Genomic DNA, 144,179 nt, shown 5'->3' on the forward strand with positions numbered 1-144,179 from the left:
GGGAGGTGCCTCAAAAGGGACTTGGCTTTAGCCCCTTTGAGCTCATCTATGGCCACCCTGTGAGGGGACCGCTCAGTCTGGTGAAGGAGGCTTTGGAGAAAGCTCCTAGTAAACCACCCCAGGATGTATTTAGCTACATGCTGGCACTAAGAAACCAGACTGCCCGCTTCAGGCGTCTCGCTCAGGAGAACCTGGAAGCAAGCCAGGAGGACATGAAACGGTGGTACGACCAGAATGCCACTCTGGTTGAGTTTCAGCCTGGACAAAAAGTGTGGGTCATGGCACCAGTAGAGCCTAGGGCTCTCCAAGATAAGTGGACTGGGCCTTTTGAGGTGGTGGAAAGAAAGAGCGAGGTCACCTATCTGGTAGACTTGCAATCCCCCAGGAACCCCTTGAGGGTCCTACATGTCAACCGCCTCAAACCCCACTTTGAGCGAACTGAGCTATCCATGCTCCTAGCGACAGATGACGGGGTGGAGGAAGAGAGTGAGCCTCTTCCTGACCTCCTGTCTGCAGGAGAGAAAGATGGGTCTGTGGAGGGAGTGATCCTCTCCCCCTCCCTGACTGAGGAACAGCAGAGGGACTGTCGCCACGTGCTGGGACAGTTCGCCTCACTGTTTTCCCTGATCCCAGGAGTCACACACCTGTGCACACATGATGTGGACACTGGGGACAGTACACCTGTTAAACATAAGGTTTACAGGGTGACTGACAGGGTGAGGGCTTGCATTAAGGAGGAAGTCTCCAAGATGTTAGCCCTAAGGGTTATTGAGCACTCCAGCAGTCCTTGGGCCAGCCCAGTGGTCTTGGTCCCAAAGGCTACTGCTCCTGGTGCCACTCCAGAACTTAGGTTCTGTGTGGACTACCGGAGTCTCAATGCGGTCAGCAAGACTGACGCACACCCCATCCCCCGAGCTGATGAGCTCATTGATCGGTTAGGAGCTGCCAAGTACCTCAGTACGTTTGATTTAACATCTGGGTACTGGCAGATTGCCTTAACTGAAGGGGCAAAGGAGAGGTCAGCATTCTCTACCCCCGATGGGCACTTCCACTTCAATGTGATGCCCTTTGGGATGAAGAATGCCCCTGCCACCTTTCAGAGGTTGGTCAACCAGGTGTTGGCAGGACTGGATGAGTTCAGTGCCGCCTACCTGGATGACATTGCTGTGTTTAGTTCCACATGGGAGGAACACCTGCAACACCTCTGGAGAGTGTTAGAGGCCCTGCAGAAGGCAGGCCTCACTATTAAGGCGAGCAAGTGCCAAATAGGGCAGGGTTCTGTTGTGTACTTAGGACACCAGGTGGGGAGTGGCCAGGTGGCACCCCTACAGCCTAAGATTGACACGATTCTGGCGTGGGAGCCTCCCAAGACCCAGACTGAAGTGAGAGCCTTTTTAGGTCTCACAGGATACTATAGGAGGTTCGTCAAGGGATATGGTACCATTGTTACCCCCTTAACTGAGTTGACTTCTAAGAAGCAACCCAAGAAAGTGATCTGGACAGAGGCTTGCCAGAACGCTTTTGATGCCCTGAAGGCTGCCATGTGCACAGCACCTGTGCTGAAGGCACCTGACTACTCCACGGAGTTTGTTGTACAGACAGACGCCTCAGAGCATGGTATTGGAGCAGTACTCTCACAGCTAAATGAAGAGGGCCTAGATCAACCCGTAGCCTTCATTAGCAGGAGGTTACTACCCAGGGAACGTAGGTGGAGTGCCATAGAACGTGAAGCGTTTGCTGTGGTCTGGGCACTGAAGAAGCTAAGACCCTACTTGTTTGGGACTCACTTCCGAGTTCAGACCGACCACAGACCCCTCAGATGGTTAATGCAGATGAGGGGTGAGAACCCAAAACTGTTGAGGTGGTCCATTTCCCTACAGGGGATGGACTTTACGGTGGAACATCGACCCGGTACAGAACACGCCAATGCTGATGGTCTGTCCAGGTTCTTCCGCCTTAGTGATGAGAACTCCCATGAGGTTGGGTAGTTGCTCCCCACTTTTAGCTGGGGGGGACACGTGTTAGACTTTTCATCCTTGGCATGGTCTCCCTTAACTTTTTGCCTCTGTTCCCCAGGTTGTTGATGTGTGCTGGACTCTGATTTTGCTGTTTTTGTTACTCTGGGCACTTTACCACTGCTAACCAGTGCTAAAGTGCAAGTGCTCCTGTTTAAATTATATGTAAGTGGTTCATCCATGATTGGCATATTTGAATTACTAGTAAGTCCCTAGTAATGTGCACTAGAGGTGCCAGGGCCTGTAAATCAAATGCTACTAGTGGGCCTGCAGCACTGGTTGTGCCACCCACATAAGTAGCTCTGTAATCATGTCTCAGACCTGCCACTGCAGTGTCTGTATGTGTATTCTTACACTGTAAATTCGACTTGGCAAGTGTACCCACTTGCCAGGCCTAAACCTTCCCTTTCCTTACATGTAAGGCACCCCTAAGGTATGCCCTAGGTAGCCCCAAGGGCAGGGTGCAGTGTATGGATAAGGTAGGACATATAGTAATGTGGTTTATATGTCCTGACAGTGAAATACTGCCAATTTCGTTTTCACTGTTGCAAGGTCTGTCTCTCTCATAGGATAATATGGGGGCTACCTTTAAATATGATTAAAGTGTAGATTCCCCTAGAGAGTAGATGGACAGGTGGAGTTTGGGATCCCTGAACTCACAATTTAAAAATGCATCTTTTAGTAAAGTTGATTTTGAGATTGTGCGTTTGAAAATGCCACTTTTAGAAAGTGAGCATTTTCTTGCTTAAACCATTCTGTGACTCTGCCTTGTTTGTGGATTCCCTGTCTGGGTCAGTTGACAGTTGGGTTGTTTTTCACCTCACACCAGACAGTGACACAAAGGGAGCTGGGGTGTGATCTGCATTCCTGATTAGCCATCTCTGCTAGGAGGGAGGGGTGGAGTGGTCACTCTCATCTGAAAGGACTGTGCCTGCCTCTGACAATGCTGTCTCCAGCCCCCTGGTGTGTGTCTGAGGCCTTGCCTGGGCAAGGCAGGATTTCACAAGAAGGTGTGAGTCCCCTTTGAAGGAAGGTGACTTCAAGGACTAAAATGGGTATAAGAAGGGCACCCAAACTTACAAACTTTAGAAACACTTCTGGAATCAAGGGGAACCTCTGCCTGGAGAAGAGCTGATCGCTGAGGAACAAGTGCTGCCCTGCCTGTGACTGTGCTTTGTGGAGCTTTCCTGCAGTGCTGCTTCTGCCTGAGTAAGAGGGCAAAGACTGGACTTTGTGTGCCTTCCATCTTGAAGAAGAAATCTCCAAGGGCTTGATGTAGAGCTTGCCTCCTGTTGTTGAAGTCTCAGGGATAGCAAAGACTTCTTCCTGCCAGCACCTGGAGTCTCTGGAGAGACCCCTACTCTGCTCTGTGGTGCCCTTCCAGTTCCTGGGACCCTGAAAGGAGAGGCTGGCAGCCTAAGGACAAAAATACACGCACCGCGCACCGTGCGGAGAAAAGATCGACGCGAATCCGATCGCGGCTGAGAAAACGACGCGACGCCGGCTCCGCAGCTGAGAAACGACGCCGCTGGAGACGCGACCGGAGAATCGACGCCCGGAGCAGGAGAAACGACGCGCAGCATCGCTGACGAAGGCTGAGAGATCGCAACCAGCGCCGCGGGACTTCGGACCGTCGCGTGGCTGGCTTTTTCGACGCGCCTCGCCGAGCCGAGCTGTTTTCGACGCATATACCCGTGCCGGGTTATTTTCGACGCACACCGCCCGTGCGGGGTTATTTTTGCCGCAAACCAGGTACATTTTCACGCTAGCAGCGCTAGTGTGGTGTTACACCTACCTAAAGACTCTTTTTATTTTAAACCTTAAAAAAATCATAACTTGACTTGTGTATGTTGGATTTTTGTCGTTTTGGTCTTGTTTTGTCTAGATAAATATTTCCTATTTTTCTAAACTGGTGTTGTGTCATTTTGTAGTGTTTTCATTAAGTTACTGTGTGTGTTGGTACAAATACTTTACGCCCAGCACTCTGAGGTTAAGCCTACTGCTCTGCCAAGCTACCAAGGGGGTAAGCAGGGGTTAGCTGAGGGTGATTCTCTTTTATCCTAACTAGAGTGAGGGTCCTTGCTTGAACAGGGGGTAACCTGACTGTCAACCAAAGACCCCATTTCTAACAAGCACCCAGGTCACCCACTGTCATCACCCAGGCCACCCTGCTGTACACCTGTTCCCGCCCAGATCCACAAGCGGGTCAGGAACAGTGATGGAAACAGCAGAAGGCTGCAGGAAGCAGGGGCAAAGACAGCCATGTGGGGCTGACACAATGCTGGCAGAGCTCTAACCAAGCAAAGGTCCGTCCAAGAAACCAGAAGCCCAAAAGGCAAAACATTGCTATAACGGGTTATGGAGCCCCGAAGCAAAAATCCACGTAAGTGCTCTCTCAGCATTCTCCTTCCGTTAGCTGCCAACCAGCTGATGAGAGGCTGAAGCAGTAAGCGTGTAGCATGTGGGTGGGCATCAGCATGGCTAGAGGCCAACTGCTTTTGAAAAGATTTCAGGTCTTAAGACAATTCTTGCTTGATATTTTGAAGGTCGTCTTTCAGCGATGCAACCAGAGCTTCCAAAGAGGAGCGGGTCACCGGGCCCTCTGCGTCATCCCTCTCTGGTTGCATATCTTGGGCTGTCTGTAAGGGTTGGTCAGTAGTGGCTGTCCTAGTTAGCATTTCTTTGGGGGAGTGTTCCTTCTTGTTACATGTGGTTGTCATGTTGGGTCACCCTGAGTATTTGTGATGTCATTGGCTGGGGCCTTCACTGGAGCAGGTCTGTTCCTCAATTTCAGTGGTACCCCGCTCTCCGTTCCTGATAAATTGGAGTCAGATGGCCACCAGGCATCTTGATGATGGGTTCTCATCATAAGCACATGAAGTCCTGAGGAATTATCACTCCTGCAAGCCTAAACCCTCATGTGAGGTAGCTCCTTTCCAAGCCCCACCTTCTCTGTTCACTCTGGACCAACTCTCCTCACCCGCAGGCATCCAAAGTTCTACAGACCCACTCTGGGCCCTCCTTACGCATGGGGGCCATGCCCTGCAAAATATCCCTTGTAGCCTTGAGAGGTGGGACAGTGCAGCACTCAGTAAGAATAACAGGATGGGGCAAGATGGATTGCCAGGTAAGAGTTGTGCACTGTCTCTGTGGCCCATAGCTTATGGGTCAGCAGCCTGAAGACACCCCACAAACCAATGGTTCTGACTCCAGTGTCCACTCTCTAATTGTCGAGGTCTGTGGCCTGCAAGGTGATTTCTGGTCCTCGGGGAGAACACTCCAGTCTGTCTTTGGCAGGGCCAATCCTCCCCATGATTTGCTGTAAGGGCATCCCAGGATCCGATGGGGGAAATTTACATTGGGCCCAGCCCTTGGGTCCCGGTCCGTGATCCAGAGATACTGTGGCCTATCCTCTAGGCAGGTTAGAGTTTGTAAGAGGCTCCTCTCAGGCAGGACCAGCACCACCTGACCTGTGGGCCAATCAGGGAAGGGTACCATGGCACATTGTGAATGCCTCCCAGGTAGGAGGATCTCCATGCAGGCCACCAATTTCAAGCCATGGTGGGCCGCATCTTCGTTGGTGGCAGCACTATATCCAAGCCCCCAGTTCCCGTGCTCCCATACCCATCAGGTGATGAGACTCTTTCTACTGCTGCCACAGCATGTCACTGCAAAGGCTGCAGGGACCTTCAGGCACTGCAGCCCACCCCCAAAGACCCACCACCTAGGTATCAGTGGGGAGGTAGGTGCCCCTCACTCTTGGAGATCTGGCTGGGGATGCAGGTACAGGAGCGGTCGGATCACCTATTGTGAATTATGCCACTGGGTGGTGTGCTGAGCCCACCATCTTGGGCCTGGGTGGCAGTGCAGCTGCGCCGGGCTTATCATTGCAGGAATGTAGGAGGGCACCCTGCCATACTCACTGCAGTGTGGGCCCTGCTCATTGGTGCTCTGAGCTTCAGGGACCGAATTAGGGATTTACCGGGGCTTCACGGGTGACAGGGATGGAGGGCAAGGAATCGCATCTTAGCTGGTCGCCATCTTGGCCATGCCTCCCAATGCATATATTTTAAAGGGGAGAGGACTGCGTGACCCCCTTCCTGAGCCTCTTTTGGCCCTGGGGACCTCTTCCTCCAGGGTCTTTCTTTAAGGAGAGGAGGGCCAAGGCCCTCCTAAGTGAGCAATTATAGGCCCCAGGATGCCATATACATTTTAAAGGGAACAGGAAGCGACACTACCCCCCTCCAAGCCTTTTCAGGCCCTGGGGACTCCATTTCCCAGTACCCTTTTTTATCAAAGGAGAGGGGAGGCATATGGCCCCACCTCCCTGAGTCTTATTAGGCCCCAAGAACCCCATCGCCCAGGGCCTTTTTTTTACATTAAATGGGAAGGTAGCCGTGTCACCACCCTTCCCGAACACTATTAGGCCATGGGGTCCCCTCCCCAGGGCACTGTTTTTTATAAAGAGTAGGGGTCACTCCTCAAGCCTTTAAAAGGCCCTCTGGACCCCATTCCACAGGGCAGCTACATATTTTAAAGGGAAGGTGTGGTTACACAACCCTCCTCCCTAAGCTGCTTATGTTCATGGGGACCCTATTCACAAGGGCCCACATTTATCGAAGGGAGGTGCCCTGGTACCCACTTAGTTCATCCACCATACACTTCTTGAGGGTTGAGGGTGAGCCCCAGGGCCCCCACTGCCCAAGCCAGCTCTCCACATGCTGTGGCAGCCAGCATTGCTCCCACCTGGAGGGAACACTACAAATAGCATCAGTACACGTAGGGGAACAGATCAGAAGTCTGCTCCTAGCTGGCAAGAACATTTTCAAAACTTCTGCTTGCTGGGAGTAAGCTCAATATTTGCTCCAGCATTGCGGGAGATTAAAAAATGTTTTCACCAGTTGGTAGAAAACACAGGTTTGCATGCCTGGGCCAGGGCACAGGGAAAAGACAGTGTACCGGTGGTGGACTTCCCAGGACACATCATGTGAGTTGGCCGTGGGTGTTGGGGCCACTAGAGCCCCTATAAGACTCAGGGAGGGGGCCACATGGCTCCCTCTATTTAAACAAAATTGGAAAAAAAAATGCTTTTAGATTGTATGCATTCCAGATAGTTTCCAAATGAGCAAACACTTCATTGGAGACCTCCTTTTCATTATTATTATGTTTTGAAGGCTTATGAATGGGTACCTCAGTTTAAGTAGAATTTGATACCCATCCCTTCTAATTTAGTTAGCATTTATAGCAACGACCAAAATTGTCAATCCCATAAATCTGCACGTACAAATGACATGTAGGTGAATTAGTGAAAAACCATACGTTGACATTGTCTCTTTTCCTCCCCGGATATTGAACTGTTTCTGTAACTATTTTACCTGATTCCATTTATATGTAAAACAGGCTAGAATATTTCCTCTGCATTTTACAAATCAGAAAGCTATTTTCACTCGAATATGTTCTTATGTAAATTGAAAAAAAACTATGACCAAGTTACAAACATCAACTTTTTTCCAGTTTTCATGATATTCGTTGCCGGCGAATCTAAGATTAAATAGTACTGTTTATGCAATACTTTATAACGGATTTTTTCAGAATAACAGCAAGACGCCCTGAAGAGATAGGGTAACAGGGTGCAGCGCTCATGTGTTTCACAAATAGCGTCCCTAAGCACCAAAAAGCAGCACAGATGATCACCTCAGAGAAAATTACGATTAAATTGTGGAGATCGAAAATGCCTCCTGTACGTGATGTTACGCTGCCTTTCATTATTATATTGTGTTTTCTTTCAATACATCTTGAAAAGAAAAAGAGACACACAATTACCCTTATCTGCCATCAGTGGGGCCTATTCACAAAGGTAAACTTAAGTTTTATGAAAGGTTAAGAGTTTTTTGTATTTACAAACTACGGTTTAAATGTTTATGACTGCGGACGTTACACAGTCAGCAGAACAAATTCCACACATACAAAATAGGCTGAAATGAAAAAAATATGAGTGATGTAGATGGAGGTGGGTTAGCAGCCTCAATTTACCAAAATGTCTGGGAGAGCACAAATATGATTATACACTGTAGATCAGCCCCTTCTCCCTTTTTACCCCAGAGTTATATCACAGGTTTGGTTGTCTACTATCCTCTAAAGAATGTTCTATATATTTTCAAGTAGCTAGTAAAATGGGCATGCACTTTAAATTGCCATGTTGTAAACGAATTCCTGTTTACTTTCCTATTGTCACTCTTTCCATGTCCTTTGAGTCCAGTGAAAGTAAGGACGGTACCGGAGTACTCAAAGGAGAGTGGTGGCATCAACATTTATACAGCTGGATACTTCTAATTCACATCCATGTGTGGTGGTTGGAATTGTGGTGCTTGTCAAAGCAGGCGAGAACATTGAGGTTTATGTCCTTATTATGGTTTAGTATGTGTAACAGTAGAAAGCAGCACTTACCAGTGAAGGTGATACAGAGTCTAGGAGATGCTCATGAGATACCTTTTGTACACCTATTTGTTCATCATAAATAGTGAATCCCCGGAGTGCTGGGATAATTAAAGGGCCAGTGTTAGAAATGGGGTCTTTGGTTGACAGTCAGGTTAACCCTGTTCAAGCAAGGACCCTCACTCTAGTCAGGGTAAAAGAGAATCACCCTCAACTAACCCCTGCTTGCCCCCTTGGTAGCTTGGCAGAGCAGTAGGCTTAACTTTAGAGTGCTAGGTGTAAAGTATTTGTACCAACACACACAGGGCCATATTTATACTTTTTGACGCAAAACTGCGCTAACGCAGTTTTGCGTCAAAAAAATTAGCGCCGGCTAACGCCATTCTGAAGCACCATGCGGGCGCCGTATTTATTCAATGACGTTAGCCGACGTTAGCCACCGGCGCTGCCTGGTGTGCGTGAAAATAAATGACGTACACCAGGCAGCGCCAGCGTAGGGGAATATGGAGCTTGGGCGCCAAAAAATGGGGCAAGTCAGGCTGAGGCAAATTTTTCGCCTCAACCCGATTTGCACCATTATTTTTTACTCCCAACCCCCATTGAACTGACTCCTGTCTTAGCAGAGACAGGAGTCATGCCCCCTTGCCCAATGGCCATGCCCAGGGGACTCCTGTCCCCTGGGCATGGTCATTGGGCATAGTGGCATGTAGGGGGGCACAAATCAGGCCCCCTTATGCCATAAAAAAATATATATATATACTTAACTAAACTTACCTTAATGTCCCTGGGATGGGTCCCTCCATCCTTGGGTGTCCTCCTGGGGTGGGCAAGGGTGGCAGGGGGTGTCCCTGGGGGCATGGGAGGGCACCTCTGGGCTCCTTCCGAGCCCACAGGTCCCTTAACATCTGCCTTGTCCAGGTGCAAAAAAACGGCGCAAAAGCGGCTGGACGTCATTTTTTTTGACCCGCCCACTCCCGGGCGTGAATTTTGCCCGGGAGTGTAAATACGGCGCACATGCCTCGGAGTCAATTTTTTAGACGGGAACGCCTACCTTGCATATCATTAACGCAAAGTAGGTGTCCACGCTAAAAAATGACGCAAACTCCATGGACTTTGGCGCTAGACGCGTCTAACGCCAAAGTATAAATATGGAGTTAGTTTTGCATCGGAATTGCGTCAAAAAAACAACGCAATTCCGGCGCAAACAGAGTATAAATATGCCCCACAGTAACTTGATGAAAACACTACAAAATGACACAACACCAGTTTAGAAAAATAGGACATATTTATCTAATAAAACAAGACCAAAACAACAAAAAAACAACATACACAAGTCAAGTTATGAATTTTTAAAGATTAAACTCAAAAATAGCATTTAGAAATAAAGAATGCTTCAATGAGGTGTTAACACGGCGTCATGATGGAGTCGTTCCCAACAAGCCAACACCAGCGGCGCCGGACACCGAGTGGTGTAGACCCCCAAGTACAGTACCTTTGGTGAAGAGTGAAAACCAGTCGATGCGTGGAGTCGGGGATCACAGCGTCTGTGCGAAACGTTGAATCCGCACACTTTGAGCGCCGTCGGTCACAACGTGGTGCGGCGACTTCCATGGAGTCGCGCACTTGAGTGGGGCTGCAATGGTGTCAGGCCTGCGAAGGTCGTCGCGTTCCAGCGAAGATCACGGCATCGGGTGCAGGTGGCGTCACCGGATACAGCAGCGGCATCGGTCCGAAGTCATCTGAAGTGGATTTCCTTGGATTTCCACCAGCTTTCCTTTCAAGGGCCCAGGGACTCGATAGGGCACCACTTGTCAGAGCAGGAGTCTCTCCAGAGACTCCAGGTGCTGGCAGATTGAAGTCTTTGCTGTCCCTGAGACTTCAAACGAATGGAGGCAAACTCTAAATCAAGCCCTTGGAGATTTCTTCACAAGATGGAAGGCACACAAAGTCCAGTCTTTGCCCTCTTACTCTGGCAGAAGCAGCAACTGCAAGATAGCTCCACAAAGCACAGTCACAGGCAGGGCAGCACTTCTCAGCTCTTCAGCTCTTCTCCAGGCAGAGGTTCCTCTGGTTTCCAGAAGTGTTCTAAAGTCTGTGGTTTTGGGTGCCCTTTTTATACCCAATTTCTCCTTTGAAGTAGTCCTACTTGAAAGTAAAGTCTCTTTTGAATGTGAAATCCTGCCTTGCCCAGGCTAGGCCCCAGACACTCACCAGGGGATTGGAGACGCCATTGTGTGAGGACAGGCACAGCCCTTTCAGGAGTAAGTGACAACTCCTCCCCTCCCTCATAGCACAGATGGCTCATCAGGAAATGCAGACTACACCTCAGCTCCTTTTGTGTCACTGTCTAGTGTGAGGTGCAACTAGCCTAACTGTCAAACTGACTCAGACACGGAATCCACAAACAGGCAGAGTCAAAGAAATGGTATAAGCAAGAAAATGTTCACTTTCTAAAAGTGGCATTTTCAAACACACAATCTTAAAATCAACTTTACTAAAAGATGTATTTTTAAATTGTGAGCTCAGAGACCCCAAACTCCACATATCTATCCGCTCCCAAAGGGAATCTACACTTTAATCAGATCTAAAGGTAGCCCCCATGTTAACCTATGAGAGGGACAGGCCTTGCAACAGTGAGGGACTGCCGTGCTGAAGACCGCCAGTGGTGGCGTTTTCCACTCGGCGTATTATGACTGTTGGCAGCTCTCCGTCCTTTTTCGGACGGAGAGCCGCCAACAGCCATACTGGCGGTCGGCGGTGAAGTGGAGGTTGCTCCACCTCCACGTCAACAGAACACCGTCCCCCGAATCATGTCCTGTGATTCGGCGTGGCGGTGTTCTGTTGACGGTGTTTTGTAGGCGGAGCAGCCCCCATGGATCCCGTCCCCTCCCGGAGGATCGATGGACCAGGTAAGTCGATCGTCCGTTAAGGGAGGGGGGTGGGGGGGTTTTGTGTGTTGTGTGCTTGCATGGGGGTGTGCGTGTGTGTATGTAGAGGGGGTGTGTGAGTGCGTGTATGCTTGCAGGGTGTTGCGTGTTTGGGAATGAGTGCGTCTATGTCTGTAGGTATGTCTGTATGGATGTGTGCGTGTATGTCTGAATGTGGGTGTGCGCGTATGGCTGTGTGGGTGGATGTTGGCATGTATGTTGGTGTGTGTGCGTGTATGTGTGTTGGTGGTGCCTGCGTGCGTGTCATGTGTGAATGAGTGATGTGATGTTGGGGGTCGGGGGGGTCGTAATAACGTGTTTTACTTGTATTGATTTAGAATACTAGAATATGGATACATTGTGGGATATGATTTATGCAATGTTCTGGAAACTAATAAAGAAAGACAACTCTTATATTGAAAAATAAAATCTTAAAACTCAATACAAATTCTAAGTATTTGCTCCTGAAAGAATATTTAATGCATTGTTTATCAAAATTGGAGTTGGCACCTACAACCCATTCCTAAGATCGCCTCTTGGGTCCCTAAGAGATGTGGAGTATTTTATCATTTTAGGATTCTCCGTTCTTCCAGATTCAAATACGGGCATATCTGACTGTAAACATGGGCAGAGTGAATGTTATATGGCTGAATCCATTTTTCATACAATTGTACTCATGTGTTTTTTTAGCCAAATTTTGAGGTTTGCAAAGGATTCTGGGTAACAGAACCTGGTCCGAGCCACACAAGTCACCCCATCTTGGATTCCCCTAGGTCTCTAGTTTTCAGAAATGCACAGGTTTGGTAGGTTTCCCTAGGTGCCGGCTGAGCTAGAGGCCAAAATCTACATGTAGGCACTTTGCAAAAAACACCTCTGTTTTCTTGCAAAAATTTGGATGTGTCCACGTTGCGCTTTGGGGCGTTTCTTGTCGCGGGCGCTAGGCCTACCCACACAAGTGAGGTATCATTTTTATCGGGAGACTTGGGGGAACGCTGGGTGGAAGAAAATTTGTGGCTCCTCTCAGATTCCAGAACTTTCTGCCACAGAAATGTGAGGAACATGTGTTTTTTTAGCAAAATTTTGAGGTTTGCAAAGGATTCTGTATAACAGAACCTGGTCCGAGCCACACAAGTCACCCCATCTTGGATTCCCGTAGGTCTCTAGTTTTCAGAAATGCACAGGTTTGGTAGGTTTCCCTAGGTGCCGGCTGAGCTAGAGGCCAATATCTACAGGTAGGCACTTTGAAAAAAACACCTCTGTTTTCTTTAAAAAATTTGGATGTGTCCACGTTGCGCTTTGGGGCGTTTCCTGTCGCGGGCGCTAGGCCTACCCACACAAGTGAGGTATCATTTTTATCGGGAGACTTGGGGTAACACTGCGCAGAAGGAAATTTGTGGCTCCTCTCAGATTCCAGAACTTTCTGCCACAGAAATGTGAGGAACATGTGTTTTTTTTAGCCAAATTTTGAGGTTTGCAAAGGATTCTGGGTAACAGAACCTGGTCCGAGCCACACAAGTCACCCCATCTTGGATTCCCTTAGGTCTCTAGTTTTCAGAAATGCACAGGTTTGGTAGGTTTCCCTAGGTGCCGGCTGAGCTAGAGGCCAAAATCTACAGGTAGGCACTTTGCAAAAAACACCTCTGTTTTCTTTCAAAAATTTGGATGTGTCCACGTTGCGCTTTGGGGCGTTTCCTGTCGCGGGCGCTAGGCATACCCACACAAGTGAGGTATCATTTTTATCGGGAGACTTGGGGGAACGCTGGGTGGAAGGAAATTTGTGGCTCCTCTCAGATTCCAGAACTTTCTGCCACAGAAATGTGAGGAAAATGTGTTTTTTTTGGCCAAATTTTGAGGTTTGCAAAGGATTCTGGGTAACAGAACCTGGTCCGAACCACACAAGTCACCCCATCTTAGATTCCCCTAGCTCTCTAGTTTTCAGAAATGCACAGGTTTGGTAGGTTTCCCTAGGTGCCGGCTGAGCTAGAGGCCAAAATCTACAGGTAGGCACTTTGCAAAAAACACCTCTGTTTTCTTTAAAAAATTTGGATGTGTCCACTTTGCGCTTTGGGGCGTTTCCTGTCGATGGCGCTAGGCCTACCCACACAAGTGAGGTATCATTTTTATCGGGAGACTTGGGCGAACGCTGGGTGGAAGGAAATTTGTGGCTCCTCTCAGATTCCAGAACTTTCTGCCACAGAAATGTGACGAACATGTGTTTTTTTAGCCAAATTTTGAGGTTTGCAAAGGATTCTGGGTAACAGAACCTGGTCCGAGCCACACAAGTCACCCCATCTTGGATTCCCCTAGGTCTCTAGTTTTCAGAAATGCACAGATTTGGTAGGTTTCCCTAGGTGCCGGCTGAGCTAGAGGCCAAAATCTACAGGTAGGCACTTTGCAAAAACATCTCTGTTTTCTTTCAAAAATTTGGATGTGTCCACGTTGCGCTTTGGGGCGTTTCCTGTCGCGGGCGCTACGCCTACCCACACAAGTGAGGTATCATTTTTATCGGGAGACTTGGGGGAACGCTGGGTGGAAGGAAATTTGTGGCTCCTCACAGATTCCAGAACTTTCTGCCACAGAAATGTGAGGAACATGTGCTTTTTTAGCCAAATTTTGAGGTTTGCAAAGGATTCTGGGTAACAGAATCTGGTCCGAGCCACACAAGTCACCCCATCTTGGATTTCCCTAGGTCTCTAGGTTTCAGAAATGCACAGGTTTGGTAGGTTTCCCTAGGTGCCAGCTGAGCTAGAGGACAAAATCTACAGGTAGGCACTTTGCAAAAAACAGCTCTGTTTTCTTTAAAAAAATGGGATGTGTCCACGTTGCGTTTTGGGGTGCCTCCTGTCGTGGCCGCTAGGCCTACCCACACAAGTGAGGTATAATTTTTATCGGGAGACTTGGGGGAACGCTGGGTGGAAGGAAATTTGTGGCTCCTCTCAGATTCCAGAACTTCCTGCCACAGAAATGTGAGGAACATGTGTTTTTTTAGCCACATTTTGAGGTTTGCAAAGGATTCTGGGTAACAGAACCTGGTCCGAGCCACACAAGTCACCCCATCTTGGATTCCCCTAGGTCTCTAGTTTTTTAGAAATGCACAGGTTTGGTAGGTTTCCCTAGGTGCCGGCTGAGCTAGAGGCCAAAATCTACAGGTAGGCACTTTGAAAAAAACACCTCTGTTTTCTTTAAAAAATTTGGATGTGTCCACGTTGCGCTTTGGGGCGTTTCCTGTCGCGGGCGCTAGGCCTACCCACACAAGTGAGGTATCATTTTTATCGGGAGACTTGGGGTAACACTGCGTGGAAGGAAATTTGTGGCTCCTCTCAGATTCCAGAACTTTCTGCCACAGAAATGTGAGGAACATGTGTTTTTTTAGCCAAATTTTGAGGTTTGCAAAGGATTCTGGGTAACAGAACCTGGTCCGAGCCACACAAGTCACCCCATCTTGGATTCCTCTAGGTCTCTAGTTTTCAGAAATACACAGGTTTGGTAGGTTTCCCTAGGTGCCGGCTGAGCTAGAGGCCAAAATCTACAAGTAGGCACTTTGCAAAAAACACCTCTGTTTTCTTTCAAAAATTTGGATGTGTCCACGTTGTGCTTTGGGGCGTTTCCTGTCGCGGGCGCTAGGCCTACCCACACAAGTGAGGTATCATTTTTATCGGGAGACTTGGGGGAACGCTGGGTGGAAGAAAATTTGTGGCTCCTCTCAGATTCCAGAACTTTCTGCCACAGAAATGTGAGGAACATGTGTTTTTTTAGCCAAATTTTGAGGTTTGCAAAGGATTCTGGGTAACAGAACCTGCTCCGAGCCACACAAGTCACCCCATCTTGGATTCCCGTAGGTCTCTAGTTTTCAGAAATGCACAGGTTTGGTAGGTTTCCCTAGGTGCCGGCTGAGCTAGAGGCCAAAATCTACAGGTAGGCACTTTGAAAAAAACACTTCTGTTTTCTTTCAAAAATTTGGATGTGTCCACGTTGCGCTTTGGGGCGTTTCCTGTCGCGGGCGCTAGGCCTACCCACACAAGTGAGGTATAATTTTTATCGGGAGAATTGGGGTAACACTGCGTGGAAGGAAATTTGTGGCTCCTCTCAGATTCCAGAACTTTCTGCCACAGAAATGTGAGGAACATGTGTTTTTTTTAGCCAAATTTTGAGGTTTGCAAAGGATTCTGGGTAACAGAACCTGGTCCGAGCAACACAAGTCACCCCATCTTGGATTCCCCTAGGTCTCTAGTTTTCAGAAATACACAGGTTTGGTAGGTTTCCCTAGGTGCCGGCTGAGCTAGAGGCCAAAATCTACAGGTAGGCACTTTGCAAAAAACACCTCTGTTTTCTTTCAAAAATTTGGATGTGTCCACGTTGCGCTTTGGGGCGTTTCCTGTCGCGGGCGCTAGGCATACCCACACAAGTGAGGTATCATTTTTATCGGGAGGCTTGGGGGAACGCTGGGTGGAAGGAAATTTGTGGCTCCTCTCAGATTCCAGAACTTTCTGCCACAGAAATGTGAGGAAAATGTGTTTTTTTTAGCCAAATTTTGAGGTTTGCAAAGGATTCTGGGTAAGAGAACCTGGTCCGAGCCACACAAGTCACCCCATCTTGGATTCCCCTAGGTCTCTAGTTTTCAGAAATGCACAGGTTTGGTTGGTTTCCCTAGGTTCCGGCTGAGCTAGAGACCAAAATCTACAGGTAGGCACTTTGCAAAAAACACCTCTGTTTTCTTTCAAAAATTTGGATGTGTCCACGTTGCGCTTTGGGGCGTTTCCTGTTGCGGGCGCTAGGCCTACCCACACAAGTGAGGTATCATTTTTATCGGGAGATTTTGGGGAACGCAGGGTGGAAGGAAATTTGTGGCTCCTCACAGATTCCAGAACTTTCTGCCACAGAAATGTGAGGAACATGTGTTTTTTTAGCCAAATTTTGAGGTTTGCAAATGATTCTGGGTAACAGAACCTGGTCCGAGCCACACAAGTCACCCCATCTTGGATTCCCCTAGGTCTCTAGTTTTCAGAAATGCACAGGTTTGGTAGGTTTCCCTAGGTGCCGGCTGAGCTAGAGGCCAAAATCTACAGGTAGGCACTTTGCAAAAAACAGCTCTGTTTTCTTTAAAAAAATGGGATGTGTCCACGTTGCGTTTTGGGGCGTCTTATGTCGCGGCCGCTAGGCCTACCCACACAAGTGAGGTATCATTTTTATCGGGAGACTTGGGGGAACGCTGGGTGGAAGGACATTTGTGGCTCCTCTCCGATTCCAGAACTTTCTGCCACAGAAATGTGAGGAACATGTGTTTTTTTAGCCAAATTTTGAGGTTTGCAAAGGATTCTGGGTAACAGAACCTGGTCCGAGCCACATAAGTCACCCCATCTTGGATTCCCCTAGGTCTCTAGTTTTCAGAAATACACAGCTTTGGTAGGTTTCCCTAGGTGCCGGCTGAGCTAGAGGCCAAAATCTACAGGTAGGCACTTTGCTAAAAACAGCTCTGTTTTCTGTGATGTGTCCACGTTGTGTTTTGGGGCATATCCTGTCGCGGGCGCTAGGCCTACCCACACAAGTGAGGTATCATTTTTATCGGGAGACTTGGGGGAATATAGAATAGCAAAATACGTGTTATGCCCCTTGTCTTTCTCTTTATTTTTCCCTTCCAAATGTAAGACAGTGTGTAAAAAAGACGTCTATTTGAGAAATGCCCTGTAATTCACATGCTACTGTGGGGACCCCGGAATTCAGAGATGTGCAAATAACCACTGCTTCTCAACACCTTATCTTGTGCCCATTTTGGAAATACAAAGGTTTTCTTGATAGCTATTTTTTACTCTTTATATTTCAGCAAATGAATTGCTGTATACCCGGCATAGAATGAAAACCCACTGCAGGGTGCAGGTCATTTATTGGCTCTGGGTACCTAGAGTTCTTAATGAACCTACAAGCCCTATATATCCCCGCAACCAGAAGAGTCCAGCAGACGTAACGGTATATTTCTTTTGAAAATCTGACATTGCAGGAAAAAGTTACAGAGTAAAACATAGAGAAACAATTATGTTTTTTTCACATCAATTTCAATATTTTTCTTTTTCAGTTGTTATTTTCTGTGGGAAACCCTTGTAGGATCTCAGAAATGTTGCGGTTTCTGGGATACAGCGTTGGTTTCATGCCCATTTCTGTCACTGACTGGAAGGAGGCTGAAAGCACAAAAAATCGATATAATGGGGTATGTCCCAGTAAAATGCCAAAATTGTGTTGAAAATTGGGTTTTCTGATTCAAGTCTGCCTGTTCCTGAAAGCTGGGAAGCTGGTGATTTTAGCACCGCAAACCCTTTGTTGATGCCCTTTTCAGGGAAAAAAACACAATCCTTCTTCTGCAGCCCCTTTTTCCCATTTTTTTGAAAAAAACGAAATTTTCACTGTATTTTGGCTAATTTCTTGTCCTCCTTCTGGGGAACCCACAAAGTCTGGGTACCTCTAGAATCCTTAGGATGTTGGAAAAAAAGGACGCAAATTTGGCGTGGGTTGCTTATGTGAACAAAAAGTTATGAGGGCCTAAGCGCGAACTGCTCCAAATAGCCAAAAAAAGGCTCTGCACAGGAGGGGGAAAAGGCCTGGCAGCGAAGGGGTTAATTACTCCTTTTGAGTGTGGATGGTTTTGTGTCCTCTGCTGGGGAATAATGTATCTAAACTGGCCCAGCAGGGTGGCAAAAGGCCTGGACTCTGATCCTGAGCTGAGCCAGAGAAATATGGAAACTCTGGGCATCCCATGAGGTGTACACATATCCGCTTAGGAGTTGCACAGTCAATCTTAACAAACACATTTCACCCCAGTTTGATACCTTGATGGACTGTGTAGGCCAAAGGGAAGTAAAACTACACTCTAAGTCAGATTTCCTCCAGGTGCATAATAAAGTGTCACTGAAGACAAAACAATAAACCATACTGACTTTACCTATTGCATGAGTGCACGCTAATATTATGAAGCTTACCAAAGGTAATTTTCTAACCCAACAGAGACCCCTTTGCATCAGACTTCCTATGCACAGTTATCAGGCGTCGTGTGATTGTAGTCTCATGCGCACAGCCCTCACACTTGTGCACACGCATATGTACATGTGTTCATGTGCAACCAGGCAAGTACCCCTTACCCTAGCTCTGTTGCAGTGGCCTTATCTTAAAAGGTGAACACTGATGGTAAACATGCATGGTCCATTTATTGTATGATTATCTTTGGTGAGACACAAGTGGTGAGATTCACCCACTGTGAAAAGTCCAAAGCGGGTGATCAAAAGCAAAATTTGGGAATACTAAATGGGCTCAATCCATTTTGCAACATATATCAACCACCTAAATTTTTTTTTTAGGTGAGCCAAAGAGTATCTGACACCCAGTGGCATTATAATATTATGTTATGATTGAGGCCGTCATAAATATGTGGAATAAAGTGGTATCTGTTCTCCAAAATGTGTATTTCTATATCCTATGCCCATCCTTGCAGTATAATCTGTATTACAAGAATATCAGACATTACAGTGCATGCCTTCACAGCACACCCACACACACGTATGAAAAGAAGGAAGCAGGAACTCTGAGTAATTTCCAAGTGTAGGTGGAGAGCAGGTCATTTATATGGAACACCCTAAAACACCACCAACATTCTGAATCTGCTCATCTCAAATGTTTATTTCTCCAGCAGAGTTTTTAAGCAAAGGATTAGCACACTGGCATCCACAATGAGCTAGAGAGTTACAAAGTCTTTTGGCATTTTTTACAGCAAAGTCATTAAACACAAGATTAGCAAGTGCTGAGCTGAAAAATGATAAAAGCCTTTTACCACTCTTTGAATTGATAAAATACTATCCAAGCCAACCTAGAATGAATAAAAGCAACCACTAACACATGTGTTTAACTCTAGTTAGAGCTCTTCAGATGTGTGTATATTCCTGCACACCCACATAGACCCTCTCATACCCACTCTCACACCCAGACGGACACTCTCACAGCCATTGCACCACCCAGAGACACCCTCTCACACCTATTCTCACACCCAGAAAGATAGGTGCTGCAGCCAACTCTCACTGCAGCATGGCCAAACACCATGCCCAGTGTGAAACTGGGTGTTTAGAGGGGTTGGCCACAAGACTGGGCAGAAGCAAGGCCCTGCGGCCAACCCTGTTTGCAGTTTGCAGTGTGGCATTGGGTGGTTATAGGGGGTTATCTGCAGGGCCTGGCTGCAAGAACCTTAGCCTTGGTGTAGAGGTCCCCTTTGGACCCATCCCAAGCCTTAAAATATATATTTTTGTAAGATCACAAAGAAAATTGTGGCGGATCTGAAAATTTTGCAGTGATAAAAAAAAAGGAAGCACAGTTTCCTGCACTTGCTTTTCATTTTTCCCTTGGGGGGCCAGAGGCATTGCTAAAATATAGGAAGGGGGACGGGGCCCCCCACCTAGGGCTTATGAAAGCCCCGGTGACTGCCACTTACCTGGGGCACTGCACATTATGTATGGGGGGACCCCACACAGCACCCTCTGCACCATGGGGACCACCACCTCCCTGGAGTAAATGTAGTAAAATAAATGCTAGGGTACGCGCTGCCTACCTGCAGCCCTGGGGACCACCACCTCCCCAGGGAAAATATAATGAAATGAATGCAGGGGGCCTGCCTGGCCCTGCTGCAGCCCAGAGGACCACCACATACCAGGGCAAAAGTAATGAAATGAACGCAGGGGGCCTGCATGGCCCTCCTACAGTCTCTGGAATTGCCAGCTCCCCAGGGGCAAATGTAGTGAAATGAATGTGGGGGGGTGTGAAGGCCCTCCGCAGAACTGAAGACCACCATTACCAGGGAAAATGTAGTGAAATTAATGTGGGGGACCTGTGCAGCCCCCCTACTTCCCCAGGGACCGCCACTTCCCTGGGCGAATGTAGTGAAATGAATGCAGGGTGACCCAAGTGTTACTTGTGCCCCCAGGACAACCACCTCCTTAGGGCTAAAATTAAACAATGGTGGGGCCCTTTGTGGAGTGACAGATGGCCCTGGGGACTGCAACCCTCCCCCCCCCCCCCAGGGCTGGCTCCTGCTACCTCCCAAGGTGCCCACCCTAGGGAAGTAGCTGTTTGCTTTTGCTTGATGGAAGCTGACAGCTCACATCAAGGAAAAACAAACATAACTCTGCTTTCAGCAAGAGGGAGCTGTCAAACAACATCCACTTGCTGAAAGAGGAGTTTTCATCTCTTTACCTGCACACAAATGTTTGTGCAGGGAAAGAGATGAAAACATTGCTCCCACAAGTAGGGAGCTGCTATTTAAAGTAGCACCCTGCTTGCGAGAGCAATGCCATCTCCTGCAGGAGATGGGAGCGAGCTGGGACCACGGGGTTATGAGGCTCCCACCACTGTCCCCCAAAAATTGGAAAAAAAAGAATAACTTACAAGGTGGAACTGCAGATCTGCAGCCCCACCTTGAAAATTATCTGATGAGGAGGCTCGGGAGCAATTTTAATGACAAAGTTAAAGACGCACAAGGTGGCTGGAGGCATTACCTTGGCATCTTTTATGCAACTGTAGTGTAGATGATGCACTATACATATAACCAACGAGGTAGCACTTACTAATTAGCCATTAGGAAGTACTATATTTGGGTAAACATTTTGCACAAAATAGTGGGCTCTTTTTGGATAAATACACAGGGAAGGATTCATTCTGGCATGATGCTCATTTCTAAATATCGAAACCTCAATGGGAAGCACTTATAGATATAAACGTAGCAGGTGCTAACATTGAAGCTCCACTTCTGTAAAGTGTTATCATCCTAATTTCTTGCACACTGTTGGGTTTGTTGTATCAAGTCTTGGGCTTATTGTAGAATCTTGTGGGGACACAAGACTCAACAGAATGCAAACGGGTGAGAGGACGGTTGGAGGAATCGTCAGAGGTGGATGCAGGAGTTGTACTGTCCTGCTGTTGAAAGTGAAAATAAACTTACCTTATTAACCACCTTCCTTGCATTGGAGACAAGCGACGTAGCAGGACAGTATGTGTTTCCACGTGTGCACTGTGGTCACTTTTTCGGCTTCAGAGGTGGGTGCGGAGCAGCCTATGGATTTCCCTGTACCTTCCGAGGATCTCCATTTCGTGAGGCGTGGTTCGCCTCCTCCCCTCTGGGTTCCTGGAATCATCGAAGTTGCCAGGAGGCTGAGAAGCTGTTTTTGTAGGTCTCCAGAAATGCGCGAGGTGCAGGAACTGATTTGGCTCGTGCTGGCTCGTGAACGCGTGCACCACATACGTTGCTGTTGTGGGCGTGTCTCCTGGTTTGACGCTACCAGCGTGTTGCTTGGATACCTCGTTATGCTATCCTTTGTGGGCGTGTCCCGTGTGGTTTGTTTCTAGCACGTGTGCTGTGTGTAGTTTTGTCATTTCTACACAAACTAAATTATCAGCAATGGGAAAGGAGGAAACAGTGCATTGTCTTCCAGCTCTAGTTTCTTTATACCGGTCATGTTTTTTTTGTTTTTTTTAAGTAAAGGTCAGCTTTTTAGTGTGATCTTTATTGGCATATCCCTGCACTCTACTGTTGGAATTCTGCGTTCCTGGGGATTACAGTGTTCTACTTCAGATTAACGCTGGTAACCTTTACTTCATATTATCAAACGGTGACACGCACACCTTGTTAAACTAGCCTGTCACTAACTCTTGGGTAATTGTCAATTTGTGTTCGCTTTATGGTGATACGCACACCTTCCTGGTTGAGGATGATCAACTTTTGCCATACAGCACTCTATTGTACCGCCTCCTGTTTTTTCTCCGGAACCAGTTTCTTCAAAATCTGACTGGAATTTGTGGAAGAAAGGTTTCAAAGCTTATTTGGATGCTCTTGATGGTGATTCTTTTACACATAAGAAAACAATCACCATTTTCGTCATTATTTAGGACCTGAAGGTCGTAACATTTTAAAACACATTCCTCAAGTTAGCGTGCCATTGGCTGAAGCAGAAGGGGATGGAGGAATTGATGCATATGCTTTTGCCGTTAAGTCACTTGATGTTAGATTTAAAGCATGTAAAAATGTCATTATGGAGAGGCATAAGTTTTACAAGAGGGTACAGATTTCTGGTGAACCTGTTGCGAGGGCTTTGAGAAAGCCTTTGTGGGGGCTTTGAGAAAGTTAGCTGTTTGATGTGAATATAAAGCATGTGAGGACTAAATGATAAGGGATGAGCTTGTTGAGAAAACTAATAATAAGAAGGCACAAGAGACTCTGCTGTCTACGCCAAATGTAACATTAGAGAAAGCTGTGGAAATAGCCACCAGAATTGAGAGTACTGCAATGTTCATGGAGCAAATTAACACACCTAGTGATAAAGACTTACATCAGTGTGTATCAGTAGTTAAACAGACGTTTAACAAAAATCATATAAATGTTAGACCTGAAACATCTGTTAAAAAGGAGTAAAAGTGTTTTAGATGTGGTAGCCCTTCTCATTTAGGTAATGCAAGTGGTTGTCCAGCATTGGGGAAGAAGTGTTCCAAATGTTTTAAAGTAGGTAATTTTGCTAGGGTGTGTAGAGCCGGTACAAAGACGGGGTCTTGTACAAAAGACAAAGGGGGTCATTCTGACTTTGGCGGGCGGCGGGCGACCGCCAAAAGATCGCCCGCCGGCCCAGCGGGAAAGGCCCTGCAACAATGAAGCCGGCTCCGAATGGAGTTGCAGGGGTGCGACTGGTGCAGTTGCACCCGTCGCGATTTTCACTGTCTGCAATGCAGACAGTGAAAATCCTTGTGGGGCCCTGTTAGGGGGCCCCTGCACTGCCCATGCCAGTGGCATGGGCAGTGCAGGGGCCCCCAGGGGCCCCACGACATCCGTACCCGCCATCCTGTTTCTGGCGGTGAAAACTGCCAGAAACAGGCTGGCGGGAAGGGGGTCGGAATCCCCATGGCGGTGCTGCTTGCAGCGCCGCCATAGAGGATTCGCCCAGCTGGGGGAAATCCAGCGGAAAACCGCCGGACCCGGCTGGGCGACCGCAGCTTCAAAGCGGCGGTCGGAATACTGAATGAAGCACCGCCAGCCTGTTGGCAGTGCTTCAGCCGGCCTCCACTTAAAGTAAACGATAATATTGGTGGTTTGGAGTCAACAACTAGTGAGGAGGATGAAATTCTAACTGTCTCCAATGTTTCTAAATTAAGCGAAGGTAGTAATGATGGGATGTTTTCCAATAGGTCTAAAAGGCTTTCCTGCAAATTATTAATCAATGGCTATGAAGTTGCTGTTGTGGCAGATTCAGGTTCACCCTATACTCTCTTGAGTGAGAGGAAATGGAAAGAGTGTTTTGGCCATATTGAACTTAGGAAGTCTCACATTAGGCCAGTGGGTTATGGAGGAAAACATGTTGAGGTCTTGGGTTGATTTCTGTTTCAAGGGAAGCACTGCTAAAGGAATGGTATATGTTGCAAAGGATGATACATGCGTGTTGGGTTGGGATGATCAAAGGAATTTTTTGGGATCCTAATAATCTTGAACAAGTAATTGTAAGCAAGAATTATAAACATGTGTTGTCGGTTGGACATACATGGGTTGATGCTTTTCCTGATGTTTTCAAGGAAGGAATTGGAATGTTCAAGGGTTTTTTGCACAGGATTAAGCTAGCACATAATGCTAAAGTTCATAAAGTACAAAAGGTACCTTTGGCGTTAAGAGCGGAGTTGAGAAAGGAACTTGACAGGTTGTGTGAACAGCACATAATTGAGAAAATGGAAGCCTCTGATTGGGTGGCTCCTGTTGTGATTTCTCGCAAAGCTAACGGATCAATTCGTATGTGTGTGGACGTGCAAGATCTCAATGCACAAATTTGGGTGGATTGCCACCCCTTGCCTAATATTACTGAAATGTTGTCTACACTTGGCAATGCTAGTAAGTTCAGTTTGTTGAACATGGCCTCGGCATATCATCAAATCAATTTGCATCCTGATTCTAGACACATAATGGCTTTAATTATGCCTTAAGGGTTGTTCCAATTTAAACGCATGCCATTTGGCTTGGCATCAGCTTCTGCTGTATTCCAAAGAGTTGTGGATAGTTTATTCAAGGATATGGAAGGAGTCATTGCATTCCAAGACAACATTTTGATTTTTGGGAAGGATCAAGTGCAGCATGATGAAAGGATGAAACAAGTGTTGTCTATGCTAAGTGATAAAGGGATAATTCTCAGTGCGAACAAATGTAAGTTCAGTACTACATGCATTGATTATTTAGGTTGTAAGATATCAGAACGAGGGGTGGAACCGAAAGATAGTTTGATTAAAGCCATTGAGGATTTTCAGTCACCTTGTAATAAAGATCAAGTTAGATCTTTTATGGGTCTGTTTGAGTTTTACGCCAGATTTATTCCTAATTCTGCTAGCAAAATTCATATCGTTAGCAGTCTTCTAAAAAAAAAATTACATTTGAATGGTGCCCGCAATGTGAGCAGGAGTTTGCAGCTATAAAAAAAAGTAGCACAGGCCATTCCAATGAATGCATTTGATACTAAGGATGAGATTATAATTAGGTTTGGGGGCTGTATTGCTGCAAAGGGTGCGTGATAAGGATGAAGTGATTGCTTTTGCCTCGCGGAGTCTGAGAGGTGCCGAAGTTACTTATTCAACTATAGAAAGAGAAGCTCTCGCATATTGGTGGGTAATTATGCACTTCAAATCTTATCTTTGGGGTGTACATTTTATGGTCAGGATGGATCATAAACCCTTAGTGCAATTGTTTTCTACCCTTGGTGCTCAACATGCTACTCCAAGGATTGCCAAATGGAAATATAGGTTGCAGATGTATGATTTCCAAGTGGAATATGTGCCCAGTGCTAGAAATTTGCTTGCTGATTGTCTTTGTCGTCTTCCTAGTAGAATTGTGCATGATGAAGAGGGTACGGATGAGGATGATGTTTTGGTGTGCTCCTTAGAGTGTCATTTGGATGGTACGATAACAGAAGTTGAATAGAAGGAAGCATGTGAAACGGATGAACAAATAAAAGAGGTTATGGAGGGTATTTTACAAGGGTGGTCTACATGCAAATCTGATCAATGTGAGGCTTACAGGCAAGGCTTTGAAGAATTGTCTGTAGTGAACAACATTTTAATGTGTGCTGGTGTTCTGGTTGTGCCGGAAGGCATGAGGAACAAGATATTAACATTGGGGCATGAAGGCCACATTGGAATGTGGGCCAAGAAGAGGAGGATTTGGGAGAATTTTTGGTGGCCTAGGTTGGATAAAGAAGTGGAACACTTTGTGAGAGATTGTTTGGTGTATGCGATAAGTGACAAGTCTCAGATCACTCTGCCCTCTCCTGTTGAAGCAATTGAGGTGCCCAATAAAGCATGGAGTAAGATTGCTGTGAACTTGATTGGTCCTGTTAGCCTGTCGGGAGGTGTGGTAGAATATGGAATAGTATTAATTGACTTTTATAGTTGTTGGCCTGAGTTTAAGTTGGTTAAAGTGCCTAATTTACAAAGGGTCATTGAGTTTTTAGAATCTGTTTTTGACAGGGTAGGTATTCCTGATGAGATACCCACAGACATTGGGTGTCAGTTCACGTCTGCTCAGTTTTCTAGTTTCTTGGTGCACATGGGCATTAAGCATGTAAAAACTTTGCTATATCATCCTAGGAGTAATGGACTTGTTGAACAATTTAATAGGGTGATTAAGGAGAATGTACAACTTTTTAAGGTCAGTGGCTTGAATTACAAGGTGGAGTTGAGGAAGTTGTTGTGGGCAGTGCGAACCACTCCCAATGCGGATACAGGTGTGTCCCCTTATGTGTTATTGAGTGGTAGGATTCCTGCAACCAAGTTGATAAGACAATGGATGGGTGAATTTGCAGTTAAGGAACGATTGATTGAGATGGTAAATGAGAAAAGGATGTCTGCTCAAAATAAATATAAGTGGGAACCGAGAAAAACAATTTGTGTTAAGGTGGGGGATTATGTGAAGATGTAAAGTGCTCGTATTGTCCAGAAGGGAGAATCTAAGTTCTTGAGCCCTAAAAGGGTAGTCAAAATTTGAAAAAATGCAGTCAAATTAGATGATGGTAATTGGTGGAATAAGGAGAAGTTGTCCGTGACATGGAACTGTTGTGTAAAGGAATAAATGGATCTACCTTGGTGAAACATGAAACAAAGGACATAATACGACGGGCTTCGCCTAGGAACAAGATTCTTCCCAGCAAATACCCTGATTATGTACTTTTTGCATGAATGTAGGATACTTATTTCCTGTTCGTGTTCTTGTGTTTTGATTTTTTTCTTTAATGATTGTATAGGCTTAAGTTGTACTCTAGGTTAGTGTCATGTTGTAGCATTAAATTGTGATTTCTTTTTATTGTTGTTAAGGGGGAAGATGTGTTGGGTTTGTTCTATTGAGTCTTGTGCTTATTGTAGAATCTTGGGGGGGCACGAGACTCGACAGAATGCGAATGGGCGGGCGGACGGTTGTAGGAATCAGCAGAGGTGGATGCGGGAGTTGTACTGTCCTGTTGTTGGAAGTGAAAATAAACTTACCTAATTAACCACCTACCTTGCACACACCCTCAAGGAAAAGCAAGTGTTTTTTTTTCTCTACATGTCCACCTTTAAAAGTTGTCTGTAATCCTTGATGGGGGTGTTTGCATTCTTGCCTTTTTCAAGTGCAACATCTCATGTAGTGACTGTGAAAGGTGGTTTCTTTCTTGTGAACTGCTGCTGAGCCCCAACCCTGGCCAAAGGCTGTATGCAGCAAAGGGTTAGGTGATTATGGGTTGTTGGCTGCAGGGCCCGGCTGCAAGCCATATCCTGTAGCCAACTCCCACTATGCATGGTTAAAGGCGGTGCGCAGCAGTGGTTGAATTAGTGTATAGTAATTAAAATTACTTTAGGTTAAAAACTCACTAAAAAACAAAGGTAACAGGGATGTTTCAGGGATATTATAGTTAGGCTCACATTTTAAATGTACAAAACCACAGAAATTCAACTGTTATAGTTTGAGTTATCTCAAGTAACTATAACTTGTGGCCTCCTGCAGGAGCCAGCATTGCTATTACACACAGGGGGCTGCATGTTTAAACATACAGCTCCATGTGTTCAAGAGCAATAGTTTAATCTCTTTCCCTGCCCGCATCTCTGGAGGCAGGGCAAGAGATGAAACCTCACCTTCCAGTGGGCGAGAGCACTTTGACAGCTATTGCCCACTGGAAGCGTAGTATTTGCTCTGACTTGGCGAGAGTTGTCAAAGCTCCCACCAAGTCCGAGCAAACAGCTATGTCCTCGGGGTGGGTACCCTAGGAACTAGCAGGAGGCAGCCTTGTGGGCTGGTGGCTCGAGGGCCAATATTGGCTCCTTTAGGGGTGCAGTGTACCCACCCCATCGTTTAACTTAGTCACGGGAGGTGGCAGTAACTGCATCCAGGGGGTCAGTAATGGGCCTCCTTCTTTATTTTAATTCAGCCTCAGGGAGGGGGCGGTCCCTGAAGCTGTGGGTGGGGTGCGTGGGCCCGCTGCATTGATATCATATTTAGACCCGGGCAGTGGTGGTCTCTGGGGAGCTGTACGTGTCTCCCCATTGCAAATTACTGTTTTGCCCTGGGAAGGTGGTGGTCCCCAAGGATTTGGAAAGCCCTAGTAGGGGTCCCCCTGTTCCCCCTCCTTTTTTCACCCCAATGTCCCTGGGACATGACCCACCCGGAGACAAGGAAAAGAAAAATAGTTTTTTTTTTTTTTTTTAATCTTGAAAAAATCAGCAGCCCCTATTCTGGTACACTACATGTTCTGCACTTTGGCACAAGTTCAGATCAATTTCCCAGTTGCCATCTCTTGGGGGTCTGTTTGCCCACCAGGCCATTGCTATTTTGTGTTTAGGCACCCCTGTCGCCAACACTAGCCAGCCACACCTCCTCGCCTGTTATTAGCAGGAGATGCCATTGAACATCCAATGGGGCAGTAAGACCTGTAACCTGGGCTATTACTTGAGTTGCTCCACTCCAGTATTATTGAGTGATTGGGCAGTCCCATAATATGTGTAAGAAGGATCCCACTAAACACATCCCCGAGCACACAGACTCAACACACACCTGCCCAGTCTATGCATAAGCTTTCTGGAAAAGTATGACCTATGATGTATCCTCAACTGGATGAAGCAGAGCCAAGATCAGATGACAATCTCAGGAGGGCTCTGCACCACCTCCTCCCAGTGCTAATCAGCACAGAGACCATGATCTTTCTCCCCTCTCCCGCAGAGCCTTGAGGGGATCATTGGAATTATACATTGTTGTTTATTACATGAGGGACTTATCCCAGTTGATCTGATACACAAAGTAGTTCCCAAAGATGTGGAAAACACACCATATCCTGTCCACCGTAAGGTTAGGCTGTGAGGCGTACAACGGGAAATCGTCTGAGTAAAGAGAAATTTGCTCTACCAAGTCCCCACTTGCGCTAATGCCTTGAATAAGAGGGTACTGGTGGACCCATGCTGCTAGTGGCTCCAGTGCAAGCACAACGATCATTGGGGACAATGGCCAGTCTTGCTTTATACCCCTATGTAGAGCAAAAGACCAGAAGGCATTTTTGCTCATACCCTTGCTAGTGAGGTCTGGTAGTGCAGATTGACCACCCACAGAATGTGGGGCCGAATCCTAATCTAGTGAGTGTTGCAAATATATAGTTTCACTTGACTGCTGAATGCCATTGTAACATCCAAAGCAAGCTGCACAGAGTTTTCAGCCTGGGGGACTGAAATAAGATGGAGCACCTCATAGAGGTGCAGTAGGTTTACTCGAGTTCCCCTATGAGGTATAAAGTTGGGTTGGCCTGGGTGTATTAGTGTGGTGATCACCTTCCACAGTCGGGTCACAAGAGCTTTTGCTCGTACTTTCACCACTAGGTTTTAAAGCAATATGGGCTGGTACGACCTGCAGTCCATCAGCGGTTTACCTTTCTTAGGAATACCCACACTAGTGGCCATTCTCTGATCCTCAGGAAAGCTGCCCTCCTCCCTGGCTGCCCAGAACATGTCTAACATTGGCCCCGCAATTTTATTGGCTATACATTTTGATAGTTCCACTGGCAGGCAGCTAGGTCCAGCTGTCTTTCTCGATTCAAGTCTCAAATGGCTCCCTGAATTTATGCTAGTGTAAGCCTGGAAAGCAGATGACTTTTAGGAGATCAGCACAGCCATCACCTGATCTAATAGCCTTAGATGTATACAGTCTTTCAAAGTAGATAGCAAATTCTTCTGCTATGTCAGCCAAGGAGTGTGTAGTTTCCCATCAGCGTCACAAAATTCTAGAACCAAGTTCTGTCCCCATCTCTTTTATCCAGCCAGGCAATCATTTTGTTGCCTTTATTTCCTATTCGTATAGGTAGCGTTGAGTCGCCAGCGCATAAGACCAGACATTGTTTTCAGTGAATTCCCTTAGCTTGTATGGTCTGAGACAGAGCCTATGATAGAGTCCAAGATTGTCTGCCCACCTTTGCAGAATAGAGGCACCAATGGCCATGATCTCAAGCTCTAGCACTTTGATGCTTAACTTCTGTTCCTTCCTTTTCCTACCACTAGGGGCTTGTGTATGCCCGCAGGCCGCTGCCTTGAGGGCTTCCCACAGGACACAAGCAGAGTCTACAGTACCTTTTTTTTCTAAGAAGTACTGATCTGTCCTTTCTCTGACTTTATCCATGAAGGTTTTGTCTTTGAGGAACCAGGGGTCAACCGTTTGGGGCAACCATGACATTCAAGTGGGGCCATACAGTAGAACCTCGACAGGAGAGTGGTTTGTGATGCCATAGGCTTTATGGGCAACGTTCCTTAACTGGCCAGCATAGGTGTGATGGGTGAAGACATGATCTAGTCAGACTACTGTGTGCCACAGAGATATATGTGAACTGACGTGCAGTCGGATTGTGTTCCCTCTATATTTTGAGCAAGTCCATAGCACCCACAAAAGCCCAGAGGGGGCCAGGCTCTTCACCACCTGAAGATAAAGTTTACCTGTCGAAGTCTTGATCCATGAGTGCATTTATGCCCCCCTGAGGACCAGAATACCCGGTGGCACTAAGTGCAGGGTGGGTGTCTGCATATAGTTGCAGTGGTACATTGATAGAGCAGATGTACCCAAGTGTGCCACAAATTGCTCCAGAGGGTCGGACCATGTACAGAGTGGAATAAAAGGGACAAAGGTTTTAATAAGGGTCCTAAAGCCCCTTGAGTTAGAGGTAAACCCTGCATGGGTACGCCTGTGTACTCAAATTGATTTAGCGTCTTGTAATAGCTTTCCATGCCGTGAAACTACTTTAGCTATTCACATGCACATTAATTTAGCCTAGGTCTGCAGCTTGGAACCTACTTTGAGGCATGCATTTTTCTTTTTCTATTTTTTGCTGAAGCCTTCTTTTATTGGCAATGTTTTTATTATTTTATCAGCTTGTCATTTATAAAGACTTCTGTGATTCTTTTCTCTGCATAACATTCTCATGCTGGGCTCTATTCAAGGTTGTACGTGATAAATTATTAATTATTGCCAGTACAAAGCAGTCAACATGTCCTCAACTCTTATACACAGAAATATATGTGTTGTCATGTCAGGGCAGTTGTCTTAGAACACCAGATGTTTTATTATAAAACACCTCACTGCCCCAATACAATACAGAGGAATTACAACAAGTTGCCATTGTACACTCCGTATCGCCTTTGCAAGTTTCTGCTGAGACATGAAGCAGTCTCTCCCTCCATGTTGGAGAATTAGTGGTATAACAACAGACATTTCTTTATCTACAGTCACAGTGATGGGGTTCTCCTGGAAAGCCTAAGGGGCAGATTAGGGTTTACAGTGGCATGCACTTGTAAGGAATCTTAGGGACCTATTTACAAGAAAGTGGTGCATCAGCTATGATGTGCCACTTTTCTTGCACCCCCTTGTGCCCCCCTAACGTCACCATGGTAGTGCTGTATTTAAAATATGGCGCACCAGGGCACGCTTTAGCACAATAACGTCACAATTTTCCACGCTAATGTGGTGCATTGGTCGACTATTGCCAAGAATGATGGTGCTAGTCATGCAATGCGTGGAAAGGCCTTTTGGAAATAATGGGAGTGTCACTTAAACACCTGCCTTGGGGAGGCATTAAAAATGACTGGAGGAACGGTGCAGTGAAATGTAGTACATTTCACTGCAACATTTTTCTGGGCCTCCTAACAGGGGATTGCTCTCCTTGCATACATTATGTCTGGCACAGGCATATTGTGGTGCAAGAGGCAAAGTGGCACAGTGCTTGCATTGCATCATTTTGTATAGCTGGCATGAGGAAAAGGCCTCTTTTACGCTGCCTTAGCGTAAAAAAAATGATGCTAGGGCAGTGCAAGGAGGTGCTAGGGGCTCATAAGTATTCCCCTTTGTAGTGCAGGTAGGGATTTCTATAATAATGTTTGTGACAGTACAGTGGGACTTTTTCTGCGTTTCACTTTCCTCGTCACTGCCTTGCTTTTATTCTGTTTTATAATCCTCATAATCACAATACATGTCTTTTTACTTAGAATGCAGTTGATTCAATAAAACCTATTGGACTGCGTTCTGCTTCTGTTTTGCCTTTGTATGTGGGAGACAAATATGACTGAGAGAAAGGGGTACGATCTGTTCAACCACAATTTCCCTGAAAAATCCAGATGACGTGGTAAGGACTGCCACAAATCATCTTTTACTCTTGGGTACTGGTGAGGTGGTGCTAGGTGGCCGGAAGGGTTAGGCCGACAGTTGTCACATGGCATAGGATCAGACTCAGTCCCTGTGACCAATGGTGCTGACACCCAAATCAAGCAATCTTGTTACTCTAGCGAGAGTCTTTATGACACCCTTAAGGTATGTCTCCTTTACCTCAGATGCCTAGCATCACTTAGCCAACACAGTAACTGCATAGTGTAACTGTGTTGAAACAGCAAGAATGCTCTAATATAGGTCATAACATAGTTGTATTGCCCAACCAAGAAACTCCCTCCTCGCTGATAACTTGCAATGAAGGCTCAGAACTGCCCAGCACCCCAATTTGCAGAGCACCTGTCTCACAAACTGAACTGAAAAACATTGGGGTTGGTTGCCTCTGCCAGACAGGCCAGACCAATAAGCACATGTAAAAAGAAGAACAATATATACCCCTGTGTCACCAAATAGCATGCCAATACTTGCACTTTTGCCACATTATCACCATCAAGTTCATCCCCCCTCTTTCAGAGGCTTGCAATTCCTGTTTCCACCCATTTCCTAGACACATGCAACAAAATCAATGCACCCAGCACTATTAGTCAATAGTTCAGCAGAGGTAACACTGTCTTTTCTTTTGTTCGGGTGGGATTCAAGTTTCCTTGGCCTAAGGCAGCTGCATCACTACAGTCATGGGTCTTTCAGAATGTTGTCCCTGACTACGCCACTTCATTGGCAGCAGAGGTTCCCTCCAGCTAACCCCATGCCTCCTCCACCGAAGTAAAGTGCCAGGATTTACCATCTGCCACTACTCGCAGCCTCGCTGGGTACAATATGATGTAAGTTTCTTAGTAAGTGATGTCTTTTTAACTTTGTCAAGGCTTGACTTGGAAAATGAAGTCCAGGAAGTCCTGTAGGAGGTCACTGTGATAGTGGACTGCCTATAAGATCACCTCCATGTCACGCTAATTAAATACCAAAGCGATGATAGTCCCTGGAGAGGCCCCACGTTGGACAGGGGTACTGGTACTCTGTCTACACTGTCAATAGTGAAAAAGCTTGACAAGCGCTTGGGTTGGAGGGTGTTGATGAGGAGATCCTCCAGGGAGAAATTGACACTAGGGCCCTTGGCCCCTTCAGTGGTCCCCACAACCCTGATAGTGTTGCTCTGTGCTCTGCCTGACTCATCTTCCAGTTTAGTAGTCATAGCATTTTGTTTGGTGAGGAATTGTGCTTGCTCCCCCAACCTCTTGGTAGTAGACAGCAGAGAGTTATTGTTTGTTTCAGCCGTGGTGACTTTTTTCACTATTTTCTTAAAGTCAGCTCTCAGTAGTGTAACATCCACAATCACTGCATTGATTTTTGGTTCAAAAAGTGCTTTTTGGCTCTCAGAGAGCAGCCATTATCTCCCTCAGAGATGGTGCTGTTGTATCTGATTGAGCCGTCTTCATCTCTGGGGCCTCATGAGGAAGTCTAGCCACCACATATTTATCTAATTGGGTTGGGAAGGTGTTGTATTCCTCACCATTGCTCCAGGCCCCCACAGTGATGACCACGGCAGTGTCCTCCCCTGGTCAACAACTCTCTCACACTCAGGAATGTCAAAATTACATCCAGTGCTCTTCACAGCAGCCCAGACTGACGGCTATGACCACATGCGGAATGTCAGTCTCGTGAACGTGGGATTTCACATCGGATGCTTACTAGTGTCACCCTACCCCCTGGGAACTCCTCCAATTGAAGGTGTCTACCACTCCACTCCTTCAGAACCCAGTGACGAAAATCAGCAATGCATTCTTCAGCACCTTTGTCATTGATAACACCAGCGTGTTCCTGAGCTCCTATCTTTGTGTCAGGGGTGGGGGTCCAGTGTCACTGACTCACTACTTAGAGGCCTTTCTGAAGAGTGGCAGAAGAGGACTAAACTGTGAAGGGAACGCCTGTGGCACCCTTGTCCCTGGGGGACTGAACACTTAATGCAGGCTGTGGCCGAGTCATTAGGGGGCTGTCTTGACCTGATCCCAGGTGCCCTACACCGGGCGATCCTCAGCCAATGAGAGGGGTTCCACTTCACTGCTGGGCCACTCCAAAATCAGTGGCATAGGGAGGGTGAGGCCCTTGTCCTTTGTCCTCTCCCAGTGATACTTAGTGCCAAGGCCTAGGCCTCCATGCCCCAAGCCTTGGTGGTTGGGGGAGGAGAATACCACTGTGGGCCACAGAATCTCTTGACCTGGCTTTACCACCAGCCTGGTCCAACTCATTTGTTCTGCCCTGACAATGCCAGCCAACTCCAGCTTGCGGTTGCTCCCTATGGCCCAGCTGCCACTCAACATAGGTGCAGCCCGGCATCAGGTACTGCGCTGCCCTAACTGAGTGCCACAACCATGGGCCCACCTCATGGGACTCAATACAGCTTTTAAAAACAGATATGTGTGAAAATGGTGGGGTTTTAAGGATTAGCAGTCATGGAGCTCAGCTAGTGTGTGGCCATTCTAGGCACTGCTCGGCCATGCCCCTCTGAGAAACCATATTTTTTAACTATATGTTGGGATATAAGAGTGTACAGAACTATACGTGATATGTAGATCAGTCATCACATATAATAGGGTCAAAACAATCTTAGTTGCTTCATCATATTTTGTTATTGAATTACTCAATCCTGCCCAAGTGGGCTACTGCTCATAAAAAGCACCCCTAGTGTATACATGGTGATTCCTCAGCAACTACTGACTGTTACATATTCATAAAGAAATAAACTTGATGTACTTCATCAGCAGTCTAGAGCACACATTTTGCACATATTTTTTTTATCAAACTGATGCTTCATTAGTATTCTTGAAGTCACCCTATAGCACTGTATGAACATTAAAATAAAAGAGAGAAGAGAACAGAAAAGAAAGAAACCATTCGGATTTTAAAAAGTTAAAAACTAAGCAGTACTAGAGGAATAAAAGAATCAGCCCTTAATTTTATAGGAGAACTGCATACTGTGATTCAAGATACCCTGCCTCACAGAGAAACACTACAACCTGATAATATCCATGCAGCAGCCCAAATGTACATTCATTTCTTCATCAGTATTCAATCTCCCCTAATTCCAGTATATATTTGGACTCTGACTTCCTTAGGCCCTATCTATCCCAACCTCCTATATTTGAACATGTCATGTCAATAGGAGAAAATCTCAAAAGATTAGTGTTACTTTTCTGGAATTGTGTAAAATGTCTAGCTACAGGATAATGCTTGTCATTGCGAATGATAGCTCTCAAATGTTCTAAGACATGTTTCTTTACAGGATGTATGGCACTGAAATTATACTATCTTTCACATGGACATGTCAGCACATAAATTATAAAGTCTGAATAACAAATCAAGAATTTTTCGATTTGTTTGTCCATACGCAAAAGAGGTGAGTGAACTTTGAAGATGACATCATAGCTATTCTTGCAAGTTTTGCAATTTTTATGTTTAAAGAAAGCCATCTTACAATTGGTCAGCAATGTACTGTTATGTTGTATAGTATTCTTACTCAAAATGTCCCTCAGTGCAGTACCTCTTCTGTATGTAATCATAGGGTGATTTTTGATCACTTCACTTGAGCAGTTTTGACTGAGTATATCTTTTCACTGAAAGGTTAAAGGAACATTACAGTTGGGTGAAAATGGCAGTGAAAGCATACTGTTTTACCGGAACCAAACCACTGAAATTTGCCAGTTATACTTATTTCAAGTAACTATAACTTGGGCCCTAAAGTAATTATAACTCACACCCCCACCATGCACAGTGCTACCAAAAAGGACAATGGGACAATGAGGTGAGCCAGGAGGTAAGGTGACTGCATACTAGGCACACTACGAAAGGGTCGAGGATCATGGTTCTCAAAAGCAGGCAGCCTAGGTGCTGGTACTGCTTGCTCATCTCCCAGGCCTACCCCACTGCAATAATACCTCCAACAAGAGCTTGTCTCTGCTAGCATTAATGCCAGCTGCAACCCAGAAGAAACACCTAATTGGGGGTCCGGTGCAGCTCTACAAAGATCACAAGCTGAGACAGAGAACTTGCTGCAGTAGTGAGGGATTGCACTAGAACATTTGTAAAAACTCCTTCATCCACTTTTAATTTTATCATAAATAAGTCAACCACAGGACAATTCCATTTAGTAAATCGAGTTACCATCTTTCTATCTTTCTGCCAGGGAGCACCTGGTCATTATAGCAAAGTCGTAATTTACAGTTGTTATTTAGGTTAACACCAGACATCCAGACGTTGGTACTGTGGGGAATATTTATACTCCATTTGCGCCAAATTTGTATCATTTTTTTCATGCAAGTTCCACAGAAAATGAACTCCATTGTTATATTTTGACGTTAGACCAGTCTAACTCCAAAATATTTTTTAGATGTGTGAACCTACCTTGTGTCAATGAGATGCAAGGTAGAAGTTACCATCTAAAAATGATGCTAACCCTATAGCCCCACATTTATCCCCCACACTAAAATGATGCACGGGTGGGAGGAAGGGCTAACTAAAGGTGCAAAGCTTGCTTTACACCATTATTTAATGCCTGGGTCAGACCAGATGTTAAGGGACCTGTGTTCCCATTTCAATGGTTAAACACCATGGAATGGATCCACAGGTGCCCTCCTCAAGCCCCAGGAAACCCCCCACACACACCTGAGGGACACCGGAGGATGGGGGATCAGTCCAAGGTAAGTAGGGTAAGTATAGGTAAGTATTTTGTTTTAAATTAAACTTCCATCCGGCCCAACTTGGGGCCCCACTGAATGGCACAGGGTGCATTGGCCATGCCCAGGGGACACTGGTCACCTGTGCTGGCCATTGGGGTGGTGGGCAGGACCCCAGTCTTTCCTAAGACATGAGTCATGTGGTATGGATGGTTATGTGTCAGAAAATGACGCTAGGATGGTTAGAGGCATTTGTTTGCCTCTAACCAGCCCAACATAATTTGTTGGTGCAAAACCCCCTTCTCCGATACCGCCAACCCCACCCAGCAAATGTTATTTGTTTTTACACTAGCCCACTGTTTGCACCAGCTTATGCCATTCCCTAACTTTGGCACCCAGCTGGCGCTCAGGAATGGCGCAAGCCGGTGCTGAACTTTTTGATGCAAAACTGGGATAGTGCAGTTTATAAATGTGCTCCTTATTATCTTTCCTTGAAAAGTCGGGCAACATTTGTGAGGGATGAAAGCTTTCTCAACAAAACCAGGCAGCCAGCTCTCTCACAGCCAGAGACCAACAACCTCCAAGGAATTACCAAAAATGACTACAGCTGATACAATGGATGGTCAAAAGGCAAAGCACATCACCCAAGATATCATTGCTGTGGAGAAGGTGGAGACGGCTGACCCCTAATGTCTAAATCTGTACCAGCAAATACAAAGTAGCAATTGATCCAAGACTTTTTCTGGAGAAAAGATCTCCCTTTGAATGTACCAATCAGCCTGAGTTCAGGGTCGAGGGTACCACTGCCGGATGGGGCAACACCTAGGATACCTCCGTTACTCAGTGAGAATTCACAGGGAAACATTACAGTTGCTGATATCATCTTAATACCCTCAGGGGTCCCCCACACAGCTAATCAAGTAGCTGGAAAATCAATTAGCAATGTTGACATGGATCCCAATCTGGAAACCTATTCGATCTATGGCTGCAATGAGTCAATTACCTAAGGGGACACAGATACCCATCTTGAGTTTGATCAACTTGAAATGTTAGCATGATCAATTGAAAGAGCTGGAAACATTAGGCAACCCGGATGACACTGCTACACAAGGATAGGTTTAGGAATTCATTAACCCAAATCCACAGTTATGACAAAATATTCGACCCACAACTGGAACAAAATATGACCCTAAAACCTTTTGGAGAGGAAGACATTCTACCAACTTTCCTAGTGTTAGCTGCAGTAGGGGTATTAGTAATAAAGTGTCACCGATGTCAGATATCCTAACTAATCAATCCTTAATACTAGCAGAACAGATAGTGCTTCTTAAGCAGATCCATGGGGAATTGTCACTGATGACAGACTATTCTAAGGCATTTTCCTCAATTAAGCAGAGCCTGAGTGAATTGACAACTGCTTCAAAGAACATCCAGCAGAGGGATGAGATTGTTGACTCGTTACAACTTTATCCAATAAAGGTAAGACTTATAAAAGACCATACAAAGAGTCTGCTAACACAGTCATAAATTAGCAAATTGGTGCCTTGTGTAGAACAAATTACTCAAGCCCCAATGATATTACAATGGGGGATTTGAGTACGACAAGTAATACAGTAACCGTACAGATCCCACACTCCACTCATGCCGAAAAATCTGCTGAATTGTGAAATAGGTGTCAGGAATCCCCAAGGTGCCTCCTGTGTTATCTGTCAGCATCCCCAGGGATTAGGGTTAAATCATATCTCTGTTCTTGGTTAAACTAGTAAACATAATGTGCTGTGTTACACAATTGGTTTTATCAATGCTTGTTTGCTAATGTGAGCAGGTGTAGACATGTGCTTCTAATTGGGTGTGGTGTAGACATGTGCTTTTATTCGGGTGTGGTGACTCATCCACATTTGGAAACTCAACTGCTTTCCTGATTGGCTATAAATAGCAGAGTGAAGCATGCCTCCCTGCTTGGCTTTGTTTTGCTTCCTGTTCTCAGCATCTGATTTGGCAGTCCAGCCCCTGCTGTCATCCTCATATTCAGGACTTGTGAGGCAATTCTTTTCTTTGTTCCTGTACCAGCTGACACCAGGCATTCCTCCAGCACTCTGGAAAAGACTGCAGCCAAGTGACCAATATTCTCCAGGGAGTTTGTTCTTTGAGTGCCGTGCTTTCCTAGAACAGCTGGTGTATTTCAGACCTCATATTTTGGCAGAGTGCTAATCTTGAAGACACAAATGCATTTCTGAACATTCTATATTATTATTGTAGTTACTTGCCTAAATGTGCTTCAGGAAATCTGCTTGAGCTCAAGTACTACACAAAGTGACAGTGCAATTTTAAAAGAGCATTTATGTGAGTTTTCTTTCTCTAATAGCATAACTCTTGGATTCAAATTGTGTCATTCATGCCTGTGTTTCAGGTTTCAGGAATTTGCTTTTGAAGGGTTTTTCACGCACACAGTGAAATAAAACCAAACTGTGCCACCCTAACTGTTTAAACCCAGAGTGGACATTTGTATTTCTTGAATTGTTTTTGTTTCTTTTAGTTTAACCCTATGCATGCAGGAATGCTATATGTGATATAATTAATGCCCTTGTTTGTCTTTCTTGTGCACGATAAGTGCAACCACAGTTCTAATTGTAGTGTGCAACAGTGAATCTCTGTGAAGCCAGCCCTATTGTCTCAGTACTTATAGTTATGGTACTCACTTTGGGTTTTTGGTAATGCAGTGTTAGTAATTGTGCCAACACTTATTATTATCCAAGAAAAGTGCTGGAGCATCCCGGTGTTCTTCTATCGCTTCTGTGCCCATATCAGAAAGAGAGAATCAGTTTCAAGGAAGTTGAGTGCACTAACTCTATCACTCTGTCAACAACGACCTGCCCCCGAAGATAAAGGGTGCCTGGCTGGACTGGCAAGATGTAGCAGTGTTTTGTCTCTTTCTCTTCCACTCCCCCTTTCCTTTCGGGACACCTGCTGGGGTTTCTGTTTCCACCAGGAAGTGCCGAGAGGTGTTCCAGGAGGTCAAGGGCATACCATCGCCCCTGCAGACTTCCTGCTCTTAAGGTGAGTAGCCCTGTCTCGATACTATGGAAGAATTTCAAGACAACTTTGTTCCTTATTCAAGAGACACCTAAAAAAAACTTAAGAGGCACTCAGGGATCAATCAGGGATCAATCAGGCAAATGCAGGTCTAACTATGCAGTAGGAAATGGAAAACTTTATCATATGCAACAAGCCATTGATGGAAATGATCACCTGTGATACAAGCAAGCCCCAAGTTATCACAACGGCTGAAATTTCGGAAGCAGCCATGATGACAAACAAGAGTCAAGTGGATCCACTACAGCTAGTTGGGCAAGCTAAAAAAAACATAACAACATCAGTAAGTCATTCGACTCCCACTTTCCAGACTGCAGCAATGATACTTGTACACTAGTGCAGAAGGGAAACTGTTAATTATTGCCCCTATTACTACAGGAATGCCACCCTCCTCTGGTACTTCATTGGCAATAACACAACCAATGTACAGTGAAGTCTTGCATTCAAGGATGTATCCTACATGTCCCAAAGGTAATCAAATTCCTACACAGACCAATACAGCTTCAAATCTGATGCAAACTGATGATTCAGAGTTTCTCAAATATATTATGAATGGTGTAGGAAGAATAGCAAAATAATTAGAAGTCCCCCATATATCAGTCCCAACAAATCCAAGTCCTACTCATATAACATTGACATTAAGGGAGATCCCTAGCTTCAAAACTGAATTTCATGGAAATATTTCCAGTTCACAGCAATCAAATAGATTGGCAAAGTATTGCAGCCACAAACGATTCTCACAGGGCCTCCAAAATAATCAATCAAAATGTGCACCCCCCTAATCTGAAGAAAGTGCATAATAGACTTTAAATCATTATATAAATCAGAAGGCCCCCACAGCATAGTGAATCGTCAGAATATACTGAAGCTAATAAATTCTCTTGACAATCTAAAAGGTCCTCATTTGCAATCTTTGTTACCTCTATGCTTTATTCTTAATTAAGTTATAGCTCAGATTGTAAAACTACCTGAACTACGTGGTCTACATAAACTACTGTCTAAAAAATATGGGCACTGAGAGAATCCCTAACAGACTGGGAAATCAAGGTTTCACAACTCAAAAATCCTAAATACCCATATGTGCTCAGTAATTCACAACAGTATCAAGAGTCCTAATGCTTCTCACCGATACCCATACCGCAGTATTAAGACCCAGACAAAAATACATTTAGGAATCAAAAAGTCACAACAACAGGAATGACATTCAATAATGTGAGCAATGTCTTGGCCAGAAAACTCAAGATCAACAAATCAACCATGGCTTTCACAATCTAATTGGCATACCTAGTGCACTGACAACTCAGTAAATCTCTTACAATTTTTTTTTCTTATTTCATGGAACATCACAGGTTTTGACAGGCAACAGAAACACTCGGGAGAGACACTGTTAAACTTCATTGATGATCACTGTGTGATATGTATGCAAGAAATTCGATACCAAACTATATTATCTATGAAATCTGGGCAAAACAGAATGATCTTGGGAGACCTAGTGGCAGTTTGACAATACTGATCAGTAACAGGCTCCATTTGAAATGTATTAAATGAAAGCCATCTTCTGAATATATATATATACTGAGCTTTACTTACCTGCCTCTCCACTGTGAGGTTTCTTATCATAATTATCTACTGTATCCCTCATCTTCTAAAAAACAAACACAAAAAGCATGAAATACTGGAATAGCTGGAGTCAATAATGGAACGTATGGACAGCTACTTGTTACCATCAATGTGGACTTTAAACAACATCTGCTCCCTCCAGCAAATTCCTCCCCGTCCCCTGAGGACCTAGACTTAAGTTATGACATCCCTTGTCCTAAAATAACCCAGCATGGTGAACAAAAAGGCCTCAACACTCAAAGCAGACTCACAACCTACTGACAGATTCTGATTGCAGAGTGACTAATGGGGGATTTTCTGATGATCAGCCCACCAAACCTACATTCCATAGTCAGATAGCATTGACCACCATTGATTACACTTTAGTCAACTATTCCAACTACCACCTTTGCAAGAGTTACGCTATCATGCTGGGGCCTGAGAGTGACTACAGCCCACAGATGATAGTTTTTTAACATCATACCAGAAAAGCTTGATACTTGCAAAGGCAAAGCTTGAGGCTGACAACAATGGAACCCAAGTTGGATACACTGAACTGGGGGACCCTTGGTAAAAAAATTACCTTTGGAATTAGGGACTTATTTACTCTGTCGCAAAGGTGACGGATATCTCATCTGCCGTCGTATGATCTCCATAGGCCATAATGTGATTGCAATATGCAGAATGGGAAATCCATCTAATATGTGATCCCAGAAAGCATTAGTTCATAAAAATAAAAAATGTAAAAAATCTCTCCTGGGAGGTTAGACCTGGCTAAGCCCAACCCTGGTGTGGCTAAGTTTCCCTAACACACCACTTCCTGTCCCTCTAGTGCATCAATTACAGGAGGTCCCATCTAGCTAGGGCTGCAGGAAATGGGGGAGGTCTGGTTAGTTTCTTTCCCTCCTTTGAATACCAGTTTGGCCACTCTTCCCTCTTCCTGCTTTGCCATCTGCTGTTGCAAATCTCCACTAACCAGGTGCTTCCTTTGTTTCAACCCAGGCAGCTTCACAACTCATTAGGGTAACTTGACTCAGCCTTTCAGAAGTTGACCAATCAGGAAATCTACTACAAGGCGGATTTAGGTAACTTTTCAAAAGAGTTCTAAAACTTTCCCTGTAATAGATATAATGATTCTAACATTGGCATGTTGTTGGATTTCTTTTAACTATTACTTTGATATCTTGTATGACATATGTAGCTCTGTCCTATCAAAAATAAGACTTTATTATTTTAAAATAAAGCTTTGAACGTTAGCCTTTTGAGCGAAGGCACTACAATGGGGAAAAGTTAAATTGGCAGTTTTTCCCTCACAGGAGCTCATAAAACATACCAGTAGTTATAGTCGAACTACACCAACCCTTTGGCCACTTAGGACAGACTTTAGGAGTGAATATATAACATTAAAGCATTCTAAGACTTTGTAAGTACTTTTAATTCCAAAGATGATTTGGGGTTAATTGTATTTTAAAAGTAGCCAGCAAGGCATACCTGCCTTTAAAATCACACCAGACACCACAGCAATTAACTCCACAGGGGACGATAAACCTACATGCTGTATCATATAACAGTGACTTACAAGTATGTTGTCAGAGGCAGTTACAATCATGCCTAATTTGCATATAACTTTTAAACAGTGCACCGATCCTGGGCCTGGTTTTTTACCTTATTTTCAGGAAGGGTACTGACTACCTGAGTCCTAATAAGGCTGCCATAACATCTTTTTGATTTGGTGGAAGCCAACCTGATCTTATCTTATTCTCAATCTGTCAGCTTTGTGGATCCTCTTCAGTGTAATATATGCATATATTTTGAACCTTTATTTCTTTAAAACCATTGAACAAATTTATGAATGGATTAACATATCACCCTAAAACTTTCTAGAAAGGAGCTGAGAATGAATAACTCTTCTTGGAGTATTTTGATTTATCAAATGGTGACAAAGTTATTAGCAAACCAAAAACTGCTTTTCCTAAAGAAACGTGATCCAAACTCTCACTATTCAGCTCTAGAAATCTAAAATAAGGACACATTTTATGAGCTTCCCAGGATCTTTTTCCTCCATATCATTGAAGCATGCACTTACAATGCCAGCAGAAGTCTGTCATTAAATTCGCTAGTGATCAATTGAAGCTTCATCACAGAGTTCTAATGAACCAACAGTCTGTATTTATGACAAAGTGTGGCACACATGAATGTCATCTTGATGGAATCAAAGATGTAAAGCTGAAAGGGATTCTTACAAAGGATACAACAGTAAACAAACATCATGAGGGGTTAATTTTTGTCATGAAGTTACAGTTAGCGCTAGAGAAAGCTAAATTGATGACATGTTCTGTGAGTTCTTAAATATTTTTCTCATCCATTTCAGTAAAACATTCTGTAATGATGAGTGAAACACGTCATTTTAATATCTATACCAGGCAGTCAGTTATCTTCATAGGGATCAACAACAGCATCATCACAGAGCCCTAATGAACAACTTGAACACTAACATTTTGTATTCAGAACAAAACTGAGGCACTCCTCAATGCTATTTTGCTGGAATGGAACGTGTAAAATGTTAAGCTTTTCTTGAGGGGTAGGCTGAAATAAATGAGCATTGAGTTGTTAATAAAAGTAATAAACCATTGGATTAAAAAAGTGGGGGGAGGTATGGGTTTTCAGTAACTTAAGACATAATGGCCCTCATTATGACATTGGCGGTAAATCCCACAAACCGCCATGCTGACAGCCGCCACCTTACCACCGCCGTGGCGGATATCCGTTCAATATAATATGACACACACACACACACACACACACACACCAATCTGTCAGTATTCAGCCACATACACATATCCACCACATCAAAGGTCACTGATGAACTGGTGGTTTCAAAACCCACACCGTTACGCCAACAGAACTACACCCACCACATTATGACCCACAAATCACCACGGCGGACATTCAACGGCAGTAAACCATTGGTGGTGCATACTGCCGCGCTCACTATGGACACCCATATACAAAACAACACCACAGTGGACAATTCATACAACACACACCTGACACCCAAACACACACCACACCCACACATCACACCACTATAAAACACACACCCACAATACCTACAACCCTTTCCAAACAACAATTACTGGCAGGAGATTGACACCAAGATGACTGACACAACTCGAGCCACACACTATTCACACTATACACCACTCACGCACTACACATCACACACCACCAACACATTAACCAACACACCCTCACCAATACACCTCACAGAACACCCATAGCACCACAAGACACCCCCGTTTCACAGAGGAGGAGCTAAGGCTCATGGTGGAGGAAATTGTCTGAGTAGAACCACAGCTGTTTGGAGCACAGGTGCAGCAGATATTTATAGCTAGGAAGATGGCGCTATGGCGGAAAATCAAGGACAGAGTCAACACCGTGGGACAGCACCCAAGAACTAGGGATGACATCAGGAAGAGGTGAAACGACCTACGAGGGAAGGTACATTTCATTGCAGGAAGACACCAGCTCGCGATCCAGAGGACTGGCGGTGGAACCCCACCTACTCCCCCACAACTCACAGCATGGGAGGAGCAAGTCTTGGCAATACTGCATCCTGAGGGCTTGGCTGGAGTCAGAGGAGGACCGGACTCTGGTAAGTCACTGCTCTATTACTATCACCCCCCTACCTGCATGCCATCACATACCCTCACCCTCACTCCCATCACTCCAATCACTCCACTTCTTCCCACACACCCCACCATCACATTTCACTCATCCCAATGCCAAGCCTTACATGCTGTACCAATGCATGGACACCCCTCACAGCCCTGCATGGACACTCATCACTGAAGCATGCACACCATCGAGAACTATCAATCCCACCATACACTAACATGCAAAAGTGAAACCTGCCAGGGCAAATCCAACCAAAGAGGTGAAGCCACAGATGTATATGTCAGACAAAGAAACCATAACACATCATTTACATCCCCACAGGTACCCCAGCCAATGTCAGTGGAGAGGAGGTGTCAGCAATATCCAGTCCACCAACTGAAGAGGCTCACAGTGAAGACAGTAACTCTGGTCTTCAGGATCTGGATGACCTACCTGCCCCATCAGGTACCACTGGCCCAGTCAGACACCACCACCACAGAGCCTTCCCCATCAGGAAACACCACTGCAACACCCACCCAGAGAACCCATACCTCTGTCCCCAGGACACATCAATCAGCAGTGTGTCCACCTCTTGAGGGACCCCAGGGCACACCTCACCCACAAGACAATCAGGGACCTGGGGTCAGTGGCAGTGGGCACACGGTTCAGGGGACAGAGGTACAGGATGACAGGGGCACTGGAAGGACTGCTGTGTGCCAAGGGGAGGACAAGCCCAGGAAACCGACTCTCCAGGAGGCTCTCGCAGAGATCATGGGAGCTTATCAACATTCCCAGGAAATGATGGGCCAGATCCTGGACAATGTGCAGGGGAACAGGCGGCTGCAGGAGGGACAGTACCAGGGGACCAGGGAGGACTTGCAGGTCATTAACAACACCCTGATCTCCATTGCAGGGGGGCTGACAGACATGGCCAACATTATTAGGGGCCCTTGCCACTAGCAAGACATCTGAACAGCCTTCCACTTCCACTGCCGCTAGTGGCCAGAAGGCCCCGCCACAGGATCCACAGGCCACCAGCACACCTCCCCCTGTAGAAGGTGAACCACCCCACAAATGTTCCCTGCGATCCAGACAGAAGCCAGAGGCACTTGCCAAGACCCCCGTCAGGAAATGAGACTCTCCAGGTTGTCACCCTTTTGTCCTACTCTGTAACCATGTCCACCTTGAACTGCCATTACTCCCCTTCCTATGTCCCCATGGACAATGCACCTGTGCCACAAACAGACTGGAAAAATGCCATGGACTTTCCTTAATCATCACACTATCCCATTATACTTGCCCCTCCATATATTAGCACTTCAATAAACACCCTTTGAAAAAAACCAATTTTGGAGTATGTCATGTATATCAAATATGTATTCATTGTTACAGTTACAAACATTGCAAATCAACTGTCCAGAGAGTGAGCATAGATTAATGACCCGTAGCTGTCTGTAGTGATCCCACCAGGAGTACATATCAGGTCACCAACATCTGCAAAATGAATTGCCAGAGGAAACAGTAAGTGCGCATAGAAGTTGAAAATATCAACATGCCATTACCACACAAATTAAAACATATGTAATTGAAATGTGAAGTAACACTTTCCTACCTGTGTGTCATTGGAAGTATTGTCATATCACATATGTTCTGTTGTTCTCATCCTCATCCTCTGCCTTCTCATCCTTACTGTCCACAAGGTCTACTGCTGCCACATGTGCATCTCCAGCCTCCCTGCAGGAATGGGACATGTCGTCTGAGGGCCAGGTTATGCAACTTGCAGCATGCCACCACTATCTGGCAGACCTTCTTTGGTGAGTAGCACAGAGATCCATCTGTTAGATGGAGGCACCAGAACCTGGCCTTCAGGAGGCCAAAGGTCCTTTCAAATATCCTTCTGGTTCACCCATGTGGCTCATTATAACGTTCTTCATCCCTTGTCCTGGGATTCCTCACAGGGGTCAGCAGCCATGATAGGCTGGGGTAACCTGAGTCATCTGCAAATATTGAGGGACAATATTTAGCCACACACTATCCTACATGACCCACACCATACCCATACACCATCATATACTGGGTGGGAACCAGGGCTCACCTATTAGCCACACCCTGTGCCTCTGTAGCTGGCCCATCGCATTTGGAATGCTGCTATTCCTCAGTACAAAGGCATCATGCACCGACCCTGGATACTTAGCATTGATGTGGGAGATGTACTGGTCCGTCAGCACTATTGAGAACATTGGCTGTGACATTCCTGTTGCCAAGCCCACTGTCACTTGGAAAGAACTAGTTGCAAGGAAATGGAGTACAGATAGCACTTGCACAAGAGGGGGGATCCCAGTGGGATGACGGATAGCAGATATCAGGTCAAACTTCAAATGGGCACACAGCTCTGTGATTGTGGCCCTGTCAAGTCTATAAGTGAGGAAAATGTGCCTGTCCTCCAGTGTTTACCAAGTCAACCAGGGGTCTGTACACAGGGGTATGTGTCCATCTTCTATTCATCCACAGCGGTAGGAATATAAGGGACACAAGAGTGAGGAGCCGGTCACAAACTGAACAATGGAACTACAACAGAACTTTACATCCTGTAAACATGAAATGAGTCATTGTGATGTGTCCAATATGTGCTAATATCTACTGTGACGCAGCATTATTCCAGGGCCTGTCAGCCCACCCTGAAATGGTGTCCGCCTGTCCTGTGTGGAGGGACAGGAGGAAGTAAGGTAATTCCGCTGATGTTGTGCGCCGCTGCAGGAAGTGGTCGGGAACCGCCGTGCAACTCCTCATTGGCTAACATTGGGCTCTATGGGTTACAGTGGCCAATGGTGATCTACACTGGCGGTGACGGTATGCACCGCCATGGACGTGACCGCCATTTTCTATCTTATTCCTCACTTGTTACCTGACCTTCCATAGGAGATGACCTACATTGCATGTGCTGCTGTGACCTGTGTCTGGAACCCACCAAGGCCCGTGTGACCAGGGAAAGGGCCCCAGCCTTCACTTCGGAGGAGTTGGAGAGACTGGTGGATGGGGTCCTACCTCAGAACAGACTGCTGTATGGTCCTCCAGACAAACAAGTGAGTACACTGTGAGCATGATGCATGTGGCATGAAAGCATGGAGTTGCGTGTGTGAAGGCCTCGTGTGAGTGGGGTGGGTGGGTGTCCTCTTGGCGGCATACAGGTTGTGTGTTGGACCATGTGTGCGTAAATGGTGATGTGAAGGGGTATGGTGGGCCATATGTGTTACAGGCAGCACTGTTTGTCTAATGGTATTTTCCTGTGTGTATTGCCTCTGCAGATCAGTGCCCCTTAAAAGAAGGGTTTATGGCATGCTATTGCCAAGGAGGTGGGCAGACCTTGGGGGTCTATGATAGGTGGACCACAAACTGTCACAAACGGTGGGAGGACCTTAGACGCTGGGCATGGAAGATGGCAGAGGCCCAGCTGGGGATGGCCTCCCAACGAGGAAGGGGTGCCCCTCGAACCCTGACCCCCCTGGTAGCCCGCATACTGGCGGTGGCCTATCCTGAGCTGAATGGAAGCTTGAGGGCATCACAGCAGCCACAAGGGGTTGAGTACAGTGCCCATCATTACAACTTACGTATGGTAGGATAGTATCCGGGTCGGGGATGTGTGTCAGTGGGTGCCCTAGGCCTGGCCTAATATTGCAGTGTAGGTCCCCTGTTGGCTAGGGTTCAGAAGGGAAAATTTAGCTACCTAGCTCGTAGGCATCCACTAGTGGTTAGGGCTGTGTGGGTCTTAGGTGTGCTGCATTTGGCGGTGTGGGCCCATATCCATGCCTTGGTGGCTAACTATTTCTCTGGTAGTGCAATGTATATTGTATAGGCCTGTTTCCTGTGTGTGAGAGTGCTGTGCACACCAACGGTAGTGTTGGTGCAGCCATTGACCCAGTTTATCCTTTGTCTCTTTCCCTCCCTTTCTTCTTTTGTCATCCTGTCCTTAGGTGCATTAGCATCATCTGGCAGAGGAGCAGAGGCACCGACGATGGAGGGAGCTGCATCCCACAGGACCCAGGAGGCAGAGTCCACCAACACTGAGGGCACCAGTGGGACGGAGGGCGAGGGGAGCACTACTGTGGAGACTGGAGGAGACTGTTCTGACACAGATACCTCCTCCGATGGAAGGTTCCTGGTGGTGGCGGACACTTCTACGACCACCCCTGCTACAGGTACAGCTGCCACCCCCGTACCAGCACCGCCCTCCCAGCAGCCCCTCAGCAAGTTGCCTGTGCCCGCTCACCCAGGAGGGTGAGCATCTCCTTCACCCCAGGCACCTCAGGCCCTGCCCCAGTGAGCCCTGCTGCCCTGAGTGAGGAGGCTATTGACCTCCTGAGATCCATCTCTGTAGGACAGTCAACCATTGTGAATGCCATCCAGAGGCTGGCAGCCCAGATGCAAAAACCTAATTCATTCCTGGAGGGCATTCACACTGGATTGGTGGCCCAACAGAGATCGATTCAGGCTCTAGCCTCCTCTCTGATGGCAGCCATTGTCCCTGTTTCTACCGTCCCCCCTCCAACCTCAACTGCCCAGTCCCATTCCTCTGAACCCCAACCTATCCCAAGCACAAATACAGACGAGCATGCACACAAGACAACACCCAAGAGTGTCACAGACAAACACAAGTACAACACTTCATCCCACAGGCACTCACACAAACACCATACAGTTGCAGACACAACAACATCCACTATTTCCACTGTCTCACCCTCCTCCACCTCCACCACCTCCCTCCCAGCCACGTATACGCTCACACCTTCATGCACTACATCATCATCCACTACCAGCATCATCACCACACCAAGCAGAACACACACCTCACTGGCAGACACCTCCACAGCAGCCATGCACAAGTCCCTTGTGTCCTCTCCCACTGTGTCTGTCCCCCCTCCTAAAGTACACAAACGCAAGCACTCAGGCACCCAATAGCCAGCCACCTCACAACAGCATACAGGCCATGCGCCTGCACCCAAAAGCAGCAGACAGACACCTCCAACAACTACTCCCTCATCCTCCACTCTCATTCCTTCTACCTCTTCACGCCCCAATGTCCCTAAAAAACTGTTCCTATCCACCATTGACCTCTTCCCTACCCCCCGTCCTAAACCTATTGGCAGGGTATCACCAACCCTGCCAGTCACCTCAGCCACACAGTCCAAGGGCCCAGTCCTAACCGTACCCCCTCATGGTGGAAAGGGATCCAGGCCACATGTACTGAAGGGGAAGGAGCCTGCACCTGCCAGCCTAAAAGGGAGGGAGACTGCCCCATCCAGCTAGAAGGGCAAGTAGCCTGCACCTGCCACCCAAAAGGCCAAGGAGCCTGCCCCAGCAGGCAGGAAGAGCAAGGAGCCTGCACCAGCAGGCAGGAAGGGCAAGGAGCCTGGACCAGGAATGTGACAGAGCCCCCACCACCAACCATGGTTGTGCATCCATCTGAGGGTGTGCAGGAGCCTCCCCCCACCAGCAGCACCACCACTGTGCAGCCGTCCGAGGTTGCAGGGGATATGCAGGAGCCCCCCCCAAAAGCAGCACCACAACTGTGCAGCTGTCCGAGGTTGCAGGGGATGGGCAGGAGCCTCCCCCCACCAGCAGAACCACCACTGTGCAGCCGTCCGAGGTTGCAGGGGATGGGCAGGAGCCATAAGAATATTTGAATAGCCTTGAGAAAGCCCCAGGTTTACGTGCCATTAGGGGGCGGAATACGTGTTGGCGCTTCTTATTTAATCTCTGCACGTTATATTGGTGTTGTGCCCTTCATCGATGTACATTGTAATCAACCTGTATTGGATCTACTGACCTGGCTGGATATGCTAATTCAAACAAGAATCTTGATGTGAAGATATGGACTGTCAGTTGAAATAGGGGTTTACCAATATTTTGTTTTAGAACATGAAGTCTCTAATGTAATAAAATTACTATAAGTCAAATTAAACTAGGATTTTGTGTAAAGTGTAAGTTTACTTCTCTGAATCAGACTCTAATTGTGTGGAATTATAAACCCACCAAAATAATGAAAGTAATCTTATTACACACAATATTGAAATATTGGCACAAATGTTACTCGCTTGCCCATTAAGCTGGCAATAATATCTTTTACTGGGCAATATGCTGAGGTGTCAACAGCTCTGATGAATTTCAGTAGTGCTGGAGCAATGGGATGTGCCTGTAACACAATGTGCTAGTGGACAGTTTCTCTGTCTCTGAAGTCCATCGTCTGGCTTTTATTCACGGTTTTGTTTAGAGCATTGCCAAGTGCCATTTATTCAATAAGCTGTCTGGTATCACACTATTTGTTTTATATTGCGCTGGAGTGATTAGGCCACAAATGTCTCTTGGGGAAGTATGCTAGAACTGGAGAAAGTTTGCAGTTTAATGTCTGTGTCTGAACATGTGCTCACCTCAGATAGTAATGGTTGAACACATGTATTCACACGTACTGGACTGGCTGCTGGTAACAAACCCAAGCAATGTCAGTCAGGTACAAATCAATAAGGACACTCAGTAAGAAGCAACACACTGGTAGTAGGTAGATTGTAGATTTAAAAAAATCTCAGCATAAACACATCTATCAGTAATGAGGGCAATCATTAGCTCATACGTTAGTAGAATTGTTACCAGGGTATAAAAGTGATTTTGACAATTAGACCAGCACAGGAGAATCTAGCCGTTCACCCCAGGAGCTAAACCCAAAGGCAAAATAGTAACAGAATGATATACAAGTATGCAGTGTACTACTAGCACAAAAGAAGTTAAACAAACGGTCCGGAATCAATTGCAATGCAGTTAATCAAAGATGCAATAATGACACTCTACTACATCAGGATAGAGCAATTAAGTCAGACCCATAATAAGATTTGGACAATTGAAAAAACAGCATGTACAAGTGTATATATATTCACTGATAGATGCACAGTAGCAGAACAGTTGCATATATAAATTTATGAAACAGTGCTAGCACAAAAATCTTGGATCATTCACAGCGCAGTAAATCAAAAGCACCATAATAATTATTTTATGTACATAGAGCATGAGAATCTAGCCCTTCTCCCCTGGAATATATCACCAGGAAGCTCGCTCCGGACACTTTTCTCTCCCTCCCTAGGAAACTGTGTGACAGGAGAACAGTGGTGGGTGATGGTAGCTCTCAACAACTCTGTCTGTAAGACTCTCCGAGGCATCAGCCACCCCTCCTTTTGTACAATAAAAAATGGCTTGAACAACACTCTGTTCCCTCCTCACAGGTTCTTCCACTGTTGTTAGTGTTTATTAATCAATCATCCTCTCAGTACCTTCAAACTACTCCCAAGCTCTTTCAGAGTCAGTACACCTTCCACGGTATGCCTCTCCCACGATTCTCAGGGCAGCCTAGTACAGAAAAAGAGAATGGAATGTCAAAATCAGGTGCCATGATCTCAATGCTGTACACATGTTTTCTGCATGCATTTTCACTCATCAACAAGGCCTCAATTAGTTAGCCCTTTTGTGTCACAATCTCTTCTACAAACCTTTCTCTATGTACAGTACAGCCCAAACTTGCAGAAAAGAATATGGAAATGCACCATAGATGCTTCTAGACACTTCCCCCTATGGTTTTTCTTCCCTCCCTTTCCGCCCTTTCCCAGTCTATCTCTAAGCCGATTAGAACCCCTGCACTTCTCTACAGTAGTGCTCCATAAGCCAGTCCTATTATCTGCCCTTGGAAAACTCCAGACTGACAGGCAGTGCTATTAGCTGCCTCCCAGATAGAGCTAACCTTCTTCCCCTTGTTCTACCCTGACCCTTAACCCCTTAGCTCCTGAGCCTCCCCCCCCGTGGTGAGCCCTTTTTTGGCTATTTGGGGTAGTTTGTGCTTAGTGTTTCATAACTTTTTGTCCATAAGCTATCCACTCCAAATTTGTGTCCTTTTTTTCCGACATCCCAAGAATTCTAAAGGTACCCAGAGTTTGTCGGTTTCTCTGGAGGACACCAGTACATCAGCCAAAATACAGCTAAAATTTTGTTTTTTTCAGACAAATGGGAAAAAGGGCTGCAGAAGAAAGCATGTGAATTTTTCCCTGAAAATGGCATCAACAAAAGGGATTGCAGTGCTAAAATCACCATCTTCCCAGCTCCCAGGAACAGGCAGAATCAGAAAAACACATTTTTCAACACAATTTGGCATTTTACTGGGACATACCCCATTTTTACTATTTTTTGTGCTTTTAGCCTCCTACCAGTTAGTGACAGAAATGGATGTGAAACCAATGCTGGGTCCAAGACAACTAAACATTTCTAAAAAGTAGTAAAAATTCTGAATTGAGCAAGGGGTCATTTGTGTAGATCCTATACTGTTTTCCTACATAAAATAACAGCTGAAATAAAAAAAAAATGAAATTGAGGTGACAAAAACAGCCATTTTTCTCCACGTTTTACTCTGTAAACTTTTTTCTGCGATGTCATATTTTCAAAAGTAATATACCATTACAGCTGATAGATTCTTCTGGTTGCGGGTATATATAGGGCATATAGGTTCATCAAGAACCCTAGGTACCCAGAGCCAATAAAGAGCTGCACTTTGCAATGGGTTTTCATTGTATACCGGGTGTACAGCAATTTATTTGGTGAAATATAAAGAGTGAAAAATAGGTATCAAGGAAACCTTTGTATTTTCCAAGTGAGCACAAGATAAGGTGTTGAGAAACAGTGGTTATTTGCACATCTCTGAATTCTAGGGTCCCCATACTAGCATGTGAATTACATGGGATTTCTCAAATAGACATCTTTTTTACACACTGTATTATATTTGGAAGGAAAAAAAGTAGAGAAAGACAAGGGCTAATAACACTTGTTTTGCTATTCTGTGTTAACCCAAGTCTTTTGATAAAAATGGTACCTCACTTGCGTGGGTAGGCCTAATGCCCGTGATAGGAAACGCAACATGAACACATCTCATTTTTACATTGAAATCTGACATGTTTTTTAAAAGTGCCTAGCTGTGGATTTTGGCCTCTAGCTCAGTCGGCACCTAGGGAAACCTACCAAACCTGTGCATATTTAAAAACTAGACACCTGGGAGAATCTAGTATGAGGTGACCTGTGGGGCTCTCACCAGGTTCTGTTACCCAGAACCCATTGCAAACCTCAAAATGTGGCAAAAAAAAACACTTTTTTCTCAGATTTCGGGGCTGGAAAGTTCTGGAATCTGAGAGGAGCCACAAATGTCCTTCCACCCGGCATTACCCCAAGTCTCCCAATGAAAATGGTACCTCACTTGTGTGGGTAAGCCTAGTACCTGTGACAGGAAATGCCCCAAAACACAACGTGGAGAGATCACATTTTTCCGAAGAAAACTGACTTGTTTTTTTCAAAATACATAGTTGTGGATTTTGTCCTCTAGCTCAGCTGGCACCTACGGAACCCTAGCAAACCTATATATTTTTGGAAACTAGACACCTATGGGAATTCAGAATGGGGTGCCTTGTTGGGCTCTCACCAGGTTCTGTTACCCATAATCCTCTGCAAACCTCAAAATTTGACCAAAAAAATACTTTTCCCTCAGATTTCGGTGCTGCAAAGTTATGGAATCTGAGTGGAGCCACAAACTTCCTTCAACCCAGCATTTCCCCAAGTCTCTCGATAAAAATGGTTCCTCACTTGTATTGGTAGGCCTAGTGCCCGCGACAGGAAATGCCCCAAAACACAACGTGGACAGATCACATTTTTCCAAAGAAAACTGATGTGTTTTTTTCAAAACCCCTAGGTGTGGATTTTGGCCTCTAGCCCAGCTGGCACCTACGGAACCTTAGCAAACCTATATATTTTTGGAAACTAGACACCTAGGGGAATTCAGAATTGGGTGCCTTGTGGGGCTCTCACTAGGTTCTGTTACCCATAATCCTTTGCAAACCCCAAAAGTTGACAAAAAAACACTTTTCCCTCATATTTCGGTGCTGCAAAGTTATGGAATCTGAGAGGAGCCACAAACTTCCTTCCACCCAGCATTTCCCCATGTCTCTCGATAAAAATGGTACCTCACTTGTGTGGGTAGGCCTAGTGTCTGCGAAAGGAAATGCCCCCAAACACTATGTGGACACATCAAAATTATCAAATACAAAACTTCCTGTTTTTTTCTTGGGGGGTGGATGTGCGTTTTGGTCGTGGACTCAGCAGCCATATAGGCAAACCTATCAAACCTAAACATTTCTGAAAACTAGACACACGAGGGAGTCCAGGGAGGTGTGACTTGTGGGACTCTCACCAGGTTCTGTTACCCAGAATCCCCTGCAAAACCCAATATTTGGCAAAAAAAAAAAAACTCATATTTAGGTGATAGAAAGTTCTGGAATCTGAGAGGAGCCACAAATGTCCTTCCACCCAGCATTCCCCCAAGTCTCCCGATAAAAATGGTACCTCACTTGTGTGGGTAGGCCTAGTACCTGCAACAGGAATGGATCACACAACGGTCAATGGTGGTCCACACATGAGGGCAACTGTTGACCATGGGGTGATCCATTCTGTGAGAGTGTGAATTTTCTAATATGATTATTAGTGATTTTAATGAACTAAATGTGTAATGCATTAACGTGTATAACGAGTGACTTTTGAAAAGTTCACATAATTCATTTTCTGTCTCTAACTGAGTAAAACTCTAACTAAATGATGTGTTATTGTACATGATTCAATGCTAACATAAAATGCATTTGGAGTTTGAATAGATGTGTCCACAGCTACCCCTAGTGGGTTGCTGCATTATGTCTTACAAGGTTATGTTTTAACCCAGCATTGTATAAGTTGAATGTCCTATTGTTTGAGAAAGTTACTAATACGTGATTTTGCTTTCGAGGATGGAAGCAGAGTAGCAACTGTAAAGGTTTCTTCCTGAGAAGAGGGGTTTGAAAAGAGATGGAACAATGAGGCTACAGACAAGACGGAAGAGGAAAAAGATTATATTAAAGAAAATGTTTTAGTTAATGTAGATTTGTCGTATTTTAGGTTATCAGTTTAGTTGTTGATTGGCTGAAGCATAACCACCCCATTAACTGACCAATCATAAGCTTTTTAGAGTTTAGTATAACAAGATAGAGAGGGTTAGAGGATTTAGAGTGATCGATGATGAGAGTCAGATGAAGCAAGAGGCTAACAAGTGTTCCTGTAGCAGAGGGTTTAGCTATCGTTAGGCCCGAATTTTCGGAAGACATCACTGATGGTGTCCACTGGCTGGAGTAGACTGCTTGTTGGTGTTATTATTATTTGGGTAACATATGTTATTGAGATGTTATGTGTTTCTATTTGTTTTTCAGGTACCAGCTGCAACATGTGGTATCAATGCTGCATAATAATATTTTTTTCACCTTTATTAACCTAAGTTAAGAGCTTTTCCTAAATTTTTGTTTCTAACTTCTTTTCAGATGAAGCCCAACATTTTAATGCTAATTTGTGGTTACTAAGAGTCTAACTTAGAATGCACATGATTTTTTTATTGACATCATTTGAGTGTTGTACTAATGTATACATTACCATTATTACCTGTTCTGGTATTATTAATGAATGTGATTCTTTTGGAGATAATTTGTTTGGTTGTCTTAATCAAATTGAGATACATTACACGCTTTAATCAACGGTTATTGATCCTTTATGCTTATCATTTGTGGTTGAGAGTTATTTTTGTGACGTTATCATTGTTAATATAGGGAAATACATTTTATTATTATTCTTACTAAAATGGTGTGGTTATTGACTAAGGTTTTATTTAGTTAAGAGATTGATTATTGTTGGTTTTCACATTCCTCATTGATGATATCCACTCAAACCTATGTCGCTTCGATCCTTCATCCTCAAGCGCAGAATCTACTATTTGTGTGAGCTGTAGCTAGGATTCCATGGCGCACTAGCAGTTTTTGGTAGCAGATTACGGTTACATCATTGTTTTGATGATGTCATAATGTGGTTGTGAAGTTGTTTTTTGGTAAAAATAAAATTGAGAGGCTTGTTGGGTTTTCTTTTTCGAAATGTTATACGGATATAGAAAAATGAGTTGCTATTTGCCTTAAGTGACTTTCCCCGGGACTTAGAGACCCCCTAGATTGAAGGATATGTTCTTAGCAGTATTTGAATGTATTGAGTAAAAGTGATTTTGCACTTGCACAGCTTTAGCTAATTTGCAGAAGATTGGAGTGAAAGTGAGTTTAGAGGAGTAGAAATACTCAAGTAGCTTTAGATAGAGTGGGTGTACTCCTATAAATAGATATGAGAGTAGAGAAGCGGTGTTCTTCATTTGAGTGGGGCGCTTGATGCAGGAAAATTATCCACATGGTTGTTGATGACAGACCTAAGGGGAGAGGTCTGGGACTCTGGAGTATATTGACAAGTGTAGAGAAATACTTGGTATATGTTGTAATTTGCTCATTTAATAGACTGATCCAGTGTGATTGGTAAGTCGAGTTTGTAAGAATTAGTATGAATGAAACTATACTGAAGACTTGGTGAGTACCAAGTGCACTAGACAATATTCCAAGGAACAGTGGAGAAGTGAAGTTTGTGAGTCGAATTTTACTCACGACTGTGGGAACTGTGAAAAAGAGTCGGCGAAAGCTGAAAGTTACTTTGGAAGGTTCAGAAGCAATTTTATCACCCTTCCTCTGGTAAATGAGCAGATTTGTTTTGTTTAAGTTAGCTGGTGAATCAATATTGTGTTGGTTTTGTGTTTGAGTTGTGAAAGAAATTAGTACGAGAGGCTTTGTCAGTGTCTCAGCGAGTGTGTTGAGGGGGAGTGAATGTGTTAGTGTGACATAGCTGGTTCCGCAGAGATTGGTCGAGAGTAGGAAAGAGTTGCGCACAGATTCGTCAATCGGTCCGATTATGAAGCAACGTGATTGGAAGGTGAGGGGGTTGAAGAGAATTGCGGGATTGTAGTCACTTTTCATGATTAATTGTTCTTTCCTTATTTTAGTTTATTGCTTACACTTGTTTTAGTTGGATTGAGCTGATTAATTAATTTTGTTGAAATTGTCAGGTTTTGAATAAATTGTAGTCAAAAATGAAGTTTTTCAAAGCATTGAGAAGCGCACTGAGAGGTGATGAGTATATTCCGGCACTTAAAGGGGGGTTTGTCCGCCAGACAATAATCCGGCATATATTGTGTTTGAGGAGAAAAGTGCAGGTGCATGTCTTTGGTTAAAGCATTGGGTCAACCTTACAAAGAAAGAAGGTTGTCTGGCTTTTCCAGAACATGTACATTTAATTTGAGAATTTTGGATAATTTGAGGTCAAAGGAAAACCCTCACCGAGAGCAGAACACTATGAAGTTTTAGCGATATGAGAGTTAGTAGCTAAACAGCAACAGGCATTGACATTTTAAAAAAGAATGAGGAAGGTGGAAAAGTCAATAGCAGAAGCTAGATGGGATGAAGAGCAGAAAAGGTAGAGAGTAGAAACATTACAGGGAGATAGATTATTTCCGGCGAGAACGAGGGGGATGAGACTGGAACAAAAGATTAGAAGAAAAAGAAAAAGGGTTTAGCAGAGGCAAAGGAGCAAAATTTGAAAGACTCAAAGCAAGTCATGTTTAATGATGATAATGAAATGGGGGAAGATGAAATAATTTCTTGGATTTTAGAGACCTATCCTCCACCAAGTGAAATCAAAGGAATGATAACGGACCAAATGTGAGTGGAGTTAGAAATATAATTCCTACTGCACCATCAATTTCAGAGTCGTCAAGGAGCATTCTGGATAATGAGGGAGTCCAAATGCAGAGCAGTTTCAATGATTCAAAGAGCAACAGACAGGGGTTCGAAATGAACATCCTTGAAATACGGCCAGAGGCTCAAATTGTGGGTCAATTACTAATTTAATATTGACACAAGGTAAATGAGGGATGAATTTAAGAGAACCTGTTCAAGGACAGATGCAGAGAGTTGGATCCTTAACAAGTCCAGATGCAATAACTGTGCCTATTACGATGGGTCCGGTAACTCCATTATATACTCATGTAGATAATAGTGGAGTTAGTTCATTAATGAATGTGCAGAATAGACAGGGACTGAGTTCTAATTCTTTGATTGATTTGTCTCCGTTGAGAATTCTGAAACTATGTTTTATAATAATAAGGGACAGAGAACAATGGTTCCACAACAATCTGTGAGTTCAGGACAAGAACAAAAAGCAGGTGCACAGGTAAATGGAGTTTCATTGAAGGGTTTGTCAGCGCAGGAAATAACAAAATGGTTGGAAGACCTGAGTAATTATAAAACACAGGAGAGTAAAGACAAGGAGGAAGAAAAAAATAAACACAGTGAGATTGAACATGGAAGGGAGTAAACTATTAGAAGGGACCATGGGGTTGGACAAACTTGAGTATTATACTGAAGGCCAGTTAAGATACTTGTGCAAAATTATTACCAAAGGAGCAGACAGAGTTTACCAGCAGGTACAAGAAGTAGCAGATGATGATGACATTGATATGTCAAAAATGAAAAACTTGAAAAGAAGTTACAGATTGAACATGGAGGAGGAGGATTTTATTCACATGAGATCTACAGGGATGGGAACACATCTTAGAGAGTTACTTGAGAAAGTACAGATTTGGAATGCATTGGACAAATGGGAAGGCAGGTGGGTTAAGAAAAGAGAAAGACCAAAGAGAGACGATGTGACACAGGCAGGAGAGTCAGTGAAAATGTTGCCAATGAGAGAAACACCAGGAGGGAATTTTATACATGTACCTTGGAATGGGAATGATATTATAAGTTTTACAAATGATTATCCAAGGTTGAGAGAGAAACCAATGAAGTAGTACCAGCAAACAGATAGATTTGTGAAACTTTTAAAGTGTTTGGGGAAGATTTGAATACACTTTTTGATATTGTTGTCCCAGCCGATTTATGGATTAAATGCAAGAGAAGTGTTGATTGGCCACCAAGTGAGCCGCAAAGAGATTTACAAACAAGTGCACCATCTCCTGAAGTAATGAAGCATTACTGTAAGGTCAGTGAGTTTCTGAAAATGAGAATTTCGCTGAAAAATGTTGATTGGCAACGCGTAGATAGAACATTGCAGGAAGGAAAGGAATCGTTTTATAGGTGTTATGAAAGGTTGTGGAAAGTGTTCAAGCAATTCAGTGGAGTGGAAACGATTGAGAAAGAGAGCATGAATCATTTGGTGTTCAGATTTGTTGAAGGGTTGAAACCAGAATTAAGCCAGATGATTAAGAATCATTTAAGTTTCTGGCAAGCAAAACCAATTAATGAGGCATTGCAATATGCTAAATATTGTAGTGATGAAATTGAGTTGAAACAGAGGAAGCTGAAAGAAAAAGCAATGGTGATGCAAATTAAGGATGCAGAAACAGGAATGCAGGGAAATTTTCAACATCTATCACAGGGAAATGGTTTGTTTCTGAGCCAAGGTCGAGGCAGAGGTCGAGGTGGTATGATGCTTCCGATGGTTAATAAAAATGTGGATCTGAGTTCAATGGTGATGCAAGATGAGCAGCATAGACAAAAGGTATTACCTCGTCACATTTGCTGATTAATTGGACATTGGAAAAGACAGTGCCCAATGTTTAATCAGGGAGGAATGGTACAGCAGACAAATGGTGTCAATTCATTTCAGGCCATGAGAGGACTTAGAATGGGAGGTCAAAATCACATTTTTCTGAACAATGTGAATACTATGCAAGGTTTTCAACCTTTACAGCCAATGCAGCAGATACAGAATGTTCAACCTCAGGTACAACAGGTACAAATTCCACAAATGCAACAAATGCAGCCACAGGTACAGATGGTGCCTGTACAACAAATACACATACTGAGACAGGTTCACATGATACAGAACCCTATGGAACAGCAACAAGTAATGCTTTCGCAAGTGGTCACGGATCACAATAAAAGAAAAAGTGTAAAAATAGCAGAACAATTTCCTTTACACAGTGAGGATGAAATAAAAGCTGAATGGCCGTTAGATAGTTCAGATGAGGAGGAGGACTATATGATTGCTACATCATTAGATGTGGATCAAAGAGGTCCTTATGAGAAGGGTGAAGTACATGGTCATGAGGGTATTTTTCTGGTTGACACAGCAGCGACACGCTCGACAGTGAGAACTGTATAGCTTCCAGACATACCAGTTTCAGAAAGGACAGTGCATATAGTAGGAGTTGCAAATAAACATTTGGGTAATACTCTTATGGAAGCAGTTCTTGTGAAAATTGGAAATTTCAGAGACTACCATCCATAGCTTTGTGGTTTGTGACTCTAGTCCAGTATCATTGTTGGGAAGAGACTTGCTGTGCAAAATAAATTGTTCAATTTGGTGTTCAGTGAAGGGAATTAAAATTGAGATAACAGTGATGAAGAAAGAGATTTGTTGATTGATGAGGAGAAAAAGACAAACTCATGGACGTTTGCTTTATTGAACATTGATGTGCAGGCAGATGAAAACAAGCAGGCAAATAATGATTGTGAGTCAGTGGTCTTAATTAATTTCTTCCCAGTTTTCGAAAGGAAAGATCTACCGATTGATTTGCAGGAGAGAGTTAAACCAAGAGTTGATAAAAGGAGTTGAGGGAGTCAAGGTGGCAGTGAAAGAAAATGTAGTGTTTCTGCAGAGAGCACAATATCCAATGACAAATTAAATAATAGAAGGTATAAGACATCTGATAGAACAATTCTTGGAACAGGGATCTTTGAAGGAAGTGTTGAGCAGCCTGTGTAACTCACCAATAATGGGTTTGAAAAAGCAGAATGGGAAAATCCGTCTTATTCAGGATTTGAGGAAAATAAATGGCATTGTGGTGAAATGTTGTCCAGTTGTGCCAAATCCAGCAGTGATAATGGTCCAGATTCCATGTGATGCAGAATGGTTCACAATGATAGATTTATGCCAAGCTTTCTTTTCTGTACCTTTACATGAGGACAGCAGGTATCTCTTTAGTTTCAAAATTTTCACTAGTTTATTGCTGGTGCAGGATTCCTTAAGGGTTTTCAGAATAGCCATCGACTTTTAATCAGGTCTTGAAAAAGAACCTGGAATCATTGGTAATGCCTTACCCATTGACATAAGGGCAGTACATTGATGATTTGTTGATTGCATCAAAGACGAAGGAAGGTTGTAGAGAGGATACAATTGCATTACTGAACTTCCTGGGAGATAATAGTCACAAGGTGGCTCCTGCTAAGTTGCAATATTGTCAGCAAGAGGTGAAATATTTGGGACATTTGATTGAGAAAGGGTCAAGGAGAATTTCAAGAGAAAGAGTAGCAGCAATAAGGAAAATGAAAATATTGAGTTCACAGAAAGAGTTGAAGATGTTTCTGGGAATGGTAGGATATTGTCGCCAATGGATTCAAAATCTTTCAGCAATTTCAAAGCCACTGCAGAGATTGACACATAAGGATATTTCAGATCCCATCATGATGGATGAGGAATGCATAACAGCATTTACTGAGATGAGAGAGAGTTTGTGTCAAGCACCAACCTTAGGTATGCATGATTATACAAAACCTTTCCTATTATTTTGTCATGAGAGAGATGGATGTTCTTTGTCTGTCCTGACACAAACACGTGGTAGTGTCAATGGTCCAGTGGCACATTTTTTAGCTACTTTGGATAATGTTGCAGCAGCTTTACCAGGTTGCTTGCCAGCAGAGTATAACTCAAAGTGAAAACATTGTAATTGGTTATCCTCTGAAAGTGATGGTGCCTCATTCAATAGAAATTCTAAGACACAATACCTGACAAATGGGAGGTTAATGAGATACGAGACGGTGATTTTGGGAGTACCAAATGTGACAGTTAAAAGGTGCACATTGCTTAACCTGGCAACACTATTACCAAATGAAAGGTAAGATCTGAAAAGAATAGGCGATGGTGAACCTGATTGTTTGGAGGTGACAGAATTATGTACCAAACCAAGAGCTGACTTCAAAGATACTTGTTTGGAAGACAATGATCAAATCCTTTTGGTCGATGGCTCCTGCTTAAGAGATAACAGAGGTGCCTTAAGATCGGGATATGCAGTGTCACTGGTATTCTGGAACCCTCATGGCTTAAAGGAGTGTTGCAGAAATGGTGGCTTTTACTAGAGCATGCCTATTATCAGATCAAATGAAAGTGACAATCTACACTGATAGTCAATATGGATTTGGTATTGTACATGATTTTGGGCCAATCGGGTCACAAAGAGGTTTCCTGACCTCTTCAGGATCACCTGTGAGAAATGGAAAAAGAATACATGATTTTTTACAAGCTGTACAAAAGCCTGAGAAAATTGCCGTGGCTAAATGCAGCGCACATCAAAGAGGACAGGATTATGTAACATTGGGACATGCTTATGCAGACCAGGTTGCAAACTTCTGTGCTCTGAATGAAATTTCATTTAAGGGAAATTAGGAATTGATGCCTGAGAATGATGAGATCTATAAAAATTTCACTATGCAGATAGTTGAGACATTGGAATAGTTAAAAGCTATCCAGAATAATGTGCCAGAAGAGGAACGAAGAGACTGGCTAAAACATCATTGCATTCAAAGAGAGGATGTAATCTGGATGACAGTGGAAGGAAAATAAGTCTTGCCAAACAGTTTACTGACACAAATAGCTAGATACTATCATGGTCAAACACACATAGGGTGAGATGCAATGATCAGGAGTTTTAAACAGTTTTGGTACAATCCAATTTTTAGACAAGTAGCAGAGCTGGTTTGCCATAGGTGTGTAGTATGCCAGCAAATGAATGTTGGCAAAGGAACGGTTGTCAACATGGGACACATAGGTATGGCGGGACGTCCATTCAGTAGAATGCAGATGGATTTCATTGAGATGCCTGCATGTGCTGGTTTGAAATACATGTTGGTGATTGTGTGCATTTGCAGGCACTGGATTGAGGCATATCCAACAAGGAGAAATAATAGTCTTACAGTAGCTAAATTGCTTTTGCGAGAACTAATCCCACGTTTTGGTTTTCTGGTTTCGATTGAATCAGATAGGGGAACTCACTTCAATAATGAGGTGATCAAATTGCTTTTTTCTGAATTAAACATTCAGCAAAGACTACATTGTAGTTATCACTCCGAAGCTTCAGGTCTTGTGGAGCAAATAATGGAACGTTAAAATCACTATTGTCAAAAGTATGTGCATCAACATGTTTGAAAATGGCCAGATGCTTTACCATTAGTGCTAATGTCAATGAGAAGCACTCCAGATGAGAAACCTGGGTTGTCCCCGCATGAGATTTTGATGGGGAGAGCAATGAGATTGCCAGCAATTCCTGCAAATGCACTTGTAAATATTACAGATGATATGGTGCTAGATTACTGCAAAAGCCTGGCTGATGTAGTTCGTTCTTTTTCCCATCAGATGGATCTGTAACAGTACAACAAACGCGAGGTCAAAGCCACAGTCTGAGAGCTGGTGATTGGGTGCTTATACAGAAGCACGTGCAAAAGTCTTGCCTGGAACCATATTGTATTGTATTGTATTGTATTGTAATCGTATTTATATAGCGCTTACTACCCCTGACGAGGCGTCGAATCGCTTTTCGATGAGTAGCACGCTACTCTGGAACCCAACAAGAATTAGTGATGGATTAGTATCGTTAAATAATGAGTACAGTTTTAGTATTGTTATGAGTTAATTTGAGTCGCGGATATGAGAGTTTGTTAGTTAGATTGACTGGAGTAATGGAGGGGTGGAGGAGGAAAGAAATCCAGAAATGTTAATTGGGAGTATATCCTTCATTTACTCAACCCAAAGGCTTGGGATGAGTGAAGGGGGGTGGGGGGGAAGAGTATGTGGAAGGGTTAGGGAGAGCATAGTAGCAGGGTGAGATAAATGCAGGAGAATTTAGTAGGGTTGTGTGGGAGGTCACAGTAGTAGAGTGAGGTTTGGTGAGTTAGATGTGGAATCGGAGGGAAGAGCTTAGGCAGAGATATTTAGGAGATGAAAGTGGTAGAAGGGATTTGGGATGAGTGAGAATGGAGGATAGTTTGATAGAGACAAGATATAAGAGTGATGAGTAGATAAGTGTGATAAGATGAGAGCAGGAATTCATAGATATCTAGTATAACAACCCATCCAGGAGCCATGCAATGATCCACGAAGATGCCAAGCACAGAAACAACATAAACACATACATACAGATATATATATATATATATACACACACACATACACATGAATACACACACATATGCACATACAATACATAATTAGAACCATGGGTAAAAAATAGGTTTAAAGAGTGTGTGTGTATTTTATTGTTATGACACAGTAGCAATACATATTTTCTAAAGAAACTATAAATAAATAGAAATATACATATAATCTGAAAAAATATTTATCAACATAGGCATATGCAGTTCATAGTTGTTTGAATAAGGTGGTTATGAAGGAATGAGCCAACTCTTGAGTAGTTTTCTGAAGACAAGAAATGTATCTGTGGCTCTTATAGTTGGGGGTAATGAATTCCATAGTTTGGCTGCTTGGACGGAGAAGGATGTACCACCTATAGTCTTTTTCTTGTATGGTGGTTTTCTAGGGCGGGGTGCCAATCTTGAGCAGAGGGTTCTTTGTTGGATGTATTTGGTAATTTTCTTTCTCATAAAAAGCGGTCCTGTTCCATGTATAGCTTTGTGGGTGATACAAAGCAGCTTGAAAGTGCTGGAAGAGACCTTGTCAGATTGCTCTTACTACAACGACAGCTGTGAAGTGAGCTGGTTTGATAAATTGGGTGAACGCAAGCCATACGAGAAAGGTGCATGATCCCACAGAAAGAGAAGAAGAACTGTTGAGTTTACTGACAGTTGGAAAGATTGGGAACAAAGAGAAAGAAAGTGAGCAGAATGTTGAAAATGACAGAGATTTGCCTACTACTATAACAGAAGAGACAGAGCAAAATACTGAAGAAGTTGAGCAGTCTGTAAAAGGGGTGGAAGAGTCAGTCCAAGAAGAGGAGGAGAAGACTGATTCTGATCCGAGGAGGGTGTCCTCGATTGAGAGTGAATCTCAAGAGTCACCTGAAGAAACATCTGCTCAGAGGAGGGTGTTGTTTGTTATGAATTTTTGAACTTTTTGAAATTTTGAGAAATTTTATTTTTTATTTTTTGTATTTTTAATATAGAAAAAAACATGAGCAACTCATATAACCAAAATAGTAGGATTAGTTGTTGTAAAGTGTTAAGTATTAGATTAGTAGTGGTAAGTGTGTTGATATGTTTATTATTGTTCATAGGAGTGACTGTTTATGAGATGGATGGAGTCAACCAGACAAGGATTGATAATTCCTTGGATATTATTGATACATCACTAACAAAAGATAAATATAGAATAGTCAAATACTTAAATGAAGAGAAAGAGCTTTCCTCTAATGTTTTCTATCGCTTATTGCATGAGTATGTTTAGGTGATGGATGCAAAGGATTGTTATGTGTGCACGCAGATTCCGACTTCAGTGGAAGAAGGAACTACATATCAAAGTCTTCCTGTAACTTATGCTATAAATTGTAGTCTTTTGCTAATGTGTTTCTATAATCAAGAATATATCTAATATTTCTATTCAAACTATGATATGGTAATGTTGTGTAGCAATTTTAGTCATAGCTCTATGTACACTATTCTAACACACTAGGCCAAGCTGCTGTACACTCTAATCTAGATATGTTATGTTCTGCTTTATTTTATTATTGTTACAATAGCCACTGTTACGGTCTTGTTTTATTTTCTGTTTATCTAACTGTTTTTGCACTCTGTTCTCAAACAAGACATTCTTGCTTCCTCTGTGCTTCTTCCAAGGCTACAGCACGGTACATTGCCAGTGAACGTGGTAAGTTTAGCCTCCAACATTCGTAGAAAACATACATCCTTACGTAGGGACATTTTCTCAGAACATCAGCTGTGTTATTATAAAAACACTTACTTGTCTCTTACAGGCTAGAGGGAGATTCCAGCCAGAGAACCACGTCTGTATGCTGATTGCTGAATGCTTCGCTGCAGCTGTTTTGCTGACCGCAGGCCTTTGCTCAGGTATGAGGGATGATATCTTTCCAGGGGAACCTGAAGGGCAGAATTAGAGCTTAACACGCTGTGCTCTATTATAGCCTAGGTAGGAGTTAGTCTACTGACTGTAGTGACAATATGGTAGCGTTACTCTTATGCTTCATTCTCCTTGTCACAATTTTAATACTGTCATGCTGTGTCGCCCTGGTTATTGCAGCTAATGCTTTGCTATCTAAGATGCTGTTGTTTTATTAAAATCATTATTGAAACATATACTGCCTCTGTTTGTCATTGTATATATGAGACTAATGTAACTGAGAGAAACGGATGAGACCTGAGTGACCACGGCTTCCCTGAGAAACCAATTATGTCATGCACTCAGATGCCCAGTCATCCCTGCCCTTGGGTAGAGATGAGCCACTGCTAGCTGGCCGGAGCAATACCCAGATTGGAGCGACAGGTGTCACCTGCAGTAGGTTAGAATTAGTCTCCCACACCGCGGGCAATTCTACCGCTCAAAATCCAGTATTCTCATTAGAATAATGAAAGCCTACACCACATGGTGCCGCCAACGTTTGGTCAGGCTCTAATTTTTGGATCCTCCTGAGTATCTCTGTCTCATTATGTACAAGGATAACTCAATACTGTATACGGAGACGTCCGTGGTACTGAGGATTTCCGCCCCAGCCATGTAGGTTATCCTGTCTGGTGCTGGAGGTTGTTCAAGTTTGAAAAACCCTATTTGGTGTGCCTTCTCTGAACACATTTTCTATCTAGCATGGCGAATCCGCAGTAGGTAGCAATAGCAGTCAAAATGAGACAACCTCTGACTACACATTAATTAGCAAATGGCCTAACGGACCAGGAGAGTCCTGCCACATTTGTGGTGGATGCTCATCCAGCTTATAGAACAGAACTTTTCTAATTCTTGGGCCACATTTCCAGCAGTTGATGGGAACACCAACACATTTCATCACTATACACTTGCAAACACCCCTGGACAATACAGGGTATATGCATATTTAGAAATACCTTTATCTTATCAAGAACATAATAATTGGCTTGATGGCGCCCTATCCCACACAATATTATCAGTAAGGTTAGGTCCTCTAAGTAATGATGGTCCTACCTGGCCTTTATTGGCCACCTATACACCTCACCCTGCAGTAGCAAATTTAGCAGTAGCTGAGGTTTGTTGTTTATATACTAAACTAACAGCGACATATAGACGACTAATACAGTTTGTAATGCAAACATTAAATACAAACCCAGCGCATGCTGCTCCAGCACATCCACATGCAGTAACGCCAGGTATAAACCCTGCGACTGTACTTTCGATCATGGGCAAAGTACCTGTCAAACGAGAGGAAACTCCTTTTTGGTTACCACAAAAAATAAATGCGCTGGGAGCAGTATTTGCCCATACAGGACCTCCGGATAAACATAGAATTCTAACGATGTGCTTGTCATTTGGGATGGTCCCCACAGTGGATAACTGTAATACATGGGCATGGTGTTTGGCAAGCTCAATACAACCGCACACGGTACACCGACATTTGCCAATATACCGGAAGTGTTGAAGAAAATTCAAGATGAATACGGGGCTGCCCCGGCCCTGGACTTGGGGATGCAATCGATGGGTAATTTTGCCATGGTATTTTCAATTATTTTAAGTAATCTTAAAGGGGAAAAAGTCATACCAGCAGTACGCATGCAGCTCCGTGACGTTCCTCAACAGGAGCAGGAACGCGAGCTGCCCAAGATTATCGCATAGACCGATTCTGGCATTGGTCGAGATAGTCTAGGGGCCAGACCAACTAAACCACAATTTCAGGGCAAATCTAATAAAGATTTTTCCAAGCAAACTCCTGAGGGTAATAAGAAACGCTGGGATAAAAAACAACAAACTCCTAAAAAAGAGAGGGGAGAATCTCTGTGTTCGGAGACCCCACAGAATAGATAGAATAGATATAATCTCAGAAATAGAGATAATATAAAAACACCTTATAGATATCAATATACTGTAACACGTAAATCTCGCATCTTTCAGGACTCATCGGGAAAACCAAGTGAGAGAGGTGGGCGATCAGAGCAGAGTACGTGAAACCAAGACAGGAATCTCAACGCTCATCTGAGGTTCCGGTTAAAAAGGAAGAGAAACCTCCCCAACAGAAACCCAATTTAAAAAAAGAAAAATGTGGCAGCAGAGGCAGTACGACATGCCACTCAAGAAGAGGAATTCTCTTGAAGAACAGGAAGTGGGCACTAGCACTTCTAGACAATGTGGCAGAGGTCACAATAGTTCGCCAGAGTCTTTTAGAGCATCTGGAGGTGAAAGCAACTGATGACTTTCTACAAGTAGAAACTGCGGACATGCGTTTCTCCATGCCATGAACCTTTAGAGGCCAGGCTGCCTCCGTTAGGCAGCCTGGCGGCGATTGGTATCATTATCCGACAGGGCAGCGGTGCTTCCCCTCGGATAATGATCCCTTAGCCTCCAGCCTTTCCCTGGCGGGTTTCCCTGCCAGGTAAAGGCTGGCGAAAGGGGTGTATTGGGGCACCTGCACTGCCCATGCACTTGGCAGTGCAGTGCCCCATCGCGCAGGTCACTGCCGTCAATGTCCCCGCCAGGTATTCCGGTGGGCCGGTGGGCCGAAACAACTTTTCCGCCCGCCGGCCCAGAGGAATGTTCCTAAAATGGCCGGCAGGGTTCAGGGGGAGCTGGCGGTCACTTGTTAGACCGCCGTGTTCATAATGAGGGCCATAGTGCGTAAAAAATACAAAACAACACTGGATATTTCCAATGTTTTTTTCTGCCAGAATATAACACCTGAGAGTAGAGACTTAACAAGTTTCAGTGCACTAGACTCCCAGAAAAAATTATGTTGTTTACCTCAGGGGTATAAGAACAGCCCAGGACTGTTCGCAGCTCGTGTCACTGCAATTCTGCACAAGATTGACACTGAAGCATTGTCCTATGTAGATGATCTATATCTTATGGATGATGAATTACTACAACATTTAAGATGAGTAGCCCGCATTGTTGTCGGATTTGCCGAATTTGGTTACAAATTCAACTTAAAAAAACAACAATTGCCTTCATTAGCATCCTGTTCCTGGGATATGAGCTATCAAGTGAAGGAAAGAGCCTAGCGGCACAATTCTTAGAAAAAAGCACAGAACTACAACCTCCAAACACCATAAAAAAACTCCAATCTCTATTGGGTTTTCTAAATTTTGGCAGAACTTACATTCCAGATTATGCATCACACATGGAACCTTCATATGCCTTTATAAGTCCTGATTTTTCAAGTAATTTTTGTACAATTGAACATACATGCATTGTCAGAGATCTGCAGACAGACATGCTTGCAACACAAAATCTACACACAAGGGACAACAAAACACACTTGGTTATCAGAGTAATTGCTGGTGCCATCGGTATCACCTACGTGACATTTAATGAAGGTGAGACAGTCCAGATTGCATACAAATCACACTTGTATTCAGCAGCAGAACAACGCTTTGCTCCCACTAAGAACATACTCACTGCTGTACAAATGGCAGTCATTAAAGAAAGACCTCTAGCTCAGGGCAAACGCATAATTGTTGTTTCCCTCATCCCAGCCCTAGAGGCTGTCATAAAAGCCAGCGTTCCAAACGCAAAAACATCACATCCACCCTGGATTCAATGGCCCACGTCTTTGACAGCCACTGATGTAGACTACATCTTTGACCCAAAATTACAAACTCAAGAATTTTTGAAGTACGAACTAGAATATCCAGTTCCAGCAAACACATTACCTATCGGACAATATCATAGAGTCATGTACACCGATGGTGCTGCACAACCTGCAATTGGCACAAAACACCAATATTCCACTGCCTTGGCAGTCGTAAGTGGCTATATGGAAGACGATAAATTTTGTCCTCTACATACATTCACGCAAACCCTAGGGGATTGTACAGCACAATTGGCAGAGCTGAAAGCTCTGTTGATGGCACTGGAACATATGGATCCTGCACAGCCAACGCTGATTGTTTGTGATTCATACTATTGTGTCCTGTCCTCCAATGAATACCTGCATTTCTGTTGCCAGAATGGGTTCAGAGATTCTAAAGGCAACACCATTAAACACAGACTTCTGAGGGGGAAAGTAGCAGATCTGAAGGAAACGCTGCCAAATGTCCATGTTGTACACACACTTGGACACCAGCGCGTTGGAATACACGTTGCTGGGAATACACTGGCTGATGAAGCTGCAAAGTCAGCAGTGGTTGTGGCTGCTGTTGCTGCAGTAACTCGTTTGAGTTCAAAACCAGACGCATGTATGGGCTGCCGTGAAAGCTCCGGCTGATGGTACACCTTATCTGAAAGCATTTCCTAACAAATAATCCTACCGAATGGGAGGTTCCCTGAACTCTGAAGTTAAGATACCGGGTGTAGGGGTGCGAGATATTCCCAACAGAGATATAAGACCATAATTGATTATAGCAGCGCACGAATGGGTAGCATCTGCTCATGCCGGTGTGGCGGCTACAGTATCTATCTTACAAGCCCGCTATTGGTGGCCAGGCCTCTACAAAGAGACCAAGCAGTATGTCCTTTGTTGTGACATCTGCCAACAAATTAAAGTTTCAACTGCCAAACGCCAGCCGCAGACACCCCTCTTGATTTAAAAAAAACCTTTACAATTATGTGTACTTGAACCATTGCGGTCCCCTAACACCGGACAGTGCATACAAGTATATTCTGGTCGCTGTTGATTCTTGCTCCAGATTTCTATGGGTGTGGCCACAATGCTCAGCCGACGCTCGGACTGTTATTAAAGATTTGTGAGTCTTTATTGGTGCACATACAGTTGTGGCTTTCCACTCGGACCAGGGCCCTGCTTTCACCTCAAGGGCATTCAGGGATGCCATGGCTTCATTGGGGGTCCAACTCCAGTACTCGTCTCCATTTCATACCGAGGGAAATAGTGTTGTGGAGCAATTGAACTGTGATTTAAAGCAATCCTTTACAGCCAGAGTCTTAGGTACGGGTCGGAGTTGGCTCAATCACCTCTATGGAGTTCAGAGAGCACTTAACAATCTGCCTAGAGGGTCCCTAGGGGGTCGTACTTCATATGACTGCCTGTTTGGAACTCAAATCTATGTTCCAGATCTTGATGGTTCTGGCATGGAGGCCGCAGAAACACCTTTTGACATAAATGACCATGTCACTGTCTCACAGGAATTACAACAGTTTCATGACGACGATTCCTCTGCCAGTACCTCCTCCGTAGGAATTAAGGATGTACCTGTAACATCTACCGGCTGTATTTCTACAGTCGGGGATCTAGTACGTAAAAAGGTTGCTGTCAAAAAGGAATTTGGTTCTTCTTATCGAGCACCAGTCCCAGTTTTGGGGATACATGGTACCAGAACTGTAATTCTACTGCCGTTGGCAGGTGCCAAAGAAAACCATTTTGTCTCTATCGACAATGTCAAGCTACACCATGTGGCCGATCCTGCAGAGCAGGCCAAGAGGAACAAGCAGTAGTTCCCGAATTCCTCTCACTACTGGTCAAGAAGTCCCTCTACAAGTTGTAAGCAGCAGCACTGACACCTCTCCGAGCTTGGGAGGGTGGAAAATGATCTTGCCTTGGTTCCACTAACATCAAATAATACAGAAAAAGTAGATCAGTTCGAAACTGTTTCAACACAAACGGATGGTGCTATTTATTCCATGCCACCGCGAGAAACACCAAGTCCACCAATTAACACAGCTACAGTTTTTGCACAAACTGCTTCTGGCTATTTTGCTGACATCAATGATGACGTCTCAGACTCATTCGCTTCTTCGACACCTGAACTGTCAAGAACACGTAAGTTAATGAACTGGCTTAAAATAACATACTTTATTTTTCTGTGGAACTATCTGTGGCTTTTCTTGACTATACTAGCTTTCCTACTTTGGATTGGTTTTGTCATCACTTTCTTTTGGTTAGTACATGGTAATTTTCTTCCTGAAAAATCAACAGTTGAACTGGTGGATGAGGTCTTAAAACCACATTTTTCATCACACAAGTTCTGAAGACTTGTCTTTTGTGAACATTTCCCCGATGCCAATTCCAGATGCGATTGTTTGGGATAAAGTAACATTTGATATATACGGTGCCACGGAGGTTATTCAAATACCATATGTGTTCAAACTTTACATGAATGATAAAATAATAACAGGCATTGTTTTAGATGAATGGGGTGTGAAAACAGTTGATTCTATGATGACTGAATTGCAGTGTTACACTGTATTTGGAAACGAAGATGTTTATCAATCTAAAGAAAATTATGGTGATATGTTTTGCTGTAATTATTATGGGCACCATTTCACACACAGAGCAAGCAGCCTCAAAACTGTTTTTAATTATACACAATGGAAACATTGTCTGACTCCACCACACGGGAGTTCCAAAACATATTCTGAAAAGTTTACATATTTTTCTGGGCACAATGTTAAAATTGCTGAGTCATGTTATTTTAAATTGCCACCTACCAAAGACATACACATGTTATTGACAAATATGAAATTTATATATTTATATATTCAGATTCCTTTGTTTCCCGGTTGACTATAGAAGGCTATTAATATTGGCTGAAGTCGATTGACTTGAAAAGTGTGTGGGGAACTAGACATTGGCAAATAAGGGGGAAGGAAGCTTTAGTTAGAGCATGCTTGATACCTGTACAAATTATATTTTTAAATGAAATAGTACAGCAAACAAGTTGTCTAGGCTTAGCAAAGATCAAAGGCTAAACACGCCCAGTATACCTGTCCCTGCAAAAGTTTACAAATGGCAAAAATATACAAATGCAACTGAAGATCAGCTCGACGAATGGGTCCAGAATGGTACATTTAATGTTTCACTGACACGTCCTGGTGGGTGGTTATTGTGGCCAGTAGATATCAATGGGTGTCACCAACGTTTTATCAACTCCTCTGGAGTTTTAGAACTAATAGGCCGAACCCTTGCTAAATATCATCCAAATATGCGTGTATAGCTACAACGTACAGTGTAGGGAAACTATTCTAGCAATGGTTAAGAACTTCCTCACTAGATGCGGTTAGAGAACAGCTCATCCTCCTGTCCAATAATACCGACTTACAGGATTTTCTGTTAGGCCCCGGAAAACACTGCAGAAAGCGTTATGAAATATATAATGAAATCTGGAAACTTTCTCAACAAGAAGCAGCTGCTCAATTAAGTCAAATAGATCAGGAAAATTAAAAAAAAGCGTTAGCTGTTGTGGATAACGTGAGTAATACCCTGTCCGACCGGATATACACTTTAACCCCTTCGCTGCCAGGCCTTTTCCCCCTCCTGTGCCAGGCTTTTTTTTGGGCTATTTGGGGCAGTTTGCACTTAGGCCCTCATAACTTTTTGTCCACATAAGCCAAATTTGCGTCCTTTTTTTCCTACATCCTAGGGATTCTAGAGGTACCCAGATTTTGTGGATTCCCCTGAAGGAGGCCAAGAAATTAGCCAAAATACAGTGAACATTTTGTTTTTGTTTTTTAAATGGGAAAAAGTGGCTGCAGAAGAAGGCTTGTGTTTTTTTCCCTGAAAAAGGCATCAACAAAGGGTTTGTGGTGCTAAAAATCACCAGCTTCCCAGCCTTCAGGAACAGGCAGACTTGAATCAGAAAAAACAATTTTTCAACACAAATTTGGCATTTTACTGGGACATACCCCATTTTTACGATTTTTTGTGCTTTCAGCCTCCTTCCAGTCAGTGACAGAAATGGGCCAGAAACCAATGCTGGATCCCAGAAATCTAAACATTTCCGAAAAGTAGACAAAATTTTGAATTCAGCAAGGGGTCATTTGTGTAGATCCTACAAGGGTTCCTACAGAAAATAACAACTGAAAAAGAAAAATATTGAAATTGAGGTGAAAAAAACAGCAATTGTTCTCTACGTTTTACTCTGTAACTTTTTCCTGCAATGTCAGATTTTTTAAAGCAATATATCGTTACGTCTGCTGGACTCTTCTGGTTGCGGGGATATATAGGGCTTGTAGGTTTATCAAGAACCCTAGGTACCCAGAGCCAATAAATGAGCTGCACCCTGCAGTGCGTTTTCATTCTATTCCGGGTATACAGCAATAAATTTGCTAAAATATAAAGAGTGAAAAATAGCTATCAAGAAAACCTTTGTATTTCCAAAATGGGCACAAGATAAGGTGTTGAGGAGCAGTGGTTATTTGCACGTCTCTGAATTCCGGGGTGACCATACTAGCATGTGAATTACAGGTCATTTCTCAAATAGACGTCATTTTTAAACACTCTCTTATATTTGGAAGGAAAAAATGTAGGGAAAGACAAAGGGCAATAACACTTGTTTTGCTATTCTATGTTCCCCCAAGTCTCCCGATAAAAATGATACATCACTTGTGTGGGTAGGCCTAGCGCCCGCAACAGGAAATGCCCCAAAACACAACGTGGACACATCACAATTTTTGACAGAAAACAGAGGTGTTTTTTGCATAGTGCCTACCTGTAGATTTTGGCCTCTAGCTGAGCCGGCACCTAGGGAAACCTACCAAACCTGTGCATTTTTTAAAACTAGAGACCTAGGGGAATCCAAGATGGGGTGACTTGTGGGGCTCTGACCAGGTTCTGTTACACAAGAATCTTTTGCAAACCTCAAAATTTGGCTTAAAAAAACACATTTTCCTCACATTGTGGTGACAGAAAGTTCTGGAATCTGAGAGGAGCCACAAATTTCCTTCCAGCCAGCGTTCCCCCAAGTCTCCCGATAAAAATGATACCTCACTTGTGTGGGTAGGCCTAGAGCCTGCAACAGGAAATGCTGCTAAACACAATGTGGACACATCACAATTTTTGACAGAAAACAGGTGTTTTTTGCAAAGTGCCTACCTGTAGATTTTGGCCTCTAGCTGAGCCTGCACCTAGGGAAACCTACCAAACCTGTGCATTTTTTAAAACAATAGACCTAGGGGAATCTAAGATGGGGTGACTTGTGGGGCTCTGACCAGGTTCTGTTACCCAGAATCCTTTGCAAACCTCAAAATTTGGCTAAAAAAGCAAGTTTTCCTCACATTTTGGTGACAGAAAGTTCTAGAATCTGAGAGGAGCCACAAATGTCCATCCAACCAGCGTTCCCCCAAGTCTCCTGATAAAAATGACACCTCACTTGTGTCGGTAGGCCTAGCGCCCGCAACAAGAAATGCCCCAAAAAGCAACGTGGACACATCACAATTTTTGACAGAAAACAGAGGTTTTTTTTGCAAAGTGCCTACCTGTAGATTTTGGCCTCTACCTCAGCCGGCACCTAGGGAAACCTACCAAACCTGTGCATTTTTTAAAACTAGAGACCTAGGGGAATCCAAGATGAGGTGACTTGTGGGGCTCTGACCAGGTTCTGTTACCCAAAATCTTTTGCAAACCTCAAAATGTGGCTAAAAAAACACATTTTCCTCACATTTTGGTGACAGAAAGTTCTGGAATCTGAGAGGAGCCATAAATTTCCTTCCACCCAGCGTTCCCCAAAGTCTCCCGATAAAAATGACACCTCACTTGTGTGGGTAGGCCTGGAGCCCGCAACAGGAAATGCTCCTAAACACAACATGGACACATCACAATTTTTGACAGAAAACAGAGGTGTTTTTTGCAAAGTGCCTACCTGTAGATTTTGGCCTCTAGCTGAGCCGGCACCTAGGGAAATCTACCAAACCTGTGCATTTTTGAAAACTAGAGACCTAGGGGAATCCAAGATGAGGTGACTTGTGGGACTCTGACCAGGTTCTGTTACCCAGAATCCTTTGCAAACCTCAAAATTTGGCTAAAAAAACACATTTTCCTCACATTTCGGTGACAGAAAGTACTGGAATCTGAGAGGAGCCACAAATTTCCTTCCACCCAGCGTTCCCCCAAGCCTCCCGATACAAATGATACCTCACTTGTGTGGGTAGGCCTAGGGCCCGCGACAGGAAATGCCCCAAAACACAACGTGGACACATCACAATTTTTGACAGAAAACAGAGGTGTTTTTTGCAAAGTGCCTACCTGTAGATTTTGGCCTCTAGCTCAGCCGGCACCTAGGGAAACCTACCATACCTGTGCATTTTCTAAAACTAGATACCTAGGGGAATCCAAGATGGGGTGACTTGTGGGGCTCTGACCAGGTTCTGTTACCTAGAATCTTTTGCAAACCTCAAAATGTGGCTAAAAAAACACATTTTCCTCACGTTGTGGTGACAGAAAGTTCTGGAATCTGAGAGGAGCCACAAATTTCCTTCCACCCAGCGTTCCCCTGAGTCTCCCGATAAAAATGATACCTCACTTGTGTGGGTAGGCCTAGAGCCTGCAACAGGAAATGCTCCTAAACACAATGTGGACACATCACAATTTTTGACAGAAAACAGATGTTTTTTGCAAAGTGCCTACCTGTAGATTTTGGCCTCTAGCTGAGCCGGCACCTAGGGAAACCTACCAAACCTGTGCATTTTTGAAAACTATAGACCTAGGGGAATCTAAGATGGGGTGACTTGTGGGGCTCTGACCAGGTTCTGTTACCCAGCATCCTTTGCAAACCTAAAAATTTGGCTAAAAAAGCACATTTTCCTCACATTTTGGTGACAGAAAGTTCTAGAATCTGAGAGGAGCCACAAATGTCCTTCCACCCAGCGTTCCCCCAAGTCTCCTGATAAAAATGATACCTCACTTGTGTCGGTAGGCCTAGCGCCCGCAACAAGAAATGCCCCAAAACGCAACCTGAACACATCACAATTTTTGACAGAAAACAGAGGTTTTTTTTGCAAAGTGCCTACCTGTAGATTTTGGCCCCCAGCTCAGCCGGCACCTGGGGAAACCTAGCAAACCAGCACATTTTTGAAAACTAGAAACCTAGGGGAATCCAAGATGGTGTGACTTGTGGGGCTCTGACCAGGTTCTGTTACCCAGAATCCTTTGCAAACATCAAAAGTTGGCCCAAAAAACACTTTTTCCTCTCATTTCGGTGACAGAAAGTTCTGGAATCTGAGAGGAGCCACAAATTTTCTTCCACCCAGTCTCCCGATAAAAATGGTACCTCACTTGTGTGGGTAGGCCTAGCGCCCACAAAAGAAAATGGGCCAAAACACAACGTGGACACATCACATTTTTTCACAGAAAACAGAGCTGTTTTTTGCAAAGTGCCTAACTGTGGATTTTGGCCTCTAGCTCAGCCGGCCCCAGGGGGGGCAGAAATGGCCTAACATAAATTGATCCCCCCAAACCCCTCCCCGGGAGTGACCCTTGCCTAAGGGGTCGCTCCCTCTGCGTGACATTGGCGCAAAAAAAATAATCCCCGGTGCCTAGTGGTTTCTGCCCCCCTTGGGGGCAGATTGGCATAGCAAAAATCGGCCGATCTGCCCCCAAAGGGGGCAGAAATGGCCTAAATACAATTTTCCCCTCCAGGGGAGCGATCCTTGTCCAAGGGGTCGCTCCCCATCTGTAAAACAAAAAAAATTAAAAATCCCCGGTGCCTAGTGGTTTCTGCCCCCCTTGGGGCAGATCAGCCTAATCAAGGGTCGCTCCCCTTGCGTGAAATTCACGTAAAAATAAAAAACTCCCTGGTGTCTAGTGGTTTTTGTCCCCCTTGGGGAGCAGAAATGGACTAAATATAATTTGCCACCTAGGGGAGCGACCCTTGCATAAGGGGTCGCTCCCCACCTCCAAAAAAACAAAACAAAACAAAAAGAAAAAAAAAATGATCCCTGGTGCCTAGAGGTTTCCTATCCTGGGGGCAGAAAAGGCCTTCCAAAAAATGACCCCCCCCCCCGGAGCGACCCTTGCCCAAGGGGTCGCTCCCTCATGCCAGTTTCACAAAATAAATAAAATCCCTGGTGTCTAGTGGGCGTTTCAAAAGCCGGATTGAGACTTCAAAGGGAAGGAAATTCCTTTCCTTCCCTTTGAAGCCTCTCTGGGCCTCCCCCACGTGATCGAAAGAGAAATGCTTTGCATTTCTCTTTCGATTGCGCTGGAAGCTGAGCTTCCAGTGTGATAGGAGGAGGCCCTGTGACAAATCAGCGCGCGATCGCGCGCTGACGTCATGGGGGGTTGAAGGGGGGTCAGGGTTGGAAGGCGAAGGGCTTCCCCTTCCATCCCTGCCTTGGGGGGTGGGTGGGGAGCACATGGGGTGAGCGCGAGCGCTCCCCCCAGTTCCCGGGTGCAGGACGAGGTGATCTCGTCCAGGCACCCGGGAACCGGTCCCTTGGACGAGATCACCTCGTCCAGGGCACCGTAAGGGTTAAATAACATTGTTTCTTCTGCCATAGACATTTTACCAACAGATATGTCTTCTTTACATCATGGACAGAGTCAGTTAAGGTTCATTATGCAGTTGGGTTGGACACTTCAAACACTGAAGGTGCGTCGAGTTCCCTGGCAACATGTCAGCGCCAGGGACAATTTTTCTTACTTTAATTTAACAACTAATTGCCAATAAAGGAGCGACTTATGTCATGCTAAACATCGAAAAATTAGAAAAGTTGCCTTTTACTGTGGCTGAAATACCATCTGCTGAGTGGCTAATACACGGGGTCATTAATCTGCCTATTTCTACAAGTCAATTCACCTCCTGTTTAAAACAAATTCCGGTAGGCAGATATGAAAGGCTGGGAGATAGTTACATCCATGAGGTGTGGGAGCTTCCCTTCTCTTACAAATGTCTCAGTGGCATGAAAGAAGTCTTTCTTAGCGGTAGTGAATGTGAGACTTCAGTCAGCCATTCGATGGTTTGTAAACAGCTGCCCTTGCATGCGGCGTGTAATGCGTCTACAGAGAACTTGGCTTGTTATCTGAAGGGAGTTCCAGTCCCCTTGATTAGACCTACGTTCCAGGTGCTTTCAAACGGAAGCTATGTCCTCCTCAACGGTGAAGATTGTTGTGGGATGCGAGCTGGAATACTTTATGTTGTTTCGGTCTCTAAAATCGTTACATGCTGTGGTAATGTACTTTTTCCCCCCAATAAGATAAAAGAGGTAGCTGATATTTTGCCTCACATTGCTACTTCGAATGTGAATTTTGACAAGTTGAGCAGACTCAAGGCTTTATTGTTTCAAAAGCATGTGGCCCTTACATCTGCACGTGAGACCTATGCACTTCAGGTGGCAAGGTTGTCAGCAGAAATACAGTCCCTTTTAAGTACAAACTTTCTGAGACACTTTGGTGAAATTGTGAGATGGATCCAGTATAACTAGAATTGCACACTTTTTTAAGGCTGTTGATTCTGGTTTCATTCACACCTTCTCCTCCATATTCGGTTTAATACCATCGGCCATCCATTCAATTTTCTCTAGTATTTTCTGGGGTTTTCCAATAACTTTGGCTTTTTTAGCTGGCTATTTTTTATGCGCAATGGCTGTCCCGCCACAACGAGAAGGAATGAAAGCGCTTACATCAGCGCAGCTTTGTCATGAACGCAGTATTTTGGAGCAAAACTCTTGGAGCATTTGGAGTGTGACTGGTCTCTGTCATTCAGACTGGTTTTGCATTGTGTGCAGCCGTGTTTCGTGGCCTCTGGTGCTCTTCCGAACATGCACTTGAAGTTTGCCTTTCTACGCAGCGCTTGCTTTAATTGGAAGTTGACCTGTTGATGTTCTCACTGAGGGCTCATTACCAGACATGCACGTTGAGGTTGCATTTTCTACGAGAAGCTCCTTATGAGTTGCCCTTCCTGGAGGATGTGGCTCTTAACTCATCATTGGGCATACCACAGAATGCTGCCTTGGCTGAAGCTGAGGCTATGGAACACAACTGCTCCTTGATCCTTCTTGGCGATGCCTTTCCAACTTTAACACCTACCGAAGTGGAAGATTTCCTGTCCTCTACGGTCCCAGAATTGATTGGAACTTTTAAAAAATAACTTTGACTCTTGAATTTCGGTCTTTTTATGCCACATGTTCATGTCTTAAATTGTCCTTATATAAGCTCACGTGTCCCTTCGACTTGTCATGATTGACATTAAATTTTACATGCATATCTTAGGTTGAGCTTTTAAGTAGCGATTTTTTACATCATTAGGCTTCGAACCACCTTCAACCGACAAGGGGAGGGTGTTATGTAGCCATTTTAGCCATAGCTCCAGGCACACTATTCTAACACACTAGGCCAAGCCACTGCGCACTCTAACCTAGATATATTTTATTTGGCTATATTATATTATTGTTACAATAGCCACTTTTACAGTCTTGTTTCATTTTCTGTTTATCTAACTGTCTTTGCCTAGGCCAGCACCCTGTTCTCAAACAAGACATTCTTGCTCCCTCTGTGCTTCTTCCAAGGCTACAGCACAGTACATTGCCGGTAAATGTGGAAGAAGTTTAGTCTCCAACATTCGTAAAAAACATACATCCTTACGTAGGGACATTTTCTCAGATCATCAGCTGTGTTATTATAAAAACATGTCCCTGTCCCTTACACGCTAGAGGGAGATTCCAGCCAGAGAACCACATCTGTTTGCTGATTGTGAATACTTCACTGCAGCTGTTTTGCTGACTACAGGCCTTTGCTCAGGTATGATGGATGTTGTCTTCCCAGGGGAACCTGAAAGGTAGAATTAGAGCTTAACACGCTGTGCTCTATTATAGCCTAGGTATGAGTTAGTCTACTGACTGTAGTGACAATATGGTCACGTTATTCTTTTGCCTCACTCTCCTTGTCACAATTGTAATACTGTCATGCTGTGACATCCTGGTTATTGCAGCTCACGCTTTGGTATCTAAGATGAAGTCATTTTATTAAAATCATTGTTGAAACATATACTACCTTTGTTTGTCGTATATATGAGACTAATGTAACTGAGAGAAATGGATGACCACGGCTTCCCAATTATATTATGTGCTTGACTGCCCAGTCATCCCTGCCCTTGGATAGAGATGAGGCACTGCTAGTTGGCCGGAGCAATACCCGGATTGGAGCAACAGGTGTCACCTGCAGTGGGTTAGACATAGGCCCTCATTCCAACATTGGCGGTAAATCCCACTTACGGCCGTGCAGAAGACCGCCAACACACCACCGCAGAATTCCGCTACAGCTATTACGACCCAGAGCTCAGAATCTGCCAAAATCTAGACACCCACATGAGTTCGACACACCAAAGGTCAGTGATAAACTGGTGATATCAAAACCTCCACCGTCACGCCAACAGGAATACACCCACACTATCACGACCCACGAATCCACGCAGCGGTCTTTAAACCGCGGTATTCCATTGGCGGTACACACCGCCACGCTCAAAATACACACACATATACAAAACACAACCACATTGGACAATTCCAAATACACACACCTGATACACATACACACACCACTCCAACAAACCAATACAATATACAACACACACCCACATTACCCACAAACCCTTACAACAAAATATTTGGAAGAAGCAGAGAGACAGCAAAGCAAAGACCACACCAGCATACAGAGGCACACAACACCATCACACATACACATCTAAGTACAAAACACCACACACCCCTAAACATCACTCCACAAAGCACAACACACACCACCTCACACATCACCCATACCACCCCATGGCACCGCAAAGGCACCCCAGGTTTTCTGAGGAGGAGCTCAGGGTCATGGTGGAGGATATCATCCGGGTAGAGCCACAGCTGTTCGGATCACAGGTGCAGCACACCACCATAGCTAGGAAGATGGAGCTGTGGCGCAGAATCGTAGACAGGGTCAATGCAGTGGGACAGCACCAAAGAACACAGGATGACATCAGGAAGAGGTGGAACGACCTACGGGGGAAGGTGCGTTCTGTGGTCTCAAGACACCACATTGCGGTTCAGAGGACTGGCGGCGGACCCCCACCTCCTCCCCCACAACTAACAACATGGGAGGAGCAGGTCTTGGCTATACTGCATCCTGAGGGCCTCGCCGGAGAAGCTGGAGAAATGGACTCTGGTAAGTCAAAGCTTTAACTACTCCATCCCCTATCCTACCTGCATGCTATCACATACCCCCACCCTCACCCTCACCCCCATCACTGCAACTCCTCACATGTGTCCCACTATCACAAACCACACATCCCAACACCAAGCCCTGCATGCAACAACAAAGCATGGACACCCATCACCAATGTATGTCCACTACAGATACCCATACAGACCCCTAAGCAATTATCACACAAGGTCCTACACAAGAATGTAAGCACTGGGGTTCAGGGTCACCCACCCATTGCACACCATGGCACACACAGATGCAATAATCATGCCTTTACACCCCTGCAGGACCCCTACCCAACATCACCGGAAAGGAGGTTCCAGACATGTCCACTCCACCCACAGAAGAGGCCCACAGTGATGACAGCAGCTCTGTCCAACTGGATCTAGATGACCAGCCCGGCCCATCTGGGACCTCGGGACAGTCGGTTCCCCTGACACTGGCACAGGCCACCACAGAGCCTCCCCCCTCAGGAAATACCAGCACAGCACCCACCCAGCGGGCCCAAATCTCTGTCTCCAGGACATGTCAAGCAGCAGTGTGTCCACCACTACAGGGAACCCAGGCTAACCCACCACCCCAAGAACAGCAGGGACCTGGGGGCAGTGGTAGTGGGCACACGGTTCAGGGGACAGAGGCCCAGGAAAACCGGGGAACTGGGAGGTCTGCTGTGCGACAGGGGGAGGACAGGCCCAGGGAACCCACTCTCCACGAGGCCCTCTCCAACATCATGGGAGTGTACCATCATTCCCAGGAGACGATGGCAACGGTACTGGCCAAGTTTCAGGATACCGAGCGGCTGCAGGAGGAACAGTATTTGGGGTTCAGGGAGGAACTCAAATCCATCAGTACCACCCTGGGCACCATCGGAGGGGTGCTGAAGGACCTCGTGCCCACCAGGAGGGACACTGTGGCACAACAAGGGGCCCCTGACACTAGCCTGGACGATGAACTGCCCACCACCTCCTCCAGCGCTAGTGGACAGGAGGCACCGCCACAGGACCACAACACCAGCACCCCACCCCCTGCAGATAGAGAACCACCCTACAAGCGGGCCCTGAGATCCAGGACAAAGACAGAGAACAATGCCAAGACCACCGCCAAGAATTGAGACCACCCTGATTGTCATCCTTCTGTCCCACTTTGTCACCCTGTCCATCCTTAAACTGCCCTAGCTCCACTTCCAATGCCCCTTTGGACAATGCACCTGTGAGACTAATAGATTGGACTTTCCTCCACCATCACCCCAGTCCATTTTACAACCCCCTCCACTATATAGCACTTAAATAAACACCCTTGAATCACAAAACTATCTGGAGTCAGTCTGTGCTTTCACAAATGTGTATTTGCAATAACTGAGGGAAATAGGAATGTCCATTGTATTGTCAACATACCTATGTCACACAGCTCTAGTCCATGAGGTAACATAGTAGAGGTCACACAGTGGGACCCACATCTGTGAAATCGAAAGGGAAAGTGACAAATCAGGGTCCATACACTGGGTGAAAGTGACAGACAGATGATAGGTCGAACAATTTTATCAGATGTAGGAGGCAGTGATGTCTTCTTACCTGTGTCCCACAGGAAGTATTGCTGGATCACGGTGTTTCTATGTCCTCTTCTTTTGCCTCCTCTTCTTCACTGTCCACAGGCTCCACAGCTGCACAAGACCTCCTTCTGGACTATCCTCCTGCAGAAAAGGCACCTGTCGTCGCAAAGCCAAGTTGTGCAGCATACAGCAGGCCACCATGATATGGCACACCTTCTTTGGTGAGTAGTATAGGGAACCACCTGTCATATGGAGGCACTGGAACCTGGTCTTCAGGAGGCCGAAGGTCCTTTCTATAACCCTCCTGGTTCGCCCATGGGCCTCATTGTAGCGTTCCTCTGCCCTTGTCCGGGGATGCCTCACTGGGGTCAGAAGCCATGACTGATTGGGGTAGCCAGAGTCACCTGCAAATTTCAAGGGACAACTGTTAGACACACACTAACCGTTAGGGACAACCCCAGACCCAGACAACTATTCACACTGTATAGGGTCCTTGTCCTCACCTAATAGCCACACACGGTGCCTCTGGAGTTGCCCCATCACATAAGGGATGCTGCTATTCCTCAGAATGTAAGCATCATGCACTGAGCTAGGAAACTAGGCGTTCACATGGGAGATGTACTGGTCTGCCAAACACACCATCTGCACATTCATAGAATGGTAGCTCTTCTGGTTTCTGTACACCTGTTCACTCCTGCGGAGGGTACCACGGCCACATGAGTCCCATCAATGGCACCTATGATGTTGGGGATTTGTCCCAGGGTATAGAAGTCACCTTTCACTGTAGGCAAATCCTCCACCTGAGGGAAAACAATGTAGCTGAGCATGTGTTTCAGCAGGGCAGACAACACTCTTGACAACATGTTTGAGAACATAGGCTGGGACATTCCTGATGCTATGGCCACTGTAGTTTGAAAAGACCCACTTGCCCGGAAATGGAGTACTGACAGGACCTGCCCTAGAGGGGGGATTCCTGTGGGATGGTGGATTGCTGACATCAGGTCTGGCTCCAACTGGGCACACAGTTCCCGGATTGTGGCACGATCAAGTCTGTAGGTGACTATTACATGTCGCTCTTCCATTGTCGACAGGTCCGCCAGCGGTCTGTACACCGGAAGATGCCGCCATCTCCTCACCTACCCAAGCGGACGTGCTCTATGAATGAGAACAGCAATCAGAGGGTCAGCCAACACTGAGGTACGAAAATAACAACTTTCTTGCGCACATTAGTGAATCCGCTATGTGCCTGTCTTAGTGTGTATGCAAGGCCTAGATATGTGTGACGCATTTAAAATTAATGCCATGTGGCCCCCTAAAATGGCGGATGCCTGACCTGTAATGTGGGACAAGGGGATATGAGGTAACTGTGCTGGCGTTGTACACCGTCGCGGTAGGCGGTCGAAGACCACGGCGCAATCCTGCATTGGTTAACATTGGACCCTTTGGGTCCCAGGAGCCAATGACGATGTACGCCGGCGGTGACGGTACGCACCTCCGCGGACGTGACCGCCATTTTCCCACTGTTCACTCACTTGATACCTGATCTTCGACGGGAGAGGACCTACACTGCAAGTGCTGCTGTGACCTCAGTCTGGAAGCGACAATGGCTCAAGTGTCTGGGGAAAGAGCCCCTGCCTTCACTTCGGAGGAGCTGGAGAAACTTGTGGATGGGGTCCTCCCCCAGTACACGTTACTCTACGGTCCTCCAGACAAACAGGTGAGTACACTGTGAGCATGCTGTATGGGCAATGCCTGTTTGGAGTTCTGTGGATGGGAGATGGGGGGATGAGGCGTGCATGATACAACGGTGAGTGTATGTGCGTCAGGGCAAGGGTGGGAAGGTGGGCCAATGATTGTGATGGGCTGGACGGTTAATGTTTTACCTTTTCCCCTGTACTGTTCCTGTAGGTCAGCACCCACCAGAAGAAGGATATTTGGCGTGCCATCGCCAAGGAATTCCGAGCCCTGGTGGTCCACCACAGACGGAGCACCCACTGCCATAAAAGATGGGAGGACATTTGCCGCTGGAGCAAGAAGACGGTGGAGGCCCAGCTGGGGATGGCCTCCCAATGTGGGAGGGATGCCTGTCGCACCATGACCCCCCTGATGTTCCGGATCCTGGCGGTGGAATATCCGGAGTTGGATGGGCGCTTGAGGGCATCACAGCAGCCACAAGGTGGTAAGTACAGTCACATCCATCTGACTCTGCACGCATTGGAGGTGTCTGGGTGGGGGAGGTGGGCTGTGGGTTCCCCTAGGCTAGGGCGAGCCTTGTAGGCAAGGACCCTTTGTGAGGCAGGCCAAGTGTCACCCCAACCCCACCAGTAGTATGAGCCATCTACACCCAGTCATGCTCCTGTGACTTCCATGTGTGCAGCAATCGGGCATAGGCCATGTACCCCATGTCCCTGTGATCAATTAGGGAACTCTAAGTGCATGGTGTGGTGCAGAGGGCTGCTGTGTCTGTAGTGTCCGCCAACGGTAGCAGTATTGCATGCACTTAACTTGTCTTTCTACTTTCTTTCCCCCCCTTTTTGTGGCTCCCTGTTCTTGTGTGCATTAGCATCATCAGACGGAGGAGCTGTGCTATCGGAGCAGGAGGGAGCTGCATCCCACATGGCCCTGGAGGGCGAGACAACGGACTCAGAATTCAGCAGTGGGACGGAGGGAAACAGAAAATTACTAGCGGAGCACAACATTTTTTTTCAAAGTGTTAATAGTCAAAAGTCAAAGGTAACTATGTAATTAATGAGCTGTAATGAGCTGTTCACAATCCATATATACCCATGTATTGTTGTTAACCTCACACATTGTAGGTTCTCCTAATTTTATATAATGAAAATATTTAATTCAAAATTGTTGACAATGATAAATGACATACAACACTAAACCACTACAATAAAAATCCAACAATAGCAAAAGACATAGGTGGTCATTACAACCCTGGCGGACGGTGTTAAAGCGGCGGTAAGACCGCAAACAGTCTGGTGGTAAAAAAATTTGAATTATGACCGTGGCGGAAACCGCCAACAAAGACAGCCACTTTAACACTTCGACCGCCACGGCGGTACAGACAAGCAGCGCGGCGGTCACGCGGAAGACAATGTACCGCCCATAGTATCACAACCCGCCAATCTGCCACTTTTTCCGGGGCGGATTCTCCGTGGATAAAAACACGGCGGAAACAGTTTCTGCAATGGGAAAACGCTCGCCTGAACACATCCCACGAGGAAGGAGGACTCCATGGAGCATGAACTCCAAATCCTACCAGCCCTTGTATTCCTACTCATCTACGAAGACCAACGCCTGCGCCGGCGACGACAACGGTGAGTACTGCACCTATGACATAGGGGAAGGGGGAGGCAAAAGTTAGGGGGACACACACGCAACACCCCCACCCCCACCCCACCCTCGCATATTACAACACACACACCAAAGCATTTACAAAAATAACATCAACAACCCACAAACCCCCCGGAAGAAAGCAAAGACAAAACAAAATCAGTCCAAACCTTGTAATGTATCAATATACATGTCTCAAAAATATGCAGATATATTAGCTAACCATACAAAAGTATATACATTTCAAGAAGTAGTGCAGATATACACATATAAATGTCCGTGCACCACTAGTCCAAAAATGCATGGGCGAGGCACACAAAAAATTCCTGTCCCCATACGGAGAGAACACTGCCGGGGTGTATCAGATAGAAATACTACAGGCACCTCAGGGGGAATGGAAGGGGGGACACCTCAGCCGGAGGAGTGCAAAGCCAGATCCACGACGGGGCTCCATGCCCACTGTTCCATCCTGGGGAGTGCAAAGCCACAGTCTCTCAAGTCTCTACAGTGGGTGGCTTGCCCACTGTACCATCCAGGGGAGTGCAAAGCCACAGTCTCTCAAGTCTCTACAGTGGTTGGCTTGCCCACTGTTCCATCCTGGGGAGTGCAAAGCCACAGTCTCTCAAGTCTCTACAGTGGGTGGCTTGCCCACTGTACCATCCTGGGGAGTGCAAAGCCACAGTTTCCAAAGTAGATAACAGCCTCCACTGTTTCAGGAGGGGGACTGGTGCCCAGACTGGATTAGTCTCCCCGTGGAAGTTCCTGTTCCGTCCCTGGCCCACCCGCACATGGGATAACGATGCTTGATGTGGCGAACATTTCATACTTCCCCGGTGCATGCCCTTTTCAGCAGTGCTTTGCCATGGCAGTGTCTGGACTGTTCAGCGGTGCTTTGCCATGGCGGTGTCTGGACTGTTCAGCGGTGCTTTGCCATGGCGGTGTCTGGACTGTTCAGCGGTGCTTTTCAATGGCGGTTCTGGACTGGGCATTGGTGTGTGGCATGACGTTCCCTCATTTCCCAGCGGGGCTGTGGCAGCCGGGCCCCTCCTGGGCACTGACTTCGGCGGTGGTCTCCTGACCAGTGACAATACTTGGGCCCTCCTGGGCACTGACTCTGGCGGTGGTCTCCTGACCAGTGACGTACTTGGGTCCTCCTGGGCACTGACTCTGGCGGTGGCGGTGGTCTCCTGACCAGTGACGATACTTGGGCCCTCCTGGGCACTGACTTCAGCGGTGGTCTCCTGACCAGTGACGATACTTGGGCCCTCCTGGCACTGACTCTGGTGGTGGTCTCCTGACCAGTGACGATACTTGGGCCCTCCTGGGCACTGACTCCGTCGGTGGCAGTGGTCTCCTGACCAGTGACGATACTTGGGCCCTCCTGGGCACTGACTCTGTCGGTGGCGGTGGTCTCCTGACCAGTGATGGTACTTGGGCCCTCCTGGGCACTGATTCTGGCAGTGGTGGTGGTCTCCTGACCAGTGGCGATACTTGGGCCCTCCTGGGCACTGACTCTGGCGGTGGTCTCCTGACCAGTGACGATACTTGGGCCCTCCTGGGCACTGACTCTGGCGGTGGTCTCCTGACCAGTGACGATACTTGGCCCCTCCTGGGCACTGACTTCGGCAGTGGTCTCCTGACCAGTGACAATACTTGGCCCCTCCTGGGCAATGACTCTGGCAGTGGTCTCCTGACCAGTGACGATACTTGGGCCCTCCTGGGCAATGACTCTGGCGGTGGCGGTGGTCTCCTGACCAGTGACGATACCTGGGCCCTCCTGGGCACTGACTCTGGCGGTGGCGGTGGTCTCCTGACCAGTGATGGTACTTGGGCCCTCCTGGGCAATGACTCTGGCGGTGGTCTACTGACCACTGACGATACTTGGGCCCTCCTGGGCAATGACTCTGGCGGTGGTCTCCTGACCACTGACGACGGTGCTGGCAGTGGCGTCCCGACCGCCGGGAAGGATGCCACCCTTCTCAACCGTGCTGCTCACACTAGGCTATGCAGACTTCCTCTGTCCTTTCTCCACCTTTGGAGGAGTCACAGCTGACTCTGCCATCCACCTGGAACCCCTGTGAGTTGTTTTGCCACCAGGAGTCTTCACAGGGTCCCGTCGGCCACTTTCCTATTTCAGAGCCTTTACAGGGAGCGGGCTGCCAGTGCCTTGGCTCCGGGTCACACTGCCAGTCCTGGTGGACGGTGCACTCCACACACCTTGAACAGGCACCACTGGTATTGGAGGCTTTTTGGCTGAGGCGCTACGACGGGATTGATGACGTGGAGGGGGGGGGGCAAAAAGGTCAACTTTACACAGGGACAGTTTCTGACGAACACTGGGATGGGTAGTTGGAGGGGGTCTGGGAGTGGAGGAAGAGGAGGTGGTTGTAGGAGGTGTCACTCTCAGGTGTTTTGGGTGCAGGTGCAGGTACTGGAGGCTGTCGTGAGGTGGTTGTATGTTGGGTGTGTGGGTGCCCGCGTTTGTATACTTTGGGAGGGGGCGTCACAGACACACTGGGAGAGGACACAGGGGACGTGTAAATGGTAGTGGAGGTGGTGAGTGCAGGTGAGCTGGGTGTGGTGCTGGGTGTTCTGGTGCAAGTCCTGGTGCCTGTAGATGTAGTGCATGCAGGTGTGAGTGTAGACAAGACTGGGAGGGAGGAGGGAGACGACGAGGAGGGGGACACAGTGGAGGCAGTGGATGTTGCTGTGTCTGCACGTGGGTGATGCTTGCGTGTGTGCCTGGGGTTGTGTGGTGCCTATGTTTGCCTGAGCTACTTATGGGTGTAGAGGTGTGTGCATGCTGGTCTGATGGTGTGCTTGGGATAGGCTGGGGTACAGGGGATTTGGTCTGGGTGGAGGAGGTTGGAGGGGGCAGGCTAGACACAGGGACAATGGCTGCCATCAGTGCTGAGGCCAGAGATTGCAGTGTTCGCTGAAGGGCAGCCTGACCAGAATGAATGCCCTCCAGGAATGCATTACCGTGTTGCAACTCCCTTTCTACTCCCTGGATGGCATTCACAATGGTAGACTGCCCAACAGTGAGTGACCTGAGGAGGTCAATGGCCTCCTCACTGAGGGCAGCAGGGGTGACTGGGGCAGGGCCTGAGGTGCCTGGGGCAAAAGTGATGCCCACCCTCCTGGGTGAGTGGGCACGGGGCGAACGCTGAGGGGCTGCTGGGAGGGCGGTGCTGGTAGGGGAGGTGGCGTCTGTACCTGTAGAAGTGGGGCGCACAGATGGTGCCGCCACCACAAGGGAGCTCCCATCGTCGGACGAGTCCATGTCGCTGGTTGGTGATCCAGTGCCCTCCTGGGCACTGATTCTGGCAGTGGTGGTGGTCTCCTGACCAGTGGCGATACTTGGGCCCTCCTGGGCACTGACTCTGGCGGTGGTCTCCTGACCAGTGACGATACTTGGGCCCTCCTGGGCACTGACTCTGGCGGTGGTCTCCTGACCAGTGACGATACTTGGCCCCTCCTGGGCACTGACTTCGGCAGTGGTCTCCTGACCAGTAACAATACTTGGCCCCTCCTGGGCAATGACTCTGGCAGTGGTCTCCTGACCAGTGACGATACTTGGGCCCTCCTGGGCAATGACTCTGGCGGTGGCGGTGGTCTCCTGACCAGTGACGATACCTGGGCCCTCCTGGGCACTGACTCTGGCGGTGGCGGTGGTCTCCTGACCAGTGATGGTACTTGGGCCCTCCTGGGCAATGACTCTGGCGGTGGTCTACTGACCACTGACGATACTTGGGCCCTCCTGGGCAATGACTCTGGCGGTGGTCTCCTGACCACTGACGACGGTGCTGGCAGTGGCGTCCCGACCGCCGGGAAGGATGCCACCCTTCTCAACCGTGCTGCTCACACTAGGCTGTGCAGACTTCCTCTGTCCTTTCTCCACCTTTGGAGGAGTCACAGCTGACTCTGCCATCCACCTGGAACCCCTGTGAGTTGTTTTGCCACCAGGAGTCTTCACAGGGTCCCGTCGGCCACTTTCCTATTTCAGAGCCTTTACAGGGAGCGGGCTGCCAGTGCCTTGGCTCCGGGTCACACTGCCAGTCCTGGTGGACGGTGCACTCCACACACCTTGAACAGGCACCACTGGTATTGGAGGCTTTTTGGCTGAGGCGCTACGACGGGATTGATGACGTGGAGGGGGGGGGCAAAAAGGTCAACTTTACACAGGGACAGTTTCTGACGAACACTGGGATGGGTAGTTGGAGGGGGTCTGGGAGTGGAGGAAGAGGAGGTGGTTGTAGGAGGTGTCACTCTCAGGTGTTTTGGGTGCAGGTGCAGGTACTGGAGGCTGTCGTGAGGTGGTTGTATGTTGGGTGTGTGGGTGCCCGCGTTTGTATACTTTGGGAGGGGGCGTCACAGACACACTGGGAGAGGACACAGGGGACGTGTAAATGGTAGTGGAGGTGGTGAGTGCAGGTGAGCTGGGTGTGGTGCTGGGTGTTCTGGTGCAAGTCCTGGTGCCTGTAGATGTAGTGCATGCAGGTGTGAGTGTAGACAAGACTGGGAGGGAGGAGGGAGACGACGAGGAGGGGGACACAGTGGAGGCAGTGGATGTTGCTGTGTCTGCACGTGGGTGATGCTTGCGTGTGTGCCTGGGGTTGTGTGGTGCCTATGTTTGCCTGAGCTACTTATGGGTGTAGAGGTGTGTGCATGCTGGTCTGATGGTGTGCTTGGGATAGGCTGGGGTACAGGGGATTTGGTCTGGGTGGAGGAGGTTGGAGGGGGCAGGCTAGACACAGGGACAATGGCTGCCATCAGTGCTGAGGCCAGAGATTGCAGTGTTCGCTGAAGGGCAGCCTGACCAGAATGAATGCCCTCCAGGAATGCATTACCGTGTTGCAACTCCCTTTCTACTCCCTGGATGGCATTCACAATGGTAGACTGCCCAACAGTGAGTGACCTGAGGAGGTCAATGGCCTCCTCACTGAGGGCAGCAGGGGTGACTGGGGCAGGGCCTGAGGTGCCTGGGGCAAAAGTGATGCCCACCCTCCTGGGTGAGTGGGCACGGGGCGAACGCTGAGGGGCTGCTGGGAGGGCGGTGCTGGTAGGGGAGGTGGCGTCTGTACCTGTAGAAGTGGGGCGCACAGATGGTGCCGCCACCACAAGGGAGCTCCCATCGTCGGACGAGTCCATGTCGCTGGTTGGTGATCCAGTGCCCGACGTGAAGCTCCCCTTGCCCTTTGTCCCACTGTTGCATTCAGAGTCCGTGGTGTGGCCCTCCAAGGCCATGTGGGATGCAGCTCCCTCGTGCTCCGGTGCCACTGTACCTCCGCCTGATGATGCTGATGCACATAAGAACATGGAGAGCACAAAAAGGGGGGGGGGGAAGACAGAAGAAAGACAGGTTGAGTGCATGGCATACCGTGACCGTTGGCGGACACTACAGACACAGCAGCCCCCTGCACTACGCCGTGCTCCTGGCCTCTACAGATGCTATTCCTGGGATCTGGCCTACATGGCTATGATGGACCTCTGCACACATGGATGCCACAGGGGCATCTATACCTGTACTTGGCACTCTACTGCGGTGGGGTAGGGAGCCACATGGCCTGCATTACGGAGGGGCCTAGTCTACCAATGTCTGCCTGGCCTAGGTACACCCACAGGACTCCTCCCCCACCCAGACCCCTCCACTGCGCGCCAAGTCCGCAGATTGATGTTATACTCACCCCCTTGTGTCTGCTGTGATGCCCTCAAGCGCCCATCCAACTCAGGGTAGGCCACTGCCAGGATCCGGAACATCAGGGGGGGCATGGGGCGACGGGCACCCCTCCCACGTTGGGAGGCCATCCCCAGCTGAGCCTCCGCCGTCTTCTTGCTGCAGCGGCGAATGTCCTCCCATCGTTTACGGCAGTGGGTGCCCCGTCTCTGGTGGACCCCCAGGGTCCGGACGTCCTTGGCGATGGCACGCCAGATGTCCTTCTTCTGGTGGGCGCTGACCTACATGACATGCACAAGGGAAGAAGAGAAGTCATTAACAACCGCACCGTCAATGTGCGTGGCCCCCCTCCCTACCCTAGCCATGTGGCACATTCATTCACATGCATTAATGTTCCCTGAACTCTGCCCCCTTCCCTCTTCCAACCAGCCCTCTCCACCCAGGCCTAGCCCATACAACGTGCTCCCAGTGTACTTACCTGTTGGTCTGGAGGACCATAGAGTAGCGTGTAATGGGGGGGGACCCCGTCTACCAGTTTCTCCAACTCCTGAGCAGTGAAGGCAGGGGCCCTTTCCCCAGACGCAGCAGCCATCGTCGCTTCCAGACCGAGGTCACAGCAGCACTTGCAGTGTAGGTCCTCTCCTGTCGAAGATCAGGTATCTAGTGATAGAACAGATAGAAAATTGTGGTGACATCCGCGGCGGTGACGTCCGCGGCGGTGCGTATCATCACCGCCGGCGCACTTCCTCATTGGCTCCTGGGACCCATAGGGTCCAATGTTAACGAATGCTGCATTGTGCTGCGGTCTACCACCGCCTACCGCGACGGTGTGCAACGCCAACGCAGTTACCCCCCAATCCCATTGTCCCAGTTTAGAGGTCAGGCAGCCGCCATTTCAGGGGCCCACATGGCTCCATTTACTTCTGCGTCACACATAGCTAGGCCTACACTCAACACACATACAGGAAGGGTTTTGTGTTTGGTGTCGTGTTCTGTGTAACTGTGGGTACATCCCTAGAAAAAAGTTGACTCGATCCTCGCTGTTGTCCTTCCTAGGCGCCGTCAGCTGGGACAATTGAGAAGATGGCGGAATCCTCCGGTGTACCGACCGCTGGTGGACCTGTTGACAATGGAGGAGCGGCATTTAATCGTGACCTACAGGTTTGACCGTGCCACTATCCAGGAACTATGTACCCAGTTGGAGCCAGACCTGATGTCACCAATCCGCCATCCCACTGGAATGCCTCCTGACATGCAGGTGCTGTCAGTGCTCCATTTCCTTGCAAGTGGGTCTTTTCAAACAACTGTGGCCATGGCATCAGGGATGTCCCAGCCTATGTTTTCCAACGTGCTGTCCAGAGTGTTGTCTGCCCTGCGGTGGAAGATTTGGCTACAGTGAAAGATGACTTCTATGCCCTTGGACATATCCCCAACGTCATAGGTGCTATTGATGGGACCCATGTGGCTTTGGTCCCCCCCCACAGGAGTGAACAGGTGTACAGGAACCGGAAGAGTTATCATTCCATGAATGTACAGATGGTCTGTTTGGCAGACCAGTACATCTCGCAGGTAAATGCAATGTTCCCTGGCTCAGTGCATGACGCCTACATCCTGCGGAATAGCAGCATCCCTGATGTGATGGGTCAACTCCAGAGGCACCCTGTGTGGCTATTAGGGGACTCTGGTTACCCGAACCTTTCCTGGCTATTGACCCCAGTGAGGAATCCCAGGACCAGGGCAGAGGAACGCTACAATGAGGCCCATGGGCGGGCTAGGAGGGTGATCGAACGCACCTTCGGCCTCCTGAAGGCCAGGTTCAGGTGCCTCCATATGACAGGTGGTTCCCTATTCTACTCACCGAAGAAGGTGTGCCAGATCATCATCGCCAGCTCGATGCTTCACAATCTTGCTTTGCGACGCCAGGTGCCTTTACTGCAGGAGGATGGTCCAGATGACGGTGTTGTGCCATCTGTGGAGCCTGTGGACAGTGATGAGGAGGAAGCTGAGGAAGAAGATAACGACAACAGGGAGTCAGTCATACAGCAATATTTCCAGTGACACACAGGTGAGAACATTTTCTTTTTTAACATGACATTCTCTGTCACACGTCTTACTCTATCCAGTGTGTAATTGAATGGGATTATTTGGTAACTGAGTTGTTCCTTTCCATTACGGTTTCACAGGTGTGGTTACCAACGTGTGTCATCTGCATGCATCCTTCAAGGACTTGTGATGTGTGACATTGGTATGTTGCCTTAACAATAGAAAAAGCATTTTGACACTGTCATTGATCATACATTTTACAAAATCATAGACTGACTCCAGAATGTTTTGTGGTTTAAGGGTGTTTATTTAAGTGCTCAAAAATGGAGGGGGGTTGTAAAATGGTGATGGGTGATGGTGGAGGAATGTCCATGGCAGAGTCCAGTCTATTAGTCTCACAGGCGCACTGCCCATCTGGGCATAGGAAGTGGAGCGTGGATAGTTAAAGTATGGACAGGGTAACAAAGTGGGACGGTGAGGGGACAGTCAGGGTGGTGTCATTTCCTGGCGGGGGTCTTGCCATCTTGCTCTGTCCTGTTCCTGGATCTCAGGGACCGCTTGCATGGTGGTTGTCCATCTGCAGGGGGTGGGGTGCTGGTGTGGTGGTCCTGTGGTGGTGCCTCCTGTCCACTAGCGCCGGCGGAGGTGGTGGGCAGTTCATCGTCCATGCTAGTGTCAGGGGCCCCTTGGAGTGCCACGGTGTCCCTCAAGGTCTGCTGTATGTCCTTCAGCACCCCTACAATGGTGCCCAAGGCGGAGCTGATGGTCCTGAGCTCCTCCCTGAAGCCCAAATACTGTTCCTCCTGCAGGCGCTGGGTCTCCTGAAACTTGACCAGGACCGTCGCCATCGTCTCCTGGGAGTGGTGGTATGCTCCCATGATGGAGGAGAGGGCCTCGTGGAGAGTGGGTTCCCTTGGCCTGTCCGCCCCCTGTCGCACAGCAGCCCTCCCAGTTCCCCTGTGTTCCTGTGCCTCCGTCCCCTGGACCGTGTGCCCACTACCACTGCCCCCAGGTCCCTGTTGTTGTTGGGGTGGTGGGTTATCCTGGGTTCCCTGTAGTGGTGGATACACAGCTGATTGACCTATCCTGGGTATAGAGGTTTGGGCCCGCTGGGTGAGTGCTGTGCTGGTGTTACCAGAGGGTGGAAGGTCAGTGTTGGGCTGTGCCTGTGCAAGGGGAACCGACTGTCCCGAGGCCCACGATGGTCCGGGCTGGTCATCAGGCTCCAGTAGGGCAGAGCTGCTATCGTCACTGTGGACCTCTTCTGTGGGTGGAGTGGAGATGTCTGGACCCTCCGGTGTGGTGACTGTCCTTCGTGATCCTGCAGGGGCATAAGAGCATAATTATTGCATGTGTGTGTGTCATGGTGTGAAATGGGTGGGTGAGCGTGTACCCCAGTGCTAGCATTCCTGTGTGGGGGCTTGTGTGATGATGGTTAGGGGGTTGTTCTGGGTATGTGCAGTGAGCATGCTTTGGTGAGGGGTGACCATGCTTAGTTGTGTCATGCAGGGCTTGTTGTTGGGATGTGTGGTTTGTGTTCTTAGTACATTAGTGTGGAATTGGTATGGGAGGGTGTGAGGGTGGGGGTGTGTGATAGCATGCAGGTAGGGTGGCGGATCTTATAGTTAAGATTTGACTTACCAGTGCCCATTCCTCCACCGACTCCTCTGAGGCCCTTTGGATACATGATGGTCATGACTTGCTCCTCCCATGTTGTTAGTTGTGGGGGAGGAGGTGGGGGTCTGCCGCCAGTCCGCTGTACCGCGATGTTGTGCCTGGAGACCGCTGAATGCACCTTCCCCCGTAGGTCATTCCACCTCTTCCTGATGTCCTACCGATTTCTTGGGTGTTGTCCCACTGCATTGACCCTGTCGACTATTCTTCGCCATAGCTCCATCTTCCTGGCTATGGAGGTGTGCTGCACCTGTGATCCAAATAGCTGTGGCTCTACCCGTAGGATTTCCTCCACCATGACCCTGAGCTCCTCGTCGGAAAACCGGGGGTGTCTTTGGCGTGCCATGGGGTGGTGTGTTTGATGTGTGAGGTGGTGTGTGTGGTGATGAGTGTAGTGATGTGTAGTGGTGTGTGGTGTTTTGTGCGTGGATGTTGTGTGGGTGATGGTATTGTGTGCCTCTGTGTGGTGGTATTGTCTATTCTGTGCTCTCTCTCTGGCCTTCTTCCTGTATTTTTGGTCATAGGGGTTTGTGGGTGATGTGGATGTGTGTTTTATATTGTGTTGGGTGTGTGGGAGTGGTGTGTGTATGTGTATCAGGTGTGTGTATTTCGAAATGTCCAATGTGGCGGTGTTTTGGAGTTGTGTGTGTATTTTGAGCGCGGCGGTGTGTACCGCCAATGGAATATCACGGTTGAAAGACCGCTGCGTGGATTCGTGTGTCGTAATAGCATGGGCGTGTTTCTGTTGGCGTGGAGGTGGAGGTTTTGTTTTCGCCAGTTTAACACTGACCTTTGGTGTGGCGGACTTGTGTGGGTGTCTGAGTTTCGGCAGATTCCGAGATGTGGGTCATAATTGCTGTGGCGGAATTCCGAGGCGGTCTATTGGCGGTCTTCTGCGCGGCGGTAAGCGGCTTTTACCGCCAATGTTGTAATGACCCCCATAATGTGAATTCATACAATGCAAGTCCATTATCGAATTGTTAACACGGAAATGAGCTTTGAGTTAATAACACCGGATGGTATTTGTTGAATCCACATGTAACATCAGCCGACACGTGTTTCGTCCACACATTGGACTTCTTCAAGGCTGACAAATTACAATTCAAAACATTGCATTAATAATTAAAAATTACAAAAATCAAAAGTTTAATAATGACTCCAAAAACTAAAGAAAAGAACAAAGTTAGTCAACTTTCACCAAAAGTGTGTTGAAGACTGAACAGAAAACGTGCCACAGAGAACCTACATCCCATATCAATATTTAAGATTGATGCAAAAGTAATATAGTAAGTGTAAGTGATAGGGATAGTATTTGATGTAAATGTGATGGTGAGTCACCATTTTTAAGTGTAATAAGAAAATCTTCATATCCCCCAAGATTAATTAAAGGGAAAATACCTTAATCTTTCCATTTGCCACTTAAATGTCCAAATGATATCCAAATCTCTAAGTACCAAAAAACAGGGGAAAAAAACACAATCATAAACTACCAGAATATAAGACATATGTGTGTATATTATCAAAAATTGTAGATCTGGTCCCACACTAACCTTGGTATTATCCGCACAAAAGCTTGTTCACTGTACAAAAAAACCGCAAATGATTTCCATTTTTATTGGTAATGTAATTTTAGTTCATCAGTTTTCAATTGATCCTACGAATAGATAGAAAGAACATGTATTAGCAGCTAATAGAGGCCATGAAATGGCCTCTATATTCCATGCCCTTCTTGTTAGTAAGGCATATCCCAATCTGAACAGAATTCCTAAACCATCATAAAAACATGGGACCTAATTCCCCACAGAATGCATATAAATCCATATAGATACGTCGCATTACATAAATGACTGACATGTATGTGTTGTCGAAGATGATTGGCCATGAAAATATAAGGCCATGAATAGTTATCACATAATGGGAATTGTTGCCGATGGTAAATAGGGTCAGCGATGTAGAAAAGAATGTTTAATATTAGCTCAGTATTAAGTGGGTGTTTCAAAGTCAAAGAAACACACCCAAAACTTCTGTAAAGTATATGCGTTATCCAAAGCGATATAGAAGAGAATGCTCAACATTGGCTCTATACCAAGTAAGTGTTTCCAGATCAGAAAAACACACCCAAAAATTCTAAAAGTATATACGTTGTCCAAAAATGGCCGTTCCGCCTCCAAAACTGACCTGTACCGTCTACACGTTATCCATCCACGTCACGTATTCCCTCGTTGTATTAACGACTGGTTGTTCGTTGAGGGAGCAAAGACGCCTTCTTAAGGCTGATTGGCGTCGGCATAACAACCAATGCCGACCCTCGATTTCAAGCCCACATTCAAAATGCTCTAAATAGATGAAAGAGAAAAGGGCCCAGGGCGAGGGGTGCTCCACGGCGGTGACTGGAGCAGAGACCATTGACACCGACTCCTCCTCTGATGGCAGCTCCCTTGCGGTGGCGGGCCCCTCTGTGCCCCCCGCATGTACAGGTACAGCCGCCACCCCCCCTACCAGCATCGCCCTCCCAGCAACCCCTCAGCATGTGTCCCGTGGCCGCTCACCCAGGAGGGTGGGCATCTCATTCGCCCCAGGCACTTCAGGTCCTGCCCCAGTCAGCCCTGCTTGCTGCCCTCAGTGAGGAGGCCATTGACCGCCTCAGATCCCTCACTGTTGGGCAGTCTACCATTCTGAATGCCATCCAGGGTGTAGAGAGGCAGTTGCAACAGACAAATGCATACTTGGAGGGCATTCATTCTGGCCAGGCAGCCCAACAGTGAGCATTTCAGACTCTGGCCTCAGCACTGATGGCAGCCATTGTCCCTGTGTCCAACCTCCCCCTCCAACTTCCTCCACCCAGACCCAATCCCTTGTACCTCAGCCTATCCCAAGCACACCATCAGACCAGCATGCACACACCTCAACACACAAGGGTAGCTCTGGCAAACATAAGCACCACACATCCCACAAGCACTCACACAAGCATCATACCCATGCACACATACCATATCCACTGCCTCCACTCTTTCCCCCTCCTCCACGTCTCTCTCCTCCCTACCTGTCACGTCTCCACTCACACCTGCATGCACTACATCCTCAGCCACTACCTCCATCACCAGCACACCCATCACCACCCACCGCTCACGTGCAATCACCACCCCCACTACCATTCACACATCCCCTGTGTCCTCTAGCAGTGTGTCTGTGAGCCCTCCTCCCAAACTTCACAAACGCAGTCACACACCCACCCAACAGCCATCCACCTCACGACAGCTTCCAGCCCATGCACCTTCACCCAAAGTCAGCAAACGAACACCTCCTACAACCACTACCTCTTCCTCCACTCCCAATCTACCCGTCCCAGTGTGTCTAAAAAACTTTTCCTGTCAAACCTTGACTTCTTCCCTTCCCCTCCCTCAGACCTTCCGTCCCCTAGGGCCCGGCTTTCCAGGTTCCAACCCAGCACCTTAGCCACCATATCACCGGGCACAGTGGTGCCAGCAGTAACCGGCTTCTGGAGTGTGCCAAGCAGCAGGGCTGCCAGTGTCGTAAGGGTGGATGCCAAGGATATTCCCCCACCTCCAAAACAGAAGAAGTTGCCCACATCCTGGAGGGAAAAGGCAAAAACACCTGCCACCAAGGGCTCAGCCAACACAACAGTTGGGAGTGGCAAGAATGCTGCGCCACCATCCAAGGTGGTAAAGGGCCTGAAAAAGAAAGGCAAGTCGTCGCCAACCTGCACGGCAGACAAGACCGCCACTAACACCACCACATGCACCGCCGCCACGGGCACCGCACTCATGACACCGCCGCCAGCACCGGGGTCAGTGAGCCCCCCACCAGCACCGCCGCTCATGACACCGCCGCCAGCACCGAGGTCAGTGAGCCCCTCACCAGTACCGCCGCTCGTGACACCGCCGCCAGCACCAAGATCAGTGAGCCCCCCACCAGCACCGCCGCTCGTGACACCGCCGCCAGCACCGGGGTCAGTGAGCCTCCCACCACCACCGCCGCTCATGACACTGCCGCCAGCACCGGGGTCAGTGAGCCCCCCACCAGCACCGCCACTCATGACACCGCCGCCAGCACCGAGGTCAGTGAGCCCCCCCACCAGCACCGCCGCTCATGACACCGCCACCAGCACCGAGGTCAGTGAGCGCCCCACCAGCACAGCTGCCCAATGACCGCTGCAAGCACCGCCGCTACTGAGCCCGCCGCCAGCACCGCCAGTGGCCACGCCACATCCTGAGCCAGTGGCACCACCGCAGACATGGCTGCCATCCCCAGTGGTCATTCGTACGAGGCTGGTGGTCAGTTCCAGGGGCCTGGACATCTTGCATGTTGCCCCACCATCAGTGGAGTATCACATCCACTACCTCAGTCCTTGGCAGGATGAAGCACTCTGGGCACAGAGCCCCCTCCAGAACCCGTGGAGTATCACATCCACTACCTCAGTCCTTGGCAGGATGAAGCACTCTGGGCACAAAGCCCCCTCCAGAACCAGTGGAGAAAGGCATCCACTACCTCTGTCCTTGGCAGGATGAAGCACTCTGGGCACAAAGCCCCCTCCAGAACCAGTGGAGATTTAAATCCACTTCTTCAGTCCTTGGCAGGATGAAGCACTCTGGGCACAAAGCCACCTCCAGAACTAGTGGAGAAAGGCATCCACTACCCCAGTCCTTAGCAGGATGCATCACTCTGGGCACAAAGCCACCTCCAGAACCAGTGGAGTAGCACATCCACTACCTCAGTCCTTGGCAGGATGAAACACTCTGGGCACAAAGCCACCTCCAGAACCAGTGGAGAAAGGCATCCACTACCTCAGTCCTTAGCAGGATGAAGCACTCTGGGCACAAAGCCCCCTTCAGAACCAGTGGAGAAAGGCATCCACTACCTCAGTCCTTGGAAGGATGAAGCACTCTGGGCACAAAGCCCCCTCCAGAACCAGTGGAGAAAGGCATCCACTATCTCAGTCCTTGGCAGGATGAAGCACTCTGGGCACACAGCCCCCTCCAGAACCAGTGGAGACTGCTATCCACTTGAGATTGTGGCTTTGCACGCCCCAGGATAAAGCAGTGGGCAAACCACCCACTGGAGAGACTGTGGCTTTGCACTTCCCAGGATAAAGCAGTGGGCAAACCACCCAATGGGGAGACTTGAGAGACTGTGGCTTTGCACTCCCCAGGATAAAGCAATGGGCAACTCACCCACTGGAGAGACTTGAGAGACTGTGGCTTTGCACTCCCCAGGATAAAGCAGTGGGCAAACCACCCACTGGAGAAACTTGTGAGACTGTGGCTTTGCACTCCCCAGGATACATCAAAGGGCATGGAGCCCCCTCGTGGATCTGGCGTCCTGCACTCATCCGGCTGAGGTGCCCCCCTTCCCTTCCCCCTAGGGTGCCTCTTTTATTTCGATCTGATGCCCCTGCAGTGTTCTCTCGGTTTGGATTGGGTATCTTGTGTGGGCCTTGCCCATGCATTTTGGGCCCAGTGGTCCACGGACTATAAGGTACAGTACATGAACCTCAAATCTTGGTGTACATATTTGTTAATAGTGTATATATATTTTTGAATAATGGATTTTTCTTGATTACAATCGTTCAAATCATTTCCTTTTGCCCTTGCGTTCTTCCAGGAGGGGTGGGGGGGAAATGTAACGTTGCAGCATGAATTGGTGTGTGTTGTTGTGGATGAGGGTGGGGTGGGGGTGTTGCGTGTTGCATGTGTGTGTCACTCTCTTTTCCCTCCCCCCTCCCCTGTGTTGTAGGTGCAGTACTCACGTGGTCGTCGCCGCCGTCTTTCGTGCTCCTGGTAGAGGAGCAGGAATACTATCGCAGGGAGTATTTGGAGTTCTGGCTCCATGGCGTCCTGCTTCCTCGTGGGTTGTGTAGAGGTGAGTGTTTTCCCTTCCAAGTCCTGTTTCCCCCGTGTTTTTGTTCGCGTTGAATCCGCCCCGGAAAAAGTGGCGGATTGGCCTCTCATAATAGTGTGGGCAGTACATTGTCTTCCCCCTGTCTGCTGGCGCTGACCGCCATGCTGTTTGTTTGTACCACCGTGGCGGTCGGAGTGTTAAAGTGGCTGTCTATGTTGGCGGTTTCCGCCACGGTCGTGATTTTATTTTTTTCCGCCGGCCTGTTGGCGGTCTTACCGCCGCTTTACCACCAACCGCCAGGGTTGTAATGAGGGTCTTAGTCTCCCACACCGCGGGTGATTCTGCCGCTCAAAATCCAGCAGTCTCATTAGAATAATGAGAGCCTACTCAACAGTATTGTCATTTGTGCCTGTCATAGGTTATATGAATAGAATAGCCAAAATAAATAGCATAGTAATTATGAGAGATTTCTTTGAGCTTACATTCACTTTTGGCACACTATTCGTGCATCTAAATAATCTAACATGTTTAAAAATAAATCTTTAGATAACACAGAAGATAGAAGAAGGGAAATAAAGGCAAAGATAGACAAGGGAACTATAAGTAGGAAGCCTGGAATAGATTATGCTTATACTGACATTACTAAAGAAGGAAAACTAACTATAGATGCTGAACATGTAAGGAAACTTTGCATATACAGTCCTTGGAGCAAGAATGATAGAATGTTTGTTGGAAAGAGTGAATGTAGACATGTTTTTGTTTAGGAGTAAGTGGGATTTTATGATGAATGGATAGGACCCTCCAGTTCCTGGGATTTACTATATTTGTGGAAGAAATGCATGTTTCAGTATTCCTAGAGGATGGTATGGAACATGTTATTTGGGAATAGTCTTTCCAAAAATCTATCAATTGGAAGACTTGAATAAGATTCCTGAGACGATGAGATTTCAAACAAGACACAAGCGAGAATCAATTTCTAGCATTGTGGGTGACATTTTTGAGGCTATAATTCCTTCGGTGGGAGTAGTCTTAAATTCAATTAAAATACAGAAGTTGTCCACAATAGTGGATAACATGTTGACAAGGTATTCTGGAGCTATCATTCTTCTAGATACTGAGTTGGCTGCTACATGAGCCATGGCACTTCAGAACTGACTTGCATTAGACACTCTTTTAGCAAAAGAGGGCGGAGTTAGTAAATCAGTTGGTTGAAATCACTGTTCTTCATTTATACCTGACAACTCAGGTAAAGTTAAAGAACTAATGAAGAATGTAACCAATACTAATAAAGAGGATTTAAAACAACTAACAGAAACTACAGTTTGGGAGAAAGCTGGGAAAGGGATTAAAGCTGTGCAAAATTGGTTTAGCAATGTGGGAAGAAATATTATGCTGACAATAGCAAAATAGGTGTCGATAATTGGGTTTTGTTTAGTCGGGATTTGGGAAATATGCAAAATGATAAAGGGGGTCATTACAACCCTGGTGGTAAAAGCCGCTTATCACCGTGCAGAAGACCGCCAATACACCGCCGCGGAATTCCGCCACAGCTATTATGACCCACATCTCGGAATCCACCGAAATTCAAACACCCACACAAGTCCGCCACACCAAAGGTCAGTGATAAACTGGCGAAAACAAAACCTCCACCGTCACGCCAACAGAAAAACGCCCATGCTATCACGGCCCACGAATCCACGTGGCGGTCTTTCAACCGCGGTATTCCATTGGCGGTACACACCGCCGCGCTCAAAATACACACACATCTCCAAAACACCGCCACATTGGACAATTCCAACTACACACACCTGATACACATACAAACACCACTCGCACACACCAAACACAATATAAAACACAAACCCACATCACCCACAAACCCCTACGACCAAAAATCACAGACGAAGGCTACAGACAGAGAGCACACCAATAGACAACCCCACCACACAGAGGCACACTACACCATCACCCACACAACATCCACGAACAAAACACCACACACCACTACACATCACCACACTCATCACCACATACACCACCCCACACATCACCTACACCACCCCATGGCACGCCAAAGACACCCCAGGTTTTCGGAGGAGGAGCTCAGGGTTATGGTGGAGGAAATCGTACAGGTAGAGGCACAGCTATTTGGATCACAGGTGCAGCACACCTCTATAGCTAGGAAGATGGAGCTATGGCGAAGAATCGTGGACAGGGTCAATGCAGTGGGACAGCACCCAAGAAATCGGGAGGACATCAGGAAGAGGTGGAACGACCTACGGGGGAAGGTGCGTTCTGTGGTCTCCAGGCACAACATCGCGGTTCAGCAGACTGGCGGTGGACCCCCACCTCCTCCCCCACAACTAACAACATGGGAGAAGCAAGTCTTGACCAATATGCATCCTGAGGGCCTCGGAGGAGTCGGTGGAGGAATGGACACTGGTAAGTCAAATATTAACTATCATATCCCCCACCCTACCTGCATGCTACCACACACCCCCACCCTCACCCCCTCCCCTATCATGCCAAATCCTCACTAATGTACTAATAACACAAACCACACATCCCAACAACAAGCCCTGCATGACACAACAAAGCATGGACACCCATCACTAAAGCATGCCAACTGCACATACTCATAACACCCCCTAACCATCATCACACAAGCCCCCACACAGGAATGCTAGCACTGGGGTACACGCTCACCCACCCATTGCACACCATGACACACACAGATGCAATAATCATGCTTTTATACCCCTGCAGGACCACTACCTAACGTCACCAGACAGGAGGGTCCAGACATCTCTACCCCACCCGCAGAAGAGGCCCACAGTGACGACAGCAACTCTGGCCAACTGGATCCAGATGACCAGCCCGGACCATCGTGGGCCTCGGGACAGTCGGTTCACCTCGCACAGGCACAGCCCAACACTGACCTTTCACCCTCTGGTAACACCAGCACAGCACCCACCCAGCGGGCCCATACCTCCGTCCCTAGGACACGTCAATCAGCTGTGTGCCACCACTACAGGGAACCCAGGATAACCCACCACCCCAACAACAACAGGGACCTGGGGGCAGTGGTAGTGGGCACACGGTCCAGGGGACAGAGGCCCAGGAACACAGGGGAACTGGGAGGGCTGCTGTGCGACAGGGGGCGGACAGGCCAAGAGAAACCACTCTCCACGAGGCCCTCTCCTCCATCATGGGAGCATACCACCACTCCCAGGAGACGATGGCTACGGTCCTGGCCAAGTTTCAGGAGACCCAGCGCATGCAGGAGGAACAGTATTTGGGTTTCAGGGAGGAGCTCAGAACCATCAGCTCCGCCCTGGGCACCATTGTAGGGGTGCTGAAGGACATACAGAACACCATGAGGGACACCGTGGCACTCCAAGGGGCCCCTGACACTAGCATGGACGATGAACTGCCCACCACCCCCGCCGGCGCTAGTGGACAGGACGCCCGCCACAGGACCACCACACCAGCACCCCACCCCCTGCAGACGGAGAACCACCCCACAAGCGGTCCCTGAGATCCAGGAATAGGACAGAGCACGATGGCAAGACCCCCGCCAAGAAATGAGACCACCCTGATTGTCATCCTACTGTCCCACTTTGTTACCCTGTCCATATTCGATCTGCCCCAGCTCCACTTCCTATGCCCATATGGGCAGTGCACCTGTGAGACTAATAGACTGGACTCTGCCATGGACATTCCTCCACCATCCCCCCTCACCATTTTGCCACCCCCTCCAATAATTAGCACGTCAAAAAACACCCTTGAACCACAAAACAATCTGAAGTCAGTCTGTGATTTTTAAAATTTGTATTATCTGTTACAATGACAAAATCCTTTCGAAGATTGTAATGTAAACATACCTATGTCACACATCACAAGTCCATGAAGGATGCAAGCAGATGACACACGTTGGTAACCACACCTGTGAAACCGTAATGGAAATGTACAACTCAGTTATCAAATACTGCTTCAAATTGACAGACAGGATAGAGATAGAAGTTTGAAAGTAAATGTACTAGTAAATAAATTGTTCTCACCTGTGTGTCACTGGAAATATTGCTGTATGACAGAGTCCCTGTTGTCAATGTCTTCTTCCTCAGCTTCCTCCTCATCACTGTCCACAGGCTCCACAGCTGCCACAACACTGTCATCTGGACCATCCTCCTGCAGAAAAGGCACCTGGCGTCGCAAAGCAAGATTGTGAAGCATAGAGCAGGCGATGACGATCTGGCACACCTTCCTTGGTGAGTAGAATAGGGAACCACCTGTCATATGCAGGCCCCTGAACCTGGCCTTCAGGAGGCCGAAGGTGTGTTCGATCACCCTCCTAGTCTGCCCATGGGCCTCATTGTAGCGTTCCTCTGCCCTGGTCCTGGGATTCCTCACTGGGGTCAGTAGCCATGACAGGTTGGGGTAACCAGAGTCCCCTAATAGCCACACCCGGTGCCTCTGGAGTTGACCCATCACATAAGGGATGCTGCTATTCCGCAGGATGTAGGCGTCATGCACTGAGCCAGGGAACATAGCATTTACCTGCGAGATGTACTGATCTGCCAAACATACTATCTGTACATTCATGGAATGATAACTCTTCCGGTTCCTGTACACCTGTTCACTCCTGCGGGGGGGTCAGAGCTACATGTGTCCCATCAATGGCACCTATGATGTTAGGGATATGTCCAAGGGCATAGAAGTCACCTTTAACTGTAGCCAAATCCTCCTTGATGCCATGGCCACTGTTGTTTGAAATGACCCACTTGCTAGGAAATGGAGCACTGATAGCACCTGCACTTGAGGGGGGATTCCTGTGGGATGGCAAATTGGTGACCTAAGGTCGGGCTCCAACTGGGTACAGAGTTCCTGGATTGTGGCACGGTCAAACCTGTAGGTGATGATTAAAGGTTGCTCCTCCATTGTCAACAGGTCCACCAGCGGTCGGTACACCGGAGGATTCCACCACCTCCTCACATGTCCCAGCTGACGGTGCCTAGGAAGGACAACAGCGACCACAGAGTCAACCAATTCAGAGGTATGTACCCACAGCTACACAGAACACGCCACAAAATACAAAAAACTTTCTGTATGTGTGTTGACTCCAGGCCTAGGTATGTGTGACGCAGTTAAAAATGAAGCCATGTGGGCCCCTGAAATGTCGGATGCCTGACCTCTAAAGTTGGACAATGAGATGTGAGGTAACTGCACTGGCGTTGTACACCGTCGCGGTAGGCGATCGTAGACCGCAGCGCAATGCTGCATTGGTTAACATAGGACCCTATGGGTCCCAGGAGCCAATGACGAAGTGCGCCGGCGGTGATGATACGCACCGCCGCGGACGTCACCGCCGCGGACGTGACCGCCATTTTCTATCTGTTCAATCACTCGATATCTGATCTTCGACAGGAGAGGACCTACACTGCAAGTGCTGCTGTGACCTCGGTTTGGAAGAGACAATGGCACTTGCGTCTGGGAAAAGAGCCCCTGTCTTCACTGCACAAGAGTTGGAGAAGCTCGTGGACGGGGTCCTACCCCAGTACACGCTACTCTATGGTCCTCCAGACCAACAGGTGAGTGCATAGGGTGCAAGTTGTATGGGCTATGCCTGGGTGGAGAGGGCTGGATGTAAGTAGGAAGGGGGCAGAGTTCTGCGAGCATGAAGGAGTGTGAATGTATGTGCCACATGGCAAGGGCAGGGATGTGGGCCACTCACTTCGACGGTGCAGTTGGTAATGACTTCTCTTCTTCCGCTGTACATGTCATGTAGGTCAGCGCCCACCAGAAGAAGGATATTTGGCGTGCCATCGCCAGGGACGTCCGGACCCTGGGGGTCCACCATAGACGGAGCACCCACTGCCATAAAAGATGGGAGGACATTCGCCGCTGGAGCAAGAAGACGGCGGAGGCTCAGCTGGGGATGGCCTCCCAACGTGGGAGGGGTGCCCGTCGCACCATGACCCCCCTGATGTTCCGGATCCTGGCGGTGGCCTACCCTGAGTTGGATGGGCGCATGAGGGCATCACAGCAGACACAAGGGGGTGAGTACACTCACATTCTCATGACTTTGCGCTCAGTGGAGGGGTCTTGGTGGGGGAGGAGGGCTGTGGGTTTCCATGGGCCAGGGCTAGTTCCGTAGGCTAGGCCCCTCCGTAATGCAGGCCATGTGGCACTCCACCCCAACTCTGTAGAGTGCCAAGTACAGGTATACATGCCCCTGTTTCATCTATGTGTGCAGATGTCTATCATAGCCATGTAGGCCATATCCCAGGAACTGCATCTGTAGAGCCCAAGAGCGCGGCGTAGTGCAGGGGGCTGCTGTGTCTGTACTGTCCGCCAACGGTAGCGGTAAGCCATGCACTCAACCTGTCTTTCTTCTGTTTCGCCACCCCTTTTTGTGCTCTCCCTGTTCTCTTGTGCATCGGCATCATCAGGCGGAGGTACAGTGGGACCGGAGCACTAGGGGGCTGCATCCCACATGGCCATGGAGGGCCACACCACGGACTCTGAATACACCAGTGGGACGGAGGGCAAGGGGAGCTTCACGGCGGTCACCGGATCAGCAACCAGCGACACGGACTCGTCCTCCGATGGGAGCTCCCTTGTGGTGGCGGCAAAATCTGTGTCCCCCACTTCTACAGGTACAGCCGCCACCCCCCCTACCAGCACCACCCTCCCAGCAGCCCCTCAGCGTTCGCCCCGTGTCCGCTCACCCAGGAGGGTGGGCATCACCTTTGCCCCAGGCACCTCAGCCCCTGTCACCCCTGCTGCCCTCAGTGAGGAGGCCATTGACTTCCTCAGGTCACTCACTGTTGGGCAATCTACCGTTGTGAATGCCATCCAGGGTGTAGAAAGAGAGTTGCAACACACTAATGCATTCCTGGAGGGCATTCATTCTGGTCAGGCTGCCCATCATCGAACCCTGCAATCTCGGGCCTCAGCACTGATGGCAGCCATTGTCCCTGTGTCTAGCCTCCCCCCTCCAACTTCCTCCACCCAGACCCAATCCCCTGTGCCTCAGCCTATCCCAAGCACACCATCAGACCAGCCTGCACACACCTCAACACACAAGGGCAGCTCAGGCAAACATGGGCACCACACATCCCACAGGCACTCACACAAGCATCACCCACATACAGACACAGCAACATCCACTGCCTCCACTGTGTCCCCCTCCTCGTCGTCTCCCTCCTCCCTCCCAGTCTCGTCTACACTCTCACCTGCATGCACTACCACTACAGCCACTAGGACTCGCACCAGAACACCCAGCACCACACCCCGCTCACCTGCACTCACCACCCCCACTTCCATTTACACGTCCCCTGTGTCCTCTTCCAGTGTGTCTGTGACGCCCCCTCCCAAAGTACACAAACGCGGGCACACACACACCCAACATCCATCCACCTCACGACAGCCTCCAGAACATGCACCTGCACCCAAAGCATCAAAAGTTACACCTCCTACAACCACCTCCTCTTCCTCCACTCCCAGACCCCCTCCAGCTACCCGTCCCAGTGTTCGTCAGAAACTTTTCCTGAGCAACCTTGACCTCTGTCCCACCACCCCCCCTCCAATTCATAGGTCCCGTAGTAGCACCTCAGCCAAAAAAGTCTGGTACCAGTGGTGGCTGTTATAGGTATGTGGAGTGCACCGGGCACAGGGCAGCCAGTGTGACACAGAGCCAAAGCACTGCCAGTCCACCCCCTGTGAAGCACCAGAAGTTGGACAGTGGCCAACGGGAGAGTGTGAAGACTCCTGCAGGCAAAGCCGCTCACAAGGGTCCCGGAGGGAGTGTCGAGTCAGCTGTGACTCCTCCCAAGGTGGGGAAGGGGCAGAAGAAGTCGCCAAAGTCTGGGAAGAGCAGCACGGCGGAGAAGGCCGCCATCCTCCCCGCTGCCCAGGACGCCACGGCCAGCCCCATCGTCACTGGTCCCGAGACCACCGCCAGAGTCAGTGCCCAGGAGGGCAGCACAATCGTCACTGGTCAGGAGACCACCGCCAGAGTCAGTGCCCAGGAGAGCAGCACAATCGTCACTTGTCAGGAGACCATCGCCAGAGTCAGTGCCCAGGAGGGCCCCGGCAGCCACAGCCCCGCTGGGCAATGAGGGACCGCCATGGCACACACTGCTGCACAGGTCAGAGACAGCAAAGTCAAGCACCGCTGAACAGGCCAAGCACCGCTGAACAGGGCAAGCACCGCTGAACAGGGCAAAGACCGCCATGGCAAGCACCGCTGAACATGGCAAGCACAGCTGAACAGGGCAAACACCGCCAACTCAAGCATTGTTAGCCCATGTGCGGCAGGAGCAGTGACGGAACTGGGACCGTCAGGGGGGGAGCGTGATGCACTGTGTGCACCAGTCCCCCTCCAGAACCAGTGGAGAACAGCATCCACTCCGTCTGTCCTTAACAGGATGAAGCACTGTGGGCACCAGTCCCCCTCCAGAACCAGTGGAGAACAGCATCCACTCCTTAACAGGATGAAGCACTGTGGGCACCAGTCCCCCTCCAGAACCAGTGGAGAACAGCATCCACTCCGTCTGTCCTTAACAGGATGAAGCACTGTGGGCACCAGTCCCCCTCCAAAACCAATGTAGACTGTTATCCACTTGTGAGACTGTGGCTTTGCACTCCCCAGGATAAAACAGTGGGCAACCCACCCACTGCAAAGACTTGAGAGACTGTGGCTTTGCACTCCCCAGGATACATTAATGGGCATGGAGCCCCGTTGTGGATCTAGCGTGGTGCTGTCATCCGGCTGAGGTGCCTGTTGTATTTCTATCTGATGCCCCTGCAGTGTTCTCTCCGTTTCTGGACAGGTATCGTGTGTGGGCCTCGCCCATGCATTTTGGGCCCAGTGGTCCACGGACATTGAAATGTGCATACCTGCACTACTAATCGTGATGTATATATTTGGAATGTGTATATATTTATGTATATATGTGCTTACTGTATTTTCATACATTACAATGGTTGTACTTCATTTCCTTTTGTCTTTGCATTCTTCCGGGGGGGTTGGGGGTTGTTCCTGTGATGTTTGGTAATGCATTGGTGTGTGTGTTGTAGGGTGCGAGGGTGTCTTCGGCGCCGCCGTTGCTGATGTTCGTAGAGGAGCTGGAACACAATCGCAGGGAGTATTTGGAGTTCCGGCTCCATGGTATCCTCCTTCCTCGTGGAGTGTGTTCAGGTGAGCGTTTTCCCATTGCAAAAGCTGTTTCCGCCGTGTTTTTATCCACGGAGAATCCGCCCCGGAAAAGGTGGCGGATTGGCCTGTTGTAATACTGTGGGTGGTACTTTGTCTCCCGCCTGTCTGTTGGCGGTGACCGCCGTGCTGCTTGTCTGTACTGCCGTGGCGGTCGGAGTGTTAAAGTGGCTGTCTATGTTGGCGGTTTCCGCCACGATCATAATTCGCTTTTTTGTTCCTCCGGCCTGTTTGCGGTATTACCGCCGCTTTAACACCGTCCGCTAGGGTTGTAATGACCCCCAAAATGTTTTAAGAGAATGAAATTGGAAAAGAATAGAAGACATGTTGAAATTCAAATGAATACATTTTACAGAGAAAGTAAAAGAAGAAAGAAAAATAATACAAAAATGAATGAAACAAAGTTTTTAAATTGATGATAATAAACGAATTTATTATGGGAAAATGTGATGACATAAATAGTCATCAGAAAATGATTGCCCCCACAGGGGTTCATCCTGCTCACGGACGATCCCCTGTCAATTTCTTTTTTTTTTTATTCCGTTTTTAAAAATACATTTTTAAACCCCTTGGGGGAGCAATAGGGCATGATCATGCCCCCCCCCCCCCAGGGGTAAACCTACCTTTAAAAAAAAAAAAAAAATCCCCCTGAGGAGGGACCGGCCTGTTTGCCGAGGGGGCCAACCTCCCCAAGTGAAATCCCTGGTGTCTAGTGGGTGTTTCCCGAGGGCCAGGAAACCCATTCGGTAAGGCCACGTTTGAAAGGGGAGAGTCTCCCCCTTTCAAACGAGGCCTTCCCAAACGTCGGGAAGGCCGTTTGGGGCTGTTTTCCACACTGGAGCAGGAAGCGGCTGCAAGGCCGCTTCCTGCTCCGATGGAGAAAGCAGATAGTGACGGATGTCACAGTTGGGCAGGTGGGGGGACACGAAAGATCTTCCCTGTCTCCCGGGGTATTTTTAAATTTAAAAAAATCCTCAGGTGCAATGCACCCAATGATTTTTTAACCCCCTCCCTGGTGTCAGCCACTGGTCGTGACCCGCACCAGGGAGGTAGTGTGGGTGTCGGCCAGTGGGCGACACCAACACGAGGCGCGCTGACATCACAAAGAGGCGGGTTGGGGTTATGGGGGAGACACGGAATATCTTCTGTGTCCCCCTGGGTATTTTTTAATAAAAAATGCACAGAGGATTTTTTAACCCCCTCCCTGGTGTCGGCCACTGGTCGTGACCCACACCAGGGAAGTAGTGTGGGTGTCGGCCAGTGGCCGACGCCTGCACTGTAGGGGTTAATAGAGGCTGGGGCAACGTCACTTCACCGTCTGAAGGGTTCACATCTCAAACATGCTGTGCTGCTTTGCGCTTCTAAAGCATGTCTGTAGTTTGTGAATGGATCAGACGGTTAAAAACAAAGGAATGCCCAATCCAAGGAGCACAGAAGGCGCCCATTGTCCTGTGCTGCTGACATGCGTATTTTGCTGTGTCAGCTGCACAGGCATCGGAAATGTAAACAGACAAAATTACCAATCTGTCATTTCGTCTGTTTACATGTATGCTGTCCAAAATGTGAAAGTAGCCTCTTCTCTGTGCCTTGCTGGGACTTGCGGGGCAGCACCTTTCCATCCACCAGGCAGCAGCCTTCTCTCTCATACTGTAAACTTCTACCTAAACAGTCCATTGAAAGAGACAGCATCCGACAATCAGTTGTGAAAATTTCACCTCAAAGTTTCAATATGTTGTATTTAATAGCAATATTATTCAAGAAGAAGCTAACTCTGCTTTGTCTCCGGTTTTAGACTTCATCCCAGTCAATAGAATTTGATTTCACCTCAAAGTTTCAATATGTTGTATTTAATAGCAATATTATTCAAGAAGAAGCTAACTCTGCTTTGTCTCCGGTTTTAGACTTCATCCCAGTCAATAGAATTTGATAGTGCCCATACTCCTTTAGTTTAAGTATTCCAAGTCGTGCTCCAGGCGCACGATACCAGATAATTTAAAAAAGCATGTATATTTTTTGTAAAGTGCAATGCACTTTTGCAAACATAAACATGGGTTTCTGTTCATAGTGCTGAGAAACTACGTAGCACAACAGTCAAATGTTTTAACAAAACCCATGCGCAAACACCTAATCAGTTTGCATGATCACAAAAGGTGACATCTGTGGATTTAGGTAAGACTTGGGTAGATCCACCGTGATCTAACATCACTGCTAGCCTTTATTATTATTCATGATGCTCCAGCAACAAGTTCCATAAGTAGCCTTAGATTAAATACAACTCCACTTAAAGCAGCGCTCCTGACAGCAATAGAAAAGTAATACAGTGTGCACACGATATATTCTTTAATTCTATAACATTGCCAAATCATTGATATTATGTTTGATGCACCAAACGTTCATGGTGCAAACATAGGATTAACATGGTCTTGAAATCAATGTGAAAAAAATAAAACACAAGTACTAACTAATATTAAGCACAGCTCGGATGTGACCAATACCATATCATTTTCTGCACTTTCTATTGACGGCTTACTGCTATTAATTTCAGTTACCATGAATGTATGAATATTCTCATTGCATTCAGCTCTCAGGGACTGTGCAAAATGTAACTCCACTAATTAACTAAAGAACTGATTACTGTGCTAAGGTTATCTTTAAGTCATTATACTGTTGAGATTGTGACATAACATGGGACTATGGGCCAGATGTACAAAGCTTTTTGCACGTCCCAAACAGTGAAATTCGCTGTTTGCCATGTGCAAAAAGCACTTTGCAATGCACAAACCTCGTTTTGTGATTCGGTAACCTGGTTACCGAATCACAAAATGGGTTTGCGAGTCGCAATTAGAAAGGAATGTTCCCTTCCTAATTGCAAGTTGCAGTGCAATGCAGGATTGCTTTATGACCGCGAACGCGGTCGCAAACCAATCGCAGTTTGCATCCTTTTGTAATGGGTGGTAACCCATTTGCAAAAGGGAAGGGGTCCCCATGGGACTCCTTCCCTGTTGAGAATGGCACTGCAAACATTTTTTCAGAGCAGGCAATGGCCATTTTTGTAATGCATCTCGCTTTCCTTTAAGGAAAACGGGCTGCATTACAAAAAAGAAAAATTGCTTTATTAAAAAGCAGTGACAGACATGAATATTCATGAGGTGGGCCTTTGTGACCCCCTTGCGATTCGCAGATGGTGTCAGGGACTGACTCGCAATTTGCGGGTCATAATTCGGAATGTTCCTACATCTGGCCCTATATTACAGTGGCTCCACTGATTCTGAGAAGGACTTTCCTAATATTTAGTAGAATGTATTATTAATTTAACTTTAAGCAATAACTCAAATTTTTATTTCACCCCTTCGCAGCCAAGGACGTAACGGTTATGTCCTTGGCTGTGGCGCTGAGGCGCCAAGAACGTAACCGTTACGTCTTGGGACTGGCTCAGCACCCCCACTGCAGAGATGGGAGGGGAATCACTTCCCCTTCCACCCCCACCCCCTGTGGTGTCTGATGACGTCAGCATGTGATCGCACGCTGACCTCATCAGAGGCCTGCCCCTCCGCGCTAGGAGCTCAGCTTCCAGCACAGATCGGAGGAGAAATGCTTTTGCATTTCTCCTCCGATCATGTGGAGGGGCCGAGAAAGGCATCAAAGGAAAGGAAAAGAAAAGCCTTTCCTTTCCATTGATGTCTTTCTCAGCATTTCTGCTGCCCGATGCCCACTAGACAACAGGACATTTTTATTTTACAGGTAATTGACATAAGGCCCCAAGGGGCCAAGTTATTTTTAGGCCATTTCTGTGACCCCTGGGGGCAGGACGGCCAATTATAATTAGACTGATCTGTCCTCGGAGGGGCAGAGACCCCTAGACACCAGGAACATATATTTTTTAATATTTACTTTTGTTTTTTATATATGGGGAGTGACTCCTTAGGCAAGGGTCACTCCCCTGGGGGGCAAATTGTATTAAGGTCATTTCGAACGGCCTATTCTTGTTAGGCCGATCTGCCCCCAAGGGGGCAGAAACCACTAGGAACCAGGTATTTTTTTTTCTGCCAATTTCACACAAGGGGAACAACCCCTTAGGCAAGGGTCACTCCCCGGGGGGGGCAAATTTACTATAGGCCATTTATGCTCCCCTTGGGGGCAGATTCGCCTATTTCTATTAGGCCGATCTGCCCCCAGGGACGGAAGAAACCACTTAGGCACCAGGGATTGGTGTGTGTGTATGTGTGTGTTTTGTTTGGGGGGCAGCCCCTTGGGCAAGGGTCGCTCCCCATGGAGGCATATTAATGTTGGCCATTTTTGTAAGGCCCATCTGCCCCAAAAGGGGGGGAGTGGGGCAGAAAGCCCACAAGAGACCAGGGATTTTTGTTTTCCAAAATAAGAGGGTGGGGGTATGCCCATACCCCTACCCCAAATAAATGGGGCCAAAGTTGTTCTGCCCACTACTGGGCAGATGGGACAATTAACCCCGATCCACATCCCGGGGGGGTAGAAAGTCTACTAGATGACAGGGAATTTTAAAAAACAAAAAATAGTGGGGTGGTGGCTACCAACCATTATGGGCCTAGTTATGCCCCCACCCAAAACTGGAGGGGGTAACAGTCTTTCTGCTCTCCCCCACACACTAAAACATCTTATCCTAGGGCAAGCAAGAGGACATTTGATTATTTTGGGTTTTAGTTTTACATTTGGGTCATGGGAACTTGGATAACTCTCAAAATCGCCCCACTTGGAATAGTGAGGGCTGCACTTTTTGGACTTTGGACGCTGCCATGTAGAAAAATACACAAGACCTAGACACATCTGAAAACTAAACATCTGGGTGATTCCACGGTGGTGTGCTTCACATGCACCATGCACCATTATCTTACCCACAATGCCCTGCAAACCTCCAACTTTGCTAGAAATCACACATTTTTCCCACATTTTTTGATGAAACTTTATGGAATCTGCAGGAATCAACAAAATTCCTACCACCCAGCATTGTCTCATCAATGCTGATAAAAATTATGCTGCACTTGTAAACCTAAAAAAGTTTTTTTTCAAACTGCCCTTTTGGACCATCTTTGGTTACCCCTCAATTTCAACATGTTTTTTGCTCTTACCTGTCACAGGCACTTGGCACACCTACACAAGTGAGGTATAATTTTTACCGGGAGACTGAGTGGAACGTTGGGTGGTAGGAAATTTGTCACGCTGTGGTGATCTCACACAGAAATGTGGGAACAATTAGATTTTTTTAGCTAAATTTGAGGTTTGCTGAGGATACTAGGTAAGAAAACATTGGGGGATCCACGCAAGTCACACCTCCCTGGACTCGCTTGTGTGTCTAGTTTTCAGAAATGTCTGGGTTTTGTAGCTTTCCCTAGATGGCTGCTGAGCCCAGGACCAAAAACGCAGGTGCGCCCTCCGTGCAAAAACAGTAGTTTTGTATTTGATAATTTTGATGTGTCCAGATAGTGTTTTGGGGTATTTCCTTTTGCGGGCACTAGTGAGGTACCAATTTTATCAGGAGACTTGGGAGAACACTAGGTGGAAGGAAATTGGTGGCTCCTCTCAGATTCCAGAACTTTCTGTCACCAAAATAGGAGGAAAAAGTGTTTTTTTTGCCAAATTTTGAGATTTGCAAACGATTCTGGGTAACAGAACCTGGTGAGAGTCACACAAGTCACCCCGTCTTGGATCCCCCTAGCTGTCTAGTTTTATAGTTTGGTAGGTTTCCGTAGGTGCTGGCTGAGCTGGAGGCCAAAATCCACAGCTCAGCACTTTCCAAAAAACAGGTCTGTTTTCTTTGGGAAAATGTGATGTGTCCACGTTCTGTTTTGGGGCATTTCCTTTCACGGGCGCTAGGCCTACCCACACAAGTGAGCTACCATTTCTCTTGGGAGCCTTGGGGAAACGCTGGGTGGAAGGAAATTTGTGGCTCCTCTCAGATTCTATAACTTTCTTTCACCAAAATGTGAGGGAAAGCTTTTTTTTGGCCAAATTTTGAGGTTTGCAAAGGATTTTGGGTAAAAAGCAAAAGCACATAAGATTTCAATGTAAAAATGTGATGTGTCCACAGAATAGAAAAACAAAGGTTATTGTACCTTGTCTTTCTCTACATTTTTTTCCTTCCAAAATGTAAGACAGTGCGTAAAAAAGATGTCTATTTGAGAAATTCCCTGTAATTCACATGCTAGTATGGGCACCCCAGAATTCAGAGATGTGCAAATAACCACTGATTCTCAGGCCCATATTTATACTTTTTGACGCAAAACTGCGGTAACGCAGTTTTGTGTCAAAAAAATTAGCGCTGGCTAACGCCATTCTGAAGCGCCATGCGGGCGCCGTATTTATTGAATGACGTTAGCCGGCGTTAGCCGCCGGCGCCATCTGGTGTGCGTTAAAAAAAACGACGTACACCAGGCAGCGCCGGCGTAGGGGGATATGGGGCTTGGGCGTCAAGAAATGGGGCAAGTCAGGTTGAGGCAATTTTTTTGCCTCAACCCGATTTGCGCCATTTTTTTTCACTCCCAACCCCCATTGAAATGACTCCTGTCTTAGCAAAGACAGGAGTCATGCCCCCTTGCCCAATGGCCATGCCCAGGGGACTTCTGTCCCCTGGGCATGGTCATTGGGCAAAGTGGCATGTAGGGGGGCACAAATCAGGCCCCCCTATGCCACAATTTGTTTTTTAAAAAACACTTACCTGAACTTACCTAAATGTCCCTAGGATGGGTCCCTCCAGCCTTGGGTGTCCTCCTGGGGTGGGCAAGGGTGACAGGGGGTGTCCCTGGGGACATGGGAGGGCACCTCTGGGCTCCTTCAGAGCCCAAAGGTCCCTTAATGCCTGCCTTTTGCAGGCGCTAAAAAACGGCGCAAAAGCGGCAGTACGTCATTTTTTTTGACCCGCCCACTCCCGGGCGTGAATTTTGCCCGGGAGTATAAATCCGACGCACATGCCTCGGAGTCGATTTTTTAGACGGGAACGCCTACCTTGCATATAATTAACGCAAAGTAGGTGTCCACGCTAAAAAATGACGCTAACTCCATGGACTTTGGCACTAGACGCATCTAACACCAAAGTATGAATATGGAGTTATTTTTGCGTCGGAATTGCGTAAAAAAAAACAACGCAATTCCGGCGCCAACTATAAATATGCCCCTCAATACCTTATCTTATGCCCATTTTGGAAATACAAAGGTTTTCTTGATACCTATTTTTCACTCTTTTCAGCAAATGGATTGCTGTATACCCGGTATAGAATGAAAACCCATTGCAAGGTGCAGCTCATTTATTTGCTATGGGTACCTAGGGTTCTTGAAGAACCTACAAGCCCTATATATCCCCGGCAACCAGAAGAGTCCAGCAGACATAACAGTATATTGCTTTCAAAAATCTGACATTGCAGGAAAAAGTTACAGAGTAAAATGGCTGTTTTTTTCACCACAATTTAATATTTTTTAATATCAGCTGTTATTTTTTGTAGGAAACCCTTGTAGGTTCTACACAAGTGACCCCTTGCTGAATTCAGAATTATGTCTACTTTTTTGAAATGCTAAGCTTTCTGGGATCCAGCATTGGTTTCACACCCATTTCTGTCAGTAACTGGAAGGAGCTGAAAGCACAAAGGCGGTCATTCCAACCCTGGCGGTCGGTGTTAAAGCGGCGGCAAAACCGCCAACAGGCTGGCGGTAAAAAAAAAGGAATTCCGACCGAGGCGGTAACCGCCAACAGAGACCGCCACTTTAACACACCGACCGCCACGGTGGTACAAACAAACAGCGCGGCGGTCACCGCCAACAGACAGGCGGGAGTCAATGTACCGCCCACAGTATCACAACCTACCAATCCGCCACCTTTTCCGGGGCGGTAGCCCCACCTATAAAAACACAGCGGAAACAGCCATTTCGAAGGGAAAACGCTCACCTCCATACACCCCACGAGGAATCCGGACAGCATGGAACCCGAACTCCACATACTCCCAGCGATAGTCTTCCTGCTCCTCTACCAGGAGCACGAACGCCAGCGCAGAAGACAACGGTGAGTACTGCACCTACGACACAGGGGAGGGGGGAGGCAAAAAATTATGGGGACACACATACGCGACACACCCACCCCAACCCTCACCCACTACAACACACACATCAATGCATAGCAATACATCACAGTTACACCCCCCAAGCCCCCCGGAAGAATGCAAAGACAAAAGGAAATGATTTTAAACATTGAAATATATTGTAATACTGCCAAAAAATATATATACACATCAAAAACTCTTATATACAGAAATGTACAAGTCCGAGCATTGTAGCAGGCATTGTCCGTGGACCACTGGGCCCAAATCACATGGGCAAAGCCCACACAGGATACCTGACTCTAACGGAGAGAACACGGCAGGGGCATCAGATAGCAAAACTCAGGGGGAAGGGAAGGGGGGGCACCTCAGCCAGATGAGTGCACGACGCCAGATCCACGAGGGGCCTCCATGCCCACTGTTCAATCCTGGGGAGTGCAAAGCCACAGTCTCACAAGTCCAGACAGTGGGTGGGCTGCCCACTGTTCAATCCTGGGGAGTGCAAAGCCACAGCCTCACAAGTCTAGACAGTGGGTGGGCTGCCCATTGTTCAATCCTGGGGAGTGCAAAGCCACAGTCTCACAAGTCTATACAGTGGGTGGGCTGCCCACTGCTCAATCCTGGGGAGTGCAAAGCCACAGTCTCACAAGTGGATAACAGTCTCCACTGGTTCTGGAGGGGGCCTGGTGCCCAGAGTGCTTCTACCTGTGCAGGACAGAGGTAGTGGATGCATGTCCCCACTGGTTCTGGAGGGGGCCTGGTGCCCAGAGTGCCTTGTGCAGCCCTGCCCGACACAGATGCGGCCCAGACCCTGCCGCTCATGGGCCAGCGGTGCCTGCGATGGAGTGGCCAGTTCAGCTGTGCTTGAGACGGCGGTGCCCAGTTCAGCGGTGCTTGAGATGAAGGGCCCAGTTCAGCGGTGCTTGAGATGGAGTGCCCAGTTCAGCGGTGCTTGAGGTGAAGGGCCCAGTGCAGCGGTGCTTGAGATGGAGTTCCCAGTTCAGCGGTGCTTGAGATGAAGGGGCCAGTGCAGCGGTGCTTGAGACGGCGGTGCCCAGTTCAGCGGTGCTTAAGATGAAGGGCCCAGTGCAGTGGTGCTTGAGACGACGGTGCCCAGTTCAGCGGTGCTTGAGATGAAGGGCCCAGTGCAGCAGTGCTTGAGACGGCGGTGCCCAGTTCAGCGGGGCTTGAGATGAAGGGCCCAGTGCAGCGGTGCTTGAGACGGCGGTGCCCAGTTCAGCGGTCCCGGCCATGGCGGGGTGCTCATTTGCCACCTGTCCTGTGGCTGGCGGGGCCCTCCTGCCCATCTGTCCTGTGGCTGGCGGGGCCCTCCTGGGCAGCTGTGCCGGGGCTGTTGGTGGCCTCCTGCCCACATGGGATGGGGCTGGGGGGCCCTCCTGGCCAGCTGGGCCGATGGCGGTGTTGTCGGGCATGCTGCACTACCCAGCCTTCCCTGATCGCCTGTGGCCCTTCCCCACCTTGGGCGGTGTGCCAGCTGTCTCCACACTCCCTGCCGGAGCCCTGGTAGGGGTTTTAGTCCCTGGTGTTTTCACCCTCTCCGGCCGGCCACTGCCTATATTGGGATGTTTCTCCGGGGTTGGGCTGCCCATGCCTTGGCTTCGCACCAAACTGGCTGCCCTGGTGGGTGGGGCACTCCACTGTCCATGGCAGACTGTGATGAGAGGGGTCGATTTTGTCGTGGCTGAGGTGGTGACTGTAGTCCTATGACATGGACTGGGTGGGGGAGTTGGTGGAAAGAAGTTGAGTTTTGACAGGAAAAACTTTTTGGGAGCAGTGGGACGGGTAGGTGTAGTGGGTATGGGAGTAGAGGAAGAGGTTGTGGTTGTAGGAGTTGTAAGTCAGGTGGCTTTGGGTGCAGGTGCTTGGGCTGGAGGCTGTCGTGAGGTGGATGGCTGTTGGGTGGGTGGCTGCCTGCGTTTGTGTATCCTGGAAGGGGGGACACAGACACACTGGGAGAGGACACAGGGGACGTGTAAATGGCAGTGGGGGTGGTGACTGCACGTGTGCGGGGTGTTCTGGTGTGTGTACTGCTGAGGGACGTAGTGGCTGAAGATGTTGTGCATGCAGGTGTGGACAGAGAGGTGACAGGGAGGGAGGAGGGAGACGTGGAGGAGGGGGAAACAGTGGAGGCAGTGGGTGTTGGTATGTCTGTATGTGGATGTTGCTTGTGTGACTGCCTGTGGGATGTGTGGTGCTTATGTCTGGCTGAGCTTCCCTTGGGTGTTGAGGTGTGTGCAGGCTGGTCTGATGGTGTGTCTGGGATAGGCAGAGGTATAGGTGATAGGGTATGGGTGGAGGAAGTTGGAGGGGGGAGGCTAGAGACAGGGAGAATGGCTGCCATCAGTGCCGAGGCCAGAGTCTGGAACGATCGCTGAAGGGCCACCTGACCAGAATGAATGCCCTCCAGGTATGCATTACTCTGGTGCACCTCCCTTTCTACACCCTGGATGGCATTCAAAATGGTAGACTGCCCAACAGTGAGCGTTTTCAGGAGGTCAATGACCTCCTCACTGAGGGCAGCAGGAGTGACTGGGACAGGGCCTGAGGTGCCTGGGGCGAAGGAGATGCCCACCTTCCTGGGTGAGCGGGCACGGGCCAAACGCTGAGGGGCTGCTGGGAGGGCGGTGCTGGTACGGTGCGTGGCGGCTGTACCTGTTGTTGCGGGGGGCACAGATGTTGCTGCCACCACAAGGGAGCTCCCTTCAGAGGACGAGTCGGTGTCACTGATGTCTGCCCGAGTCCCCGCTGTGGAGCTCCCCTCGCCCTCCGTCCCACTGGTGAATTCGGAGTCCGTTGTGTGGCCCTCCATGGCCATGTGGGATGCAGCTCCCTCGTGCTCCGATGCCACTTCTCCTCCGCCTGATGATGCTAATGCACACATGAACAGGAAGACCACAACAAAGGGGGGGGGAAACAGAATATAGACATGTTGAGTGCATGCATTGGCGACACCGTTGGCGGACAGGACAGACACAGAAGCCCCCTGCACTACGCCGCGCACTTGGGGTCGACTACTCAATCCCTGGGACATGGCCTACAAGCCTATGGACGACATCTGCACACATAGATGACACAGGGCCATGAATAGCTGTACTTGGCACCCTACAGAGGTGGGGGGCGGGGGCACAGGGCCATGCCTTACGGAGGGGCCTAGCCTACAGAAATCGCCCTGGCCTAGGGATAACCACAGCCCTCCTCCCCCACCCAGACACCTCCACTGCGCGCAAAGTCAGCAGAATGAGAGTGTACTCACCCCCTTGTGTCTGCTGTGATGCCCTCACGCGCCCATCCAAATCGGGGTAGGCCACAGCCAGGATCCGGGACATCAGGGGGGTCAAAGTCCGACTGGCACCCCTCCCACGTTGGGAGGCCATCCCCAGCTGAGCCTCCGCCGTCTTCCTGCTCCAGCGGCGGATGTCCTCCCATCTCTTCCGGCAGTGGGTGCCCCGTCTGTGGTGGACCCCCAGGGTCCGGACGTCCTTGGCGATGGCATGCCAAATATCGATCTTCTGATGGTTGCTGACCTATATGAAATGTACAGGGGGAGAAGAATAGTCATTACCTTCTGCACCCTCAATGTGAGTGGCCCCCCATCCCTACCCTTGCCATGTGGCACATGCTCTCACCGTCGTTTGATGCATGCCTCAATCGCTCCCCACACGCCCATCTTTCATCCACCCCACTCAACACAGGCATAGCCCATACAGCATGCTCCCAGTGTATTTACCTGTTTGTCTGGACGACCGTAGAGTAGCGCGTACTGGGGGAGGACCCCATCCACAAGTTTATCCAACTCCTCCGCAGTGAAGGCAGGGGCCCTTTCCCCAGTCGCATGAGCCATTGTCTCTTCCAGACCGAGGTCACAGCAGCACTTGCAGTGTAGGTCCTCTCCTGTCGAAGATCAGGTATCAAGTGATTAAGCAGATAGAAAATGGCGGTCACGTCCGCGGCGGTGCGTAACGCGACCGCCGGCGCACATCGTCATTGGCTCCTGAGACCCATAGGGTTCAATGTTAACCAATGCTGCATTGCGCCGCGGTCTTCGACTGCCTACCGCCACGGTGTACAACGCCAGCGCAGTTACCTCACATCCCATTGTCGCACTTTACAGGTCAGGCAGCCGCCATTTCATGGGCCCACATGGCTTACTTTTTACTGCGTCACACATACCTAGGCCTTGCATCAACACTCATACAAGCCATTCTATGGATTAAGAATTGTGTTCTGTGCAAGCTGTGGTTACGTACCTGTGGGTTAATTGACTCTGTGCTCGCTGTTGTCCTTCATAGGCACCGTCCGCTGGGACATGGGAGGAGATGGAGGCATCCTCCGGTGTACAGACCGCTGGTGGACCTGTCGACAATGGAGGAGAGACATGTCATACTGACATACAGGCTTGACCGTGCCACTATTCAGGAACTGTGTGCCCAGCTGGAGCCAGACCTGATGTCAGCTATCCGCCAACCCAAAGGAATCCCCCCTCAAGTGCAGGTGCTGTCAGTGCTCCATTTCCTAGCAAGTGGGTCATTTCAAACAACAGTGGCCATATCATCAGGGATGTCCCAGGCTATGTTTTCCAAGGTGTTGTCCAGAGTGTTGTCTGCCCTGCTGAAACACATGCGGAGCTACATCGTTTTCCCTGAGGTGGGGGATTTGCCTACAGTGAAGGGTGATTTCTATGCCCTTGGACATATCCCCAACATCATAGGTGCCATTGATGGGACCCATGTGGCTTTGGTCCCCCCCCACAGGAGTGAACAGGTGTACAGAAACCGGAAGAGTTATCATTCCATGAATGTCCAGATGGTATGTTTGGCAGACCAGTACATCTCCCATGTTAATGCCAAGCTCCCTGGCTCAGTGCATGACGCGTACATCATGCGGCGTAGCAGCATCCCTTACGTGATGGGGCAACTCCAGAGGCACTGTGTGTGGCTAATTGGTGACTCTGGTTACCCCAACCTGTCATGGCTACTGACCCCAGTGAGGAATCCCAGGACAAGGGCAGAGGAACGCTACAATGAGGCCCATGGGCGAACTAGGAGGGTGATTGAGTGGACCTTCGGCCTCCTGAAGGCCAGGTTCCGCTGCCTCCATATGACAGGTGGATCCCTATTCTACTCACCAAAGAAGGTGTGCCAGATCATCATGGCCTGCTGTATGCTTCACAACCTGGCTTTGCGACGACAGGTGCCTTTTCTGCAGGAGGATGGTCCAGATGGTGGTGTTGTAGCAGCTGTGGAGCCTGTGGAGAGTGAAGACGAGGAAGCTGAAGAAGACGACATAGACAACAGGAGCACAGTAATACAGCAATATTTCCAATGACACACAGGTAAGAATACACACCGGCATACTACATGTACTTAAACACTACTACCTCTCTACTGTCTGTCGTTTTCACCCAGTGTATGGTAACTGAGTTGTTACTTTCCCTTTCGATTTCAGAGATGTGGGCCCCACTGTGTGACATCTGCTTTGTTTCCCCATGGACTACAGCTGTGTGACATTGGTATGTTGGCATCACAATGTAAATAAGCATTTTGGCATGGTAATGTCTAATATATTTGTTCAAAATCACAGCCAGACTCCTGATTGTTTTGTGCAATAACTGTGTTTATTAAAGTGCTCTATATTGGAGGGTGGTTGCAAATTGGTGAGGGGTGATGGTGGAGGAATGTCCACGGCAGAGTCCAGACTATTAGTATCACAGGTGCATTGTCCAAATGCCTGTGGAAAGTGGAGCTGGGGCAGTTTAACGATGGACAGGGTGACAATGTGGGACAGTGGGATGACAATCAGGGTGGTATCCTTTCCTGGCGGGGGTCTTGGCATCTTACTCTGTTTTCTTCCTGGCTCTCAGGGACCGCTTGCGGGGTGGTTCTCCTTCTGCAGGGGGTGGGGTGCTGGTGGCCTGTTGGTCCTGTGGCGGGGCCTCCTGTACACTAGCGCCGGCGGAGGTGGTAGGCAGTTCTTGGACCATGCTAGTGTCAGGGGCCCTTTGTGGTGCCACAGTGTCCCGCAATGTGGTGACTACCAGATTCAGAACCCCTACAATGGTGCCCAGGGCGGAACTGATGGTTCGTAGTTCCTCCCTGAACCCCAAATACTGGTCCTCCTGCAGGCGCTGGGTCTCCTGAAACCTGGCCAGTACCGTCGCCATCGTCTCCTGGGAATGATGGTACGCTCCCATGATGTTGGAGAGGGCCTCATGGAGAGTGGGTTCCCTGGGCCTGTCTCTCCCCGTCGCACAGCAGCCCTCCCAGTTCCCCTGTTTCCCTGGGCCTCTGTCCCCTGGACCGTGTGCCCACTGCCACTGCCCCCAGGTCCCTGTTGTTGTTGGGGTGGTGTGTTAACCTGGGTGCCCTGTAGTGGTGGACACACCGCTAATTGACGTGTCCTGGGGACAGAGGTATGGGCCCGCTGGGTGGGTGTTGTGCTGGTGTTCCCAGAGGGGGGAAGGTCTGCTGTGGCCTGTGGCTGTCTGAGGGGAACCGACTGTCCCGAGGTCCCTGATGGGCCGGGCTGGTCATCTAGATCCAGGTCGACAGAGCTGCTGTCATCACTGTGAGCCTCTTCTGGGGGTGGAGTGGACATTTGTGGACCCTCCTGCGTGGTGACGTTGCGTTGGGGTCCTGCAGGGGTATAAAACCATGATTATTGTATCTGTGTGTGCCATGGTGTGCAATGGGTGGGTGCCCGTGTACCCCAGTGCTTGCATTCCTGTGTGGGGGCTTTTGTGACGGTGGTTTGGGGGGGGATGGGTATGTGCAGTGGGCATGCTTTGGTGATGGGTGTCCATGCTTTGTGGTCGCATGCAGGGCTTGGTATTGGGATGGGTGGGTTGTGATGGTGAGACACTTGCAAGGAGTAGGAGTGATGGGGGTGAGGGTGAGGGTGGGGGTATGAGTTGGCATGCTGGTGGGGGGGATGAAGTAGTGAAGATGAGACTTACCAGAGTCCATTCCTCCAGATACTTTGCCGAGGCCCTCAGGATGCAGGATCGCCAAGACCTGGTCCTCCCATGTTGTAAATTCTGGGGGAGGAGGTGGGGGTCCGCCGCCAGTCCTCTGCACTGCAATGCGGTGTCTGGATACCACAGAACGCACCTTCCCCCGTAGGTCGTTCCACCGCTTCCTGATGTCATCCCGATTTCTTGGGTGCTGTCCCACAGCGTTGACCCTGTCGACTATTCTGCTCCATAGCGCCATCTTCCTGGCAATGGACGTCTGCTGCACCTGTGTTCCGAATAGCTGTGGCTCTACCCGGATGATTTCCTCCACCATGACCCTGAGTTCCTCCTCAGAAAACCTGGGGTGTCTTTGCGGTGCCATGGGGTGGTGTAGGTGATGTGTGGGGTGGATTGATGCTGAGTGTGGTGATGTGTATTGGTGTGTTGTGTGAAGTGCGTGGTAATAGTGCTGGGTGATGGTAATATGCGCGTCTGGGTGCTCGGTTCTCTATTTCTCTGTGCGTGGTCCCGATTTTTTAGGAGTGGGGGTTTGTGGGTGATGTGGGTGTGTGTTTTATATTTAATTGGGTGTGTGGGAGTGGTGTGCGTATGTGTATCAGGTGTGTGTATTTGGAATTGTCCAATGTGGCTGTGTTTTGTAAGTGTGTGGGTATTTTGAGCGTGGCGGTGTGTACCGCCAATGGAATATTGCGTTTGAAAGACCGCCGCGTGGAATCGTGGGTCGTGATAGTGTGGGCGTATTTCTGTTGGCGTGACGGTGTCGGTTTGGTTATCGCCAGTTTCTCGCTGGCCTTTGGTGTGGCGGACTTTTGTGGGTGTCTGCATTTTGGCGGTTTCCGTGTTGTGGGTCAGAATGACCGTGGCGGTTTACCGCGGCCACGGCGGTATGTTGCCGGTCTTCTGACAGCGGTATGCACCTTTTACCGCCAATGTTGGAATGACCACCAAATGTTTTACAAATGGGGTGTGTCCCAGTAAAATGTCAAACTTGTGTTGAAAAATGTGTTTTTCTGATTCAAATCTGTCTGTTCCTGAAAGCTGGGAAGATGGTGATTTTAGCACTGCAAACCCTTACGTTGATGCCATTTTCAGGGGGAAAAAAACAGGCCTTCTACAACCTTTTTCTTCGTTTGAAAAAAAAAAAACGAATTTTTTGCTGTATTTTGGCTTATTTCTTGGCCTCCTTCAGTGGAAACCACAAAGTCTGGGTACCTTTAGAATCCCTAGGATGTTGGAAAAAAAGGACGCACATTTGGCGTGGGTAGCTTATGTGGACAAAAAGTTATGATGGCCTAAGCGTGAACTGCCCCAACCAGCCAAAAAATGCTTGGCACCTGAGGGGGAATAGGCCTGGCAGCAAAGGGGTTGAGTTATTCTAAATAAACATATTTATTTATTTAGTTGATCCTATATATTCTTGTAGGCTGACACCACCAGGATGTTAGGCTCAATTATTCCCTTTTTTGCTTCATTTCTGTACAGTTTTTTTAATTGACATTTATTAGTTATGCATTAATTTTTCTTATCACTTAATTGTACAAAATGAGCCCTTTCGATAGAAGTCTGAAGAGTCTCCAATCTGCATGAATTCCACATGCCCTGTATCATGAGTAACACCTTCAGCCAATCCTGAATTTTTTGTGCTTGAATTTTTTAGACCTTATGTTCATTGTAAAAGTTACCATACTATTGTCAGAATGCATTGAATAGTTAAACAAAGGTTCAAGGTGTTACTCATTGCATTGCAAATCCTCTTTACTACTGGCAGATGGTACTTCAGAGAAGACATGACTTTGAACACAAATAGAAGAGATAGTTCTCTTAGATGTGCAACTCTTCTGTTTAGAATATAGAAGTCGTAACAATGAACTCCCAGATGCCTTGGTGATATCATAATTGATAAATTGCTAGAAGAGAATAATTGATACGTTTACTGCCATTTATGTAGGTATGTGTCTCCACTTTACTGCACCTGGAATTCTGTTACAGGGTTAATAATTAGTTCTGTAATAGCCAGATGGTATAGACATGTGGAGTATTGCCAGTAAACTTTGGAGATGTTGCGAATCAGGAAGGGATTATTGTGCCTCCAATAAAGTAATAGGTGTGGTAGGTGCCCTGAAAGCACTGAAACTTTGCCAAGCAGGTATCATGTTTAATACACCTAAGTTATTTTTGTTTTCAGTAAATTCTCAACGCAAGCCATTGTTACTTGAAAATGAAAAACAATGGCCTTGACATGCAGAACAACTGAAACGATACTGACCAAAGAGCAGTGATGAATGTTAACTATCCTTTCTCATATAAACCTTGTACAAGTATCCCTAATATAGAATTAATTGACAGCTGTCCATTACATATTCTCATGTAGCAAGTTACCCATAATGGCTAAATTCGATAAAAGTGAAATCCTCATTTACAACTGCCATAGCGCCTAAGTAGCAAAATCAAAAGCACAAATGAGGCGGAGGCTTCTACTCTCAACCAAATCTCAATCTGTTGGGGCTAGGGGAGAATGGAGCAGGAAGGACCATTCCTATACTTTAAGGGGGTCATTTGTTGCCTATCGTCCACAAGTAAGGCCCAGAGTGTACACAACTGATTATCATATACACTGAGGCCAAATCAAAAGTAACCTGAGATTCACTAAAGATGGAACTGAATGCAAGAATACATGTGCACCAGAGCAATGCAGGGGACACTTATGTGTGCCCAGATCTGCTCTTCCTTTTCTTTTATTCTCTAGTGCTCATCCTAATCACAGAGATTGCAAGTATTTGGATATAAGACTAAGGGCCCAAAATAAACGTGGGTGAAGAGGGAAGTCCGTCGCAATGTCTATGAAGCACCCCGCTGGTAACATTATACCTTGCCTGCCTGATTTTTATTCGGGAAGACCATAGTTTGATGATGGAAAAAATGATTCAGTTTCCACGGTAGTCAAACGTATTTGACAGGCTGATGGAGTACTAGCCATTGGAGATTTGACTACATGTATGTTAGACCTTGCATCCTTGGTCTCCCATGTCTTTTTTGCCGCAGCTTCCCTTGTTTTGACTGTGTGCTGGACTCTGTTTTTGCTGTTTTTGGTACTCTGGGCACTTCACAACTGCTGACCAGTGCTAAAGTGCAAGTGTTCCTGTGTGTATGTGTAGTTGGCTTTTTCTTGATTGGCATATTTGATTTACTAGTATGTCCCTAGTAAAGTGCAATAGAGGTGCCCAGGGCCTGTAAATCAAATGCTACTAGTGGGCCTGCAGCACTGGTTGTGCCACCCACATTATTAGCTCTGTAAACCTGGCTCAGACCTGCCACTGCAGTGTCTGTGTGTGCAGTTTTAAACAGCAAATTCAATTTGGCAAGTGTACCCACTTGCCAGGCCTAACCCTTCCCTTTTTACACTTGTAAGGCACCCCTAAGGTAGGCCCTAGATAGCCCCATGGGCAAGGTGCAGTATATGTTAAAGATGGGACATGTGCTGATGTGCTTTCCATGTCCTAACAGTGAAATACTGCCAAATTTGTTTTTCATTGTTGCAAGGCCTATCTCTCTCATAGATTAACATGATGGCTTCCTTTAAATATCCTTAACCCCTTCTGTGCCGCGGACGTAGTGGTTACGCCCCGCGGCACAGTGCTCCTGTAAAGTCCTCGGCCCAGAGCCCAGAGGGAGCGCTAGCGCTCCCTCCCTGGGGTTCCCCCCCACACCCCCAAGGCGGGGATCGAAGGGGAACACCTTCCCCTTCCCCTTCCCCCCCACCCCACCATAATGACGTCAGCACGCAATCGCCTGCTGACATCTTTATCCACAGCCGGTCGCACTGGAAGCCATTTGCTTCCAGTGCGATCACAGGAGAACAGGTGACTTTCTCCTCCGGCGGGTGGGGGTTTGGGACAAAGAGGCACCGGGGGAAAGGAAAGGCTTTTCATGTTTGGGAGCGGCCCCTTGGGCAAGCGTCGCTCCCATTTGGGGGGCATGTTTGTGTGGCCATTTCTGCCCCCCTTGGGGGCAGATCGGCCTAATATGTTTAGGCCTATCTGCACCCAAGGGGGGCAGAATCCACTAGACGCCAGGGATTTTTTTTTTTATGTTTGTAATGTTTTGCGTTGGGGAGCGGCCCTTTGGGCAAGGGTCGCTCCCATTTGGGGTCATGTTTCGTGTGGCCATTTCTGCCCCTCTTGGGGGCAGATTGGCCTATTATTTTTAGGCTGATCTACCCCCAAGGGGGGCAGAAGCCACTTAGGCACCAGGGATAGTGTGTGTGGTTTGTTTTTTGTTTGCGGGTGGGCCCTTGGGCAAGGGTCGCTCCCCCAGGGGACACACTACTAAAGGTATTTTCTGCCCTCCTTGGGGCAGATAGGCCTATTATTTAGTAGGCCCATCTGCCCCTGTGGCAGAATCCACTTAGGCACCAATTTCTAAATGCTTGATGATGGGATGTTTGTCAACTGACGAAGTATTTGCATTTGTGATAAAATTTTTTCTCCTTTTTGTTCTAGTTCAAAGCTTTTGCTTTCTTTGCTGTGGCTCCCTGCGGTTTTGACGGTGGTAGACCTGCGGTTTGCATAGTTGCATGTTTTAGGTAAGTAAAAACAATTTACTCCAAAGGAGTATTGTTGCCATGCATGAATGACATGTTTGTAGGTGGTGTACTCAAAGCAGGTTTGTGTGAAATTGTCCTTAGATTTGTGCACAATGATATTTGTGTTGTCTTATTTCTAATTTGCTTTTCTTTCTTTCTTTTTAGTGGGATATCATTGGTGATTGCTTTGTCTGTGCAGAGTAGTTGCTGGTGATTCAAGCTTTTTCAGGCAAGTGAGCGGTATAGTTTTTGAGTTTATAACGCTTACTAATAAAGCTACACTTTATTACTTATCTTACACAGTGCTGGTTGTTGGTGGTGCATTTGTCCAGTTAATTTTCGTAGGAAAGATCATGGCTAGCCGCAGGATGACCGCTCAGCAGGTGGTTGGTATACTTTTTGAGTCATTGTCTGATCATGATTATGAGACGGACTCTGCATCTGAGGTAGAGGATGAAGTGAGAGATTCTGGCAGTGAAGTTTCTGTCGGAGAGGAATCTTCTGATGAGGAAGCCATACTCAGTGCAGATGAAGGGCCTGTTTCAGAGGAGGACACTGATGTGCCATTAGTGCAGCAACCTGGGGCTGAAAGGTTTCCCGTTAGAAGACCTAAACTCTGGGTTGCCCCAAACATGGAGCAGCCAGAGTTGCCTGCCTTTACTGGTCTACCGGGGTGTAGAGTCAATACTGAGAACTTTTTGCCTGTCAATTTCTTTGAGTTATTTGTTGATGATGTGTTTTTGGAAGAGATTGTTGAGCAGACTAATTTGTATGTGGAGCAGTATTTGAGGGACAACGCTGCTAGACTTAGGCCGCACTCTAGAGCTGCCCAGTGGATTCCCACAAATTTGGAGGAGATGAAAAGGTTTTTAAATTTGACTCTTTTGATGGGGTTGATAAGGAAGCTGTCACTGGCTTCTTATTGGTCTACTAGTCCCTTGATGGCAACAGCTATATTTCCTGCAACAATGAGTCGTAATCGGTATTTGCTTCTTCTGAGGATGCTGCATTTTATTGACAATGCATTATCCTTGCCACAAGATCATCCTGATTCTGACCGTCTTTTTAAGATTAGGCCTGTCCTTGATCATTTTGTAGATCGGTTTTCAGAGGTCCATGTTCCAGGCAAAGAAATAGCTGTGGACGAGTATTTGGTCCTCTTCAAGGGTCGTTTGGTTTTTAGGCAGTACATTCCTAGCAAGAGGGCACGATGTGGAATTAAATTGTATATGCTGTCCGAAAGTAGTACAGGATATGTGTATAATTTCCGTGTCTACATTGGTAGGGATTTCAGTATTGACCCCCCTGGTAGTCCTCCCACTTTTGGAGTTACTGAGAAAATTGTGTGGGAACTTGGTAGACGACTGTTCAACAAAGTCCACCATTTGTATGTAGATAACTTTTACACTGGAGTGCAGTTGTTCAAGGAATTGTTTAGAGTGGACACTGTTGCTTGTGGCACAATTCGTTGTAACCGGAAAGGCTATCCAAGGGAGCTTGTCTGTAAAAAACTTCAGAGGGGACAGTGCAGTGCCTTTGGGAATGATGAGCTGCTAGCTTTGAAGTTTTCAGACAGGAGGCATGTCTACATGCTAAGTACCATCCATGATGAGAGTACTTCCCCTGTGACTGTTTGGGTCCAGGTTGCTGAAGTGCGCAAACCTGTGTACATTTTAGATTATAATAAGCACATGGGAGGTGTAGATAGAGTTGATCAAAGGTTGGAACCTTATACTGCTATTCGTAAGTCTTACGTTTGGTATAAGAAGTTAGCAATTCACCTCTTCCACTTAGCAACTTTTAATGCTTTTATTGTGTTTAAGGATAGGTCTCCAGATTCAAAGATGACATTTGTGAAATTTCAGGAGTCAGTGATAGAGAGCCTTATTGTGGTGGAACAGGCCAGAGTTCCTAGAGAAGCAGTGGTGGAGGATGTGGCTAGATTGAAAGATCACCACTTTGCTGAGCACATTCCTACCACACCCAAAAAAGACTTTCCAGCTAAGAAATGTAGAGTGTGTTTTCGAAGAGGTATCCGGAGGGAGACTCGAATGTACTGCCCAGATTGTCCTTCAAAGCCTGGGCTGTGTGTGGGTGGTTGTTTTAAGAATTACCACACCCAGAAGAATTACTGGGAACAACCATAAGTGTAAACTAATGTCTGTTTTGTATTTTCATGTGTTCAGTTTTATGGTTAGCATTTCTGTCATGTACTTAGTTAGAGCTTTTGTGTTTGTAGTTTTGTAATTATTTATAATTAGTTAGGGGTTTCTTTGTTTAAAAAAAAAAAAAGTGATGCCATTGTGTGTGGAGTGGGGCTTGGCTGAGGGTGTACATAGTGTGCATATTGACTTGCTGTTGGCTACTGCAACACACTACCAGCCAAACACCAGTCCACACACTCCCATCAGCTGGTGTGATTGTTGTATCAGGCATGTGGCTGTATGTAAGTGATGGGCCCTTGAGTGGCGCTGTCTGTCGATGCGAGTGTTGTAATGTGCTGGGCCCGTGGCTGGTGGCGTGAATGGTCTTGTGAATGTCATGTATGAAAGGTGTGTGAATGGACTGTTTACAGCTCACGAGCTGTGAGTCATTGGTTCAGTTTTTTGGCCTTTCAGTTATTAACAGTGCTTTTCCTTTTTGTGAAATCTATTGTTAATAACATTTGATCCTCTGAACCATCACTCACCCTCGTGCCAAATCCAACCAGTATGTGTGGTAAAAATGACAAAACCTGCTCCGCTGTAATCAGGCCTCGCAGCACACCTGTGACACGCTAGGTGCCTCGGGTGGGACCCCGATGATGAAGCATGCCACCAACTTGGTTGGTGGGTGAGGGGTCTTTTTCACATAACCTAAGTGCATTTATTTTCACAATTTTAGTGTTTGGCACATCACAGACGTATGTGGACACATCAAAATGATATATTACAAAACTACCTGTGTTAGGGGGGGAGGGGGCACCTACGTTTTTGGTCCTGGGTGCGGCCTTCATCTAAGAAAACCTACCAAACCCGACATTTTTTAAAACTAGACACCCCAAGGAGTCCAGGGAGGTGTGGCTTGCCTGGATCCCCCAACATTTTCTTACCCAGACTCCTCTGCAAACCTCAAAATGTGCTTAAAAATGCATATTTTCCTGACTTTCGTTTGTACGATCACCACTCCAGCACAAAATTCCTACTCCTCCGCATTCCCCTCAGTCTCCCAAGTAAAATAACACCTCACTTGTGTGGGTCCCCAAAGCAGAGTCAGCCTAAAGATGTATAAAAGAAGAATATGTCCTTATCAACTCGCTGTGCTATCCCCTCTATCTCTACAATTTTTTGGCCTTATTCTGTTGCAGGCACCTGGCCCAACCACACAAGTGAGGTATCATTTTTATTGGGAGACTTGGGGGAACGCTGGGTGGAAGGAAATTAGTGGCTCCTCTCAGATTCCAGAACTTTCTGTCACCGAAATGTGAGGAAAATATGTTTTTTTAGTCAAATTTTGAGGTTTGCAAAGGATTCTGGGTAACAGAACCTGGTCAGAGCCCCACAAGTCACCCCATCTTGGTTTCCCCTAGGTCTCTAGTTTTACAAAATGCACAGGTTTGGTAGGTTTCCCTAGGTGCCGGCTGAGCTAGAGGCCAAAATCTACAGGTAGGCACTTTGCAAAAAACACCTCTGTTTTCTGTCAAAAAATGGGATGTGTCCACGTTGTGTTTTGGGGCATTTCCTGTCGCGGGCGCTAGGCCTACCCACACAAGTGAGGTATAATTTTTATCGGGAGACTTGGGGGAACGCTGGGTGGAAGGAAATTTGTTCCTCCTCTCAGATTCCAGAACTTTCTGTCACCGAAATTTGAGGAAAATGTGTTTTTTTGCCACATTTTGAGGTTTGCAAAGGATTCTAGGTAACAGAACCTGGTCAGAGCCCCAAAAGTCACCCCATCTTGGATTCCCCTAGGTCTCTAGTTTTACAAAATGCACAGGTTTGGTAGGTTTCCCTAGGTGCCGGCTGAGCTAGAGGCCAAAATCTACAGGTAGGCACTTCGCAAAAAAACACCTCTCTTTTCTGTCAAAAAATGGGATGTGTCCACATTGTGTTTTGGGGCATTTCCTGTCGCGGGCGCTAGACCTACCCACACCAATTAGGTATCTTTTTTATCGGGAGACTTGGGGGAACATAGAATAGCAAAACAAGTGTTATTGCCCCTTGTCTTTCTCTACATTTTTTTCTTTCAAATATAAGACAGTGTGTAAAAAAGACATCTATTTGGGAAATGCCCTGTAACTCACATGCTAGTATGGTCACTCCGGAATTCAGAGATGTGCAAATGACCACTGCTTCTCAACACCTTATCTTGTGCCAATTTCGGAAATACAAAGGTTTTCTTGATAGCTATTTTTCACTCTTTATATTTCAGCAAATGAATTGCTGTATACCCGGTATAGAATGAAAACCCACTGCAGGGTGGAGCTCATTTATTGGCTCTGGGTACCTAGGGTTCTTGATGAACCTACAAGCCCTATATATCCCCGCAACCAAAAGAGTCCAGCAGATGTAACGGTATATTGCTTTAAAAAATCTGACATTGCAGGAAAAAGTTACAGAGTAAAATGTAGAGAAAAATTGCTGTTTTTTTTACCTCAATTTCAATATTTTTTTTTCAGTTGTTATTGTCTGTAGGAAACCCTTGTAGGATCTACACAAATTACCCCTTGCTGAATTCAGAATGTTATCTACTTTTCAGAAATGTTTAGGTGTGCGGGATCTAGCATTGGTTTCATGCCCATTTCTGTCACTGACGGGAAGGAGGCTGAAAGCACAAAAAAATCGTAAAAATGGGGTATGTCCCAGTAAAATCTCAAAATGTGTTGAAAAATTGGGTTTTCTGATTCAAGTCTGCCTGTTCCTGAAAGCAGGGAAGCTGGTGATTTTAGAACCACAAACCCTTTGTTGATGCCATTTTCAGGGAAAAAAAACACAAGCCTTCTTCTGCAGCCCCTTTTTCCCATTTTTTTGAAAAAAATGAATTTTTCACTGTATTTTGGATACTTTCTTGGCCTCATTCTGGGGAACCCACAAAGTCTGGGTACCTCTAGAATCCCTAGGATGATGGAAAAAAAGGACGCAAATTTGGCGTGGGTAGCTTATGTGAACAAAAAGTTATGAGGGCCTAAGCGCGAACTGCCCCAAATAGCCAAAAAAAGGCTTGGCACAGGAGGGGGAAAAGGCCTGGCAGCGAAGGGGTTAAAATGCAGTGTCACTCTAACAGCAGATAGAAATGTGGACTTTGGGGTCTCTGAACCCACAATTTAAAAATACATCTTTTAGTGAAGTTGGTATTTATATTGTTAGTTTGAAAATTCTATTTTTAAAAAGTAGGCATTTTCTTGCTTAAACCATTCTGTGACTCTGCCTATTTGTGGATTACCTGTCTGGGTCAGGCTGACAGTTGGGCTGTTTGCGAATCTCCTCTAGACAGTGACAAAAAGGGAGCTAGGATGTAGTCTTCATATCCTGATAAGCCATCTGGATTAGAGTGAGTAGTGGCCACTTGCATCTGAATGGGCTATGCCTGCTATATTGTGTGTATGGGTCCTGTCCTGGGCAAGGCAGGACCTTGTGAACAACAGAAACTTTCCTTTGAAGTTTGCCTACTTCAAAGGCAGAAAGGGGGTATAAGTAGTGGACCCAAACCCCCAGGCTTTAGATCACTTCTGGAACCAAGAGTAACCTCTGCTGTGGAGAAGAGCTGAAGAACTGAGGATCAGTGCTGCCCCTGCTTGTGACTGTGGTTTGTTGAGCTACCCTGCAGTTGCTGCTTCTGCCTGTGAAAGGGGACAAAGACTGGACTTTGTTGTGCATTCCTTCTTGAGGAGAATCTCTAAGCGCTTGAACTGAGCTTGCCTCCTGTTTTGAAGTCGCAGGGCCATCAACGACTTCCTCTACCTGCACCTGGGTTCTCTGCTGAGACTTCTGCCCTGCCAAGTGGTGCCCTATCCAATCCCTGGGCGCCCTTGAAAGGTGAAGTTGGCAGAACAAGAGCTGAAATCCACGCACAGAACACCGTACAGTGAAATTTTTGACGCACCATCTGCAACGTGGCTGATAAATAGTGTGGCACCCACTTCACTGCTGAAATCGATGCTCCACCTGCACTGCCACTGGGAGATCAATTCATCACAGCTGTAGAAACAACGCAACACCTGCTTGCGGCTGCTGATAATGACGCAAATGCCACGCAGCATGGTTTTCTAACACCATGCGACTGGATTTCACTCGCATCATCCCTGGGCATCAACGTGATTGTGAACCTGCTCGGATCTGAGGTGTCCTGTCCGGAAATCGGCGCATCGCTCTTTTGAGATGGAGAAAAATGACTCATCATCATCCAATACTTTATTGGGTTCATATAGACCATAAAAGACATCCAATATATACATACTTACAAATTTCTTAAGCATTTAATGAATAACATTATTAGTAAAAGTTTTGAATGCCGAAAGCGGCATATATATAGTTTAGCACAGCCTGTATTGTCTCTACGTCTCCCAAGTTATGTAAATAAGAGAAGGCAAGATGACTAGTTCTAATGCCTTTAGCTAGAAAAAATAGGACGTAAAAACCTTTTTCTTGGAGTATCATAAAGAGTTCAAAAGTGAATAAAGTGCAAGATGCTTTGAGGTGTTTTTCCATCACAACATCATGGCGGAAGATTCTTAAACCAAGTTCCGCGGATAGGAAATGCTACCAAATATTGTAATATATTCAAACATAGCCTGATAATTAAGAACATTTGCCGTTCAAGACTGATAGTGACCAAATGTAACATTGGATATGGTTGGTGTAACTGCTTCCTCTCCTGATTTCTATCTATAACTGTATTTAACTTTGAATCATGAATTTGATGCCAATATATTTCCTTTACCCTTTTGAGGTCCGGCGTGAGGAAAACCTCCCCTATCCCAAGCGAGAGAAAAAGAGAATGAACGTATCTGAGCCAGGGTATATCCATTGACCGTGATAATGAAAGACAGTCCTTGATCACCGTTCTACACAAGTGGGCTTCAGGGTTTGACCAAATTTTTAACCATAACAATACAGGTTGAAGCTTTATGTAGTCGGATATACCTCCCAAGCCCACTTCTTCGTGACAAAACGTTACTGAGGTTGATTGCGGGACTGCTAATAGCCTCCTTAAAAACGTATTTTTGGCAACTTGGAGGCTCGAGCATTCAGCATAGCCCCAGACCCCTGCTCCAAATGTTGCGATAGAAAGACATTTACTAATAAAAGCAATCTTCATCTCTTTAACAGGTTTATGCCCCAATTTTTTCAAAAATCTAAAATCAGCATCTATGGCTCTTTGAAATTTTGTTAAACGTACATTTACTAAAAATGTCCAATTAATATCTACATCAATGGGAACCCCCAAATATATAAAATATGGGACCTTGAGTATTTCTTCCCCTTCCAAAATAATTTTTTTAGTTTTCGCTAGCTTTGTCCCACTCTTCATTACAAATTACTTTAATCTGTTAATTTTAAGACCCAGGTTTCCCATGAATGTATTAAAAGCATTCAATAAAATTTGGACACCATTTGCTGTCCTTGAAATAAGTACGGCATCATCCGCGTACAGGAGTACCGGAATCGGGGAGTTATTAATAAGTGGCAAATCGTTCCCCATTTCACAGAGGAACTTTTCCAACCCATTTATATAGAGGAGGAAGAGAAAGGGGGCCAGCACATAACCCTGTCTGACCCCCTTTAATGAGGAGAATTTGTCTGTTAAATCAACCTCCTGGGAGTAGCGGACTCGTTCTGAACTACAGCATGAAGTCTACTAAGTAAAACAATTATTTCTTTATGTACCCCCATATTTAACATAACCGTCCACAATTTCTCTCTGTCAACTGTGTTAAATGCACAGGACAGGTCCATAAACGCTAGATGTACACAGCCCATTTTTGCTTTTGTGTATTTTTGGACTATCAGAGTCAAGTTAAGTGTTTATTCGACTGTACCCAACCCTGGGCGACACACAAACTGCACCTCTGACAGACAATTGGTCCCATTTGCCCAGTTTTCCAGCTTATTTAAAATCACTCAACCTAATATCTTGACTGAGCTATCCAAGAGGGAGATTGAGCAATAAAATAATGGATCTGCCCTACCCCCCTTCTTAAAAATCAGGACAATAATCGCCTCTCTCCAAGTATCTACCAGGGGACCTGTCATGACAGATTTCAAGACATTAGTGAGCAATGGTCCCCAAAAATCTAGAGGTGCTTTGTATAAGTCGGCTGGGATTCTGTCTGGTCAGGAGCTTCATCACAGGGGCAATCTCGGATGGCCTGTTTTACATCAGCTACATCTATTGTATTACAAAAAGCCGCACTTATTGAAGCATTTCTTATTGCCATAATACAAGTCTTGTCATCTTATGAAGCATTATTCTCTGTAATAACATTTTTGAGAAATGATCCACCCAAACTTGGGATGGGATAACAGTGTCCATAGTCGTCTTAACCTTGTCATTCGATAATGGGGAGTTGGTCACTTGCCAGAAAGCAGTTGTGTCTCTAGTTTTGCTCGCTTCAATCAGCTCCTCCCAGGCAGACTCTCGCAGTTCAGTCTTTCTAGCAGCAAGCGCATTCTTGTATCTCTTTCTTGCAACTTTAATGGCATGTCGGTCTTGATGGAAAAAGTTGGTTATTTTCTTTAAGTTTTTTAGAGAAGAGGTACATGCATGATTAAACCATTGAGATCCTCTTTCTTTGCTGGTACTAGAATGTTGCTGTTTTTCAGCCATGTAGTTTGTCAGGGAAGAAAAGGCATTGACAATTTCACGGGGGCGTATCTTCGCCCAAAACAGTCATGACCTCTGTCCATTTATTTAACATTAAGGCGGTCATTACAACATTGGCGGTAAAAGCCACCTACCGCCGTGCAGAAGACACCAACACACCGCCGCCGCCGCGGAATTCCGCCACAGCTATTATGACCCACATGTCGGAATCTGCCAAAATTCAGACACCCACACAAGTCCGCCACACCAAAGGTCAGTGATAAACTGGCGAAAACAAAACCTCCACCGTCACGCCAACAGAAATACGCCCACACTATCACGACACATGAATCCACGTGGCGGTCTTTCAACCGCGGAATTCCATTGGCGGTACACACCGCCGCGCTCAAAATACACACACTCTTACAAAACACAGCCACATTGGACAATTCCAAAGACACACACCTGATACACATACACACACCACTCCCAAACACCCATTACAATATAAAACACACACCCACATCACCCACAAACCCCCACGACAAAATATTCAGAAAGAAGGCCAGAGAGAGAGCACCAGCAAGAACAACAGCATCTGCAGGCATACAACACCATCACCAACAGAACTTCCACGCACCTCACACAACACACCACTACATATCAGCACACTAATCAACAAACACTCCACACATCACCTACACCACCCCATGGCACGGCAAAGAAACCCCAGGTTCTCGGAGGAGGAGCTCGGGGTCATGGTGGAGGAAATCGTCCGGGTAGAGCCACAGCTATTCGGAGCACAGGTGCAGCACACCTCAATTGCAAGGAAGATGGAGCTATGGCGAAGAATAGTGGACAGGGTCAACGCAGTGGGACAGCACCCAAGAAATAAGGAGGACATCAGGAAGAGGTGGAACAACCTACAGGGGAAGGTGTGTTCTGTGGTCTCAAGACACCACCTGGCGGTTCAGAGGACTGGCGGCGGACCCCCACCTCCTCCCCCACAACTAACAACATGGGAGGAGCAGGTCTTGGCGATTCTGCATGCTGAGGGCCTCGCAGGAGTAGGTGGAGGAATGGACTCTGGTAAGACAAACTTAAGTATTACATCCCCCACCCTACCTACATGCCATCACATACCCCCACCCTCACCCTCACCCCCAGCACCCCAACTCCTCACATATGTTCCCACTATCACAAACCACCCATCCCAACACCAAGCCCTGCATGCAACAACAAAGCATGGACAACCATCACTAAAGCATGCCCACTGCACATACACATACAACCCCCTAAACCATCCTCACACAAGGTCCCACACAGGAATGCAAGCACTGGGGTACACGGCCACCCACCCATTGCACACCATGACACACAAATATGTAATAACCATCCTTTTATACCCCTGCAGGACCCCTACCCAACGTCACCGGACAGGAGGGTCCACACATGTCCACACCACCAACAGAAGAGGCCCACAGTGATGACAGCAGCTCTGTCCAACTGGATCTAGATGACCAGCCCGGCCCATCGGGGACCTCTGGACAGTCGGTTCCCCTCACCCAGTCAAAGGCCACCACAGACCTTCCCCCCTCTGGAAAACACCAGCACAGCACCCACCCAGCGGGCCCATGCCTCCGTCCCCAGGACACGTCAATCAGCAGTGTGTCCACCACTACAGGGAACCCAGGATAACCCACCACCCCAACAACAACAGGGACCTGGGGGCAGTGGTAGTGGGTACACAGTCCAGGGGACAGAGGCCCAGGAACACAGGGGAACTGGGAGGGCTGCCGTGCGACAGGGGGCGGACAGGCCAAGGGAACCCACTCTCCACAAGGCCCTCTCCTCCATCATGGGAGCATACCACCACTCCCAGAAGACGATGGCAACGGTACTGGCCACGTTTCAGGAGACCCAGCGCCTGCAGGAGGAACAGTATATGGGTTTCAGGGAGGAACTCAGAACCATCAGCTCCACCCTGGGCACCATCGTAGGGGTGCTGAAGGAACTTGTGAACACCAGGAGGGACACTGTGGCACTACAAGGGGCCCCTGACACTAGCATGGACGATGAACTGCCCACCACCTACGCCGGCGCTAGTGGACAGGACGCCCTGCCACAGGACAACCACACCAGCACCCCACCCCATGCAGAGGGAGAACCACCCTGCAAACGGTCCCTGAGATCCAGGACAAGGACAGAGCACGATGCCAAGACCCCTGCCAAGAAATGAGACCACCCTGATTGTCATCCTACTGTCCCACTTTGCCACCCTGTCCATACTTTAACTGTCCCAGCTCCACTTCCTATGCCCATTTGGGCAATGCACCGGTGAGACTAATAGACTGGACTCTGCCATGGACATTCCTACGCCATCACCCCTCCCCATTTCACTACCCCATCCAATATTGAGCACTTAAATAAACACACTTAAAGCACAAAACAATCTGGAGTCTGTCTGTGATTTCGAAATAGTGTATTAGCAATTACAGTGACAAAATGCTCTTTCAATTGTAATTTCAACATACCTATGTCATACACCTCTAGTCCATGAGGAATCTAAGCAGATGTCACATAGTGGGACCCACATCTGTGAAATCGTAAGGGAAAGTGACAACTCAGTGACCATACACTGGGTGAAAACGACACACAGTAGAGAGGTAGTAGTGTTAAAGTACATGTAGTAGGCAGGTCTGTACTCTTACCTGTGTCTCACTGGAAATATTGCTGGATCACTGAGTCACCGTTGTTCATGTCTTCTTCTTCTGCTTCCTCGTCTTCACTGTCCACAGGCTCCACACCTACAACAACACCACCATCTGGACCATCCTCCTGCAGAAAAGGCACCTGTCGTCGCAAAGCCAAGTTATGAAGCATACAGCAGGCCACGATGATCTGGCACACCTTCTTTGGTGAGTAGAATAGGGATCCACCTGTCATATGGAGGCACCTGAACCTGGCCTTCAGGAGCCCGAAGGTCCGCTCGATCACCCTCCTGGTTCGCCCATGGGCCTCATTGTAGCGTTCCTCTGCCCTTGTCCTGGGATTCCTCACTGGGGTCAGTAGCCATGACAGGTTGGGGTAACCAAAGTCACCTGCAAATGGTGAGGGACAACTGTTAGACACGCACTAACCTGGAGGGATATCCTCAGACCCAGACAACCATTCCCACTGACTTGCCTCCAGGTGCTCACCTAATAGCCACACACAGTGCCTCTGGAGTTGACCCATCACATAAGGTATGCTGCTATTCCGCAGGATGTAGGCGTCATGCACTGAGCCAGGGAACTTGGCATTCACATGGGAGA

The sequence above is a fragment of the Pleurodeles waltl genome, chromosome 2_2, assembly GCF_031143425.1.
Source record: "Pleurodeles waltl isolate 20211129_DDA chromosome 2_2, aPleWal1.hap1.20221129, whole genome shotgun sequence".
Classification (NCBI taxonomy): Eukaryota; Metazoa; Chordata; class Amphibia; order Caudata; family Salamandridae; genus Pleurodeles; species Pleurodeles waltl.